The sequence below is a fragment of the Microtus pennsylvanicus genome, chromosome 14 (genome assembly GCF_037038515.1).
Source record: "Microtus pennsylvanicus isolate mMicPen1 chromosome 14, mMicPen1.hap1, whole genome shotgun sequence".
NCBI classification, from domain to species: domain Eukaryota; kingdom Metazoa; phylum Chordata; class Mammalia; order Rodentia; family Cricetidae; genus Microtus; species Microtus pennsylvanicus.
The window spans coordinates 56,387,862-56,518,248 of NC_134592.1; the positions used below are offsets into that span (position 1 = coordinate 56,387,862).

Genomic DNA, 130,387 nt, shown 5'->3' on the forward strand with positions numbered 1-130,387 from the left:
GAGTTCTAAGCCAGCTTGGGCTACATAAGACCCTGTCTCAAAAAGAGGAAGACACTGGTCAATGGTGGTGCCCACCTTTAATCCCAGCACTTAGGAGGCAGAGACACATGAATCTCTATGAGTTCAAGGCCAGCCTGGTGTACAGAGAAAGCTACAGGACAGCTAGGGCTACAAGAAACCCTTTCTGGGAAAAAGAGAGGGAGAGAGAGGAGGAGGAGGAAGAAAGGGCTAGAGATACTGAAAACAGCAACATTCTGTTCTTAGCATTCTTTAGGTCATCTACACAAACCATTATACATTAAACAAGTATATTCAGAGCAACAGAACATACTTAATACATAGACTTCAATATATTTAATAATTTCATTATAACAATCATTTATTAAACCTAACACTCAGTTAATAAAAATTAAATTGGCCCAATATTTATATATTCTCTCTCTCTGTCTGGAGGCGATAGGGAATAACCAGGGTCTTCTACATGCTAGGCCAGTGCTCTTCCAAACCCTTCTCTCCCTAAATCAGGACAAGACTCTTTATTCTTCCAGCCTAGCTCTCAGCATAAAGTTCTCTGTGGAACTGGACTGAATAATGCTTGGATAAATGCGCCCCTGGCTTCTCTCTGCAGTTGCTTTTTGGTTGCTGCAGAGTAATAGACTCTGTCAGGTTTCAGGTCCTACGCTGTGTACTTCATCGTTATTCCTACATTTCATCATCATCACCAGTTTTATGGGATGAGACCTTATTTTACCCAATGCATAGAGAGGTAGACTGAGGCTTGGGCTGAGAGTTGACTCAGCCGTGTTGAGTGCTTCCCACTCTGGCAGGGTGAATGAGTCCAGTTCCGCACCTACACTACGTGGTTCACATCCACCTCGAACTCTAGCTGTAGGGAGCTTGACACCTTGTTCTGATCTCCCCAGGCACTGAATTCACATGCATAAACCCACACAGACACAGAATAACGAGAAATAAAAGAGAGTCCAGCATGTGGCTCACGCCTTTAATCCCAACACTTGGGAGGCAAAGGCAGATGGATCTTTGAGTTCGAGGCCAACCTGGTCTCTAAAGGAAGTTCCAGGATGGTCAGGGCTACACAGAGAAACTATGTCTTGGAAAATAAGAAAGAAAAAAAAACAAACAAAAAAAACACACAAAAATCTACCATGAGTTCATTTAATCCCAATATAGTTGAAAAAAATATACATACACAAATACACACACACATATGTGTATAAATATCCATGAGAATGCATGTGGAGTATGGAAGCAGCAACTTCTACTGCACTCTCTGATTCCAAGACACCATTTCCTTCGTCTTATTTCAGTCTGAAATCAGAATGCGGCTACAGTTGACGCGGACGCTGACACGCCTCCATCTTCCTCAGGCACAGTCAGCACTTATGCAAACTGCAGCATAATCTGTGCCAAACGGCGCCTGTGTCCTTTTCCTTCGTGGCCACAGGGAGAATATGATGACTCCAGTAATATATGTGCTCCGTAAAGCGAGGCTCACATCCTGCCGCCTTCCAGGAACCTGCTGCCATTCTGCCCTGCGCGCACATTTACAGAAGCCATCTGCCGAGTTAAGCATTTTTTATTTTAAAAGCTAAAGTGTTTAGAGACACTAGCTTACATTTCACAGTGAGCAGCAATATCTCAAATCAAAGGCCATGTGTTTTCTTGGGGGGGGAGTCACTTTTTCTTCATATTAAAACATACTCACTTGAGAGCGGTTGTCTCTGCCTTTGTACATGAAGCAGAACAAGGCCATCCCAACTAACCCCAGTATTAGAATTCGAGACAACGAGGAGTACATGCTCCCAATTTACTCAGGAGATCTTGTCTTTTTCTACTTTCTAGTTCCCATGTAGATTAGATCTATATATGTCTCTCTTAGTGTCCTCATTGTTGTCTAAGTTCCTGGGATTGTGGTTTGTAGGATAGCTTTCTTTGCTTTATGTTTAAAAACCACCTATGAGTGAGCACATATGATAACTGTCTTTCTGTGTCTAGGTTACCTCACTCAAAATAATGTTTTTTTAGTTCCATCCATTTTCCTGCAAAATTCAAGCTGTCATTATTTTTTCTGTGTGTAGTACTCCATTGTGTAAATGTACCACATTTTTCTTATCCATTCTTCCATCGAGGGGCATTTAGGTTGTTTCCAGGTTCTGGCTATGACAAACAAAGCTGCTACGAACATAGTTGAGCACCAGGCCTCGCTTATCATTTCTATATTTCCCCTTTTCTTTTCAGAAAGAGATCCTTGAATCTAATCTCCTTTGTTTGGCTTTTTTTCCTGGTCACGACCATTACCAGTCCTTAGTCTGGTCACCTGCCTGTACTTCCTGCCTGGCTACTGGCCAATCAGCTTTCCATTAACAGTGAGAGCAACATACTTCCAAGTGCACAGGATATTCCATGGCAGACCATGGGTTTGAAGTTCAGACTCATTACATTCTAATCTGGGTTCCCTGAACCCAGCTTTCTGTGATTCCCCGAATGTCTGCCTTCAATCATATCTGCTCGTGTCTACTAGTGAAGAGTGGGGCTTCGGAGAGGACACAGGTCGTGTTACAAGGGGTTTAGTCTGCTTTTCTCTGCTGCAATAACACCATGACCAAAAGCAACTTGGGAGGAAAGAGTTTGTTTTGGGGGAAAAAAAAATCATGACCCCAGTTCCAGCAGATCCAACAGGCACATAAGTGGTAGATATATACACATGTAGGCAAACGTTTGTACGCATAAAATAAAATCAATAAATGTTACTTTATTTTGTGAGTATTTTCCTGCTTGTTTGTGTGTGACACATGTGTGCCTGGTCCCTTCAAAGGCCAGAAAGGGTGACATCAGGAACTGCAGTCATAGATGGTTGTGAGCCACCATTGAGGATACTGAGAGCCAAACCCAGATCCTCTCCAAGAACAGCACATGCTCTTAACTGCTGAGCCATCTGTCCTGGCTGGTTTACGTCAACTTGACACAAGCTAGAGCCACCATCAGAGAGGAGGGAGCCTCAGTTGAGACACCACCTCCGTGAGATCCAGCTGTGAAGCATCTTCTAAATTAGTGCTTGTACAGAGAAACCTTGTCTCAATAGATAGATAGATAGATAGATAGATAGATAGATAGATAGATAGATAGATAGATAGACAGATAAAGCAAATCAGCAGTAAGATCAGCCCTCCATGGCCTCTGCATCAGTTCCTGCCTTCCTGCCTTCAGGTTCTGGCCCTGTTTGAGTTTCTGTCCTGACTTCCTTCAGTGATAAACTGTGATGTGGAGGTGCAAGCTAAATAAACTCTTTCCTGCCCAGGTTGCTTTGGTCATTCACGGTGTTTCATCATAGCAATGGAAACCCTAACTAAGTAAGGTAGGGCCGCTGGTGGTACAGGACTTTAATCCCAGCACACAGGAGGCAGGGGCAATTGGATCTCTGAGTTTGAAGCCAGCCTACAGAGTGAGTTCCAGGATAGCCGGGGACAGACAGACAGACAGACAGACACACACACACACACACAACTACACAGAGTAACCCTGCTTCGAAGAAACAAAACAAAAGAAACCCTAAGACGCCATCCCACTAGCCCCCCAAAACTGAGCAAGGTTTTTTTTTGGATTTTTTTAAAGATCTATTTATTTATTATGTATACAACATTCCTTCCATGTATGTTTGTATGCCAGAAGAGGGAACCGGATCTCATTATAGATGGTTGTGAGCCACCATGTGGTTGCTGGGAATTGAACCCAGGACCTCTGGAAGAGCAATCAGTGCTCTCAACCTCTGAGCCATCTCTCCAGCCCCCTGAGCAAGGTTTTAAACTATTGTTTGATCTTCAAAGGATTTGGGAATATCTATGAAGCTGCTTTGTGCACTGTACATTTGTAGATATGCTCTGAGATCACTGAGGAAGTCATATCTAGGAGGGAAACTAACTTGTTCAGGGAAAAAGTCCTGCCCTTGTCATTGGAATGTTGCTCTGACTTCCGTTTTCTGCAGGTTGAGTAACAGGAAGTAAATTTGCTACAGAGCTTTCAATTTTTTTTTAAAACCTTTTTTCTTCCTTTCTTTTTTTTTTTTTTTTTTTTTTTTTGGTTTTTCGAGACAGGGTTTCTCTGTGGTTTTGGAGCCTGTCCTGGAACTAGCTCTTGTAAACCAGGCTGGCCTCGAACTCCCAGAGATCCACCTGCCTCTGCCTCCCGAGTGCTGGGATTAAAGGCGTGCGCCACCACCGCCTGGCCCAAGAAAAAGGTTTTGAAGGAAGAGTTTAAGAGTTTAGATGTTACCCGCCCGTTGTCTTTGAAAGGTGGTGAAAGCTGTGGCCTCAGCCTCCAGAGGGCTGGAGTTAAAGATGTCACCGCCACACCCAGCTGGCTTCAACTGTGAGAGGGAACACTGCGAAGAAGTAGGTAGAGTTCAGCAGATTTATTTTATTTCTCAAGATCTGAACATTTTTCTCTAATGAGGAGCACTGTTTAATGACACAGGAATCTTGGCAAACTGAGTTGCGCAAGAGCAAAACCCAATTCAAACTAGCTTCAGTGAAAAAGGGCAGCAGAGGGGAATTTGAGCTCCACACAGTTTAGAGAAGAAGCAGGCACATTACTTTCCTGCTGGGCTTGTGCCAAATCTCTCTAAACTTGGAACTGGGGGTGTTGCTCAGTCTGCCTGTCTAGCAAGCCTGGCAGAGCCCTGGGGTGCTCTCTGGCTCTGTAGAGTGGAACAAGCCTGGAATCCCAGCACTGGAGGTGCAGAAGCCGGAGGATCAGAAAGTCAAGGTCATACTCACCTGCATAGTGAGTCCCCAGGACAGCCTGGACCAATAGGACCCGGTTTTAAAACAAAACCAAGCATGGTGTGGTAGTGCACACTTTTAATCCAAGCCTAGGGAGATAATGCAGATGGATCTCTACCCTGGCCTCTCTAGTCTCAGGGACTTGGTCACCCTGTTTGTTTTAGTTTGAGAAAGGGTCTTACTCCATGAAGCTGTTCTAGAACTCACTATGTATACCAGGCTGGCCTTGAACTCATAGAGATACACCAGCCTCTACCTCCCAAGTGCTGGAACAACCACACTTGGCAGCAGCACTCAAATTTTTGGCCCGCTAAGATTGTATTCTGTTGTAAGGAAGGTCGCTTATTGGTTCCCAGCTGCTCAGCCCTGAAATAACCAGAAATTGTATTAATTAAATCACTGCTTCTCCCATTAGCTCTAGCTTCTTGTTGATGAATTCTTACATCTTAATTTAACCCATTTCCATTCATCTGTGTATTGCCACGTGGCTGTGGCTTACCGGGTAAAGTTCTGTTCAGCATCTGTCTCTAACAGGGCTACATGGCTTCTTCCTCACTCCTCCTTCTTCCTCCCAGCATTCAGTTTAGTTTTCCCCACCTAGCTCTGTTCTACTCTATCAGGCCCAGCCAGTTTTCTTTATTCATTAATGGTAATCACAGCATACAGAGGGGAATTCCACATCAGTATTCTTATTTTTTTTTAAGACAGCTCTGGCTGGCCTCAAACTCACAGTGACCTACCTACCTTTGCCTATGAGTACTAAGATTAAATCCCTAGCTGGATTGTAGTTTTTTCCTTTTTTTTTTTTGAGAGAAGGTCTCTAGCCCAAGCTGTTCTCAAACTTCCTTTGCAACTAAGTATGGCTTTGAATTCCTGGTCCTCAGTCCTCCACTTCCCAAGTGCTGGCCTTGCAAGCATGTTCCTCTGTGCCTATGTTATTTACATGACCTCGCTATAGTAACAGAAAAAAGAATACCCTGTGAAGTTACCAAATACACCAGTGGGGGCATGAGGTATATGGGTTACAAAGAGGACAGAATCATGTAGGCTTCAGGGGCCACCAGATGACATTTTTAGCTTTAAGATTGCTGGAAACTACAGGTCAGTTAATACAATCTGAAGATTTTACTTGAGGGGCTAGAGCAGCATTTCTCAACCTGTGGGTCTCAACCCCTGTGGGGTCGAATGACTCCTTCACAGAAGGTCACATATCAGATACCCTGCATATCAGATATTCACATTACTATTCATAACAGTAACAAAATTACAGCTATGAAGTAGCAACGAAATAATTTTATGGCTGGGAGTCACCACAACATGAGGAACCGTATTGAAGGGTCTCAGTGTTAGGAAGGTCGAGAGCCGCTGGTCTAAAGGATGCTAAGGCAGACACAGGGATGGCAGTAAACCACTTCTAAGGAGAAGAAGGATGTCCCAACCGGCTCTGGGTCTGTTGACTCCAGCCTCCACAATTGTCACATTCCATCAGTGTGCGGAGTCGTCACACAGGTGACACTTTTACAGGGAACTTCAGTTCGAAGGGCAATCTGACAGCTGGAAACTCTCTCTCCAAAGTTATCTGATGTTTAACTTTCCAGTCTCAAGGCCAGTCTACCCTGTCAGCACTGGCTCAGGTGCTCGTCATGTGACAGGTCTTGCATTCCATCTCAAACTCTGTCTTTACCTTTGGTGTGCTTGGCCGCCTCCACTTCCTTCCACACAGGCACCTTCAGTCGGTCAACAGAGGACAAGCTGCTCCTTTAGAGTAAGATTCCCAGTCTCCACGCTGGCTACAGTGTCCCCAGCATCCTCGCTCACTGACCTAACTCCTGGTTTTTTGTTTGTTTGGTTGGTTTTTGGTTTTTTGAGACAGGGATTTCTCTGTACCTTTTGCACCAGTCCTGGGGATTTGCTCTCTAGACCAGCCTGGTCTTGAACTTACAGAGATCCCCCTGTTTTTGCTTCCCAAGTGCTGGGCTTAAAGCCGTGCACCACCACTGCCTGTCCCACTACCACAATTTTAAGCCAAATCTGAAGCGAGCTTTAATTAAACACTGGCCAGGATGATGGGCTCTGGCCAAGTCCACTCCAGGGTTCCTAGGAAATGGCTACGTGTCACATTTTGCTGAGGCTAATAAAGGCTACGTATTTCTGAATAAGTCCAGTCAGGGACATATTTCCTGCCCACGTACCTCCCACTCACACACGATCGAGCACATCCGGTGCAGATGGACCAAACAAATATAGGACAAAAAGGGACTTATTCTTAACTGACTTAACTGCAAACAGAGCCCTCAGCCTGCAAGGGATATTTTTCCATGCTTTGGTCTCATATTAGGTCTGTGGGAGCCTACAGAAGCGGGTCACCAAAGGTCAGAGAGTTCAAGTCTATTCCTGCTCCTTCAAGGATATGACAGGAGGTTTGACACAGGGAGTGACTACCTGCAGGATGCTTGGCCTAAGGTATAGTCACTGCACAGCTTGCCTAAACAAGAGAATGCTTAACTCAGTATATAGTTGCTTGTTGCTTCTGATATTGAAGAGGTTGATTGCTCTGCTCTTTTCTGTTAAAGCAGTCTTTTGCCTTCTTCCCCCCACCCTTTCTCGACTGGGGTATGTAAGCATATGGAAAATAAACATGGACGAATTCAGAATCCACTGGTTTGCCCTCCTGGATCTATTCCATGTCTCTATTTCTTTTGTCTATGTGTTCTGTCTGCCTGGCCTTTCTAATCCTCGTGCCCCTATCCTGGAACGTGTGAACCCTGTCGAGGTTGGACCCTGACACAGGTCCCGAAGAAACTCAGGACAAATGGCTTAACACACCAGGGTGCATGCTGGTGCCTGGCTCTCTCAGTTCCACAAGCACCTGTAAGAGAGTCCTGGCTCCTCTCAGCACTTTTCATCCCTGCCCTCTCCCTGCTGAGGAACCTGCCAGACGCCATTTTAAAGGTACGAGTCATTATGCTGTGTTTTTAAAAATAAGTTTCTATTTACTGTGAGAGTTTCATAGCTGTTTCCTGGAACCTGGCCTTTCCAAACCTGACCTCAATTTGCTTTTGAGAATACCCTGGCCCTCCCTTCCCCTCCCTGACCCTTCCCTGACCCCTCCTAATCATATGGAGAGTGATCACGTGATGTTTAAGGTGTTTGTTTGTTTGTTTTTCTCTTTTCTGTAAAACTACTTGTGATTTTGCTCCCTAAGAGAAGCCCAAGAGGTGGATTTGGGACTGCATAACCCATGTTGTGTGTACCCCAATAAAAATCAAGCTTGTTTCAAATTCGGATCAAATTGTGTAGTGTTCTTATTCTTGCCATTGGGATTAATGCTGTCTCCAGCCCTAACCTTTGCTTCCTTTCCCCCACCTTCTGACTCCGATAAAAACCTTCCATTTCACACGCCTTTAATCTCAGCACTTGGGAGTCAGAAGCAGGCAAATCTCTGTGAGTTCAAGGCCAGCCTGGTCTACAAGAGCTTGTTCCAGGACAGCTAGGACTGTTAGGCAGGGAAACGCTGTCTCGAAAAACAAAACAAAACAAAAAAACCCCAAAAATCTTCCCTTCCTTCCATTTCAGACATAGTCCTCTTTGTCTTCTGGCCCCCTCTTTTGGCTCCTGCTCCCCTCTCTCTTTCCTTTTCTCTCTCATTGTCCTCTCCCATCTCATGGTCCAGTCCTTTCTGCTGGCTATGTCATGTTCAGTCTAGATTCTTCCAGATGTCTCTGGCTGTTTTCTTCTTCATATATACAATAAAAACCTTCTCCTCGGCAGGGCAGTGGAGACACACACTTTTATTCTCAGCATTCAGGAGGCAGAAGCAGGGATCTCTGTGAGTTTGAGTTCCAGGATAACCAGGGCTACACAGTGGGAGAGAACCTGTCTCAAAAAAAAAAAAAAGAAAGAAAGAAAGAAAGGATAAAACCTCAGTCCTGGGAGGTATACTAGTACTTGCATGTAGTCTCTGCACTTGAAAGACTGAGGCAGGAAGAGCGCCTTGGGTTCAAGGCCATCCAGGGCTATATGGTGAGACATTGTTTTAATAAAACAAAAAACAAATTTCATTGGTTATGTCAGCCAGTGCTTTCAAGTAAGCGACCTTCAACTTCATCGATTTCCAACCACCATCATTCAACCAAGCATGGTGGCTCACACCTATAATCCTAGTGTTCAAGAGACTATGGCAGAGTCATTGTCACAGATTGAAGGCCACGTAATGAGTTCCAGGCCAGCCTAGGATACAGAGTGTGCTCCTATCTCAAACAAGCCAACAGCAGCTGGGTGGGTGTGGTGGTAATGCACAGTTGTTTATCCAGCTCTGGAGGGTGGAGGCAGGAAGATTGGGAGTTCAAGGTCATCCTTGGCCACCTAGTAAGTTTGAGGCCAGCCTGGGCTAACAAGACCTTCCTCTTGCCCTCCCCAAAAAGAACAGATTTGTGGGGTGCTGGGCCACTGGAGTATGGTTGACCTTGACTGGGCTGAAGCTCAAGATGAGACAGTGAGGCACTAACAGTCTCGGCCCAGGAGCCCAATCTTTGCTACTTGTGCTGTAAGCTTCCCAAAGGGTTAAACAAAGAAGTTCTCTCCCAGGACTTGGCTTCTGGCTTCTTGTCTGAGGAAGCTGCAGAGCAAGCCTCACTAATAATATGTTACTCTACCCTTCCCTCCAACCAACACTGTTCAGCCCTAGGCAACAGGAAGCAGGACACTGTGGTGGGAGGCCAAAGAGCACAGAGCAAAAGCATCAGAAGGAATGGTGGGGTTAATAGGTTTATTATTGTAATGGTCTGTCCTGTCCAGTTAAGAGACAAGCCCTGCCCACTCCCCCTTCCACCCACTGAGGCAGGCTGAGTCTCTTCCTTTCTGTTTCTCTCTCTCCCTCCATTTCTCTCTCTCTCCATTTCTCTCTCTCTGTTTCTCTTTCTCTGCTCTTCTCCCCTTTCCCCTCCATAACCCACTAAATAAATACCCACTTTCTCTGCATGGCTTCCCTAATAGGTCTCTATCTCTCACCCTCTGCATGGCTCCCTGCCTGGACCTGCTAGCCCGCCGTGGTCTCATGGTCAGCTGCCCACTGCCGCCACTTGGGGACCTGCAACATTTTACTTTTACAATTACAATTATGATTTTAAAATCTGTATGTGTGCCTGTGTATGTGGAGGGCGGAGGAAAGCTGTGTGGAGGGAGATAGTTGTCTCCTTCACCTTGCAGAGGGTTCAGGAGAGGAAGGGCTGGATTCTCGGACTTTGTGCAGTGAGCATGTGGGTCCCAGAGATCAGACCCAGATTGTTAGGGTTGGTGACAAGCGACAAGTGCCTTTAACCGCTGAGCCATCTCACTGATTCCCCTTTAAAAGTATTTTGTCAGCTTTTGAGGCAGCTCTCAAAAGACCTATATGGTTGACCTTATAATTCGCAAAGCTCCACCTGCCTCTGCCTCAGCAGTGCTTAGAAGCCACTACACCTACCTAAAATGTTTCTGGGGACCAAGCTGCCTCAAACTCAGCAGGCCCCTGCCTCAGCCTCTAAAGTGCCGGGTGTAAGCATGGACTGCCATGTCCAATTTCTGTTTTCTTTTAGGTTCACAGAGTTAGGGAGTCCAACAGACCTTTGCAAAAAGCAAGATTAATAAACAACCCTGGTGTTCACTCACGTGAGACCTGCACCTTCTTCTTTTGCAGAATTTGCATAATAGGCTCATCTAAGGGTGAGGAGTCTAGCTCAGGGGTCAAGCATTTGCCTAGCATTTGCATAGCCCTGGATTGGCTCTCTAGTGCCACAAAGAAATAACAAAGGAAGGCAATGTGGTCAAAGGAAGCCGGGCGCGATGATGTATACCTGTAATCTTACCACCAGGAGACAAGCCTAGTCTGTAAGTTAATCAGAACAGGGGATGCCTGCCTGAGGAGTCGCTTCTCCTTTAGGGGCTTCCATTCAGGTAAAGCCAGACCTTCGATCACATCTCAGAAAACAAGTTCCGGATGAGTCTAGCAGAGTGGGTGTGAATTTATTAAGATAGGGAGACTGTGCACTGTAGCTGTAAATGGAGGTCTTAGAAAATGGAGAGTGCACAGCTGAAGGGCTTTGCATGCAGCATGGACGCATGGGTGGATGCATGTCTATCGACAGGCAGACAGACAGACAGACAGACAGACAGATGGACAGACAGACAGTTTCCATCTATGTGTCTGTGTAAATTGTGACTTTTTTGGGAGGGGGGACAGGGTCTTATGCAGTATAAGGTGCCTCAAAGTCAAGGATGAAAGGATGAGCCTGAACTTCTGATCCTCTTACGGCCACGTGCTGGGACCGTGGACATTTACTAGAACTAGACTCATGGCTATTTAAGTTACAGTGTCCATAGGATATAATGTACAACAGAGTTTAAAGATTAAGCAAAGCTTAAAAATAAAGGTTTAATAATTAAGTAGAAACCTGGTTTACTTATTTCTTTTCTCTTAAAGAATTTCCCTTTTTGTTTTTTGGTTTTTTTTTTTTGTTTTTCGAGACAGGGTTTCTCTGTGGTTTTGGAGCCTGTCCTGGGACTAGCTCTTGTAGACCTGGCTGGTCTCGAACTCACAGAGATCCGCCTGCCTCTGCCTCCCAAGTGCTGGGATTAAAGGCGTGCGCCACCACCGCCCAGCTAAGAATTTCCCTTTTTAAACAAGGTTAAAGGGTGGTTTTATGAGGTTTAGATGGAAGGATCGCAGAGGAAAGCTAAAATAGTAAAACTCGGTGTTACTAACATGCTGGCCCTGACTAAGCAGAGTTTGTTGCTGTTTTAACAACCCTGGTTTGAAAAAAATCTTTTGGAAAACACAGATTATCTCTGCAGGCAATCTAGGCATTGTCAACTGTGTCCCAGTCTCTTGACCTTTGATCAGCAGGAAAGGTAAATCGGATCCCAGGGTGAATGTCTTTCTTTTCCTTTGTTCCCTTAACTAGCTGTTCTTGTCTAGGGCTACAAGCTATATCCTGTCCCCCAAAAACCAAGCAACCAATTAACCAACATTGAAACAGAATAAACAACAAACGGAAGGCATGATGGTCAAAAGGGGGCCAGCCCTGGTGGTGACAACTGTAATCTCACACAGAAAGAACGCTGAGGCAGGAGGGTTTTGAGTTTGAAGCCCAGCCTTGGAAAACTACTGAAACCCTGTCTGGAAAACAAACAGGGCCCAGCAAGACGGTTCATCAGATAAAGGAGATTGCCGCTAAGCCTGAAGGCCTGAGTTCTATCCCCAGAACCCACAGGAGGAAGGAGAAAAAGGACTTCTGAAAGTTGTCCTCTGAGCTCCCCTTGCTCACTCCCCACTCAGGTCCCCACCCCCAATCAATACAGAAGTAAATCAATGTAAACACTTTTGTTAAAAAAAAAAAAAAGATCTGCTAGGCAGTGGTGGCGCACGCCTTTAATCCCAATACTCGGGAGTTAGAGGCAGGCGGATCTCTGTGAGTTTGAGGCCAGCCTGATGTACAAGAGCTAGTTCCAGGAGGACAGGCTCCAAAGTTACAGAGAAAGAAAGAAAGAAAGAAAGAAAGAAAGAAAGAAAGGAAGGAAGGAAGGAAGGAAGGAAGGAAGGAAGGAAGGAAGGAAGGAAGGGTCATTGGATGCAGAAGGCAAAAGGCAAGGGCATGCAGCTTCTGCAAGTCTCTAGAAGGATCCAGGTCTGCCAAGCCTGACTTTAGCCATGTGGAGGTTAATCGGGTGTAGACATGGTACACTGACATCTCTTACACAGCTGCTCCTGTCTGCAGGAGTGCGGCCATGAACAATGACATCTGGAGAATGTTTGTCCTGCCTCCCTGACAAATTTACTGACTCTTTGTTTTGTTTGCCAAGCCATGGTTTCTCTGTTTAGTTCGGGCTGTCCTGGAAATTGCTCTGTAGACCAGGCTAGCCTCGAACTCACAGAGAACTGCCTGCCTCTGCCTCTCGAGTTTTTATTTATTTTTTATTTTATTTATTTATTTATTTATTTATTTATTTATTTATTTATTCATTTATTTATTTATTTTTCGAGACAGGGTTTCTCTGTAGCTTTGGAGCCTGTCCTGGCACTAGCTCTTGTAGACCAGGCTGGCCTCGAACTCACAGAGATCCGCCTGCCTCTGCCTCCCGAGTGCTGGGATTAAAGGCATGCGCCACCACCGCCCGGCTATTTATTTATTTATTAAAGATTTCTGCCTCCTCCCCGCCACCGCCTCCCATTTCCCTCTCCCTCCCCCCTCGAGTTTTTAGAATAAAGGTATACACCACCACTGCCTGGGCCTTTGGAAGTTTTGAAGGCCTCCCATGCCACAGGTTAGGGAAGAAATATGCTCTGTTAAGTGTAAGAGGAAGAAAGAAATAATCTGAACAATTTAGAATTCAGCATATTCTGCCAATGTGCTATTTTGTTTTGTTTTGTTGAGACAGGGTTTCTTTCTTTTTTTTTTTTTTTAACCCGACACAGGGTTTCTCTGTGTAGCCCTGGCTGTCTTGCTTCTGCCTCCCAAGTGTTGGGATTAAAGTTGTACGCCACCACCGCCCAGTGAGCTTCTAAAGTGAAGACACACACACTCTGTGGGAGCTGCCTTTAGAAACTGCAAGGCTAAGGGAATTATGTAAACAGCAAAGTCAGGGAAGTGACTGACTAATCTGGTTGTAGAATCTGAGAGTAAATTACTCATTTCTGGACTCGCAGGGCTGAACTGAGCCGCAGGAAGTCCTGGGTACTGACTCTAGGTTTCTCAGAAGGCCTGATTTGCTGAGGAGCAGGAACAGACAGAGGGTACAAACAGGAAGAAAGATGGTCTGATCCAGCCATGGAAGCCATTATATTAGGGCCTAGGCTTTCTTTCCTTTTCTTCCCCTCCCTCCCTCTCCCCCCCTCTCCTTTTCCTCCCACTTTCCCCTTCTTCTGTCTTTCCCTCCCCCTTCTTTTCCTATTTGGAACAGGTCTCACTATGTAACCTTGGCTGCCCTGGGACTTGTTATTAATATATAGGCCAGGTTGCCCTTAAACTGCGGCAATCCTCTTTCCCCAGCCTCCAAACTCAGGGTTCCAGGCCTGTGCCACCATGACTGGCTGTGGAGATCTCCAGAATTTTGGTTTTTGTTTTTTTGTTTTTTTTTTTTTTGGTTTTTCGAGACAGGGTTTCTCTGTGGTTTTGGAGCCTGTCCTGGAACTAGCTCTTGTAGACCAGATTGGTCTCAAACTCACAGAGATCCGCCTGCCTCTGCCTCCCACTCGCTAGAATTAAAGGTGTGCGCCACCACCGCCCTGCTGTCTCCAGAGTTTTGTCTGTGTCCTCCGAACACTTCTTACAGATTGACCTCAGTCCTGCTTTACTGGGAGCCTCACACAGGAAGACCTGCTGCATAGCCTCAGCTGCCTCCTGAGTTTGAGGAAGGTCTCTCTCAGGTTGGGAAAGGAAGATTTGGAGTTTCTACCATAGCACAGGGAAAGCCACTCCTCCTGATGTCCCCTGCCTGACGGAGCTGCAGCCGAGCTGAAGAGTAAAGGGGCAGCCTGTTGGTACCTCACTGCACAATGTTCATGTTGTTGTAATTATTGTGCAAAAACATCTGCCACCGGCATTCTGCTGTAAATATACTGCTTCAACAATGTATGCGTTTTTGGCTTTTGCGACAGGGTTTCTCTGAAGTTTTGGAACTAGCTCTTGTAGGCTAAACTGACATCGAACTTACGGAGATCTGCCTGCCTCTGTCTCCCAAGTGCTGGAATAAAGAGAAGTGCCACCACAGCCTGACAGAGTCTCTCTGCTTAGCTCCAGCCGTCTAAGAATTCACTACATGACTGACCTTGAACTTGAAGAGACCTACCTCCCTCTGACTCCCTGTGCTAAAATTAAAGGTGTGCACCACCAAGTTCTACTGATAATTACTTTTTATCGCTTCTAGAACAATGTTTGTGACCTTTGCTCGCAAAGGGAAGTTTCGGCATTAGCTAACAACTTTATTATTTCTTTTTTTATCGATTCATTCTTTAATATACTTTTTTCAACTTTATTATTTCAAGGACAAGTTCTCTATGCGGTGAGTTTTCTGCTCCGGATTACGGATGCAGTTATCACCATGTCTTTGTTGGTCATTTTAATTGTACCACTTATATTTTCAATCCTGTCCTGCATGTTTTTCATGAGTAGGGATTTAACTCTTCGGCACTTATAAGGCTTACAGTCTCTGGACCTCACTTAAATGCTGACATTTAAGACTCTTGGGTAATGACTGAGGCAGGGATGGTGAGATGACTCAGTGGGTAAAGGTGCTTCCATGCAGGCCTTGAACTCAAGGAGTCACAATGTGAGGACGACTTGGGCTGCACAGTGACCTGGAAAATCCTGGGGAAAGAATAATCTCAGCACTTGAAAGACTGATAATTGCAAATGGCCCCAGAAGAGACATGAATGGTGACTAATGAGGAAGTGGAGAAAGAGGAACCAATTAAAAAATTATTATAGGGAGAAAGAAAGAAAAACATAACAAAAAGAAGCCAGGTGTGGTAGCAGAATTTATAACTCTAGCATCTGGGGAAGCAGAGGCAGAAGGGTCTCTGAAAGTTAAAGGCCAGCCCTGTAGACAAACAGGTAGGCCAGCCAGAGTTACAGGTCTCAAAATCTACAAAGTGAGGACACGGCTGATCCAAGGGATGGTTGAGGGGAAGGTTTTCATTGTAGATAGGAGGGAGGGTGGAGCCTGAGACACCTGGAAGAGTCTAGGGCATGGAGAGAAAGTCATAGACTGAACATGGCCAGTAGACTGGGAGAGAGAGGGGGTAGAGAGAGTGAGAGAGGAAGGGAAGAGAGAGAACAAAGAGGAGAGAGAGCCAAAAGGGGCTGAGCAAGAGAGCACAGGCCAGAATAGCAGGGTTATATAGGAATGAGAAGCTGGGGGAGGGGAAGTCCATGAGCTGGAGAAATTTAGGGTAGGGGGCAGGAAGAGAAGAGCTGAGAGGAGCCAGGATGCCCTCATGGACTCTATAACAGGTACTTGCAATCCTGAGAAAGCTTGGAGGCCCGCAAATACTTTGGTGTACTAATAGGCACGACAGTTAGCCATTTCTCTGCTGTTTTTTGGATCTGACATTCCAGACTTTTTGTTGATGTAATCTCCTCTGTAACTCCTTCTTAGCTGAAATTAGGGTGTATTGTCATGGTCCAGGAAGGCTGGGATGCTGGTAAAAGGCTAGAAAGAAGGAGGGGGAGGATGGATACACACATATAGTCAGGAGATAGATACATACATGTATATATGTACGTGTAGGAAGGGAGGTGGAGATAACGAATCAATTGTAGACATAACGGTATTTGAATTTGAGGACTGAGGAACGAGAAAGATGGCTTTGAATAGGATAGGATTCTGTCTGTCTTGAACATCTAAGGTGCTGATGTCTCTAAATGAATGGAGACATAGGATTGCGTGAGGGTTCCTTTGTAGAGGTGAAGCGCAGTAGGTTAAAATTTGTTTCTTTTAAAATTACATGTATTTATTGATCTCGTGTGTGTGTGTGTGTGTGTGTGTGTTAAAGAACAATGTGACGGCCGGGCGGTGGTGGCGCACGCCTTTAATCCCAGCACTCGGGAGGCAGAGGCAGGCGGATCTCTGTGAGTTCGAGACCAGCCTGGTCTACAGAGCTAGTTCCAGGACAGGCTCCAAAGCCACAGAGAAACCCTGTCTCGAAAAACCAAAAAAAAAAAAAAAAAAAAGAACAATGTGACGTACCTTTCTATCTTGTGGATCAATCCTGGGGATTGAACTCAGGTCATTAGGTGTTTAGGGGCAAGTTCCTTTCCTCACGGCTAAGTCACGATGCTGGCCCTAGAAATTATTTTTTTGTTCTGAAGAGCTTATGGTTTGGCGTTATCCATCTGGACAGTCCTAAGTCTGGGGATTATTTCTTAGTTATGAAGGCTAGGGATACTCCTGTAATGAGAACAGCTCTTGTTTTTTTATAGTGCTCAGTCATTAGCTCCCCAAACTGAGGCAGTTATTACTTCCCCAGCAGTAAAAGCTTGATTATAGTCCCTGTCTGCTTACTGTGTGAAGGCTCTCCGCTCCTTAAACTTCCACAGGCAATGTGGTGTTTATTAATGGTGATTAATCATCATATAGCTCCATACAAAGACGAGACTATTTACTGAGGGTGCTTGCTTGCACAGTTTTTCTGGGCCCTTGGGGCAAGGGAAGAGGACGACTTTCCCGGTGGCCCTGGAGCCTTCCCAAGACTGAGCTAGCCAGCAGCAAGCGGCTACCATTGGCTCGGGGCTGCCCCGACCTCCCGACCGGCGAAAAACGATCCAGTGTCCTTTCTCCTTTAGGGACGCCCCCACCCCTCCGCCTTCCTGATGACAGGGGGCGGTCCTGGAGGGGGCGGGTCTGGCATAGGCTCCGCCCCCGCCCCACCCGCGCGGCCGGCTTGTTCCTGGGCCTCGCTCGTGCGCCTGCGCGAGCCCCGGACTCGAAGCAGCCATGATGGTGGGTGTTCACGGCGGCGCCGAACCCGGGGCGCGCGGTGGGGGCGGCGGGCGCGGGGACGGCGCGGGCCGGGCGCTAATGTCTCTCTTTGTGTCTCTCCTTTCCCCTCCTCCCCCTCCGGTGCGCCGGGACGGCGGGCTCCACAGGAAGGCCTGGATGACGGCCCCGACTTCCTCTCGGAGGAAGACCGCGGAGTAAGTTGTGCTTTCCGTCGCGTAGGAGCCCCGCTCCTTCCCCGCCGTGGCCTGAGGAGGGGTCCGGGCTGCTGCGCTGCTGCCCGGCGGCGCCCTCGCGACCCCGGCGGCGCGCGCCCCGCCCTTCTGCAGCTCTTCTTTCCCGGGGTCGTGCGCTTCTCGGTGCCGCTTGCTCGCCTTGGGCGGGCGATCCAACCCTGTGCTGAGCCTGCTCTTCCCAGGCCCCGCTGCAGGTGGGGTGGCCAAGGTGCAGGCCGGCTTGGAACGCCCCCATTCCCGGTGGTACTGTCAGAACCTCTCGGTGGCTTCCTGGAATCCCCGTTCCTCTTTTCTTTGCTGAATGGTATGGATTTAGTCTAAATGTACCCTTTTGTAATTTTTTTTGCGATCAGCAAATCTCAGCTGTGCACAGATTTTGCAGACAACCGGTAGCCCTCAGTATCTTTACTTTTTCTGGTAAACCCATCCTTTTCGGGGTTCTCTGGATATTGTTTTCTTTCTCTAGCTTTATTGAGGTGTAACTCACAAAATAATAATTTATATATTTAAAGTGTACAGCGTGATATTTGGATGCAAGTAGAGGTTGTGAAATGATTACCATTGTCAAGTTAATTAGTATATACCTCGTCCAGGCACCTTCAGTTTCTTTTTGAGAACACATGGCCTACTCTCAGCAAGTTTCAAGCATACATTATTATTAATCACTGTGCTGTACAGTAAGTATCCAGAACTTGAAACTGAAAGTTTGTATCCCTTGCTGTTTCCCCATCCCTGCCCCTAATTTAAAGCTCTGATTTCTCCCTCCCACTCCATCCCCACCATTGTACCGTTTGCCTTTGAAGGGTAGCAATGCATGTAGTGCCTTGTGGAAGTGCTTGCAGTATTGAAAACTGTTGATACCGATAAATGACCACTGTCACCATTTTACCATTTTAGACTCCCCTCCACTCCCCAACATGGTTTTTCCATAGTCCTGGCTGTTCTGGAACTCATCTGTAGATCAGGCTGGCCTCGAACTCATAAAAATGTCCACCTGCCTCTGCCTCCGAGGTGTTGTGATTACTTGGGCAGCCACTACCCGCTTTTTTTTTTTTTTTTTTTTTGATTTTCGAGACAGGGTTTCTCCATAGCTTTTGGTTCCTGTCCTAGAACTAGCTCTTGTAGACCAGGCTGGCCTCGAACTCACAGAGATCCGCCTGCCTCTGCCTCCTGAGTGCTGGGATTAAAGGCGTGCGCCATCACCGTCGGCTCACCACCACCCGGCTCACTACCCGCTTTTTTTGAGACAACTTTCCACGTAGCCTTGTTTGACCCGGACCTTAAGATGTTTTTCCTGCCTCTGCCTCCCAAGTGTGTATTCATAGGTAAATGCCACCCAACCTAGTTTTTACTTTCCTTTTCTGTTTTGCTTTTTGTTGTCTATCTTAGACAATGTGAGAGATACAGGGGTTGGTTGATGTTGTAGATTCTACAACCATTGCAGGATATTGCTAAGAGGTTAGGTCAAGGTGGCTTATGCTTTTTAATCCCAGCACTCTAGAAGGCAGAGGTGAATGATGGGTCTTTCTTTCCTTTTCTTTTCTTTTCTTTTTTTTTTTTTTTTTGGTGTTTCGAGACAGGGTTTTTTTGTAGCTTTGGAGGCTGTCCTGGAACTTGCTCTTTTTTTTTTTTTTTTAATATTTTTATGGTTTATTTAACTTTATTTTATGTGCATTGGTGTAAAGGTGTCAGATCCCCTGCAACTGGATCTTCAGACAGCTGTGAGCTGCCATGTGGGTGCTGGGAATTGAACCCGGGTCCTCTGGAAGAGCAGTCAGTGCTCTTAACCACTGACTCCAGTCCCTGGAACTAGCTCTTGTAGACCAGGCTGGCCTCGAACTCACAGAGATCTGCCTGCCTCTGCCTCCCAAGTGCTGGAATTAAAGACGTGCTCCACCACCACCCGGTGAATGGGTCTTTCTTAATTAGAGTTCAGACTGGGTTATATAGCCAGTTCCAAGTAAGCAAGGCCTACCTAGTAAGACCCTGGAAAGAGAGAAGCTTAAGGATTTATTTTTATTTATTTATTTATTTATTTATTTTTGTTTTTTTGGGGGGGGGGGTTTGGTTTTTTGAGACAGGGTTTCTCTGTGGCTTTGGAGCCTGTCCTGGAACTAGCTCTGTAGACCAGGCTGGTCTCGAACTCACAGAGATCCGCCTGCCTCTGCCTCCCGAGTGCTGGGATTAAAGGCGTGCGCCACCACCGCCCGGCAAGGATTTATTTTTAATTTTGTGGGTAGGTGCACCTGTGTGCAAGGGCCTGTAAAGGCCACAGGGGTCAGGTCCCCTGAAGCTGCAGCTCCTGTGGTTATGAGCAGTCTGTAGATGTTGGAACCCGAACTCAGGTCTGTAAAAACAGTGTGCTCTGAACTACTGAGGTCATCTCCCCAGCCCCAGAAGCAGAGTCTTTAACATTCGTTATCATGGAGGGCACATGCTACTGCCGATCCCTTTTCTCCGAATAGTCTCTGCTTGTGTCGTATGTGTACCCATTACAGAGAACAGCCCGGTAGAATCAGCTCTCCCACTTTTCCCATGGGTTCTGGGCCTGAACTCAGGTTGCAAGGTTACCTCGCGAGCACTTTTCTCACTGAGCCATCTTGCAGGCCCAAGATGGGGTTTATAAAGATATTTAATATAGGCCTAAGCATGAGGGTTGAGAAAGAGACAGACAGACAATCACTCCCATCACGTATGAGCATCCTTAAAACTTCACTTCCAGATAACTCCAAAACAATGTTTATATGTAATATATGGATATGCAATTTTTGGACAAGACAGAATTTATTAACTGTATTTGGGTTGTTTCATGTTTTGAGAAAGGATCTCACTTTGTAGCTCTGGCTGGCCTGGAACTTGGAGACATTTGCTTGCCTCTGCCTTCTCAGTAGTAAGATTGAAAGTGTGTGCCACTGCCTGGTGTATTTTGGATTTTAAGGTAGGAAAGGGACTAGGGTTAAAAGTCAGTGGTGAGTGAGTGTACTTGCCTAGCAAGTGGGAGACCTTGGCCTTAATCCTTGGTACTGGAAAATAAAGAAAATAGAAGGAACTAGCAGTTGTGGATGAAATGAGATTAGTTTTGGTTCAGTTAAACAGATTTTCTGAAAGCATAGAGCTTTGTTTAGATTTAAAACTATCTTTTGTGGTCTTCCATATAAAAACAAACAGAAGTCGTTCATCGAAGTGGTAACTTTTTTTCCCTCGCTTTGGTTTTCGAGACAGGGTTTCTCTACAGCTTTGGAGCCTGTCATGGAACCTGCTCTGTAGACCAGGCTGGGCTTAAACAGAGATATCTGCCTGTCTGCCTCCTGAGTGCTGAGATTAAAGGCATGTACCACCACCACCTGGCCATGTGTTAACTTTTTAAAAAATACTTTCTCAAGTCAAAAGATGGAATATTTCCTAATGCACAATTTGTGTTGGTCGCTTTTCGCCTTTGCAAAGTTTGTTTACAGAACTGAAGTGCTTAAGTGATATTTATGTCCAAGAGTTTTTCATATGTCATAAATTAGAGGGGAGGAAGCGAAGCGCAGCTGACCAGGGGTTTATTGTGGGAGGTTGTTTGTTTTTAGTAGAGCAAAGTCGATTTACTATTGAAAAGTGAGAAAGAATCCAGAGAGTAAGAGGGGTCCACCCTAGGTAAAGATGTTAGTATGAAGGTAGAAAAAGAAACTCGAAGACAAACAGGCTGGACGTGTAGGTCAATGGTAGAAGCTTGCCCAGCATGGGGATGAGATTGGCTTTGAGCTCCCTCACCTAATAAGAAAAAACCATCATGAGTTAGAAATTTTGGACTGTAAGCTGGTTCAGTGGGTTAAGGCACTTTCTACCAGGGGTGAAGGTCTGAGGTCAATCCCTCGCGTCTGATGATGGAGAAGAGAAAACCAGTTCTTACATGTTGCCCACCTTTGCCCTTCATGTCCATCTATTCTACTACTACCACCCCACAGGCAAAAAAGTAAAATGTTTTAAAAAAAGAAAGCCTAAATCTCTAAAAAGAAAGGACATGTTTTGGGATGTAACGGTGGCGGTGAGCACCTGTCTGGTTCTTCCTGATGTTGGGGCTGTGGAGCTGATGGGTCAGCAGGTACAGCCAGACCCCGTGGTGGTGCTGGGCATACTTCATCAGCTGAAGCCTTCTTCTCTCTCTGCTTACATTTACTTATTTAGAGTCTGTATGGCGGATGGTGGCGGCACACACCTTTTATCCCAGCACTTAGGAGGCAGAGGCAGGGCTCCTGGAGCACTAGGGCAGGCTCCAAAGCTACACAGAGAAACCCTGTTTCAAAAAAAAAAAAATAGTTACTTCATAACCATATCTTTGCTGCTGATAGGAATCGTAATACAAATGTCTGTTTTCCAAAGATCTTAGGCAACCCCTATGAAAGGATCATTTGATTCCCAAAGGACTTTATTTGTAGTCTAGGCTGACCCCAGCACTTTCTAGGTACCGCAGTCTACCCTAGAACTCAAGGCAATCCTCTTGTCAAATGCTGGGATTACAAGCATATATACTAACACAATTAACCTGATTCAAAAGTATTTCAAGAATACGGTTATGTGACCCCATACTACTAAAGTTCTTCTGTTTTAAATTTCTCAACTATAAGGAACACAGGTTTCACAGGGGACCTGGTGTGATGGCTCAGCAGGGAGATGTGCTTGCCACTAAGCCCAATGACCTGAGGTCGATCCCCAGGGACCACATCGTCCTCTGACCTCAGTTTGTATGCCGTGACACATGTACCCCACATACATACACACTCCCTCTTTATGTTTTTCGAGACAGGGTTTCTCTGTGTAGCCCTAGCTGTCCTGGAATTTGCTCTGTAGACCAGACTGGCCTCGAACTCACAGAGATCCTTCTGCCTCTACCTCCTGAGGGCAGGGATTAAAGGCGTGCGCCACCACCACTGCCCTGCTGCTACAAAATAATTTTATGGTTGGGGTCACCACAGTATGAGGAGCTGTATTAAAGGGTCGCAGCATGAGGAAGGTTGAGAACCACTGATGGAGGTCATTTTGTTCAGCCTTTAAAAAAGGAAATGTCTTTTTTTCTTTCATACTTTGTGTGTGGGATGCGCGTGTGGGGGAAAGAACAGCCTTCCACCACATGGGGATGCGGGTTTGGCTCCATTACCCACTGACCCACTGCAGCCCCTCCTCCTCCCCCACCCCCGTCTCTTTGTGTTGTCTTTCGGAAAGGTCCCTATGTAGCCCCCCAAATCCTGGTTTTCTTGCTTCCTCTTCCTAAGTACTGGGCCTACCTGTGAACACCATGACATGCAACTTTTGAAGAGGAGTCTTAGAGAGAGGTCTAAAGTGAATGTTTGATCCTTGTTGCAAAAAGAGACATCAGAGATCCAGAAATAACAGAGACATGCAGAGCAATAAGTAGGCAAAACTAAAGCCAGTATAACAGCCCTAGTTGTCCAAGAACTCACTATGCAGACCAGGCTGGATTCAAACTCGCTGAAGTCCATTTGAATCTGTCTCTCGAGTGCTAGGATTAAAGGCATAGGCCTCTACTCTCAGCTCATTATGGTATTTTTATCAGGACAGGCTCTTATGACTTGAAGAAAATGTGTTATGGCAGCTAAAAAGAATAAAATAATATAAGCTGGTATGGTGATAAACACCTATAAGCCATGCTCTTGGGGGAACTGAGGCAGAAGGATGACCAACTTGAGGTCAGCCTGAGCTAGAGTGAGACCTTATCAATGTGCTTCCATACCCCCAAAAAGTTAATAAGCAAAACAAAGCTTTACAGTATTGGAAACTATTGGCTGACTTTATGTCGTCAGTCCCCCACCCCCGCTTCAGAAGCCACATGTGGAGAAATGAGCAGTCACATAGTAATAAGCAAACAAGCCGTTTGAACGGGATGCATGTTGTGTTGTTGTGTTGTGCATGTCAGCGGTGGCCTACTTCACTTAGCATGTGGTTTTAATTATAAAAACTGACTTTAGGTGGAGTGACTCTTCTGGGCTCAGTCCTGCTCCTCCGTGTTCCTTATCTTAGTGGGATCATTTTCCAGCTGTGCAGAGAACCTCTGAATCATATGTATGTTTCATCCTCATATCAGAATAGTCACCGAGGCCAACTTAATTTCACCTTGGAAATATTTACTCTTAAAAATTTTAAGACTTTTATTGTTACTGGAAGTGTGGAGGTCAGAGGACAACTTGGAAGTTGGCTCTTTTTCTGCCTTTACATGGGCTCCAGGAATAGGTCATCAGGCTCGCGTTATCTTGTGTGTACACACACGTGTGTGACAACTTGCTGGAAGTCCTCCGTCCTCTATGTGGGTTCCAGGGATCAGACTTAGGTCATCAGACTGGACAACAAGCACCGCTATCCACTCAGCCATCTCAGCAACCTATGAGTGTCTCTTTCTGAGCAGTTAGAAGTGGAGAATTAACCAGCCAGCAACTGGTCACCATCTTTTTTTTTTTTCATGCTCTGGTGCTTTGAGGCAGGGTCATAGGCTGGCCCTCCTTTCACCTGTAGGTAAAGGACAGCCTTGAGTTTCTGCTGCTAGGACTCCACCTCCTAAGAACTGAGACTGTTGTGTGCACCACTACACTTGACTTAGGGTCTTTAAATGATTATCTCATTAGTATTATAAGCTTTACGTGTGTGCTTGTGCAAGTGCCTGCAGTGCGGGTACCCTCGGAAGCCAACTCTGGAGCTGGAGTTAACACTGGTTGTGGGCTACCGTGTGCTATAAATCAAATTCCTGTCCTCTAGAAGAACAGTCGTTACTCTTTAAGTGCCTGAGCCATCTCTCCGATTTTTATATTATTTATTTATTTGTATGTATTTTTTTAGGCTGAGCTTGCTATGTAGACCAGGCTGGAATTCTCAAGAGGTCTGCCTGGCTCTGCCTCCAGTGCTTGAATTAAAGGTGCGTGCCACCTCCCTGCCTTTAAATTACTTTTAATGTTACTATATTTTTGTTGCCTAATATACATTTTGTGTCCTTGTCTTTCTTATGAACAGCAACACAAAATATTTAACCTATTCAGTCTCGTAAAAAAAGAGTACAAAGTTTATTGGTCCAAATAAAGATTAAACCAGTTAAAGTCTAATTAAGAAGTTCTTCAAACCGAACTCACTAATTGCGAAAGTTTAATTAAATGTTGATGATCACAGGTTGTCTGCATTAAGTCTTTCCCTTAATAAAACCTTAGCTCCCCCTGCCCCTGGAATAAAAAAAGAGTACCTGAGAAATTTGTATAATTTATGTAATTAACATTAAATTTACAGTTGAATGCTCTTTATACAGTCTAAGTGAAGGTGACTGAAAATTTTTAGTGTAATACAAAAAAATATAGTTAAAATGTAGTTTTTTCATTAACTGAAAGGCCTATTTTAGTATGTTAAATCATAAAAATATGCACTGAAGCTGGGCAGTGGTGACACACGCAGTCAGGGCAGGTGAATCTCTGAGTTTGAGGCCAGCCAGGTTTATAGCGACAGTTCCAGGACAGGTCTAAAAGCTACAGAGAAACCCTGTCTCAAGATCTCCTGAGTAAATTGGGAGCATGGGGACCTTGGCAGAGGGTAGAAGGGGAGGGGAGAGGAAAGGAGTGGGATGGAGAAAAATATATAGCTCAATAAAAACAAACAAACGAAAGAGAAACCCTGTCTCAAACAAACAAACAAAAAATGCACTGGATACCAGGTGGTGGTGGTGCATGTCTTTAATTCCAGCACTTGTGAGGCAGAGACTGAGTTGGCCAGCATGGTCTACAGAGTGAGTTCCAGAACAGCCAGGGCTGCACAGAGAAACCCTGTCTCAAAACCAGGGGAAAAAATGCGTTGAAGCAATTTAGCAAACAGACTTTCAGTGAAATTTTGTGCTGATGTGGGAGGGATTTTACTTTATAATAGATTGCCACCTGAGGTAAGGAAGCAGGGAATTTCATTGTAGAGACTGGCTTTTATGTTATTTATCTTGGTTATTATTAACAGGAATTGAAAAAAGAAACAAGTCTTGCTGGACAGTGGTAGTGCATGCCTTTAATCCCAGCACTTGGGAGGCAGAAGCAGGTGGATGAGGCCAGCCTGGTCTGCAAGAACTAGTTTCAAGATAGGCTCCAAAGCTACAGAGAAACCCTGTCTCGAAAAACCAAAAGAAAAAGAAAAAAGTCTTATGTATGTGAAGTGCAACTTACTGTCAAGCAGAATAATTCTTTTCTTTTTTTCTTTATTATTATTTATTTATTTATTAAAGATTTCTGTCTCCTCCCCGCCACCGCCTCCCATTTCCCTCCCGCAAAATAATTCTTTATGTCTGCTTTTCTGTGTGCTCAGGAACTGGGAAGTCATTATTGAGGTGTAGGTGAATGTAGAAACTAACTATAGGAAGAATTAGAAGGAACACTCTGGCTGATACTTTGTATTGCTGGTGATATACATGAAAGAAGTCAGGGGGTTCTCTTTGTGTCATGAAGAGCTGAAAACAGTTTCAGCACTGGAGATTGCTTCGTATTCCACCTGCCCCCGCCCCCAGCCCTTAGTTTTTCAAGTCTGGGTTTCTCTAAGTAGCCCTGGACCAGGCTGGCCTTGAACTCAGTCAGATTCACAGGCTTCTGCCTTCCAAGTCCTGGGATCAAAGGCTCGCACCACCCAACTGGTATGTACTTTCTGAGATCAACTCTAGAACTAGGTTTTATTTTTGGAATGGGTAATGAACTCCGCTTTTAAAAGAGTGAAAAAGACATGAATTAATAACTGTTAAGGCATTAGTAAAATATATAATGCTTTAATAAGTTATGAAAAAAGAAGTAACGGAAATGTTAGAAAGTTAAGAACTAGGACTGGGGGATGACCCACCATGTGAGTGTTGGCTACACAAGCGTGAGGATCTCAGTTCAGATCTTCAGAGCCTGCTGAAAAAACACGTTGGACATGGCAGTATATGTTTGTGACTAAGTACCGGGGAGCTGGACACAGGCGGATCCCAGGAGGTGGTTGACCATCCAGGCTAGCTGAAACTGCCAGCTTCAGGTTCGGTGAGAGATTCTATCTCAAAAATTATGAGCTGGGCATAGTGTCATACTCCTTTAATCCTAGCTCTCTGGATTGCAAGTGCCAGTGCATCCCGGGTTATACGGTGATACTTTATCTCAAGCAAAACAAAACATAGTGAAGACTGACAGGACGACACTGACATTGACATTTGCTCTTCACAGCACAAGCGTTCCCTACGTAGGCATAAGCCACACAAGAAAATAAGCAGAAAAGTTAAGTTTGTTAAAGAGATCCAAAGGGAGTCTCTGGAAGTAATAGAATGTTCATTATTTCAGTTTGACGTTTTGCAATATGTTGTTTGTTAAGACTTCAAATTATTTTTTAAATAGATTTATTTACTTACTATGTATACAGTGTTCTGCCTGCATACCAGGAAAGGGTACCAGATCTCATTACAGGTGGTTGTGAGCCACTATGTGGTTGCTGGGAATTGAACTCAGGACCTCTGGAAGAATAGCCAGTGCTTTTAATCTCTGAGCCATCTTTCTAGCCCCTCAAATTAATTTTAAGACTTACATATTATATGTAAACTCTATCTAAAAATTTGAATCATAGACTAAATCAGTAATTCTCAATCTGTGGGTTGAGACCCCTTTGGGGGTTGAACAATCCTTTCACAGGTCGCCTAAGACCATCAGAAAACACAGATATTTGCATTATGATTTATAACAGCAGCAAAGAAATAATTTTATGGTTGGGGTCACCACAGTGTGAGGAACTGTATTAAAGGGTTACAGCATTAGGAAGACTGGGACTCACTGGACTATATTCATTGTGTGATAGGGAAAAGGCGTTGTATTTAGTATAGAAAGGGGAAGTGAAAGAAAAAATTAATAATTCGGAGTAATCTTTCCTGGGACAGGGTCCTGTATTGGCGCTCAGGCTGGCCCATTGCTCAGTATGTAACCTAAGCCAGACTTAAACTCCTGCTGTTGTGCCTTTGTCTGTGGGATTACAGGTGTTCTCCTCCACACCTGGTGTCAGTTTGGTTTTTACCAGTTGTGGTTGGGACACACTAATCTAGGCAGTGAAGACAGGACAGATGAGGAAATGGGAGCTGGGGGTGTAACAGCTCAGTAGTAGAGCCCTTGCTTACCATGTGCCGGGATCAACCCTGACTGACACCATACCCCACTCCACCCCACTCACCCACAGTTTATGCTTTTGTGTGTGTGCCCACAGGTTAAAAAACAAAACAAAACATAAAATAGAGAAATGTAAAGTTATTTCAAAAACTATATGATTGATATACTAGTTTGCTTTGGGTGTTGTAACAAATTACCATAAATGGATTAAACAACAGTTTATTCTCATAATCCTGGAAGTTAGAAATCAGCCTTAGGATGGATGGGATGGCTCAGTGGTTGATAGCCCTGGCTGCTCTTCCAGAGGACCTGAGTTCAATTCCCAGCATCCACATGGTGGCTCACAGCCATCTGTGGTGCCCTCTTCTGGCCTGCAGGTAAACATGCAGAGCACTCAGATAAAATATAAACAAATAAAATAAATAAATCAGCATTAACCCAGGTATCGTCCCCTCCAGAGTCCTGTAGAGTCTTTTCTCTTTTCAACCTGGAAGTAGCAGCCATCAGTCCTTGCTGGTGGCTGTAGTGCTCTGTTCTTTGCAGTCAAGCTGCTTCTCTCGGTTGAACTGGTTGGTCCTGTTTACAATATCTCAAAACTGTATAGCCATTGTGGCTTGAAACTTGATCTGTAAATCAGCCTGCCTCTAACTTACAGAGCTCCACCCACTTCTGCCTCGAGTGCTGGGCCCACCACGTTGGGTTGTTGTCCTTATAGATTTAAGGTATATCTAGATGAGCCAGGATAACCTCATCTCAGAACTCTCAATTGAATCAGATCTGCAAAGGCCTCTTGGCCACATACAGCCCATTCAGAGATTGCAGGTTTGGATAGAGATACTTTTAGGAGCCATTAGCCAACCTGAAACAGTAGTTATTTTAAAAGCAGCTTGGGCATGAGTTAAGAAACAAGCTAAAAAGGAGAAAGGTTCCTTACATTTTTGATGGTGGAGGTTAAGATGGGATCTAGCTATGTAATCCAAACTGGTCTTGTATTTATGATTCTGCCTCAGCGTTCTTGTGTGGGGACTACAGGAGAGCTCATGGCCTGATCTTTCTGTTTTGGCCTTGTGTTCTTTTATCATGGAAGAAAAATGAAATTACATTAAGAGTATACATAGCCAGGTTTGGTGATGCATACCTTTAATTCCAGCCCTCAGAAGGAGAAGACAAAAGGATCACAAGTTTGAGGCCAATGTATCTGTCTTTTAAAAAAGAGAAAATGGGACTGGAAAGACAGTTCATCGGTTAAGACCACTTACTGCTCTTGCACAGGACCCTCGTTCAGTTCCAGGGGATCCTCCATCCTCCTCTGACCCTGTGGCCCTCTGGGCTCCTTCATGCACGTGACGCATATGTACGCTCAGGCACATCCACAAAGAATAGAGACAGATTTTCTTCTTTTTTTTTTTTTTGCATTTTATTTATTTGGTTTTTTGAGACAGGGTTTCTCTGTAGCTTTGAGGCCTGTCCTGGGGCTAGCTCTGTAGAGCTGGCCTCGAACTCACAGAGATCCGCCTGCCTCTGCCTCTCGGGTGCTGGGATTAAAGGCGTGCGCCACCACCACTCGCTTGAGACAAATTTTCTTTACGATGTGCTTTCTTCTCTGTTTTAGCTTAAAGCAATAAATGTCGATCTCCAAAGTGATGCTGCTCTGCAAGTGGACATTTCGGATGCTCTTAGTGAAAGGGATAAGGTCAAGTTCACTGTTCACACGAAGGTAAAGTGGGAGTGTTTTGTGTTTCTTTAGAAATGCTCTTACTTGTGTAATATGTTGGTTGGAACTTAAATTGACTGCTGTTTTAGCAAACAAACTTAGGGAAGTTACTTTTTTCTTTTTCTTTTTTTTTTTTTTTTTGAGATGTGTAGTTCTGCCTCTGGAAACTGGCTGTGCAGACCAGGCTGGAGAAGTTACTTATGATTTTAGGAATTAACACAGAACCTAGATATAAATGTAATTTCTAGGTTTGTGTGTGTGTGTGTGTGTGTCTGTTGGTCTGTCGGCCTGCCTATCCATCCATTTATTTCACTATGTACTGACTGGCCTGGAACTCCCTGCGTAGACCAAGCTGGCCTCAGCTCCCAGAGATCTGTCTGCCTCTGCTTTTTGACTTCTGGGTGAGTGCCACCACACCCAGCTAATAGTATAACTTTTAAGTGATGATAACAGTACAAGATCCAAGGATATTTTACTTTTATTCAAGAAAATTGCTGTCTTTACAGAGCTCGTTGCCAAATTTTAAACAAAATGAATTTTCGGTCGTTCGACAACATGAGGAATTTATCTGGCTTCATGATTCCTTTGTTGAAAACGAAGACTATGCAGGTTATATTGTGAGTATTTGGTTTCATTTTCTTAAGATTTTTCTTTCTTTTTTTTAATGTGCATGCATATAGGTGGGGGGGCAGTGTCCACACAGGTCAGAAGAGACACTGTGAAGTTGAGTTACACGAAATTGATTTGCTGCCTAACATGGGTACTAGGAACCAGGTCCTGTGGAAGAGCACCAAATTGCTGAGCCATCTCTCCAGCCCTTTTTAAAATTATGTATGTGTTTGTCTGTGTGCTAGTCAGCACAGGTGCCTGTGGAGGCCAGAGGCATCAGATGCCCTTGGAGCTGGAGTTGAGGTGGTTGTGAGCCACCCACCAGTATTAGGGCCTGATCTTGGCTCCTCCGCAAGAACTTTGTGTCTTTACTGCTAGCCATCTCTTCAGTCCAAGTTTTCATTTTCTAAGAACGTTTTAGAAACTCATGTGGTTTTGTTTAGCATTTTTAGTAATTGATGTGATTTGTAAAAATGCCTGTTACTAGGCACTGGCCTACCACCTTTTATCCTGAGCTGTCTTGTCTTACTTTGAAAAGGTTATACTTTTTTTTTTTTTTTTACTTAACCTTGAATTCTTTTTTGTTTATTCCAATTAGAGTCTTGCCCTGTTGTCTATTCTCTAGGCTGACCTTGAACCTGCTACAGTCTTGACTCTGCCTCACGCCTCATGTGTTAGGGTTTTAGGCATGAGCCCTTCTAAACAGGATAATTAGTATTGGAGTAATTAATTGAGGAATGTTACTGTACTTGTTTTTGGATGCTTAAGTGGACAGAAACTTAGAGGTTGAAAGGCTCCTTAAGATGTAATCAGACCACCAAGCGGTGGTGTCGCAGGCCTTTAATCCCAGCACCCGGGAGGCAGAGGCAGGCGGATCTCTGTGAGTTCGAGGCCAGCCTGGTCTACAAGAGCTAGTTCCAGGACAGGCACCAAAGCTACAGAGAAACCCTGTCTCGAAAAACAAAAAACAAACAAAAAGATGTAATCAGATCAGTCTGGTCTACAGAGAGCGTTCCAGGACAGGCCCCGAAGCTACACATAGAAACCCTGTCTTGAATCAAAAAAAAAAAAAAAGTTGTAATCAAGAGTAAGTGGCTAGGGCTGGAGAGATGGCTCAGAGGTTAAGAGCACTGCCTGCTCTTCCAGAGGTCCTGAGTTCAATTCCCAGCACCCACACGGTGGCTCACAACCATCTGTAATGAGGTCTGGTGCCCTCTCCTGCTGCACTCAGACCTGCACTTAAGCGTGGATTGTATACCCTAACGAGACCCATTGGAGAAAACTAATCTTTCCTTTCCCAGAGTTTATCAATTAGAGGTAGCTTCTGGGTTAGGGTGGGAGTTCTTGTCTACTTCCTCTCACCACTGGGACCCCATCTGGCCTGTGCGGGCCTTGTTTCCCTTTGTCATCCATCTCCCCTGGCTCTTCAGTCTTCTAGTCTCCTCTTCTATACAGTACCCTGAGCCCTGAGAGGAGGGATTTGATAAGCATCCCATGTTAGGATCGGGCGTGCCACGGTCTCTCACTCTCTGTGCATTGTCCAGGTCTGGGTCTCTGTATTTGTTTCCATCAGCTTCTCTGAGGGCTGAACAAGAAGACACTGATCTGCCAGCCTGGTCTGCAGAGTGAGTTCCAGACAGTCAGGGCTACACAGGGAAACTGTCTCGAAACCAGAAAACAAACAAACAAACAAACAAACAAACAAAAAACACTATCTGCTTCCCAGGACAGCACAAACACTGCCTTTTGAATCAAAATCATATGACCAAAGCTGAGTTGGGTTTGCTGTGTGGAGAATCCTGGCTTTGAACTCTTTCTTGTTCCTCCTTTCTATCCTTCGATTTGCTGTCCTCATCCTCATGCCTCAACCTTCCAAGATTGGTTATATACTTGAGAGCTACCTTTTTAATTTTATTTTTTGGCTGTTTCCTTGTTTTTAATATTTGTGTGTGTGTGTGTGTGTGTGTGTGTGTGTGTGTGTGTGTGTGTGTGTGTTTGAGCTGAGGTGTTACTGTAATCCAGGCTGGCCTGGAACTCCATATGGAGCTGGAACTGGCCTTAGGGCTGATCTTCCTTCCTCTGTCTTGTATGGATTATAGATTTGTGTCGCTGCTGTTTTGTTTTGTTTTTTTAGTTGAAAAAAATTTTCATGCAATTTATTAATCACTAAGCATCTTACCTTTTTTCCTTTCCTTTTTTTTTTTGAAACAGGGCTTCACTTGCAGCCCTGGCTGGCCTGTCTAAACTCTATGTTTATTGTTTGTGTATGAGCATACCCATAATTCAGAAGACAACTTGTAGGAGTAAGTTTTCTTCCACCATGTGGGTTCCATAGAAAATACTTAGGCATTGGGGCTTTCTGTTAATTGCCTTTACCCTCTGAGCCATCCTGCCAGCCCCACATCTCATTTGTGTTTTATTTTGAGATAGGTTCTTACTGAGCTGCCCGTGGTTGTCTCATGCCTCAACTGCCCAATATGGGATTATATGGTCCTTTACTCCTGGCTTGAGAACTACCTGTTTTGTTTGTTTATTTATTAGCTTTTCAAGACAGGGTTTCTCTGTGTGATAGCCCTAACTGTCCTGGAACTCTGAAGAGCAGACTGGCCTTGAATTTACAGAGATCCATCTGCCTGCCTCTATTTCCCAGCACTATGTAGTTGTAGCTCACCTGGAACTCCCTATGTAGACCAAGGTAACCTTGAAAACCCAGAGATCTCTGCCTTAGTATCTTTGTGTTCTGGGGTTAAAGTTGTGCACCAGATCTACACCTGGCTAGAACTGTCTAATTAATGAATTAATTAATTCATTCATTCATTCGTTTGTTTATTTTTGATTTTTAGATGCAGAGTTTCTTAGTAGCTATGGAGTCTGTCCTGGGACTCACTCTGTAGACCAGGCTGGCCACGAACTCACAGAGAGCCTCCTGAGTGCTGGAATTAAAGACGCACACTGCTACCATCTGACCTGTCTTAAATTTTGACAATTTTAACGTTTATGTCTGTACATGTTTGTGTGTGGAGCATATACGTGGGATTGCAGGTGTGTGCCTCTGTGTCTGGTGTGGACATGGGATAAGAACTGAACCCATCAGGCTTTGCTCTGCAGTGCTTTTTCCCTGGGCTGTGTCTCCACTCAAGAACTATCCCAGTGCCAAAATAAAACAGTAGGGGCTGGAGAGATGGCTCAGTGGTTAAGAGCATTGCCTGCTCTTCCAAAGGTCCTGAGTTCAATTCCCAGCAACCACATGGTGGCTCACAACCATCTGTAATGAGGTCTGGTGCCCTCTTCTGGCCTGCAGGCATACACACAGACAGAATATTGTATGCATAATAAATAAATAAATATTAAAAAAAACTTTATAAACAAAATAAAACAGTAGTAGGGGAGCTGGGCACTTGGAGGGGTGAGGTGAGAGGGTTTGCTGCAAGTTGTAGGCCACCCAGTGCTACAACTAATAAAACAGTGTTATACTATATTTCTTCCTTGATATAAAGGAACCCACAGATCTTGATTTGTAAAACTAGTTTTACAAAGTTTCCTAATCTCAATTTTGGTATTTCTGGTTCTTAATTCATTTGTTATACTTTGGCATTATCAATTCAGTATTGTGCTTCCTTTTTTTTTTTTTTAATTTTCAAGACAGGGTTTCTCAGTAGTTTTGGGTGCCTGTCCTGGAACTAGCTCTTGTAGACCGGCTGGCCTCGTGCTGGGATTCAAGGTGTGCACCACCACTGCCTGGCCAGTATTGTGTTTCTGTTGTTTGATGCAGGGTTTCACTTTGTAATCAAGGCTGTCCTCAGAAGTAGGGCAGGTTGGTCTCAGATTTGCAGCCATTCTACTTCAGCCTCCCGAGTACTGGAACCGCCATCTTCAGATAGTGTGGTACAGTGCTGAAAGATGTCACTTACAGCTGTCGGATGGCTCACTAGGTGTAGTCATGTCTGCCACCAAGCCCTGAAAACCTGAGTTTGATCCCTGGGTCCCACATGGTGAGAGGAAAGAACCGAGTCCTGCAGAGTCTTCTCTGACCACTGCACATGCTTGGGCCTGTGTACGAGTGCACACTTGAAACAATGTTAGAGAAATGGTTCCTTTTTTTTTTAAATATTTATTTATTTGTTTATTATGTATACAATGTTCTGTCTGTATGCCTGCAGGCCAGAAGAGGGCGCCAGATCTCATTACAGATGGTTGTGAGCCACCATGTGGTTGCTGGGAATTGAACTCAGGACCTTTGGAAGAGCAGGCAATGCTCTTAACCTCTGAGCCATCTCTCCAGCCCGCCGAGAAATGGTTCCTTACAGGTAACTTTTTGGTTTATTGTAGATCCCACCAGCACCACCAAGACCTGACTTTGATGCTTCACGGGAAAAACTGCAGAAGCTTGGAGAAGGGGAAGGGTCGATGACAAAGGAAGAGTTCACCAAGATGAAGCAGGAGCTGGAAGCGTATGTGACGGGGTTTTGTTAGTCTCGTTAGCTTTGCTTTAATGCCTTCTCTGAGCTCTCTGCTATCCATTCTTTTAACCAATTCACTATACTGACTGAAATATCCAGGTTAAGTCATAACAGCCTGTGTTAAAGGATCAGACAGTTGTCTCCTGTCATTGTCAGAACTTTAAATTATTTAAATAGATTCTGAAGATTGAGGGATCTGAAACCTTATTAGAATATTAGGAAGGGAACATAACTTTCTTTTTTGTTTTTTTTCAGTAGAGTCTCTGTGTAACAACTCTGACTGTCTGTGTTGCTGTGTAGACCAGGCTGGCCTCGACTCACAGAGATCCGCCTGCCTCTGCCTCCCAACTGCTGAATTTAAAGGCGTGCGCCACCACCGCCCGACTGTCTTCCTCTTTTATTAAACTTTGGAACTTTCTACTTTTGGGAGGTATGAAAATTATTTTAATTCTTTTTTTTTTAAGATTTATTTATTTATTATGTACACAGTGTTCAGCCTCCATGTATGCCTGCAGGCCAGAAGAGGGTACCAGATCTCATTACAGATGGCTAGGAGCCACCATGTGGTTGCTGGGAATTGAACTCAGGACCTCTGGAAGAGCAGTTAGTGCTCTTAACCTGTGAGCCATATCTCCAGCCCCCAATTATTTTAATTCTTATGATGGTCAGCATCAATCTGTTATGTGATCTCAGAGCACCACCCAGCTGCTTGCAACAAAGTTACTGTTAGGTTTCTGGATCTTTTTTGGTTTTTAATTTTACTTTTTCAAAGTAGCAAGAAAACTTTATTCATAAAGAAAGGGAAAGTAGACAGGCAGTGGTGGCTTAGGAGCAGAGGCAAGTAAATCTCTGAGTTGAAGGTCTGGTCTACAGAGTGAGTTCCAGGACAACCAGGGCTTCACAGAGAAACTCTATCTAAAAAAAAATAAGCTAAAAAACCAAAAGAGGACATAACTACAGATCAGAGATACACCGGGACACTGCTGGGAATGGGGTGGCTCAGCAGGCAGAGCACTTGAGTCCCCAGAGCTCACACAGGGCTGAGAGAGAGGACTGACTCTTCACGTTGTCCTCCGACCCCACACACGGTGCGTGTGTGCACACACAGTTAAAAGAGGAAAGAAGTGATGGCGGGCCACGTGAGGGAAAGAATACTCAAGGACCTCGTCAGTGTGCTGGGAGTTGTCCAAGGGAGTAAATTTTCTTGTGTTGTCACCTCCATTTCTCTTTTTCCCTTGTGCATTTTCTTTACTTTTTTGTTTTATTTTTTCAAGCATCTATTCACATGCTACTAAATGCTAAGAAGTTACTGTGAAAAGATAAATGCATAAGCTAGGTCTTTGTTGAAGTGTAAAATGACACGTTAAAGTTCAGTTGGTTCGGGTACAGCAGTAGTCTCATAGACTAATGTAATTAATGCTGAGAAGACTGGGTGCTGGAAATTGGCAGAGCACATTATTCTGCAGGCCCTGTTTTCAGTGGCCCTGACCGTGGTTCTTTTGTGGTCTGGTTAGGGGTTGGATAAGAGAGCCTTGGGTTTGTCCCACTGCCACCTCCATCCTCTGCACCCTTCTCTTTGTCTGCACTGATGGCTACCCTCACAGATCAAACTGCTGCCAACACTGAGCCTGCTGGTGTGCTGGTATGTAAAACTTATGCTTCATGCCCGAAGTTGAAGCAAGAAGATCAGGCTTTTTCCTTGTTGGTTCGCCCACACGCACACATACTGTTGTGTGCTGCTATATGGTTGCTGGGATTCATTGATAATATATCTTAAACACATTTCTTCAATATAAATAGTTGCTCTGTGGTTGGTCTTTCTCACATACTTAGGTTAAAATATGAAAATAATTATTAACACTGAAAATATGATTGAGATTTTTGTCTTAAGGCGATAATTATATAAAATTCGAGTTATTGAGGTTGTATCAAATAATTTTTCTAGATCTAAAAAAACAAATACCCCAGTAGTGACCTAACATAAACTTGCATAATAGAAAAGTTTGTAAGACGATATTAACATTTAGATACAATAAATACTAAAATAAAGTAGCATGAGGCTGTTTCAGAAATGAGTTTTTCATTTTTACTAAACTGTTCAACTAAAAGTTCTGTTGATATGACTTATGTCTCTGCCTTCCTGGTTTACATTTAGAATGCTCCGGAGAATAATTGCTGGAATGACTTCTCGTTGATGCCATTGTTCACTTTTAATTTTATGTTGTTTCTAGTGAATATCTGGCGATTTTCAAGAAAACGGTCGCAATGCATGAGGTGTTCCTGTGCCGTGTGGCAGCACATCCTATTTTGAGAAAGGATTTGAATTTCCACGTCTTCTTGGAATATAATCAAGATGTGAGTGTCAGACTCATGAAAGCAGTGATGGCAGTCGTTGTTGCTGTTTGTTATTTTATTATGGAGTTTGGAAGGGCAGAAGAGGTAGCACCAGCTAACATGAGCACGGCCTTGGGTCTGGCAGCCTGCACCAAGTTTCATAAGCCCAGAAAGGGCAGAGCCATCTCACAGGTCCAAAGGCTTTGATTTTTCAAGTGCCACATTTTTAGTGGTGAAGCAGAGAGCTTGAGTGGATCAGTTAAATCAAGTTATAAATTAAACTTCCATAATCCAAAAGCCTGAAATTAACTTTTGTGTGTTTCTGTGAGACTGAGGCCCAAGTATCCTAGATTGGCTTCAAACTCTGTGCAACCCTGGATGAGTGCTGTGATTATAGGCATGTGCTGCTGTGCCTGGGTCTTACATGTGCAGGCGTAAAACTTAGAGATTTATTTCGCCTCCGTGAACTGAGCTACATCCTTAGGCCAAAAACGTTGTGTTTTGTTGTTGTAGTTGTTGTTGTTGTTGCTGTTTTCTTCCTTTTTTTTTTTTAGTCTGTAGTTCAGGCTAGCCTCAAACTCTCAATACTCCCTCTGCTATTTTAAGATTACAGGCACGCACCATTTATTCTTTTTAAACTTTCTCATTCTTAATACGTTTCAGGGATTGAGGTGGCTCTGAGAGGAAAGACACCTGACATGAGTTCTGTCCCTTAAGTCCGTATAACCTTTTCTCTTAGCTGGCGGGGCCTGGGCCAGATTGTGTGATATTCAGTTCAGGTCCTTTAAATTTTAGTTCTATCAATTGATGTAAATCCAAGTGCTTATTTTTATAGTGTAAGAAGTTTCTTTTGTGTAGTCAGGGGATGGAAAAACTAATTATGATATTCAATTTTTGTGGCCTAAGTGTATTGTTTATTTTTTTTATTTTTTAAATATTTATTTATTTATTATGCATACAATATTCTGTCTGTGTGTATGTCTGCAGGCCAGAAGAGGGCACCAGACCTCATTACAGATGGTTGTGAGCCACCATGTGGTTGCTGGGAATTGAACTCAGGACCTTTGGAAGAGCAGGCAATGCTCTTAACCACTGAGCCATCTCTCCAGCCCTGTATTGTTTATTTTTAAGGAAAGGATATACATATATAAAAAAGAAAGAGAAAAAGCCATGCATCATACCTGACTCCAGCACATTTTTTTATTTTGTTTTTTTGAGACAGTTTCTTTGCATAACATTTTCTGGTTGTCCTGGGACTTGCTCTGTAGACCAGGCTGGCCTTGAACTCACAGAGATCTGCCTGCCTCTGCCTCCTGAGTGCTGGGGAAAGGCGTGCATGACCTTTTTAAAGAATTTTTAATTGCATTTTTATTGTATGTGGTTGCACTTGTGGGGGTCACAGGATGACTTGTGAAAGTCCTTTTCCTTCCACCTATGGAACCCTAGGGATTGAAGGCAGGTTGTTAGGCTCGGTGATAAGTTCCTCAGCCATCGTCCTAGTTTGATAATGCGGGTTATGTCCTTTATTTAGTTCTCATGTCTTTCCATTTTGATTACTATTTGAAACAACTGTTGGTAGCTGTTGTCAGAGAAAGTCACACACTTGTAAGAGTTTTTAATAGAGCCAGTGTGGTGTGCACAGGGCTGAGAGGCAGAGGCAGGTGGCTCTCTGAGTTCAAGGCCAGCCTGTGCAACTTAAAGAGACCCTGTCTCAGAGTCTTTGATAAGGAGATTAGAGTTTTATTTTATTTTAACCTTTTGAAGTAGGGTCTCTTCTCCCCAGGCTTGCAGAACCCTGCTGCCTTGTGTTCCCAGGGTTGGGATTATAGGCTTGTGAGATCATGGTACCGATAGCACCCGTACTGACCATGCAGTGTGCCTTCATGGTGGTCGTGAGAGACTGTAAAGACAGAGTTTACACCACTCTTCGGTTTGTTCCAGACAGGGTCTCCTAAAGTAACCCTGGCTATCCTGGAACTTGCTCTGTAGAGCAGACAAATCTTCCTACCTCTGCCTCCCAGAGTGCTGACATTAGGTGTATGCCTGACTGTAGTTCAGTTTTTTCCTTTTTTGAGATAGCCTTACCATGTAGACTGTCTGTCTACAGCCCTGACTGTTCTAGAACTCATTATATAGACCAAGATGGCCTTGAACTCAAAGGAGATCTGGCCAGTGCTAGGATTAGAGGTACCTGCTATTACACCTGTCTGAGTTCTGGGGTTTTATTTGTTTGTTTTGTTTTTTATTGTGAGCCTGCTAAGCCCCTCTAGCCCATTTTTTAAAATAATTAGTTGATTTTTTTTTTTTTGAGACAGGGTTTCTCTTGTGTAGTCCTGGCTATCCTGGAACTCACTTTGTAGACTGGCCCAGTTTTTGGAAGTGCATGGTATCTTTAGCTGTCTGTAGCATGCTCCCACCTCTGGGGGTAGGATATAACCAAGAGCAGCCGCAATAGACTGTATCCTTTAGGAACCTCTTGGACAGCCCTGGCCAACAACTCAAAAGAGGGTTTCTCAAAAAAATAAATAAAGAGGGTTTCTCGTGTTTGATATTGGGAATTTTGTTAGTTTCCTCCTGGTAATCATTCATGCTGTTCCAAGTTATCTTTTATTTCCCTTGTACATTTAAGTTGCTGACCCGCAACACAAGACTAAAGATCCTGTTCAAAGTAAGGGGGAGTAAGAAATTTGCCTAATGTATTTTAGAACTATTACAGAATCATGATAATGTGTTGTACTTACTCCGTTACATTTCTTCGGTTTGAAGGAATTAAACTTACATATTTTTAATTATGGACTAAAGTTTTACGTACTTATTTTGTTTGGGTTATTTATTTTCGGTGGGGATTTTATTGTTGCTGTTTTGAGATAGGGTTTCTCTGTAGTCGTGGCTGTCCTGCTGCCTCTGCCTCCTGAGTGCTGGGATATGTGCAGAGGTATGCACTACCACGCCCAGCTCTGAATTAAATATTTAGTTGCCACTTTAGTATATAACAATGCCTGGCAGGAAGGTGAGAGAGCTGTTTGCGACTGGATTATCAGATGGTAAAGTTAAGTTGGCCTTTTCCGTCTGAGTCCTGGAGAGTGACACTTGAGCATTTGAGTTCTACCAATTTCCTCTTTTATTTACTTTAAAATTTAAAAGAAAAAGCAGTCTTGTGTAATCCAGGCTGCACTCAAACTTGCTGTGCAGCTAAGTGACCAGCTATGTGCCACCATGGTTGACACTCCTACAGATACACACAGAGATTGCTACTTTTCCAGGGGTGGTAGTGCATGCCTTAATGCTAGCACTCAAGCAGGCAGAGCTCTGTGTCTCTGAGTTCAATGTCAGCCTGGTCTACAGAGCAAGTTCCCAAACAGCCAAGGCTACCCAGAGAAACCCTGTCTCAAGAAAACCCAAAGTGTTTAGAAATTGAAGTCCTTTAAGATTTCTATTTTAAGCCGGGCGGTGGTGGCGCACGCCTTTAATCTCAGCACTCAGGAGGCAGAGGCAGGCGGATCTCTGTAAATTTGAGGCCAGCCTGGGCTACAAGAGCTAGTTCTAGGACAGGCTCCAAAGCTACAGAGAAACCCTGTCTCGAAAAAAGAAAAAAAAAACTATCTTATTTAAATGTCTAAGAGTAAAAGAGGTGTTGCTGTTTGAAGCTTCCAGAAATGCTAACTTCAATTCTCCCTCTTTTTTTCTTTTTTCCAGTTAAGTGTTCGAGGAAAAAATAAAAAAGAAAAGCTTGAGGATTTCTTTAAAAACATGGTTAAATCAGCGGATGGAGTCATTGTTTCAGGAGTAAAGGTGAAATTTATCAGTGCTAGTTGGAAGTACATACTTTTGTTTTTGTTTCACTGTGTGGCCCTGGTTGGCCCAGAACTCACAGAGAGGCACCCGCCTGTGCTTCTCAAATTCTAGGACTAAAGATGTGTGCTCCACACCTGGCTGCCCGGTGTGTTTTACAGCCGGTCAGACTGTGAAACAGCTGGGCAGAGGAGAGGGCTGAGGGGCAGTGTCTGTAGGGTGGCCTTCAACTGCGGGTGGGCTGCGTCTGAGCGCTTGCTCTTGCTTGTAAATGTTGGGGCAGATCTCGGGATTGACATTAGTCAGATCTCAGCTGAGGTTTTGGTAGTGTCTTCAGGTAAAGGCATGATCTTGGGTAAAACTGTTTTTCCATCTTCAAAATTAAGTAATATCACTTGGTTCACAGGATTGTAGGAAAGATGGAATAAGATAATATGAAAATATTTTAATAGATACGAAGTAGTAACTTTTTTCCTTGATTTATTTTAAATGTATGAAAATTTACTTTACCTTTTTTCAGTAAACTTTATAATATCAGCAAATATTAAGAAAGGCGAGTAACTAGTGCTCCTGTTTCATTGTTACTGCCTGTTCTCACACCTGCAGGAAGGCTTGTGTGCACTGTCTGACTTAGACTCTGAGCTGTGTTGACAGTCCAGGAGCCATGTGCTCTCCAGTGACAACTCAGTCTTCCTCTCCCATAGTTAACGCTTTCTTAGCTAGTAAATGTAAGCCACTGTTAGTTCTGATTTTCATCATCAACGGACATTTTTAGCATGTGTAATTTTGATTACAGTCTGCATTAGATATATGTGTTCCTAATTTTTATGGTTAAAAAACAGACACAATTTGGATGATGGTTAAATACACTTTTTTAGTGCAGATTCTGCTGCTCAGAATCCATGCTGTAAATTCTAAATTATGTCAGTAATACTTTCTTTTTTTGTGTGGTTTTACAAGACAGGGTTTCTCTGTAGCTTCGGAGCCTGTCCTGGAACTAGCTCTTGTAGAACAGGCTGGCCTCGAACTCACAGAGATCCGCCTGCCTCTGCCTCCCGAGTGCTGGGATTAAAGGCATGCGCCAACATCGCCTGGCTGTCAGTAACATTTTTAAAGAACAGTTCCTAGAAAGCACTATTAGCGAATTTTTAAAAATTTAAAATGTATTTCTAGCTTAATTTCAAGAGATTGAGGGTCGGAGAAATGGTTTGTTAAGAGGTTAAGACCACTGACGGCTCTTCCAGAGGACCTAAGTTTGATCCCCAGTATTCATGTGGTCAGTTTCAGGGAATCAAATGCCCTTCTTCTGTCCTATGGGCTCTAGGTACTCAGGTAGTATGTAGACATACATGCCAGCAAAACACTAATACATATAAAATAAAAATAAATAAATGTTTAAAATAAAAAAGATTGAAATGGTGTTTAATTATATCGTTGCTCCCAAATGGTTCATTTGGCTGAGTTCATCTAAGCAGTTAGTTAGGCCAGGTGGCCCCTGAAATGCATAATACACCAGGAAAAGTAGTTTTTTCATTACCAAAATGTTTCTCCCTTTTCCTCAGAAGCCATTTGCTCGCTCCTGGCAGTGTCTGTAGCAGCACAGCACAGGCAGTGCCTGTTTCAGGACAAGCACACAGGACGCTCTAGCCTTCAGCTGTAAACCACAGGCTTATCTGTTAGTCTTCCTGTGTGGATGAGATCGGTGGAAGGCCTGGGTGCTAGAGATGGCTGCATTCTTTCCTGATGAGGTTTCTGTAATGATGACAAGGCATCCTGTTCCATTAGAGCATGTGTGTGTGTAAAGCTAGCTCTTTCCTCATCCTGCAGGACGTAGACGACTTCTTTGAGCATGAACGAACATTCCTTTTAGAATATCATAACCGAGTTAAGGATGCGTCTGCCAAATCTGACAGGATGACAAGATCTCACAAAAGTAAGACTCTGTGGTAAAACTTTTTTTTAAAAGATTTGTTTGTTTTGTTGAACATGGTGGCACATGTCTTTAATCCCAGCGCTCTGAAGACAGGGCAGGCAGATCCTCAGAGTTCGAGGCCAGCCTGGTCGACAGAGTGAGTTCCAGGACAGCCAGAGCTTTATAGAGATACCCTGTCTTGAAGAAGCAAACAAATGAAAAGATTTGTTTATGTGTATTTGTGTGTGTGCCTCAGCATCTGTGTGTGCACCACGGAGACCAGAAAGATGGCATCAGATCCTCTGGAGCTGGAGTTACAGGTGGTTGTGAGCCCACCATGTGGGTGCTGGGAACCAAACCCAGGTCCTCTACAAGAACAGCAGATGCTCTTATTCACCTAGTAAAGTTCCTCAGTTAACCACTGAGTGAGTAGCCATCCTCATCCACACACACACTCTCTTACGTTTTAGTGGTGATAATTGTAAAGCAGACATGTTACAGTTTTTGTTTTGTCTTTTCAAAACAGGATTTCTCTGCATAACAGTCCTGGCTGTCCTAGAACTCACTTTGTTAAAAAAAAAAAAAAAACAAAACCAGGCTGACCTTGAACTCACGGAGATCCACGTGCCTCTGCTTCCCAAGTGCTGGGATTAAAGATGTGCCACCACCGACTGGCATTTCTTACAGTTTTTAAAAATCTGAATTTGGAATAGTGGTTCTTAAATTGTGGTCTGTCACACTCAGCAAACTCATACTTTGTGGATGTTAAGCTAACACACACCCAGTTGAGCTACAATCCTGGCCCCCAACACATGCTTTGATTCAGTCTGGTCTTGAACTTGTAAGCCTCCTACCTCAGCTGCCCCCAAGATCCTTTTATGATGTGTCTTCTGGTTTTGTTGGTATATACTTATAATTCCATTTCAAGAGAGATAGGACAGCTCAGTGGGTAAAGAAAGATGCTTGTTAGCATGATGACTTCAGTTGGTCCTAGAATTCACATAAGGAAAGAAGAGAATTGACTCCACAAAGGTGCCTCTGGCGTGCACACTTGTGCTATAGCATGCCTGTGCCCATACTCAGACACACACACATCACAAACTTTATAAGTTTTTAAAGAGAAACTTTGTCTTGGAAAAAAAGAAAAACCAAAAGAGAGACAGACAGATACTGATGAAAATACTGCTACTATATTTCCAGACAAGTATCTTAGAGTGTATATGGTAACTACTTTGTACTGTGTTCTTATATAGATGTAATTTATAGTCCAGATACTTCGCAATATTTAGTAACTCATTTAATCCACATAAATTATGATGTGTATATTATTCATTTCTACAACAGGCTGCTAGGACAAGTGACATACCCAAGGTTTTAAGGATTACTGCACATTGCACTCTATTCCTTTCATTCTGAACTGAAAGAAGTACTTACTGTAGTCCTCCCTCAGTAAGTGAACTGCCTGTGGGTAAATCCTGAGACTTTGCCCAGTAGCATCTGAGTAAAGGGGTGTTGTGTGGTATTTTACTCTTTTGACTCTTGGGGGCCCCCGCTACCCAGTTCCCAAATGAATCACATACGGAGTCTTATTCTTAGTTATAAACATTTGGCCTTATTTTGGCTTGTTTCTTGACTGCTTCTCTTAGAGTATCCCATCTACCTTTTACCTCTGTGCTTTCCCATTCTCTTACTTCTGTAAATCTTAGTGGTGGATTGCTGTGTAGCTGGATAGCTGGCCCCTAATGTCCTCCTCCTTCTCTGGCTACTTCATCAAACCCCTTCTCTGTTTTCTCCTTACATATATTCTCTCTCTGCCTGCCAGCCTTCCTATCCTTGCTCCTGCCTCGCTATTGACCCGTCAGATCTTTATTAGACCATCAGATGTTCGAGACAGGCAAAGAATCACAGCTTCACAGAGTTAAACAAATGCAGCATAAATAAAAGTCCCACAACTTAAATAACATTCTCAACAGGGGCTGTCGTTTGTGTCCCTGTGTATAGCAAGTCTGTTCATAATTCCCACCTGTCGGACCTCTTCAGTGCCCTACAGCTTTGCCAGTATCTGTGACCAGATTCTTGTAGCAGTTTCTTGGTTGTCACTGTGACTTTTCTGCCTTTCCGCTTTTAGACTGTAGGTAGCAGATTTGGGGGTGGAAGGAGGTAAGGAGCTCTAAAATACTTTTAAGGTTGATTTTGCCACCTTATTACTTAAATATTTAGTGATATCTATTCCAGAAACCCAAACTCTTTTGGTTTGCAAGACCTTGACTTCCAAAATTTTTCCAGTTTTTCTGTCTTCACTTCATCCACCCGCCTTTGTCTCTAATGGTACTAAGTCCCACCTGCTCTGACTGAGTGTGCTGTTCCCCTTGTGCCTGTGACCTTCCCAGACACCAGTGTGCCCGCTCTTCACCTGGTAAAGGTCTGTTCCTCCTGATCACTTCAGTTCATTCTTTGTTTCCGTAGTCTTCTCCCCTTAGGCAGCATTACACCCTTCTCCTAAAGCAGTTCTTACATGTCTGATTTATCCGTCACACCGCATTACAGCTGCTTGTATTACTTTCTTTACTAAGGTATCTTATATTACTTTTGCAGATAGATAATCAATAAGTATTTTTAAATCAACAAGTTAATATATTATTAAAACTTGATTTTTAATTCTTAAAACTTTCTCCATAGGTGCTGCTGATGATTACAATAGAATTGGGTCTTCACTATATGCTTTAGGGACTCAGGACTCTACAGACATATGCAAGTAAGGACTGTAGTTAAAACATGAATGTAAGAAATTACAGCACCATTTCCTTCTTCCTCTGTTTTTCTTACGTACATATTTTAGGGTATTTTTATTGACCCATTTGTGATAAACTGGGTTTTTTATTATAATAAATGGTTGATTTCTTTTTTGCCTTCTCATTCTCTAATTATTATTCTAAAATAATTCAACATTCCAGGCTGGGCATGGTAGTGCATGCCTTTAATCCCAGCAGCTAGGAAGCAAAGGCAGGCAGATAGATGTGAGTTTGAGGCTAGCCTGATCTACATAATTAGTCTAGTTCAGCCATGGCTACATAGTGAAACCTTGTCTATAAATAAATATTGAACATTTCACAGATTTGCTATATATTTCATTGGAAGTCAAACTTTTTTTCAGTTAAAGTAGTCTACCACTGAGCCAATTGCTCCCTCAAGCTGCCCCCACCCCCCACTTTGTCACAAGGTCAAACAGGCTACAAACTTGCTATGTAGCCAAGAATGACTGAGGTCTCTGGATTCTCCTGCCTCTGCTACCTGAATGTTGGCTGTTGGAATTTACAGGCACACATCACCATTCCTAACATTCCAGTTGACGATTAAGCAACAACAAAAATTTCTATTTATTTTGTGTGTGTGTGTGTGTGTGTGTATGCTAGGGATGTATATCAGAGCAGATCATGTAATTTAGGCTAAAATTAGTCTGGTATACATGATACTTTGTCTCAAATAAAAAAACAAAACACACACTTAGGGTAGATATGATATACTTCTCATCCCAGGGCCTGGGAGGCTAAGGCAGAACAGTTTTGCGTTTAGGACAGCCTAGACTACATAGTAAGACCCTGTCTCATAAAAACAAAAGAGAAGGAAGAAAATTAATCTTGGAACTGGAGAAATGGTTCAGTTTAGTTCCTAGCACAACCACCTGTATTTCGAGTTCCAGGAGATCCAACACCCTCTCCTGCACATATATGGCATACTCCACAGCATACCTATGTACAAATTTAAAATTTTATATGTGTACTTACATACAAACAGAATACCCACACATACAAAAACAATTTAAAGGAGGGGGGCTGGGTGGTGGTGGCGTACACCTTTAATCCCAGCACAGGCGGGCGGATCTCTGTGAGTTCGAGGCCAGCCTGGTCTACAAGAACTAGTTCCAGGACAGGCTCCAAAGCTACAGAGAAGCCCTGCCTCAAAAAAAAAAAAAGAAAGAAAGAAAAGAAAAAGAAAAAGAAAGAATCGGGAGTGTGTATGTATTCTTTGTATATTTGTATATATCTACATACATATTTTTCTTTTCGTTTGTATGTATGTGTGAATGTATGAAACCAATGTGCTAGTGCCCTCGAAGGCCAAATAAGTGTGTCTAGGGCTGGAGTTGCACGTTATTGTGAGTTGCCTGACCTGACATGGGTGCTGTAAACAGAACTCAGGTCCTCTGCAACAGTAGCAAGGTTCTTAACTGCTGAGCCATCTGCTCCAGGCCCCTTCTACTCCACCCTCTTTTTGTTGAGATGAGTCTTTCTGTGTAACTCTTGCTGGCCGTGAAGTCACAGAGAACTAACTGCCTGCTTCTGCCCCCTGAGTGCTGGGAATCAAAAGTGTGAGCCTACTGGCTCAGCCTGGAATGTTTTAAAACTAATAGGAGACTTGCCACACTGTGTATTTGAATGTGAATTCTGAGGTAGCAATTGGTTATTATTCATTTTTGTTTTCAGAACAAATTTGCTATATCTGGAAATGTTTAAACTGGGGCTATAGCTTGGTGGTAGAACCCTTAGCTAGCATGCGTGAGACCCTGGGCTCAATTTTAATGCTAAAAATAAATAACCAACAGTATTATCAGACTAATCTAAGAACTGTTCCATCTTAAGTGTTTTCCTTTAACTGCTCTTTTAAAAAAAATAACATTAAACTCTGTGTGTGTGTCTGTATCTCACTGTATCTCTGGTTAATTGTCTTTGGAGACCAGGCTGGAATGGAACTCACAGAGATCCACCTGCCTCTGTCTCCTGAGTGTTGGGATTAAAGGTGTGCGTCCAGGCCTGGCTATTTATTTATTTGGCATGAGGCACACATGTAACAGTGTGAGTGTAGCGATCAGAGAACAGCTTGTGGGAGTCTGTTCTCTCCTGACACCTTATGGATTCTAGGAAATCAAAATAGTAATATTCTGGGGATTTTAAATAAACAGTTTAAACCTTGATGTCTTTGGTTAACAAGATCATTGGGTGCCTTCTGTGATGAAACAGGAATGTCCTTCATTAATATGGTTTGGGGTTATTGTTATTATTAAGGTGGAAAATGCATCAGATGCTGCTTCTGATGACAGTATTTTTCCCTTGCAGGTTTTTCCTCAAAGTTTCAGAACTGTTTGATAAAACCAGAGTAAGTACGAGCTTGAGGACTGCTGCACAGAGCTGTACTTGTCTTAGCAGGATTGTATTGTTCCCTGAAACAGTGCCACACACGAGGTGCTTCCACACGCGGCGAGTCACACCAGTATCCTAGCAGTCAGAAAGCTGAAGCAGGGGGATTCTGATTTCAAGACTGAACCTACATAGTATGACCTATCTCCCGCCCCCCCCCCCAAATTTTTTTTTTTTAAATTAGAACCAGTGAGGTGGCTCAGGGGTTAAAGGCCTTTGCTGTCATGACCTGAGTTTGATCCTTAGAACCTACATGGTAGAAGAGAACCAACTTCTAAAGGCTGACCTCTGACCTTTAGCATTAGCACTGTGGCACAGTTAGTACCACCTTTTGCTCCCACTAGAATGAACGGGAACATTCAGGTTGCTCACAGTTGGTGCGTTTTGTTTTGTTTTTAATTTTTTTAGAAGTTTATCACTTATTGATATAGTTTTTTAAGTGCATTGGTGTTTGCCGTGGGTGTCAGGTCCCCACTGGAATTACAGACAGTTGTGAGCTGCCATGTGGATGCTGGGAATTGATCCTAGGTCCTCTGAAAGAGCAGACAGTGCTCTTAACCTCTGAGCCATCTTTCTAGCTCCAACTTGTGTTTTTTTTAACCTGTGTTTTAGCTACTCAGTGAGCATGCCTTTAAGAAAAAACAAACAAGAGGCAGGCGGATCTCTGTGAGTTCAAGACCAGCCTGGTCTACAAGAGCTAGATCCAGGACAGGCTCCAAAACCACAGAGAAACCCTGTCTCGAAAAACCAAAAAAAAAAAAAAAGAAAGAAAAAAGAAAAAACAAACAGGCCATGGTGGCACACTCCTTTAATCCCAGCATTTGGCAGACAGAAACAGGCTGATCTCTGAGTTCGAGGCCAGCCTGGTCTATAGAGTGAGTTCCCGGACTTACTGCATAGCTACTGGGAAACTCTGTCTTGAAAATCCGAAAAGAAAAAACAAACAATTTTAATAATTTTAGTTATTTATTTTTGAGTCAGGGTCTAGCTCAAGATAGCCTTGAACTCTTTTTTTTTTTTAAAAGATTTATTTATTTATTATGTATACAACATTCCTTCCATGTATGTTTGTATGCCAGAAGAGGGCACCAGATCTCATTATAGATGGCTGTGAGCCACCATGTGGTTGCTGGGAATTGAACTCAGGATCTCTGGAAGAGCAGTCAGTGCTCTTAACCTCTGAGCCATCTCTGCAGCCCTAGCCTTGAACTCTTTATTGCCAAGTTTTCCACCTCTTAAATTCTGGCTTGTAAGTGTGTACCACTATACGTGACCTAGTATAGATTTAGAGAAAAGAATATAGAACAGTAGAAAAGTTACGTAAACATCACCAAGTTTCCCTGAAAATGAACATTTTTTCTGTAGGTTACAACTTTTTCTTCCTAATGTTCAAGTTCATCTGTGTTGTGTCCTTGTATGCATCTCAGTTCTTTTTTTAAGGATGATAACTTTTTTGATATGTATAGCTAATACTAAAATGAAAAGGAAAAAAAGAAGAAAGGAAAAGCCAGGCAGTGGTAGCTCACCTCTAACTCCAGCACTTGGAAGACAGAGGTAGACAAATCTCTAAGTTTGAGATCAGCCTAGTCTACAAAGCAAGTTCCATGATAGACAGGGCTATACAGAGAAACCCTGATTGTCTTTCTTAATGTAACCAAATACAGATTTCTCCACTGATTTTTAAGTAAGTAAGTGACTTACTTCTGTGGTCTGACAAGTCAGGAAACACATTTAGTTTCTTATTGAATTTAAGTAATTGGCTGGAGCCATGGCTCAGCAGTTAAGAGTACTTACTACCTGCTCTTCCAAAGGTTCAGAGGTCAATTCCCAGCAACTACATGGTAGCTCACAACCATCTGTAATGAGATCCGGTGCCCTCTTCTGGAGCATGTGTGCAGGCATACACGAAGGCAGAACACTGTATAATAAATAAATTCAAACAAATAAACAAAAAACATCTCTCAGGTCGAATCAGCAAGTTGAGTGTATAGTGAGCACTGTCTCAAAAAGAGAACTGGGAGGGGCTGGTGAAGATGGCTGAGTATCTGGAGGCTTTCCAAGATTCCTGAGACCCATGTAAAGTTGGAAGCAGGAAGCAGACTCACAAATGTTGCTCTCTGACCTCTATGTCATCGCACGTGCATCACTCACTAAAATATACATTAATAATATTTAAACACAAATTATCTAAGCCACATGTGGTGGAACGTGCCTGTAATCCAAGCACTTGAAGGTTGGGGCAGGAGAATCATGAGTTCTAGGCTCTCCTGGATATATAGTGAGACATTTTCTCAAAAACATTACCCTTTATCCTCATTTCTTTTGTTTTGTTTTTTTGGGGGGAGGGGTTTGTTTTGTTCTTTGAGGCAGGATTTCAGGCTGGCTTTGAATTCAGAGATCTGCCTGCCTCTACCTCCCGAGTGCTGGGATTAAAGGCATGCGCCACCACAACCTGGCAGAGTTCTCTTCCCTTCCATCTCCTCGAATTCCTTCGTCTGTTGGTGAGCACCTGTTAGTTGCCATTGCAGTATGTTAAGGAAGCCAAGTTTCCAAGTGTAGAATTTTTTCATAAATTCATGATTTTTCTGTTCATTTCTTGTTGGAATTTTGAAAGATGCCCAGATAAAGCAGAGCAGGTTCTGTAATTCCTCAACATCTCTATGCATTAAAAATATTTTTTATTTAGAGCAGAGTGTAGCATGATTTAATGCCATTTCCCCTTTTTAGAAAATAGAGGCCCGGGTGTCTGCTGACGAGGACCTCAAGCTGTCTGACCTGCTGAAGTACTACTTACGGGAGTCTCAAGCAGCTAAGGTAACTGGTTCGTTTGCAGAGGTTATCGGATGTAAGGTTGTGAGAGCAGATTTTGGGATTAGTAGATTTTCAAGATGTGTGTGGTGCTGTGTGCCTGCTGAGATCCCAGGCAGGAGAAATGAAGTGGGCTAGCTTGGGTTGTGCTGTGAGACCTTGTCTCAAAAACAAATGGTACAGGGATTCCTTTTCTCAGAGCCAGGCTCGGTGTAAGGAGACAGGTGGATCTCTGTGAGTTCGAGGCCAGTCTGGTCTATAGGGCGCATTCCAGGACAGCTAAGGCTACACAGGCAAACCCTGTCTTAGGAAAGAAAAAAAAGGAAAGAGAGAGAGAGAGAGAGAAAGAAAGATGTGCACCACCACTGTGCTGGCGTGAGCCTGGTTCTTGCGTTTGTTCTACAACTTAGCTACATCTCCAGCCCAGTTATTCACCTCTGGAGGCTTTATTATAAAATGTGGTTGAAATAAATTCTTTTCAGCGCATATACTAAAATTGAAATAGTCAGATTAGCGTGAATCCTATATAAGGACGACTTCAAATTTGTGTATCCTTCCTCTGGGGTGTTGAGATGTAGTGACAGGCTCTAACTGGATTGCCACGACTGCCTCCGACTCCCAGACATCTGTCTTCCTTGGCCTCCCCAGTGCTTGGATCAAAGGCATGTACCGGCACACCCAGCTCAATATTTTTTTAAGTCTATCTTGGAGATCAGCATTTACCTTTTAATAAATACTACGGAATTTTAATGTTTCTTGTTTTTTGTGTTTTTTTTTAATATTTATTTATTTATTATGTATACAATATTCTGTCTGTGTGTATGCCTGCAGGCCAGAAGAGGGCACCAGATCTCATTACAGATGGTTGTGAGCCACCATGTGGTTGCTGGGAATTGAACTCAGGACCTTTGGAAGAGTAGTCAGTGTTCTTAACCACTGAGCCATTTCTCCAGCCCCTTTTTGTTTTGTTTTTGTTTCCTTCAAAAGAAGGAAGAAATCCACTGAGTATGGTAGCCCTCAACTTTAATCCCAGCTGAGGTTAAGTGTGGGAGGGCAGAGGTTATCTCTGAGTGCCAGGACATCTAGGGCTACATAGTCGAAAGATTCTATCTCACAAAAAGAAGGGTGGTGGGGTGGAGGTGTGAATCAGGCCTATTGTGGTGCATGCTAGTAATCCTGGCCCTTGGAAAGTGGAGACTGAAGATCAGGAGTTCAAAATCATCTTGAGCCTTGTAATAAGTTTGAAACCATCCTGACTTCTTGAGACCCCGTCCAGATGGGCAAGTGCGTGGAGGTGGAAAGCTGAGCAGGAGTTTCCATGTTGAGCAGCGGATGGTGTCTAAATGGATCAGGCTCTTATATAGAGTGTGCACATAGCACAAGCCCTGGGTTGTTTATTTTAAATGCATGAGTATGTGAATTCTGCTTTAATTAAGCTATTATTTATTTCAAAAAAGCATTTAGGGGCTGGGCGCATAATTAGTGGTGAAGCGTGAGGCCCTTCATGCCCCAGAACAGTTAGAAGTTCCCGCTGGTTTCATCTGACTGCAATGTTCTGTTTTGCAGGACCTCCTCTACAGAAGGTCGAGGTCACTGGTGGACTATGAAAATGCCAATAAAGCACTGGACAAGGCAAGAGCAAAAAACAAAGATGTCCTACAGGCGGAAACGTCCCAACAGTTGTGCTGTCAGAAGTTTGAAAAAATATCTGAATCTGCAAAACAAGGTACTGTTGACGCGCATTTTGTGCAAGCCACACATTGTAATGGCGTCATGCTGATTCTTGTGTTTCCGTTCACAGAACTGATAGATTTTAAGACAAGAAGAGTTGCAGCGTTCAGAAAGAATTTAGTGGAGCTTGCAGAACTAGAACTAAAGCATGCAAAGGTATTGTCGTTAAATATTTAATCATTTAAATTTTAAACTGAGTCAGTTATAAAATAGATGCTCATCCTTAGATCAGCCTCCTACGGGAGATTGACACAACTGTCCTTGGTTTTGCTTCTCTCCTTGTATAAGTTTGCAGATTAAACGCAGGGCTGCTGCTCATGCAGTAAGTGCTCTTACGTGATTGGCCCTCTCGCTGGCCTTCTTTGGGGTTTTGTTATTTTGAGTACTGGATTATGTGTGGGGTTCTGTGTGTGCTTGTCTGCTTCCCAGCACTCTGTCACTAAGCTACATTCCCATCCTGACAGAATGGAATTAGGTTGGTTGTTTGCTGTTGCTGAGGCAGCTTCCAACTCTTCATACTGGGCTAAGCTCATTAAATAGATGAGGCTGACCTTGAACTCAGTGACCTTCCTGCTTCAACCTCTTGGGAGGTTGTTCAGTGACCTCCACACATATTCAAGACGTACACAAATACCCACGCATAGATACACAGAATAATGTAAAACAAAACAAAACAAAACAAAACACTACCTGTAGGATGCACTGAAGAAGCAGAGACAGGGTCACAAGTTCAAGGCCAGCTGATACCTGTGGATCTGGGGGGCTGACACAGCTGTTAAGATCACTTGCTGCCCTTCCGAGGACTGGAGTTTGGTTCTCAGTACCTACATCAGATAGCTCATGGTCATCCTAACTCCTCATCCAAAAAATGCGACATTTTTTTTGGGTGTAAATATGCACTTGGGTGTGTGTGGTATACACCGCCCCCCAACATACACTCATATAAAAACATTTTTTTGTTTTTTGTTTCAGATTTTTTTTTTTTTTGTGGAGGTGGTGGTTTATGGTTTGTTTTTGGCTTTTTGAGCCTGGGTTTCTTTGTGTGGCCTTGGCTGTCCTGGAACTAGTTCTTGTAGACCAGGCCGGCCTTGAACTCACAGCGATCTGCTTGCCTCTGCCTCCCAAGTGCTGAACTAAAGGCGTGCACCACCACCACCCAGCTTTGAAAAGTTTCTTAGTTGGTGTTCTATTGCTATGAAGAGATCCGTGACCACAGCAGCACTTGTAAAGGAAAACATGTAATTGGGGCTGGTATATAGATGTTTCTTTAGTCCATTGTCATCAAAGCGTAACCCATGGCTTTGGGTCGGACATGGTGCTGGAGAGGCAGCCAAGAGTTCTGAATCTGCATCTGAGGCAGCAGAGAGAGCCATTGGGCCTGGCTTGGGCATTTGAAATTCCTAATGCCTCTCCCTATTCAAATATGAGTCCATGGGAGTCATTCTTCTTCAGACCACTGCAGTTAGGTGTGGGGGAGTTGTGGCAGGGTCTCTATGCAGTCCTGGCTAAGCCCCCCCCTTTTTTAAAAAAATTCAGATTATGTAAACCATTAATACTAGTCTAAGTAGAAAATTATTTGGTGAAAAAGCTGGTACTTTGTGTCTTTAAACTGTCATAGAGTGTTTCTAGCCAGGCGATGGTGGCACACACCTTTAATCCCAGCACTAGGAAGGCAGAGGCAGGCGGATCTCTGTGAGTTCGAGACCAGCCTGATCTACAAGAGCGAGTTCCAGGAACAATTCCAAAACTACACAGAGAAACCTTGTCTGGAACAACAAACAAACAAGAAAAGTATTTCTAGAATTCTGACACCAGAATACAATTTCTTTTTTCTTTCTTGATTGCTCAGAGGTGCCTCTGACGGCAGCGGGTAAACCCGCGGTGCCCAGACATATGTGCAGGCAGAACACCCATTCATATCACAACTATAAAAAATATTTACGACGACTCTTTCAAGTTATTGGGACTAAAGAAATTGATGGTTAATTTCATTTTCTCCCTTCTAGGGCAACCTCCAGTTGCTGCAGAACTGCCTTGCAGTTTTAAATGGAGACACATAGGCCACACTCCGCCTTCTGCTGAAAAGGGCTGCCTTCAAATCTCCTTTGATTTCTTGATGACTCTGGCATCTAAGCTCACTGGGAACAACAGGAACAGCTGGCGAGGTGCATCAGCTCTTCTTCGAGAGACAGTGGAGCAGCAGGGCTCACTGGCCTCAGGGCAGTGGCCTGCCACCCCGCACTTGACCTTCCAAGAAGCCCAAAGTTCAACTCTGTTTTTTCTTTAAGTAGCCTGTCTTAACTGTGTTTGTTTCCTCCTTACCTTTGAATCACTTGTCCAGTTTTAACATTCTCAAGAGTCCCTTGATCACACAAGATAAAGGTTGCCTTCTGTTTTTTTTTTTTTAAGCACCTTGTGCCCTGAGTTCTTTCATGTATCTATGTAAAACATTTAATGAGACTTACTTTGAATTAATGAACGTAGATGTTTTGGGTCAGTTTCTGTGAGCTTTATAAGTATGATCTCTGAAGAAAAGCAGATGCGCTAGTATGTTTGCCTTAAATTTGTGGACTAAACCAATATTGTGAAATGCCCAGCGATACCAGTGGCGTTTTAACTCCGTGCTTCTTGTATCGCTCTGGAATTTGGGGTAGCGATAATAAATCTACTCCAGTGTTATGCTTTACAGTGCAGGGTTTTTGTTTTCCTCACCTGATTTCTTTTGAAATGGCCAATTGAACCACGTTCACCGAATGCTTTACCATAGGGCGACCTGGTCTTCTGGGTGCACTAAACAGAAGGGGCAGCTGGACAGAGGCAGACAATTGGTATTTCCTAAATGCAGGAGCATCATAGTTCACTGGATCCCGTCCCTAGTTCAGCAGTTGGCTGGGAGACATCTGTCAACCAAGCCCCTCCATGGCAGCCTATCCTGGCACGGAGGGAAAGCATTCTACTAGCAGAAAGAGCTCTTGAGTATGGGGAGGGAAGTGGATTCCCCGGGACGAAAGTTGGTATGCAGCTGGGATGCCGAGGGCCAGTGGACCCGAGTCAGGCGTGCCCGGTCTTTTCCATGGGGGCAGACGCGAGCCTCGTTCCCAGTGTAAAGTTAGGGCGAATGGACTTCCTGTCTTTTTCCAAGTCCTCCTCTATTTGGGAAGCCACGAGGATTTGAGCTGGTCACCCGTGGAACAGATTCCTAGTTTGTTTACAATTTTCCAAGCCGTCCCGAAGGTTGCAGGTCCCCTCGCAGGCAGTTGCCCTGACCCCCACCCACCCACCCAACCAGCCTTTCTCGGTGCATGTTCTCTTGCCTCGCCTCCTCGTGCGCTGGTCCGTGTCCTCTCCCTCTCTGACTGATACTTCCCCGTCCTGTTCAGTGTCGGTTTCCTGTTGTTGGCCCGAGAGATCCTTTCCATCCTTCCTGTTTGTGACCTTTCGATGGTAGAAATACACCCACGCGATGGCCGCCGTGGGTGAGTGCAGGCCCAGGAGCTCCTGCTTCTGGACTTGGTCCGGCCCTCCCTCCCTCCCCAGCTGCCCTTGTGGCCGCAGTCCGGTTTGACTTCTGCCTCGGTTCTCTGCTATAAAGGACATGTTGACCTACCTCACAGGGGTGTTGTGAGGGTTAATAAATGACGGTTCCGTGCTTTGGAAACGTGAAGGTGCTGTGTAAATAGAGGGGCAGCAGAGGGCTGTGTTGCTTATTGTGTTTTATCAAAGTGGTCTCTTTGAGGGGAGAGAAGTAGAGTGCACGCCTTCCTCTGGTGTGGTTTTTCGAGACCGGGTTTCTCTGTTTAACAGTTCTGGCTGTCCTGGAACTAGCTCTTGTAGACCAGGCTGTCCTCGAACTCACAGAGATCCACCTGCCTCTATCTCCTGAGTGCTGAGATTAAAGGTGTGCACCACCACCCGACCTGTCCTTTTACATTTTGGAAAGAAATTTTAGATTTTATATTTACTGCTTAGGGATGCTTTTTCTATGACCACTGTCTGTGTCCCACATGTGTGGAATACCAGAGAAGGGGTGAGTTGGGGGAGAAGAGGGCATGGGGTCCCTCGGAAGTGGAGCCTTGTTGTGGGTACTGAGAAGGGAACGGAGGTCTGAGGGGAGAACGAGTTGACACTCAGTTACCAAAACATCTCTTCAGCAGATGATTGATAGATAGACAGACAGCTAGCTAGCTGTCTTGGCTTTTTGAGACAGTTCTGTGTAGCATTGTCTTACCTGGAACTCACTCTGGAGATCAGGCTGGCCTTGAACTCACAGAGATACCTCCCAAGTGCTGTTATTAAAGGCATGAGTCACCACCGCCAGGTACTGTATGTTTAAATCCCTGTATGTAGTGCATGGGGTCACTACATACAGTGCCGGTGACGGTCAGAGGACCACTCCTGTGAGTCTCACACCAGGTGGGCTATGGGGATCAGCCAGGCTGCCAGCCATGACAGCAAGTGTGCTTACCTAAGCCGATTTGGCAGGCCCTGGATCTGTGGTTGGAGTGCCTCTTGTGGGGTGGGGGTGGGTAGCAGCAGCGGTAGGAGTAGCCAGCGGGCCTTGGGTAGGGGTGTATAACATACAAAATGAGTGGGCAGTGTGCCGGGGTTTCTCACCAACACCTTGAAAAATAACATGTTAGGGGCTGGGGAGATGGCTCGGCTGTTAAGAGCACCAGCTACTCTTCCAGAGGTCCTGAGTTCAGTTCCCACCAACCACATGGTGGCTCACAGCCATCTATAGTGGGATCTGATGCCCTCTTCTGGCGTGCAGGCCTACATCCAGATAGAGCACTCATATACATAAAATAATGTTTAAAAAACCTGTAGCTGGGCACTGTGGTGCCTGCCTGTAATCTCACAGCTGGGGGAGGTGGGGATCAGTGCTGTGAGGTTAAGGTCAGGTGAGACCATAGGGGAAAACGGGCCTGGGCAAAACAAGGGAGACCAGGTGTGGTGGCGTACAGCTTTAACGCCAGCTGCAGCAGGTGCCAACTCTAAGTTTGAGGACAGCCTAGTCTACACAGCAAGTTCCAGGCTAGCATCAGGCTACATAGATGCTGCCCCCTAACCCCAATCCCCACTCCTCCCCCAAATGGTGTGGGGGCAGCAAGGTGGCTCGCAGGGTAAAGGTCACTGCTGCCAAGCCTAACATCCTGAGTTTGATCCCCAAACTGGGATAGGAGAGAGCCAACTCCCGGAAGACGGCCCTTGACCTGGACATGCTCGCTGTGGCACCCACACATGCCCACGACTGAATTAATGAATGAAACCCAAAGCAAAAAGAACGTCCGAGGCACACTCAGGAAAGTCACTCTGTGCCTGAAGAACGGGTCATTTTGACTAGCTGGCTGCCAGGCCCTGCAAACACAGCCTCTCTGGACTCACTGCTGTGGGGCAAACTCTGAGCATTTACCTGTCATTCCGGAGTCGAGGGAGAGGTGGTGCTAGCGGTCTCCATAAGCTTGTGGCGTTCCAAGCCCAGAAGTAGACTTCCTACCTGGCGGGAGGCACAGGACGTGAAGCTGAGCGGTCAAAGCGGCCTTAGACAGCAAGCGTGAAGAAGGGCTGACTTGCTGACTTCTTCGGCCAGTGAGGCTGAAGACCGACTGAAGGAAAGCCCGGTGCAGAAAACGGACTGAGGGAACCTAGGATTGTTGGATTTTAAAACGCTTCTACTGAGAGCGGGAGTGAGGGCTCATCTGCCAAGATCCCACCCTGCTCTTGCAGGGGACCAGCACGGGGTTCTCAGCTCACAGCCGCCTGTAACTCCAGCTCCTGGGTCTCCGGCACGGCAGCGTCTCCTGGACTCTGTGGGTTCCTGCACACAACACCCAAGTATATATGTTGTTGTGTAGCATTTTCCTCGGAGACGGAAACTTCTTAAACCAGGAGGTACACAGCTACACAACTGAAAATAGCTGCAGGAAGTCCCTGAAACTGAGCAGACCCACTAGGCCCCTCCCTCCCTGTCAGGCTGGCGAGTGTCACTCTCAGAGAACTAGCTGCAAAAGAGCCTCTGAGAGCCAAGCAGCAGCCTGGAAGAAGCAGAACCCGGCCGAGCTGCCTGGACGAGGTGTCGATCTGCCGAGACACTGGAGGAGACGCTCCAGCCTGCTTGAGCTGCGTGCAGGTTGTGAGCCCTGGATTAGGGTCCCAGCGTTTGTGAGCTTCCCCTGTGTTGGGGAGGGCTCTGGTGATGCGGCTGACTCGGAGTCATTTCTGCGCCAGGAAGTGACCTCTCACCCATATTCTTATCAGTAACTCCAAGAAAACTCATTGGTTCACCAAGTTGGACTTTGACAGAATCCATACTTTTGTCTGCTGTGGGTTCCCCCTCCAGGGTAAGTAGGTGTGTGTGTTGCAGCTCCCCGAGAAAAGTCTTCTCAAAACACAACACATAACTAAAAAAAGAAAAAAGAAAAGAAACGGAAAAGCAGGCTTTGGAATGGGAGACAGACGAGACACTCCTTGAACTCAGAGTTGTATGGTGGAGCATGTCCCCCCAAATCCACCTTTTTCCTTTGGAACGGCGAGCAAAATATAAAGAGGTGGCGTCTTCTTGGGGTTTATTTAACCTTGACTGAGGGTAACTAAAACTCGGACAGGAAGGACTTTTTTCTCTCATCCAGGATGTCAGAAGAACCTCTGCTCTGTGAAGCAGCCCACCTAACTGTGGCCTCGGGCGTCAAGTCGGTTGTCCAAGCTCCAGACCTCAATCTGATTTCCAAGTAGAACAGCGGGGAGGAAGGAGACTCGGAGCAGGGGCTTTTGAAATTTTTATTTCCTGGCAAATGCTCTCCCTGGCCGAAGCCGTTGGGGAAAATGGGTTGGTCGATACTCTAGGCCAGAACTGCAGACCCCACAAGATGACTCAGAAGCTGAGGGAGAGCCAGGCTAAGCCTGGGGCCGAAGGGAAGGAAGGAAAAGAAAAGAAATAACTCCTCCAACGTTTGCCAATGGTCTGGGGTCAGTTAGACGGGGTGAGAGGGGGAGCACGAGGTGGCTCCGGGGGTAAGAACTGCCTAGAGTTACAATCACGCCTGAGAGGACTTCCCCCGGGCCCACGTACCAGCCATCAGGGCCCTCCTCCACTCCTCTCCCCGCTGCCATGAACAGAACGTGAAGAATCAGGACTTCGCAACTGTTTAAGATTCCAGGTAAGCCACCGTGGTCAATTTAGTGATGGTTTTTCTGCTTGAGAACTTGTAGCGAGCTCTTCTATGTGAAAGGAAAGTAGTTTTATGGGCCGAGGGTGCAGGTCGACCGGTAGAAAGACTTGCTCGCCTGGCACGTACGATTCCCCCAGTGCGTGATCCCCAGTAGTGGACCAAGCCCACAGCCAGCCGGGGAAAGGGGGAGGAACAAGAGGAGGGGAGGGAGAGAAGGGGAAGGAAAGGAGAGAGGGAGGGAGGGAGGGAGGGAGGGAGGGAGGGAGGGAGGGAGGGAGGGAGGGAGGGAGGGAGGGAAGGAAGGAGGGAGGGGTAAAAAGAGGGAGAGGAGGCGCGGCGTATGCAGATGAGCTGTCGCGCAGTGGCTGCCGGTCCGGCGGTGTCGGCGAGGCGTGTCCCGCGCGGTGACCGTCCCGCGTGGGGCGGATGGGATATCCGCGAGGAGCTCGGAGGGCGGCATGAGAGGGCGGCGAGGGGGCTTCGCGAGGGCGGTGACCGTCGGTTTTAAGTGCGTGTGTCGTGAGGGAGGGCGCGGTGTTGGGGACAGCAACTCATACTTACCTGGCAGGGGAGATACCATGATCACGAAGGTGGTTTTCCCAGGGCGAGGCTTATCCATTGCACTCCGGATGTGCTGACCCCTGCGATTTCCCCAAATGCGGGAAACTCGACTGCATAATTTGTGGTAGTGGGGGACTGCGTTCGCGCTCTCCCCTGATAACACTGGTGACAAATGAAAGGTTTAGCTCCTCGGTTGTAAAGTGACTGCTGTTGTCAAAAACAGTGCTGTGCCCACGGTCGTGGTTTGTGTTCTTCCTGTTACTTTATCCAACGGGGTGGGTAGCAGGGCTATTCCGTGTGAATTGACTGGAACGGCTTTGTAGTCTTGCTACACAAGAGTACGACTAAGCGCCCGTGTCTGCCGGCCCGCGTTGCCTTAAGAGCATTTGTGGCTCAGGCTGTTAGGTAAACCCGTTCTTGTGAACAGTTAGGATCAACTACCATGGGGCCTATTCAAGACCCACGTGTCTTCCGGGGCACAGTAATAGTCATTGCAGGCCCAGGAGGGGTCCCTTAGGACCGGCCAGGATTACCTGAACAGCCTTGGCGTCCCTGCATTGGCCGTCAGGAGCATCTCACACACTCGCAACCACAGCCTGGACTCTCAAGCGTCCCGTCACCCACTGGCTATTTAGGTCAACTCTGCCTTTCTCCTGGGGCTCTAGGATCCTCTCCCTAGAGCCAAAGCCCTCGTCCTTGGCTCTTTGCTCAAGCACCAACATCTGAACGTCCGTCCACCCTGCACAGTGGCCCCTGCAGTCGGGTCGGGTCGGGAAGCCCCAGAGAGAAGAGGCAGAGAGCACTTCTTGGCCAACTTCCAGTCCCCATTGGACAGAGATCACTGGAGGACGAGGCAGGCAGGCTACGACCGACCCGGGCTTTTTCGTTTTTGTAGTGGAAATCTAGTAGCTTAGCGTCATTGTAGCTAAGGTAAACATGAAACAGTTGTTTTTCTGGAGGTATTTAGACCTTGAAGAAATCATTGTTTAGAACAGGGATTGGCCAGGCGATGGTGGCACAGGCCTATAATCCCACACTTGGGAGGCAAGGTAGGAGGATCTCTGTGAGTTCGAGGTCGGACTGGTCTATAGAGTGAGTTCTAGGACAGCAGGATTGTTTCAGAGACCCTGTCTTGAGAAACCATAATAATAGTAATAATGATGATGATAAATAACTTCTTAAAATAAATATGTTCGGGGTTCAGCCCGTCGAGACTGGGCCTCCCTGCTGCCTCAGACCCGGATTACATCCTGGAGTGGCCCTCTTCTTTTGATCTTCCTGAGTAACTCAAACGGCCAGCACGTTTCATGCTCAGCGGCTGTAATGCGGGATGCCTCTGTCTAAGACCTTTCTAATAATAAAAGTTAAAATCCAGCACTTTATAATAATAAAGTTATAATCATGTTCTTCCTGAGGGTTCCAGGTTCATCCATCCCTTAAGTCGGATGACTTCCACCCAGCCTTACAGTTAGTTCCTGTGGAACCCTGGCTGTCCCATAACTCACTCTGTAGACTAGCCCGTCCTCCAACTCAAAGAGATTCTCCTGCCTCTGCCTCCTGAGTACTCGGACCTTTGCCTATTTACAACCGTCCGCATACGGCAGCTACACATAATTCGATTCATTTTTTTTTTAGATATTTATTATGTATACAATATTCTGTCTCCGTGCATGCCTGAAGAGGGCACCAGAGCTTATCACAGATGGTTGTGAGCCACCATGTGGTTGCTGGGAATTGAACTCAGGACCTTTGGAAGAGCAGGCAATGCTCTTAACCGCTGAGCCATCTCTCCAGCCCATAATTCGATTCATTAATGACGTTTCCATACGTGCACAATGTATCTCAACCGTGTTCACGACCCGTGTCACTCTCTTGTCCCCCTCACAGTCCCGCAGATCCCCTTCCTCTTCCCATCCAGCCTCCTCCACTTAACCTTTTTTATAAATGTTTTATTGCTTTTATTGAGCTATATACTTTTCTTCACTCCCCTCCCTTCCTTTCCCCTCCCCTCCTTCCCTCTCGCATGGTCTCCATGCTCCAAATTTACTCAGGAGATCTTGTCTTTTTCTACTTTCCATGTAGATTAGATCTATGTATGTCTCTCTTAGAGTACTCATTGTTGTCTAGTTTCTTTGGGATTGTGAATTGTAGGCTGGTTTTATTTGCTTTGTCTCTAAAAGCTACTTATGAGTGAGTACATATGATATTTGCCTTTCTGGGTCTGGGTTACCACACTCAATATGATGTTTTCTTTTTTTTCCCCCATGATATTTATTGAGCTCTACATTTTCCCTGCTCTCCTCCCTGTCTCTCCCCTCCCCCTTCAACCCTCCCCCAAGGTCCCCATGCTTCCAATTTATTCAGGAGATCTTGTCTTTTTCTACTTTCTACTTCCCATGTTGATTAGATTTATGTAAGTCTCTCTTAGTGTCCTCATTGTTGTCTAAGTTCTCTGGGATTGTGGTTTGTAGGCTGGTGTTGTGATCCAGCTGCCCTCACTCCCCCTGACTGAGAGCGGAACTTCCTTGTGGTCTGTAATTGACAAAGATGTTTGTGTTCTTTCTGGCCAGTGGGTCTCCACAGAAGGAGTAGAGGTATAAAAGGTTGCTGAGCAAACTAAAGGTTGCTGTTCTTCCACCTGAAAAGAAGCCTGTGTGGCTGCAGCAGGCTGGCTTTCTTTGCTTTATGTTTAAAAACCACCTATAAGTGAGTACATGTGATAATTGTCTTTCTGTGTCTGGGTTACCTCACTCAAAATAATGTTTTCTAGTTCCATCCATTTTCCCGCAAAATTCAAGCTGCTGTTATTCTGCTGTTTAGTATTCAATTGTGTAAATGTACCACATTTTTCTTATCCATTCTTCAATCAAGGGGCATTTAGGTTGTTTCCAGATTCTGGCTATGACAAACAATGCTGCTATGAACATAGCTGAGCACATGTCTTGTGGCACGATTGAGCATCCTTTGGATATATACCCAAAAGTGGTATTACTGGGCCTTGAGGAAGGTTGTTTCCTAATTTTCTGAGAAATTGCCACACTGACATCCAAAGGGGTTGTACCAGCTTGCATTTCCACCAGCAATGCAGAGGTGTTCCCTTTCCCCACAGCCTCTCTAGCATAAGTTGTCATCAGTGTTTTCGATCTTGGCCATTCTTAGAGGTGTACGATGAAATCTCAGAGTTGTTTTGATTTGCATTTCTCTGATGACTAAGGATGTTGAACATTTCCTTAAGTGTCTTTCAGCCATTTTAGATTCCTTGGTTGAGAGTTCTCTGTTTAGGTCTGTATTCCATTTTTTATTAGTGTCCAATTTCTTGAGTTCTTTGTATATTTTGGAGATCAGACCTCTGAGGTGGGGTTAGTGAAGATCTTTTCCCATTCTGTGGGCTGTCGTTTTGTCTTGTTGACCGTGTCCTTTGCTTTACAGAAGCTTCTCAGTTTCAGGAGGTCCCATTTATTGTTTCTCTCAGTGTCTGTGCTGCTGGGGTTATATTTAGGAAGTGGTTCCCTGTGCCAATGCGTTCAAGTGTACTTTCCACTTTCTCTTATATGAGGTGTAGTGTGGCTGGCTTTTTGTTGAGGTCTTTGATCCATTTGGACTTGAGTTCTGTGCATGGTGATAGATATGGGTCTATTTTCATTCTTCTACATATTAATATCCAGTTATGCCAGCACCACTTGTTAAATATGCTTTGTTTTTCCATTTGATAGTTTTTGCTTTTTTATCAGGTGTTCGAAGATGTGTGGATTGATATCCGGGTCTTCTATTCTGTTCTATTGGTCCTCCTGTCTGTTCTTATGCCAATACCAGGCTGTTTTCAGTACTGTAGCTCTGTAGTAGAGTTTGAGGTCAGGGATTGTGATGCCTCCAGAAGTTCTTTTATTGCTAAGGATTGTTTTGGCTAAGCTGGGTTTTTTTTTGTTTTTCCATATGAAGTTGAGTACTGTTCTTTCGAGGTCTTTGAAGAATTGTGCTGGGATTTTGATTTTTGATGGGCATTGTGTCGAATCTGTAGATTGCTTTCGATAAAATTGCCATTTTTACTGTATTAATTCTGCCTACCCAAGAGCATGGGAGGTCTTTTCACTTTCTGGTGTCTTCAATTTCTTTCTTCAAAGACTTAAAGTTCTTGTCATGCAAGTCTTCCACTTTTTTTGGCTAGAGTTACTCTGAGATATTTTATGCTATTTGTAGGGCCAGTAGTTTTTATTGGTGTCGTATGGCTCTTTTTGGTGTTGAGTGTGTTCTTACCTTGTCTATCCATCTTTTCCTCTGGTTGGTGTAGTTTGGACTGTGTCTCTGGTGTTGAGTCTTCTTGGTGCTAGCGGATCCAAGGCTCTGCTGCCCTTCGTGGGGCACTCAGGGCCAAGGTTCCAGTCAACCTGGAGGTCACTCAGCACTCACGGAGGTCGCTCCTCTCCGCAATACCGGGAATCGGGGAGTCGAACGGGCCTGCTCCCAAGGAGGTGGCTTGCTTGGGGCTGCTCCCACTGAGGTCGCTGCCTTGGGCCTGATCTGTCAGCGGTAGCTCCCTTGTACCTATCTGCTCCTGTGGAGGTCACTGCGTCGGGTCTGCTCAGGCTGAGGTCGCTGACTCAGGCCTGCTCCCGGGGCGGAGGTCCCTGGCTCGGGCCTACTCCCTCGGCGGTTGCTCCCGTGGGCCTGCTCCTGTGGAGGTCGCTGCCTCATGAACTTATTGAATACTATGGAGGCTGGCAAGATGTCTCGGCAGCTAAAAGCTGTTGTTGATCTTGCAGAGGACCACCCACCTTTGGATGGATCCATGTCAGCTGGCTCACAAACCTCTTCCGGCGGCTTCCCTCCTCTGGCCTCGGAAGGTACCTGAAGTTCGGCCCTGGAACCCAGGATCACTGGCACCTCGGAGAAGTCGCCTCCTGGGTTTCATGACTGAGTATCCGCACGGAGCCCCTACCCCATTAACATTTTTTAAATTTATTTTATGTGTATTCACGTGTGCCATACCACCTGTGTGCAAGGACCCGTGCATGTCCGAGGAGGACGTCGGATCGGGTGGAGCTGTGAGTTGTGCATATCGGGTCGGAGATGCTGTGAGCTGCCAGGTGAGCGCTGGGCACGGAAGCCCGGTCCTCTGCAGGAGCAGCCAGCGCTCTAAGCTGCCGAGTCATTTCTCCGGCCCCACTGCTCCACTTTCGTGTCTTCTATGTCTGGTTTATGGGTTTGTGTCCTCGTTTGCTGGTCTGATGGTTTTGAGACAAGATCTCACTGGGTAGCCCTGGCTGGCCTGTACTAGAGATGTGTAGACCATCCATACCTAGCCCTGAACTCACAGCGATCCGGGACCGCCAGAGTGCTGGGGTGGATTAAAGGGGCCGTGCGGGCGAGTAGCAGGTCAGCTTCACATGAGTTAGTGCCCCTGGGAGGAGGGTTGAAGCTCGGTTGAGAAAGGATCGGGCTGAAGGCCTGAAGCCTGAATGAGGGAAGGCCCAACCAACGACGAGAAAGCCCGGCACGAGCAAATCCCCGAGTGCAGTGGACGACGGCCCCCCGCCAGGATCCTAAGTTTAGGGTCATCGTAGGCTACAAAGTGCGGTCGGGAGACCCTGTCGTCCTCGCGGTGGCCCGGGGTGGGGTGGGGGTGGGGGAGGAAGGGGGTATTTAAAAACAAAAAACAAAAAAAAAAGCAAAGTGGGGCGGGGCGTATGCAGATAAGGTATCGCGCAGTGGCTGCCGGTCCGGCGGTGTCGGCGAGGCGCGAGGCGCGTCCCGCGCGGTGACCGTCCCGCGTGGGGCGGATGGGATGTGCATGAGGAGCTCGGAGGGCGGCATGAGAGGGCGGCGAGGGGGCGTCGCGAGGGCGGTGACCGTCGGTTATAAGTGCGTGTGTCGCGAGGGAGGGCGCGGTGTTGGGGACAGCAACTCATACTTACCTGGCAGGGGAGATACCATGATCACGAAGGTGGTTTTCCCAGGGCGAGGCTTATCCATTGCACTTCGGATGTGCTGACCCCTGCGATTTCCCCAAATGCGGGAAACTCGACTGCATAATTTGTGGTAGTGGGGGACTGCGTTCGCGCTCTCCCCTGATAACGCTGGTTGTGAAAGAGAGAGTTCATTTTGTTTCCACTGATTTGGCAACTGTTGATTCTCTTCTTCGTACTCATTGTCCATTGTTCTCCGGAATTTAGATAGCAACTTCTCCCTGCTGTTGTGTAATTTGTCTGATTGCTGGGGAAGCTCCTGTTTTAGGCCACACTTGGAAGTCAAAAAGCCTTGTTTTTTGCGCTTGGTAGTGTAGCTCCCTGTGGAAGGAGCCTGGTACTTGAAGGAAGCCCCGTGGATTACTCAAGCTTTCTCTCCTTCCTCCTTTTTCTTCTCTTCTTTTGGTTTTTTGCTTTGCTGAGACAGGATTTCCTTGTGTTCCTGACTGTCCTGGAACTCACCTTGTTGACAAGGCTGGGCTGGAAATCATAGCTGGGATTAAAGGCGTGCACCATCGCAGCTCAGGTCAGCCTGCTTTCTTACAGACTCTGTAAGACTTTAAGACAATCCTGAAGCCATTTTTGACAATTCTGAATCCTCTCAGCCTCTGTGCCATAGTGCTTTTCCTCCTCCCCTGGGAACCAAGGACCTAACAGCTACACTCGCACGTACTCAGTTCATGAACAATTACCCATATACGTATGCTTTGGTTAGGTCCCCTGGGAAATGGGGTCAAAATGACCTCTTACCTCATCTGATCTGGCAACAGCTCTCCAGTCAATTATTGGTAATAGCCCTTTCAAATAAGCCAATCAGAATAGTCAAAGAACAATCCCCCCCTTGCTTCTGTGGCCCCTTTAAAAATAGACTCTACCAGCTACTCGGGGTCCCTCAGCTTCCCAAATGCTGGGGGACCCTGTCATGACAGAATTAATAAAATCCTCATGCTTTTGCATCGGCTGTGGTGTGTGAGATGGTCTCTGGGGGCGACTCCTCAGTGTTTGGACGCTAGAGTCCAACAACTCCAGGACCAACAGCCCAAGTATGCTAATTAAGAAAATGCCCTTCTGCCGGGCGGTGGTGGCGCACGCCTGTAATCCCAGCACTCGGGAGGCAGAGGCAGGCGGATCTCTGTGAGTTCGAGGCCAGCCTGGTCTACAAAGGGAGTCCCAGGACAGGCTCCAAAGCTACAGAGAAACCCTGTCTCGAAAAACAAAACAAAACAAAACAAAAAAAAAAAAAAGAAAATGCCCTTCTGCCGTACTTGAGATAAAAACCAGAAAAACCAAAAGCAACTTGTGGAGGACAAGTCCATCACTATTGAAGGAAGTCAGAGCAGGAACTCAAGGCAGAAATCTGGAGGCAGAAACTAAAGCAGAGGCTGTAGAGATGTGCTCAGACTACTTTCTTAGATCACCCAGGACCACCAGCCCAGGGGTGGCACTGCCCACAACAGGCTGGGTATTCCTACATTCGCCATTGAGATACGCTCTTCCGGGGCTGGAGAGATGGCTCAGAGGTTAAGAGCATTAGCTGTTCTGCCAGAGGTCCTGAGTTCAATTCCCAGCAACCACATGGTGGCTCGCAACCTTCTGTAATGAGATCTAGTGTCCTCTTCTGGCCTGCAGACATACAGACAGAATATTGTATATATAATAAAGAAATGCTCTTCCGGCTCTCCTGCCTATCGCTGATCTTATAGAAGCAGATTCTCAGAACTGAGCTTCCCTCCTCTCTGTTGACTCCTGTCGAGTTGACAGAAAGTCAGTTTAATCTCAGCAGCACTCAAACAGTGCAGGATCAGTGGTGAATTCAATGCTAGCCTGGCATACTCGCTATATTTATGTCAGCTTGACACAAGATAGAGTCACTCACTGGAAGGGAGGGAACTTCAATCAAGAAAATGCCTTTATAAGATCTTGCTGTGTGGCTTTTGCTTTTTCTTTCTCGCTTTGGGTGGTTTTTTGGGGGGGGGTTGCTTTTTTTGATTGTTTTTGAGATAGGGTTTCTCTGTGTCACAGCCCTAGCTGTCCTGAAACTCGATTTGTAAACCAGGCTGGCCTCAAACTCAGAGATCTGCTGGCTTCTGCCCCCTGAATGCTGAGGTTAAAGGGCCACCTACTGAGCCAGTGAATTTCACCAGGGTTGTCAGAAGGGTGTGTGTCTGTGTATAAATTTTGCACAAGGAAATTGTCTTTTCTCGCTACAGGTTAATCATTACATGAACAAAGCAGTTCACAAAAAATACAGAGATTCTTTGAAATCAGAACATCATCATCATCATCATCATCATCATGCTTCCCCAGTTCCCAAGCCCCATACCAGTTACTATATTAATTCTTAGCTGAGTTAATAAAATAATTCTTTCACCTCAGAGGCTTAAAACTACTTGCGGTTTACAGAGGCATAGATAAGTGGGTTTTACTCCATTGTCGCACATTTCCCATTGTTGTTCCTCCTCACAACCCCAAAGTCCTAGGTTCTTCAGAAACTATTCGTCACAAACAAGTGCCTTTCTGTTTCAGTATAATTCTTTTGCCAAGTTTCATAATCTGGCAAGAACAATTTCTGCGTCTTCCCCCAATTTCCTCAATTCTTTTACTACTCAGATTTCCTCCCACTGGTGCAGGAGAATTGTTTGTATTCTGTCAATCACGTTTTAAATAAACGCTGATTGGCCAGGAAAGCGGGACAGAAACCCCAACAAGCAAGCCAGCCCTTCATGTTACACCCCACCTTTACAGCTTTTTTTTAAAAAAAATTATTATGTATACAATATTCTGTCTGTGTGTATGCCTGCAGGCCAGCAGAGGGCACCAGACCTCATTACAGATAGTTGTGAGCCACCATGTGGTTGCTGGGAATTGAACTCAGGACCTTTGGAAGAGCAGGCAATGCTCTTAACCTCTGAGCCATCTCTCCAGCCCCCCTTTACAGCTTTAATGCCGTACAGCACATCCATTCTTTCAGAAGCCACAGGTGTGGAAGGAAAAAAGAACATAAAGAACAAGTATACTAATAGAAGTATTGCTATAGCCAGATCATCTTCATAGGTGGACTCCGTAGAAGCCGCCCTCGGGGCACGGGTGTTCTCTCCTTGGCCCGCTAGTAACACGCTCATTTAGCTGCAGCTTCGTTGCCTGGAGGGAACTGCTTCCTGCATCTCAGGAACCGCGCATAGAAGGCTACGCTTTGCCGTCTCTGGCAATATACACTCCCCTCACATAACTTGTGCTAAATGGTCATTGACGTCCAACTGTATATTCATACACAGAAGATCCGTGCTGTTCTCAGCTGTCTGGTCGGAGAAGGATTTCTCCGCTGCACGTTGACATAGCAGTTAGTGCAGAGATCCACAACTCGTCAAAATGTTGACGGTACGGAACTGTGAGCACTCAACTACAGATGGATGATCTACAGCACCCTCCCCAGCCCAAGATTCCGGGAACTCAGACTGTAAGGACTGTCTGCACGGGAGGAGAGCTATGAAACTGTGTGCTGTCCGCGATGCAACCTTGTACACCTCACAAGACGTGTATGCGCAAGACGCTTCGTGGTTAAGAACCGCTCTTCCAGAGGACCTGGGTTCGATTCCCAGCACCCACATAGCCGCTCACAATGCACTGTTTCAGGGGATCCGATGCCTTCTTCTGGCCTCGGTGGGCACTGCACAGGAATACATGCAGGCAAAACACCCATATATGCATTTGATACTTCTTTTTCGAGACAAGATTTCGCTGTAACTTTGGAACCTGTCATGGCTTTGAATTCTAGGCAGCAGGTGAGTGGCGCTCCTGTTGGATCTGCTATCTCCTCTGCCCGTGGTCAGCAATGCTAAACCATGTTCTGCGTGAATCTATCACAACATCCCTCCACCAAAGCTAGAGCATAAGGAACCTTTATTTTATTAATTAAAACACGAATCCTACATTAAATTTTCCCGCATTTTTTGGGGTGGGTGGGCACATGTGCCAGAGGACACCTTGTAGAAATCCATTTGCTCCTTTCACCATGTGAGTTTCAAGGGCTGAACTCAGCTTTAGTGGGTTTTGGAGACAGAGGCTGGTGGATCTCGGTGACTCTCTTTGAGCCCAGTGTATGGCCGGTCTGCATAGAGTTCAGGCCAGTTAGGAACTCTTAGACACCTTCCAACACACACAGAAAAGAAAAGAAAAGAAAAAAGAAAAGAAAAGAAAAAGGGAGAGAGACAAAGGGAGAGATAGGGAGGAAGAAAAGAAAGAAGAAAGGAAAGAAAGGGAAAGAAAAAGGAAGAAAGAAGAGAGATGAGGGCCCGAGAACCAGGTTATACTATTTCCAGGCCAGTCTGGGCTACGTGGAAAATCTACAGGAAAAGTAAATAATAAAAAAAGCATCATCAATTGTAGTTTAATTTTCTTGAGTTTTTGTTGTGGGATTTTTTTATACTGCGTGAAGATGTATTTGCTGTGGTTGGTGTAATAAGCGGAATATGCAGGAGGAGGTATAGGGTTTTCCGGGGAGACAAAGGAAGAGGCACAGGGGAGATGCCAGGAGACACTGGGAGCGAACAGGAGGTGCAAGGAGACGCCAAGTGGTAAAACGTAGATTAATATATAAATGTGTGGTTAAGTTATGTAAGAGGAACATATCTAAGCTATTGGCCGAGCTTTCACAACTGTCTCCTTGTTATTTGTGAGCTGGCAGACCAAAGAAAAGTCTGACTCCAAATTTATAAAAAGTATTTGTGTGTATGGATGTTTTGCCTGCGTGCATGGATGCCTTTGCACCACATGTGCGCAGTGCCTGTGGTGGCTAGAAGAGGGTGTTGGAGAACCTAGAATTGGGAGTCACAAACGGTTGTGAGCTGACATGTGGGTGCTGAGAATTAATTTAACCTAGATCCTTTGGAAGAACAGTATTCTTAATCCAGTCCCAGGCAAAAGCCATTAATGTTTACTTTTCCTTGTTTGTGAGGGCTGGTTGGATTGCTTGTCTCTAGTAGCGGCCTTAGCACCTCAGAGTTTTATTATTATGTCCCAGATGGTGTGTCTTCCAATATTCCGTGGTTAGGTAATACTTACATCGGACTTGAAAGAAAGAGCTAAGCGGCTAAGAGCACTGGTTACACAACTCTTAGAAACCACCAGCTGCAAAACCTGGTGCTTACACTACTACTACTCTGAGCTGCCAGTAAACGCAAACAGAAAGAATTAGGCCACAGTGCAGACTTAGAAGAAACCCTGCTTTTAAAACAGAAAGACCAGGGGAGAGCGCGAACGCAGTCCCCCACTACCACAAATTATGCAGTCGAGTTTCCCGCATTTGGGGAAATCGCAGGGGTCAGCACATCCGGAGTGCAATGGATAAGCCTCGCCCTGGGAAAACCACCTTCGTGATCATGGTATCTCCCCTGCCAGGTAAGTATGAGTTGCTGTCCCCACCACCGCGCCTTCCCTCGCGACACACGCACTTATAACCGACGGTCACCGCCCTCGCGAAGCCCCCTCGCCGCCCTCTCATGCCGCCCTCCGAGCTCCTCACGCACATCCCATCCGCCCCACGAGGGACGGTCACCGCGCGGGACGCGCCTTGCGCCTCGTCGACACCGCCGGACCGGCAGCCACTGCGCCACAGCTCATCTGCATACGCCCCGCCCTCCCCTGCACTCAGAGGCTCTGCCCCGAGCTTCCGCCCAGTGTGCACCCAACTCTAGGACGCGCCCAGAGAGGCCCTCGCCCTGGGCCTGAATGGGGACTGCGCGACGGCCACACCTCCAGACCTTTACACACCAGCCCCTTTACACACCCTCCGCCGTCCGCGGGCACCGTCTCGGGATGACAAGCTGGGGTGTCGATGCAGTGTTGACGTGAGCCTGTAGTTCCAGCACTAGGACCAAGGGCTCAAAGCCATCCCCGGCCAGGTAGAGACTGTGAGGCCATCTGGGCTACAAGCGGGCCGTGTCTCAGAAGAAAAAAACAGTAATTCACGCGCCCGCGCAGATAGCTTGCTGTGCGAGCCTGGAGACCTCTCTTCTACCCCCAGAATCCACAGGAGGATTCCAGGAAGCTTTTCTCTGACTCCTACGCTCGAGAGCTCCGTGAAAACAACACAACAGGGTAAAGAGCCCACAAACACTAGGTTCTTTTCTTTCGCTCTAGTTCAGTTGCTGCTGGGTGTGGAGGTTGCAGACCTTTAACCTCCGCATTCCAGAGGCAGAGGCAGAGGCAGGGGCTGGTCGGCAAGGCAGAGGGAGGCAGGGACGCAGAGGGAGCTCTGAGACCGAGGGCCTACTTGTCTACGTCTCAACTCCCATCTTTCTTCTCTGGCAGATACATGGTTTCTCCGGTGCTCAACATTTTTTTGGGAATAGATCAGTGCTGCCAAGAGCAGTCTTGTTTCAAGGCAAAACCCTAAGTTAATTAAATGCCATGTTCTACAGTGTTTTGGAGTGGTTACCTATCTATGTGAAATACAATCCCTATGTATCTAAAAAACATGATTAGTCTAACTATGAGTAAGAAAAACATGGATGACTATTGACCTATAATACTTAATACCTGTATAATCTAAAGACTAAGATTTTATATTAGAATATTAAGCCATCTTAAGCAACGGTGCAGTAAATGAGGACAGTGGTCTCAAAATATAAACCATGTGTAAGTATCTTGATCAGAGGTAGAAATGTATAATGGAATATGATAAATCCATCCTAAGATTGTATTAATATACAAAATGTCGCCGGGCGATGGTGGCGCACGCCTTTAATCCCAGCACTCGGGAGGCAGAGGCAGGCGGATCTCTGTGAGTTCGAGACCAGCCTGGTCTACAGAGCTAGTTCCAGGACAGGCTCCAAAACCACAGAGAAACCCTGTCTCGAAAAAGAAAAAAAAAAAAAATACAAAATGTCTTAAACAGAGGTATATGACAAAATAACTTTGCATAGGTGTACAAATATTGCCAAAATAGGAGCATATTCAACATAACAAATATAATTTGAATCTGTATCAATATACAAAATTTATACCAATGTAAATTTACTACAAATAATAGCTCACGCCGGGCAGTGGTGGCGCACGCCTTTAATCCCAGCACTCGGAGGCAGAGGCAGGCGGATCTCTGTGAGTTCTAGGCCAGCCTGGTCTACAAGAGCTAGTGCCAGGACAGGCTCCAAAGCTACAGAGAAACCCTGTCACGAAAAACTAAAAACAAAAAACAAAAAAACCACAAGTATTTACTCTATTGCTCACTATTGCTTTAAGTGTAATAAGCTCACACTAATCTACCTATATATTGGCTCTTGGCTCGTACCCACATCGGGAGCGCCAGAAGGAAAACGCAAATAAAGCTCCAAATTGGTAAAAATAAGGGGTTCTTTATTTAAAGGGGGACTTACAGAACACAGTCTTCTGTATGAATGGGAAACAGGAGCCGAATCCAACATCCAGGTGTGAGAAAGGAAACGCACCTTTTTGGTACCAAGGCCACGCCCAACCTGGTCCAGTCTCTGAAACAGCATTGACTAAAGGAGGACCCCATCAAAATATATCTGAGCTACACAACCCTTGCTCTTGTGTGTGCGTGTGTTTGACTTACTTTAAACGGAAGCACAGCAGGGACAGAGTGGAAAGGAGGAGAGGTCCCCAGAAAGCAGTTCAGCCCCTAAAAGGCTCCAGTGCCGGGTCCAGCTCCTATTCTCATTTCCTACCATACACCACCAGGTGAGGCAGGCAAGGAAGCAAGCCTTAACAAAAGCCTGGCTGCAGTCAGTAGCAGCTCGTTAGGGACAGGACCTTAACGGCCATTTCTCCAGCCCACCCTGCTTCGGACAGCAAGTGAAGTCACGCTTGAGGAACAGGCCGTACAAGCAGTGCTTTAAGCCGCTGAGCAAATCAGTTTGTAATTACTGGTCTTTCCTACTCTGCTTTAAGTGGCTGCGATCCCCCGAGTCCCAAGCCGAACCTCGGGCCTCTTGTCAGGCAGGTGCCCTCTCTCGGGCTTCTGCTGAGCTGGCAGGGTCGCCGCTCCTCTTAAGTTGTTCCGGGTCTGTAAGCCCTGACTGAGCCTCAAACTCAGTACAGGTGGTTGATAGGAGACCAGTAGCTGAATATCTAATTTCTCCTTTTTCCTTTGCAAATTGGTGCTGGCTGACCTAGACCTCAAGACGTAGACAAGTAGGCTCTCGATCTCAGAGCTCCCTCTGCGTCCCTGCCTCCCTCTCCTGTAACACCTGATTCTGTGTTACCCCCTCGGTACAGTTCGCGTGTCACTGTACCGTGCGCAAGTTGGGCAAGGGCCTGGAGATTGAAAGAACACACAAAGAGACCTGGGTCATTTGAGAGGAAATCAGCGAATGCCGTTTTTTCAACCTTGGGGAAATCCTTATATACCTCGCTGCTGCACAAGGGTTTCCGCCCAGGCAGGTGGGAAATGACCACACCAAAGATGGAGTCAACAATGCCCTACAGCTAATCACCAGGCGGGGCAGGGGGAGCACAGGAACAAACAGAATGTTTTAGCTGGCTGACCAGAAACTGTCCTCAAGATGAACCCCAGGAACAGGGGCAGACCCGGGCCCTACACTCTGCCTTGCCGACCAGCCCCTGCCTCTGCCTCTGGAATGCGGAGGTTAAAGGTCTGCAACCTCCACACCCAGCAGCAACTGAACTGAGCGAAAGGAAAGAACCTAGTGTTTGTGGGCTCTTTACCCCGTTGTGTTGTTTTCACGGAGCTCTCGAGCGTAGGAGTCAGAGAAAAGCTTCCTGGAATCCTCCTGTGGATTCTGGGGGTAGAAGAGAGGTCTCCAGGCTCGCACAGCAAGCTATCTGCGCGGGCGCGTGAATTACTGTTTTTTTTCTTCTGAGACACGGCCCGCTTGTAGCCCAGCTGGCCTCACAGTCTCTACCTGGCCGGGGATGGCTTTGAGCCCTTGGTCCTAGTGCTGGAACTACAGGCTCACGTCAACACTGCATCGACACCCCAGCTTGTCATCCCGAGACGGTGCCCGCGGACGGCGGAGGGTGTGTAAAGGGGCTGGTGTGTAAAGGTCTGGAGGTGTGGCCGTCCGCGCAGTCCCCATTCAGGCCCAGGGCGAGGGCCCCTCTGGGCGCGTCCTAGAGTTGGGTGCACACTGGGCGGAAGCTCGGGGCAGAGCCTCTGAGTGCAGGGGAGGGCGGGGCGTATGCAGATGAGCTGTGGCGCAGTGTCTGCCGGTCCGGCGGTGTCGGCGAGGCGCGTTCTGCGCAGTGACTGTCCCGCGTGGGGCGGATGGGATGTGCGTGAGGAGCTCGGAGGGCGGCATGAGAGGGCGGCGAGGGGGCGTCGCGAGGGCGGTGACCGTCGGTTATAAGTGCGTGTGTCGTGAGGGAGGGCGCGGTGTTGGGGACAGCAACTCATACTTACCTGGCAGGGGAGATACCATGATCACGAAGGTGGTTTTCCCAGGGCGAGGCTTATCCATTGCACTCCGGATGTGCTGACCCCTGCGATTTCCCCAAATGCGGGAAACTCGACTGCATAATTTGTGGTAGTGGGGGACTGCGTTCGCGCTCTCCCCTGGAAATGTTGGTTCTAATAAAAGATTTGTTCTCAACCATAACGTGTGTTTAGTTTCTTATCATTACCCCGGAATACTGTACATAGTTCTCCGTAGTGTCTAGTCGTCCGCCCGGCTAAGGCTAAAAGTTATTTGACTATGAAGGAATCGTCGTTTAAAACAGTGACACGTGAGGTGGTGGTGCTACGTAAAACGCCTTTAATCCTAACACTTGGTAGGCAAGACGGGAAAGATAGAAAACAGAGAAGATAGTGTCTTGATAAACAAAATAATGACTATAATTGTCATGTATACAATATTCTGTGTATGGTACAGGAGAGGGCACCAGACCTCATTACAGATGGTTGTGGGCCACCATTTCGTTGCTGGGAATTGAACTCTTCCAAAAAGAGCAGGCAATGCTCTTAACCTCTGAGGCATCTCTCCAGCCGCCTATATATTTGTAAAATAAATATGTCCGTCGAGACTGGGCCTCCCTGCAGCCTCAGACCCCGATTACATCCTGGAGTGGCCCTCTTCTTTTGATCTTCCTGAGTAACTCAAACGGCCAGCACGTTTCATGCTCAACTGCTGTAATGCGGGATGCCTCTGTCTAAGACCTTTCTAATAATAAAAGTTAAAATCCAGCACTTTATAATAAGAAAGTTAAAATCATGCTCTTGCTGAGGGTCCCAGGTCCATCCTTCAAGTCTGATGACTTAGCCTTGCAGTTCCTGCACCGGAAGACCTCTCTTCTGGCTGGGCTCTGCACGCTCGTGGAATACACAAACACATAATTATCTAAGCTAGAATGAGGGGGTGGTTCCGTCAGTAAAACACGCGCGTCAAATGCATGCCCCTTAATGTCATACTGCTGCGCAGGGCTTTAAAATTTCTCAGCCAGCTGTGTTTGCCATGAGTTAGTGTAGTTCTAGGCCACCGGAGTGACAGTGACAAGACATAAGAAGGGAAATCACACACACACACACACACACACACACACACACACACACACACACTATACATATATATAAATTTATGTGATCTCTCACCTAAGATGTGGTACAAGCTTCAAGGAAGAGTGCCCGCAGAGAAGGTGTGTGTGTGCTGTGCTTCCTGCGTCGGAGCCCTTGCACCTTTGGCATTACCTGCTTATGTTTTAAGGAACAGTCTGGTTTCTTCTGGAAAGGAAGATTGTATGTTTAAGTTTCCAGAGTCTACTGATGAGCCATTGCCATATGCAGGAGTATATGATGCTCATGGAGAAAGATGAGTTAGTATTCAAGGGGAAAAGAGGAAAAGGTTTCCAAGTTTAATCTGGTGCTTAGTAAATGAAGAACAAATAGCAAACTTAATTAAGCAATTAAGACAGATTCAACAAAAATGGGATAAGGAGAGAAGAGAGAAATAAATGCCTGTAACTTCTTGAGATTGGTTTTGGGGAAGCTTTGGAAAGGAGTTAGAAATATGGAGAAGGAGGGCTGGAGAGGTTAAGAGCACTGACTTCTCTTCCAAAGGTCCTGAGTTCAATTCCCAGCAACGACATGGTGGCTCACAACCATCTGTAATGAGGTCTGATGCCCTCTTCTGGCCTTCAGGCATACCCGCAGGAAGAATATTGTATATATAATAAATAAATAATTTTTAAAAATCTTTAAAAAAAGAAATATGGAGAAGGAGAAGGAAAGAAGTTGTTCTGCATATATTGTAGAAATATAAAAAGACTCTAGACTTTAGCCAGTAAGGGCTAGAGCTAAGGGCCAAGCAGTAATTAAAAGAAAAAAAAAAAAAAAGACTCTAGACTGTGTGACTGTTAACCACAATCGCTTGCCCTTAGCTCAAAATGCCGTGAACTCATAGCCTAGATAAAGATTTATATCGGAACTAATGCCAAGCCATGTCTAGCATGACCAACCGCAGACTCACACCAGGGACATCTTTCTGATGAAAATCTCTTCTCATGTATCTGATATAATGAATCTAAGAATAATCTGTATCATATGAAAAAAACAATACATGCTGTTAAACAATCTTTTCTGTATAAGGGATGAGCCTCATGCCTAGTAAAGACGCATTCAGGTGCAATTCCTTTGAGTCTTGGGTCTGTTTGTTATTCGCCAACTCCTGACCCACCTATTCCCGAGATCCTGTCCCGACGGTCGTAGTGTTTCGGCTGAGCTGGTCCGTCGCAAACGGTTCTCCCTAAGAATTACTAGAATGTCCAGTCTGTCTATATTTGGAAAATTCAGAGAAAATATTCCATTATCTATCCTATCTTGGTGTGTCAAAAGTCTTGTACCTAATTTACTTCCTATCATAACTTGTATTACCGACCTTTTTAGACCTTAAAACAGTTTCTTAGATAAACAACCTAAGCTTTTATGTCTCTCAACCTTATATACTTTATACTTATATACCTTATATACTTTATACTTCTTTTGTAAGTTTTTTTAGTTCTGAATTTTATAACAAAAACTGTAACTATATCTCTTCAACTCCATCAGAGATCTGAGAAAGATATAACATTACTTGAGTAAACAGGAAGTGCAGAGCAAGCAACTGCCAAAACTATAGAAATGACAGAGACAGCTGGCTGCTGGGAAGTTACCCGGGTTTCTTCTGCAATGTCGGGGCATCCATCTTTGGCCTATGGGCCTAGAATATCTGACAGATTTTTCTGTGATGCAGGGATTTTGAAAGAGTGCCGTACTTGTCTTGGCAAAGTCCAATAGTCTCTCTGCTTTGTATCCTGCTTGTCCAGTTTGTACAGCATAGTGTCAGCAGTTGAGAAGGAGCAGTTTCTTGTCCAAATGGTTAGTTTTGCTACATTGAAAACAAGCTCCATATGGGGTTTCATTGATGTCCATCATCTTCTCTGAAGTAAATTGGTGCTGCCAGGAGCAGATGTGTCACACTCACAAAAAGTCCTATGTTAACAAACCATTTAAATGCCATATTCTGTAGGTCTTGGAGGTGTTTGAAGACCATCTATCTATCTGTCTGTCTGTCTGTCTGTCTGTCTGTCTGTCTGTCTATCTAAAACATATTGCTGTCTGACCTTGAAAACATACCTAAAATGTCTATGAGTGGCTTTGGAGCCTGTCCTGGAACCCGATCTGTAGACCAGGCTGGCCTGGAACTCACAGAGATCTGCTTGCCTCTGCCTCCCGAGTGTTGGGATTAAAGTCATATGCCACCACCACCCAGCTTCCCGCATTTCTTTATTATTCTAAATAGTTTGCAGTAATAACTTTCAAGGACTGGGAATGTACATTATTACATTGTTAGCTGCATAGGTACAACTCCTTAACCAAGAGTGGAAATTTATGTACAGTTGGGCAGTGGTGGCAGAAGCCGATCCAGGACAGAAGCCAAAACTACAGAGAAACCCTGTCTCAAAAAACCATAAAAAAGAAGAAACCTATGTACAGCTTGTTCTAACAACAACAACCCCTTAATTTTTTAAAAATATTTATTATGGGGGCTGGAGAGATGGCTCAGCGGTTAAGAGCACTTACTGTTCTTCCAGAGGTCCTGAGTTCAATTCCCAGCAACCACATGGTGGCTCACAACCATCTGTGATGAGATCTGGCGCCCTCTGGCCTGCAGGCATACATGGAGGCAGACTTTCTATACATAATAAACAAACAAGGGGCTGGAGAGATGGCTCAGCGGTTAAGAGCATTGCCTGCTCTTCTAAAGGTCCTGAGTTCAATTCCCAGCAACCACATGTTGGTCCACAACCATCTGTATTGAGGTCTGGTGCCCTCTTCTGGCTAACTGCATACAAAATAAATAAATTAAAAAAAAATCTATGTGGTGGAACTTTATAAAAAAAAATAAACAAACAAACAAACAAATAAATAAATAAATAAATAAATAAATAAAATCTTTAAAAAAATATTTATTATGTATACAATATTCTCTCTACATGTATGCCTGCAGGCCAGAAGAGGGCACCAGACCTTATTACAGATGGTTGTGAGCCACCATGTGGTAGCTAGGAATTGAACTCAGGACCTTTGGAAGAGCAGTCAGTGCTCTTAACCGCTGAGTCATCTCTCCAGACCAAAACCCCTTAATTTTGTATCAATGTACAAAAATATCTTATGCAAGAGCAGAAACATATCCAGTATAAAAAACAATCTTAATTTTTGTATCAATAAAAAAACTCCATATCAGTGTAGAATATGTAAGACTAGTAGTTGTTCTTTTAGTTCTAAAGTAGATTTAATGATCTATGCTTTTATCCTGTCTCCTCCTCCTCCTCCTCCTCCTCCTCCTCCTCCTCCTCCTCCTCCTCCTCCTCCTCCTCCTCCTCCTCCTCCTCCTCTTCTTCTTCTTCTTCTTCTTCTTCTTCTTCTTCTTCTTCTTCTTCTTCTTCTTCTTCTTCTGTTTTTGCTTTGTTTTGTTTGTTTTCGAGACAAGGTTTCTCAGTAGCTATGGAGTCAGTTCTAGTTACCTGATAGACACTCAGACCTGATGAAATGATGAACAGAAAGTTCTAGTTCCCTGATAGACACTCAGACCTGATGAAATGATGAACAGAAAGTTCTAGTTCCCTGATAGACACTCAGACCTGATGAAATGATGAACAGAAAGTTCTAGTTCCCTGATAGACACTCAGACCTGATGAAATGATGAACAGAAAGTTCTAGTTCCCTGATAGACACTCAGACCTGATGAAATGATGAACAGAAAGTTCTAGTTCCCTGATAGACATTCAGACCTGATGAAATGATGAACAGAAAGTTCTAGTTCCCTGATAGACACTCAGACCTGATGAAATGATGAACAGAAAGCTACATAAAGTCCTTTTCTAGAATTAGTTAGTACTCTATATGACCATTAATATGACAGAAATTATGCATGTATATATGTTTCTATATCCTATTCATTTTGAGATAATATTTATACCTTAACCCTTATCCTCTGAGCCATCTTTTTCCAGTCTCTGGGCACTTTCAAAAGTTGACTTCAGCACTAATGTCAAGTTTCAAGTCTTTTCTTTTTTTTTTTTTTAAGATTTATTTATTTATTAAGTATACAGGCCAGAAGAGGGCACCAGATCTCATTATAGGTGGTTGTGAACCACCATGTGGTTGCTGGGAATTGAACTCAGGACCTTTGGAAGAGCAGGCAGTGCTCTTAACCACTGAGCCATCTCTCCAGCACAGTTTCAAGTCTTTCGTGAAAAACCACAGTCCAGTTCTCCTGACCTGGCTTCAAGTTTGAAGCACAGGTCCAATGCTTTTGCTTTTCACTTTGGTAGCAAGTAACTCAAGTGACTGATCCAAGGTAGGGAGTCACTCTACAAGTGTGGCTTCCAGTGCCCCCAGGGTAGAGAGGCACTACCAGAGCCAGAGCCCCTGGGGCTGGGGGAATTGGGCTACATGTCAAAAGCCTGATCTCAGGTTTTTTGATTTAGCATTTTTATTTATTTTTTAATACGTTGGTACCGAGCATTGATCTCACATGCTGGGCATGCCCTCTCTCACCTAGCTATGTTTAAATTCCTGCTCAAGTTCCAGTTTTGTTGTTTTGAGACAGGGTCTCACTGTCGCTCTGGCTGACCTAGACCTCGCAGAGCTTACCACACACCCGGCACTCGAGTGTTAGTGTGTTTCTATTGTTTGGGTAGCCCTGGCTGAACCAGAACTCACTCTGTAGACCAGCCCGGCCTCCAGCTCACAGAGATCCTCCTGCCTCTGCCTCCCGAACGTGGAATTAAAGGCCTGAGCCCCATTCGGCCCGAGTCTTAAGTTTTTAAATTAAAATTCCAAGAGCATGTTTCTGCCCTTCACGATATGCTCAATAGATCCCTTAGCTTCCGCGGCGCGCGGGTGGGAGGGAGTCGTGGTGGTGGAGGTGGTGGAGAGTGCGGGGGGGGGGGGGGAGGTATCAAAAAGTGTCGTGAGCATGTTTTTGTCATTGTGACAAACAAATGGAAAAGTTGAACATGAGTCAAGTCCCAAAGTGAAGGAGCGACCATAGTTTCCTTTGCCTTTTTGTTGTTGGGTTTTTTTTTTTTTTTGTTGGTCCGTTGCTGATGTTTCTGGTTTTTCAAGACGGGTTTCTCGCCGGGCGGTGGTGGCGCACGCCTTTAATCCCAGCACTCGGGAGGCAGTGGCAGGCGGATCTCTGTGAGTTCGAGACCAGCCTGGTCTACAAGAGATAGTTCCAGGACAGGCTCCAAAACCACAGAGAAACACTGTCTCGAAAAACCAAAAAAAAAAAAAAAAAAAAAAAGAAAAGAAAAAAAAAGAGACGGGTTTCTCTGTGTAACAGTCCTGGCCCTCTTGGAACTCGCTCTTGTAGACCAGGTCGGCCTCGAACTCAGAGATCCGCCTGCCTCTACCTCCTGAGTGTTGGCGTTATCCTTTGCCTTCTTGCAACCGTCCGCATACGGCAGCTAAGCATAATAATTCGATTCATTAACAACGTTTCCATACGTGCACAATGTATTTTAACCGTGTTCACGACCTGCCTCACGCTCTTGTCCCCCTCACAGTCCGGCAGATCCCCTTCCTCTTCCCAGCCAGCCTCCTCCACTTAACGTTTTTAAACTCTGTTTATGTGTATTCCTGTGTGCAAGGACCCGTGCATGTCCGAGGAGGACGTCGGATCGGGTGGAGCTGTGAGTTGTGCATATCGGGTCGGAGATGCTGTGAGCTGCCAGGTGAGCGCTGGGCAGGGAAGCCCGGTCCTCTGCAGGAGCAGCCAGCGCTTTAAGCTGCCGAGTCATTTCTCCGGCCCCACTGCTCCACTTTCGTGTTTTCTATGTCTGGTTTATGGGTTTGTGTCCTCGTTTGCGGGTCTGTTTGTTTTGAGACAAGATCTCACTGGGTAGCCCTGGCTGGCCTGTACTAGAGATGTGTAGACCATCCATACCTATAGCCCTGAACTCACAGCGATCCGGGACCGCCAGAGTGCTGGGGTCGATTAAAGGGGCCGTGCCGGCGAGTAGCAGGTCAGCTTCACACGAGTTAGTGCCCCTGGGAGGAGGGTTGGAGCTCGGTTGAGAAAGGATCGGGCTGAAGGCCGGAAGCCTGAATGAGGGAAGGCCCAACCAACTAGGAGAAAGCCCCGCACGAGCAAATCCCCGAGTGTAGTGGACGACGGCCCCCCGCCGGGATCCTCTGTTTAGGGTCCTCGTAGGCTACAAAGTGCGGTCGGGGAGACCCAGCCTGTCGTCCTCGCGGTCGCCCGAGGGGGAGGTAAGAGGGTGTTTAAAAACTAAAAACAAAAAAGGAAAGCAGCGCGGGGCGGGGCGTATGCAGATAAGGTATCGCGCAGTGGCTGCCGGTCCGGCGGTGTCGACGAGGCGCGAGGCGCGTCCCGCGCGGTGACCGTCCCGCGTGGGGCGGATGGGATGTGCGTGAGGAGCTCGGAGGGCGGCATGAGAGGGCGGCGAGGGGGCGTCGCGAGGGCGGTGACCGTCGGTTATAAGTGCGTGTGTCGTGAGGGAGGGCGCGGTGTTGGGGACAGCAACTCATACTTACCTGGCAGGGGAGATACCATGATCACGAAGGTGGTTTTCCCAGGGCGAGGCTTATCCATTGCACTCCGGATGTGCTGACCCCTGCGATTTCCCCAAATGCGGGAAACTCGACTGCATAATTTGTGGTAGTGGGGGACTGCGTTCGCGCTCTCCCCTGGTCTTTCGGGTTGAAGAAAAGGCAAAAAGGTGAAAGGGCAGTCTTTGCTGTGTTTGCTCTGGTATGCAATTTTTAGCTAATCAAAGTCTTATTTTCAGAATTATAGGTATATCTGAGAGAGGCTCCGTGGTTTGTTCGGGGTTCTTCTTGGTTAGAGCCTATGGTACGCTCAGACTGTCCTGGAACTCACCCTGTACACAAGGCTGGCCTGGAAATAACAGCATTATTCCAAAGGCGTGCACCATCGCTGCTCAGGTCAGCCTGCTTTCTTAAAGACTCCGGGAACAACAGGCCCAGCAATCACTAAAATGCTCTTCCGGTTCTCCTGCCTATGCTGATGTTATAGAAGCAGTATCTCTACTGAGGCTCCTGTTTAATCTCAGCGGCACTCAGACGGTGCGGGATCAGTGCTGAATTCAAGGTGTACTCACTATATGTCAGCTTGACACAAGATAGTCACTGGAAGGGAGGGAACTTCAGTCGAGAAAATGCCTTTATAAACTCTCTGTGAGGCCTTTTCTTTTTCTTTCTTTTGTTGTTGGTTTTTTTTTCTTTTTGAGACAGGGTTTCTCTGTGAAACAGCCCTATCTGTCCTGGAACTCAATTTGTAAATTTGTATACCAAGCTGGCCTCGAACTCAGAGATCTTCTGGCTTCTGTCCCCTGTATGCTGGGTTAAAGGGCCACCTACCGCTGCCCGTGGAGTTTCATCACAGCAATAGAAACCCTGAGACAGGCATCATTTATTCTGAGCCCCAGTTCCCAAGCCCACTATATTCTTAATTCATAAAACAACTTGTGAGGCTTTCACCTCAGAGGCTAACTACTCCCGGTTTACAGAGGCATAGATAAGTGGCTTTTACTCCATCGTCATACCTTTCCCATTGTTCCTTCTCACAATTCCAATACATATTTTGATTTATAAAGCCATAGGCAGTCAGCCCCAAAGTCCTAGGTTCTTCAGAAACTTTATTCATCATAAACAAGTTCCTTTCTGTTTCAGTATAATTCTTTTGCCAAGTTTCATAATCAGGCAAAGAACAATTTCTTCGTTTTCCCCCAATTTCCCCAATTCTTTCACCAGTCAGATTTTCCGCCATCATTTTCCTCTTTACAACTTTAATGCCATACAGCACATCCATTCTTTCGGAAGCCACCGGTGTGGAAGGAAAAAAGAACATGAAGAACAAGTACACTAATAGAATTGCTATAGCCAGATCATCTTCATAGGCGGACTCTGTAGAAGCCGTCCTTGGCCCGCTAGTAACACGCTCATTTATAGCTGCCACTGGGTTGCCGGGAGGGAACTGCTTCCTGCATCTCAGGTTAGGAACCCGCGCGTGGAAGGAGGCTATGCTTTCCCGTCTCTGGCAATATACACTCCCCTCACATAACTTGTAGAAGGAGCTGCGGGAAGGCCTGCTTTTCGTCCCGCCCAGCTCCCATACGGCTAGCTTAGCCCCAGAAATAACACGGAAACTGTATTCTTTTAAACACTGCCTGGCCTGTTAGTTTTAACCTCTTATTGGCTAGCTCTTACATATTGACCCAACCCATTTCTAATAATCTGTATTGCCACTTGACTGTGGCTTACCGGGATGAGTCTAAGGGGCGTCCGTCCCTTAGAGAGGAGAGGAATGGCGTCGGTCTCATTACCTTATTCCCTGCATTCTGTTCTGTCTACTCCGCTCACCTAATTTTCTGCCCTATTAAAAGGCCAAGGCAGTCTCTTTATTAACCAGTGAAAGTAACAGAGACAGATGGACCCTCCTACGTCAGTACGTAACTGTGAGCACTCAACTGCAGATGGATGAATGGATGGTCTAGAGCACCCTCCCCACCCAAGATTCCGGGAAGTCAGATGACTGTAAGGACTGTCAGCATGGGGAGGAGAGCTGTGAAACTACGTGCCGTCTGCGATGCAGCCTTGCACACATCACCTCACAGCATCTGTGGTTGGTTACATGCACAAGACGCTTCGTGGTTAAGAACCGTTCTTCCAGAGGACCTGGATTCGATTCCCAGCACCGACATAGCCGCACACAATGCTCTGTTTCAGGGGATCCGAGGCCGCCTTCTGGCCTCAGTGGCACTGCACAGGAATACATGCAGGCAAAACACTCATATATGCATTTGATACAATTTTTTCCTGGTTTTTTGAGACAGGATTTCGCTGTAACTTTGGAGCCTGTCCTGGCACTAGCTATTGTAGATGGGACTGGTCTCGAACTCACAGAGATCCTCCTGCCTTTGCCTCCCGAGTGCTGGGATTAAAGGCGTGCACCATCACTGCCGGCTATATTTGATATATTTTATTTTTTAAATATTTATTTATTATGTATACAGTATACAATATTCTGTCTGTGTATATGTCTGCAGACCAGAAGAGGGCAGCAGACCTCATTACAGATGGTTGTGAGCCACCATGTGGTTGCCGGGAATTGAACTCATGACCTTTGGAAGAGCAGGCAATGCTCTTAAACACTGAGCCATCTCTCCAGCCCCCTATTTGATATATTTTAAAGTTTAAAAAAAAAGGAAGGAGGAGGAGGAGAGAAGAAGGAAGAGAAGAGGAGGAGGATGAGAAGAAGAGGAGGAGGAGAGAAGAAGAAGAAGAAGAAGAAGAAGAAGAAGAAGAAGAAGAAGAAGAAGAAGAAGAAGAAGAAGAGAGGAGGAGGAGGAGAAAGAGGAAGAAGCAACAGCAGCAGCTGCTCGTGGGGACTAAGCAGGCAGGGTGATAGGGATGATTCAATGGATAAACCATTTCCCAGATCTGTAGGAACCAGAATCTGGATCCCTGTCACCCATAAAGAATTGTAGGCAGCAGGTGAGTGGCGCTCCTGTTGGATCTGCTATCTCCTCTGCCGATGGTCAGCAATGCTAAACCATGTTCCTCATGAATCTATCACATCCCTCCACCAAAGCTAGAGCATAAGGAACCTTTATTTTTTTATTAATTAAAACACGAATCATACATTAAAATTTTTCCACATTTTTGGGGTGGGTGGGTACATGTGCCAGAGGACACCTTGTAGAAATCCATTTGCTCCTTTCACCATGTGAGTTTCAAGGCCTGAACTCAGTTTTAATATTTTGGAGATCGAGGCTGGTGGATCTCTGTGAGCTGTGAGCCCAGTGCAAGGCTGGTCTGTACTGAGAGTTCCGGGCCAGTTAAGAACTCTGAGACACCCTCTAACACACGAAAGAAAGAAAGAAAGAAAGAAAGAAAGAAAGAAAGAAAGAAAGAAAGAAAGAAAGAAAGAGAGAGAAGGAAGGAAGGAAGAAAAGAAAGACGGAAGGAAGAGAAAGGAAGAGATAGGAAGAGAGACAGGGAAGAAGGGATGGAGGGAGTGAGGAAGGGAGATGGGGAGGAAAGAGGGAGGAAGAAAGAAGGAAAAAAAGAAAGAAAGGGAAAGAAAAAAGGAAGGAAGAAGAGAGAAGGCCCAAGAACCAGGTTATACTATTTCCAGACCAGTCTGGGCTACGTGGAAAATCTACAGGAAAAGTAAATAATAAAAAGGGCATCATCAATTGTAGTTTAATTTTCTTGAAAGAGTTTTTGTTGTAGGATTTTTATACACTGCGTGAAGATGTATTTGCTGTGGTTGGTATAATAAAAAGCTGAATATGCAGGAGGAGGGTTTTCCGGGAAGAAAAAGGAAAGATGCCAGGAGACACTGGGAGCGAACAGGAGGTGCAAAGTGACGCCAAGTGGTAGAATGTAGATTAATATATAAATGGGTTAAGTAATAGAGCTAGTTAGGAACACGTCCAAGCTATAGGCCATGATTTCATAATTAATAAGTCTCCTATTTGTGAGCTGGTGGACCAAAGGAAAGTCTGACTCCAGGTTTATAAAAAGTATTTGTGTGTATGGATGTTTTGCCTGCGTACATGGATGCCTTTGCACCACATGTGCGCAGTGCCTGTGGTGGCTAGAAGAGGGTGTTGGAGAGCCTGGAATTGGGAGTCGCAAACGGTTGTGAGCTGCCATGCGGGTGCTGAGAATTGAACCCAGGTCCTCTGGAAAAACAGTATTCTTAACCACTGTTTTTTGTTGTTTTTTGTGAGGGTTGGTTGGTTGGATTGCTTGTCTGTAGTGGCCTTAGCTGGCCTGGAGCCTCAGAGAGTTGTCTTATGTTCAAGATGGTGTGGAAGCAGCCGTGCACACCTGTCTGCCATCGAACCTTTCCTTCCTCCTCCCTGCCTGCCACCATTGATTCTCATTATGTAATATAGCTCATCCCAAAATAACTGATGGGTGGGGGAGTAGTGAGTGCACAGCAAATCAGAACAAGCAAAGTTGGCTAAGTCTCCCAAGACTTACTATATCACGCTGGAGAGATGGCTAAGCGGCTAAGAGCGTGCAACTCTTCCAAAGAATCTGAACTTAATAACCTCACAGTAATGGTACAGTTAGCATCAATGTATTACCGACTGGTAGCGAAACCGGTCCCTTCTCACTCGAACGTTAAGGAAGGAAAATCCGGCCAATAACACCAACGTTATAAGAGCGTATTTTTCAACCAGAGAAACCAGGGGAGAGCGCGAACGCAGTCCCCCACTACCACAAATTATGCAGTCGAGTTTCCCGCATTTGGGGAAATCGCAGGGGTCAGCACATCCGGAGTGCAATGGATAAGCCTCGCCCTGGGAAAACCACCTTCGTGATCATGGTATCTCCCCTGCCAGGTAAGTATGAGTTGCTGTCCCCAACACCGCGCCCTCCCTCACGACACACGCACTTATAACCGACGGTCACCGCCCTCGCGACGCCCCCTCGCCGCCCTCTCATGCCGCCCTCCGAGCTCCTCACGCACATCCCATCCGCCCCACGCGGGACGGTCACCGCGCGGGACGCGCCTCGCGCCTCGTCGACACCGCCGGACCGGCAGCCACTGCGCGATACCTTATCTGCATACGCCCCGCCCCGCGCTGCTTTCCTTTTTTGTTTTTAGTTTTTAAACACCCTCTTACCTCCCCCTCGGGCGACCGCGAGGACGACAGGGTCTCCCCGACCGCACTTTGTAGCCTACGAGGACCCTAAACAGAGGATCCCGGCGGGGGGCCGTCGTCCACTGCACTCGGGGATTTGCTCGTGCCGGGCTTTCTCGTCGTTGGTTGGGCTTTCCCTCATTCAGGCTTCAGGCCTTCAGCCCGATCCTTTCTCAACCGAGCTCCAACCCTCCTCCCAGGGGCACTAACTCGTGTGAAGCTGACCTGCTACTCGCCGGCACGGCCCCTTTAATCGACCCCAGCACTCTGGCGGTCCCGGATCGCTGTGAGTTCAGGGCTATAGGTATGGATGGTCTACACATCTCTAGTACAGGCCAGCCAGGGCTAGCAGTGAGATCTTGTCTCAAAACCAACAGACCCGCAAACGAGGACACAAACCCATAAACCAGACATAGAAGACACGAAAGTGGAGCAGTGGGGCCGGAGAAATGACTCGGCAGCTTAGAGCGCTGGCTGCTCCTGCAGAGGACCGGGCTTCCGTGCCCAGCGCTCACCTGGCAGCTCACAGCATCTCCGACCCGATATCCACAACTCACAGCTCCACCCGATCGACGTCCTCCTCGGACATGCACGGGTCCTTGCACACAGGTGGTACGGCACACGTGAATACACATAAAATAAAATTTAAAAAAGTGGGGATACTTCAGTCATGAAATCCAGGTAGCGACTTTTCCCAGGTGCCAGTGATCCTGGGTTCCAGGGCCGAACTTCAGGTACCTTCAGAGGCCAGAGGAAGGAAGCCGCTGGTTTGTGAGCCAGCTGACATGGATGCTGTCCCCTCACCACATAATAATCAAAACACTAAACATACAGAATAAAGAAAGAATATTAAGAGCTGCAAAGGAAAAAGGCCAAGTAACATATAAAAGCAGACCTATCAGAAGTACACCTGACTTCTCAGTTGAAACGATAAAAGCCAGAAGGACCTGGTCAAGCGTTATGCAGACATCAAGAGACCACTGGTGCCAGCCCAAACTACTATACCCTGCAAAACTTTCGGTCACTATAAAACAGACAAAACAAGATATTCCAAGGCAGAACCAGAGTTCACCATTACCTCTAGCCACAAACCCAGTCCTACACAAAGTACTAGAAGAAAAACTCCAACCCAAGGAAGTTGGCTACATCCACAACAGACAATAGATGATCTCACAGCAACAAATCCTAAAGAAGGGAAAAACACACACACGTTCACATCACAAACAACGAAAACTAAAATAACAGGAGCTAACAGTCACTGGTCATTAATATGCCTTAATATAAATGGACTCAACTCACCTATAAAAAGACATAGGCTAGGGCTGGAGGGATGGCTCAGAGGTTAAGATCATTGCCTGCCCTTCCAAAGGTCCTGAGTTCAATTTCCGGCAACCACATGGTGGCTCACAACCATCTGTGGTGGGGTCTGGTGCCCTCTTGTGGCCTGCAGAGATACACACAGACATAATAAATAAATATTTGGAAAAAAAAAGACATAGGCTAGCAGATTGGATACGAAAGCAAGATCCATTCTTCTGCTGCATACAAGAAACACACCACAGGGCTGGAGAGATGGCTCAGAGGTTAAGAGCGTTGCCTCCTCTTCCAAAGGTCCTGAGTTCAATCCCCAGCAACCACTTGGTGGCTCACAACCATCTGTAATGGGGCCTGGTGCCCTCTTCTGGTCTGCTAGCATACACACAAATAGAATATTGTATTCATAATAAATAAATAAATATTAAAAAAAGAGAAACACACCTCAATCTCAAAGACGGACATCGCCTCAGAGTAAGGGTTGGGAAATTTTTTTTTCCCAATCAAATTGACCAAAGAAACAAGCTGGTGAAGCTATCCTAGTATATAACAAAACAGACTTCAAAATAAATCAATCAAAAGAGACAAAGAAGGACATTTTGTATTAATCACAGGAAAAATCCATCAAGAGGAAACCTCAATACTGAACATCTATGCCCCAAATACAAAGGCCCCCTCATATGTGAAAGAAACACTTCTAGAGCTTAAATCCCACACACTAAGACTTCAGCACTCCACTCTCACCACTGGACAGGTCTGCCCGACAGAAAATTAAGGGAGAAATAAGGGAAATAACAGATGATATGACTCAAATGAACTTTTGTGACTTCAGACATCTATGGAACATTCCATCCAAACAGAAAAGAATATATCTTCTTCTCAGCACTTCATGGGACCTTCTCAAAAACTGACCACATACTAGGTAACAATGCAAACCTCAACAGATACAAAAAACTGGAATAACCCATGTACCTTATCGGATCACCCATGGCTTAAAATTAGAATTCAACAGCAACAGTAATTCAGGAAAGCCCACAAACACATGGAAATTCAACAATGCTCACCTAAATCATCAATGGGTCAAGAAAGAAATTAAAGACTTCCTAAAAAATTCAATGAAAATGACCACATAACATTCTCAAATTTACGAGAACGAAACCAGTGTTAAGAGGAAAGTTCATAGTACTAAATACCTACATAAAGAAGCTGGAAAAACACTACCACACTAGTGAGTTAGCAGAACATTTGAAAACTCTAGAACAAAAAGAAACAAACTCACCCAGGAGGACTAGACAGGAGGGAAATAAACTGAGAGCTGAAATCACCAAAATAGAAACAAAGAAAACAATACAAAGAATCAATGAAACAAAGAGTTGGTTCTTCGCAAAGAGTTGGTTCTTCGAGAAAAGAAACAAAGTAGACAGGCCTTTATCCAAACGAACCAAAAGGCAGAGAGAGAGAGAGAGAGAGGGAGAGAGAGAGAGAGAGAGAGAGAGAGAGAATATCCAAACTAACAAAATCAGAAACGAAAAGGGGGACATAAGGACAGACATGGAGGAAATTCAGAGAATCATTAGGTCATATTTTGAAAACCTGTACTCCACAAAATTGTAAAACTTAGAGGAAATGGACAATTATCTCGATAAATATCACTTACCAAAATTAAATTGAGACCAGGTAAACAAATTAAATAGACCTATAACTGCTAAAGAAATAGAAGCAGCCGGGCGGTGGTGGCGCACGCCTTTAATCCCAGCACTTGGGAGGCAGAGGCAGGCAGATCTCTGTGAGTTCGAGACCAGCCGGGTCTATAAGAGCTAGTTCCAGGACAGGCTCCAAAACCACAGAGAAACTCTGTCTCGAAAAACCAAAAAAAAAAAAAAAAAAAAAAAAAAAGAATAAATAAATAAATAAATAAAAATAATAAAAAAAAAGAAATAGAAGAAGTCATCAAAAGTCTCCCAACCAAAAAAAGGTCCAGGACCAGATGGTTTCAGCACAGAATTCTACAATATTTTTGAAGAACTAATACAGATACTCCTCAAATTGTTCCACACAATAGGAACAGAAGGAACATTGCCAAACTCTTTTTATGAGGCTACAATTACCCTGATACCCAAACCACACAAAGACATATGAAAATCTGCCAATGTAATACACCATATAAACAGACTGAAAAAAAAAAGCAAGAACAAAAACGCATGATCATCTCATTAGATGCTGAAAAAGCCTTTGACGAAATACAACATCCCTTCATGATAAAGGTCTTGGAGAAAGCAGGGATACAAGGAACATACCTAAACATAATAAAGGCAATATACAGCAAGCCAACAATCAACATCACACTAAATGGAGAGAAACTTAAAGCAAATCCCACTGAAATGAAGAACAAGACAAGGTTGTCCCATCTCTCCATATCTATTCAATATAGTTCTTGAGGTTCTAGCTAGAGCAATAAGACAACAAAGGAGATCAAGGGGATACAAATTGAAAAAGAAGTCAGATTCTCACTATTTGCTGATGATATCATAGTTTACACAAGTGACCCCAAAAATTCTACCAAAGAACTTCTACAACTCATGAACACTTTCAGTGATGTAGCAGGATACAAGATTAACTCTAAATAAAAAAATATCAGTAGCCCTCCTTTGTACAGATGATAAATGGGCTGAGAAAGAAATCAGAGAAACGTCACCTTTCACAATAGCCACAAATAGCACAAAATATCTCTGAGTAACTCGAACAAAATAAGTGGAAGACTTGTATGACAAGAACTTTCAGTCTTTGAAGAAAGAAATTGAAAAAGACACCAGAAAATGGAAAGATCTCCCATGATCTTGGGTAGATAGAATTAACATGGCAATGGCAATCTTACCAAAAGCAATCTACAGATTCAATGCAATGCCCATCAAAATCCCAGCAAAATTCTTCTCAGACCTTGAAAGAACAATACTCAACTTCACATTGAAAAGCAAAAAACCGGGGCTGGAGAGATGGCTCAGTGGTTAAGGGAACTGACTGCTCTTCCAGAGGTCCTGAGTTCAATTCCCAGCAACCACATGGTGGCTCACAACCATCTGTAATAAGATCTGGCGCCCTCCTCTGGCTTGTGGGCATATATGGAGGCAGAATGTTGTATACATAATAAATAAATAAATAAATCTTAAAAAAAAAAGCAAAAAACCCAGAATAGCCAAAACCAACCTGTACAATAAAGGAACTTCTGGAGGCATCACAATCCCTGACTTCAAACTCTACTACAGAGCTACAGTACTGAAAACAGCCTGGTATTGGCATAAAAACAGACAGGAGGAACAATGGAACCGAATTGAAGACTGGGTATCAAGCCACACACCTACAAACACCTGATTTTTGACAAAGAAGCAAAAAAATATCAAATGGAAAAAAGAAAGCATATTGAACCAATGGTTCTGGTATAACTGGATATCAACATGTAGAAGAATGAAAATAGACCCATATCTATCACCATGCACAAAACTCAAGTCCAAATGGATCGAAGACCTTAACATAAAGCCAGCCACACTACACCTCATATAAGAGAAAGTGGAAAGTACACTTGAACGCATTGGTACAGGAAACCGCTTCCTAAATATATCCCCAGTAGCACAGACACTGAGAGAAACAATTAATAAATGGGACCTCCTGAAACTGAGAAGCTTCTGTAAAGCAAAGGGCATGGTCAACAAGACAAAACGGCAGCCTACAGAATGGGAAAAGATCTTCACCTACCCCACTTCAGACAGAGGTCTGATCTCCAAAATGTACAAAGAACTCAAGAAATTGGTCATTAAAAGAACAAATAATCCAATAAAAAGGGGGAGGGCAGACCTAAACAGAGAACTCTCAACAGAAGAATCTAAAATGGCTGAAAGACACTTAAGAAAATGTTGACATCCTTAGCCAGCAGAAAAATACAAATCAAAACAACTCTGAGATTCCATCTTACACCTGTAAGAACAGCTAAAATCAAAAACACTGATGACTGTTGCCTCCCCGTCCCTCCTGTAACGTTCGACCCCAGGATTCTCCCAACCTGTCCTGGCTCGCCTGCTGCCATGGCTGACAAGGAAGCTGCCTTTGATGACGTGGTGGAAGAACGTGTGATCAACGAGGAGTACAAAATATGAAAGAAAAACACCCCTTTTCTTTATGATTTGGTGGTGACTCATGCCCTGGAGTGGCCCAGTTTAACTGCCCAGTGGCTTCCAGATGTTACCAGGCCTGAGAGGAAAGATTTCAGCATTCATCGACTTGTCCTGGGAACACACACATCGGATGAACAAAACCACCTGGCGGTAGCTCCCCAGTGACGATGCTCAGTTTGATGTTTCACGCTATGACAGTGAAAAAGGAGAATTTGGAGGTTTTGGCTCGGTCAGCAGGAAAATTGAAATAGAAATCACAACCATGAAGTTCGTCAACAGGGCTTGGTACATGTCCCAGAACCCTTACATCAATGCAACAAGGACTCCATCCAGTGATGTGCTTGTTTTTGACGACACAAAGCATCCTTCTAAACCAGACCCTTCTGGAGAGTGCAACCCAGATTTGCGTCTCCGCGGACATCAGAAGGAAGGTCATGGTTTTTCTTGGAATCCAAATCTCAGCAGGCACTTACTCAGTGCTTCAGATGACCATACCATCTGCCTATGGGACATCAGTGCAGTTCCAAAGGAAGGAAAAGTGGTGGATGCAAAGACCATCTTCACGGGGCATACAGCAGTAGTAGAGGACGTTTCCTGGCATCTGCTCCTCGAGTCTCTGTTTGGGTCAGCTGCTGATGATCAGAAACTTATGATTTGGGATACTCATTCCAACAACACTTCCAAGCCAAGCCACTCAGTCGATGCGCACACTGCTGAAGTGAACTGCCTGTCTTTCAACCCTTACAGTGAGTTCATTCTTGCCACAGGATCAGCTGACAAGACTGTTGCCTTGTGGGATCTGAGAAATCTGAAACTCAAGTTGCATTCCTTTGCCTCACACAAGAATGAAATATTCCCAGTTCAGTGGTCACCTCACAGTGAGACTATTTTGGCTTCTAGCAATACCGATCGTAGGTTGAATGTGTGGGATTCAAGTAAAATTGGAGAACAGTCCCCAGAAGATGCAGAACATGGCCCACCAGAGCTGCTGTTCATTCATGGTGGTCACACTGCCAAGATACCTGATTTCTCCTGGAATCCCAGTGAACCTTGGGGTGATTTGTTCTGTATCAGAAGACAGTATCCTGCAGTGTGGCGGTTGCAGTTGGCAGAGAATGTTTACAATGATGAAGACCCTGAAGGAAGTGTGGATCCAGAAGGACAAGGATCCTAGACATGTCTGCACTTGTGATTTAGACTCCCCTTGTTTTCTTCTGAACCCTGAGATGGATTTAACACTGGTTTGAGACACAGACTTTGTTCAGCTATCTGGCTACAATAGGTGCCACCAACAATACTATTAGCCCAAACCAGGGGTGTTTTCTAAAATCTTAACTGGGGGACTTAATTCAACAAAGCCACAGACTTATATTTAAATTTTTCTTCAGGAATTTTCTAGTAACAAACCCATGTCTAAAGTGGCTTCAGAGATGGGGCATTATTATATGTGATTATTTTTCTATAAATATTGTAAGATGAGACCTTGCGATGTTTATACTCCTGGCTCGGACACCTTCACTTGGCTCTCTATTCCTTATCCACTCTGGCCACTTACTGGAGAATCTGAAAGACTTGGGGGATATAGCTTAAGATGAAAAATCACACATAATATGCCCCATTTCTGAAGCTACTTTAGACCTGGGTTTATTACTGGAAAATTCCCGAAGAAAACTTTATAAATTTATAAAAATGAATAAATTTTGATCAGGAATAAAAATGACATCTTGCAATATTTTTACTCCTGGCTCAGACACCTACTTCACTTGGCTTTTGTTGTGTGCAGTTTTTTGTTTTTGTTTTTTGAACTTGGGACCACCAAGTTGTGAGGTGTATGTTTTTTTTTTTTTTTTTGATTTTTCGAGACAGGGGTTCTCTGTAGCTTTTGGTTCCTGCCCTGGAACGATCTCTTGTAGACCAGGCTGGCCTCGAACTCACAGAGATTTGCCTGCCTCTGCCTCCCGAGTGCTGGGATTAAAGGCGTGCGCCACCACCGCCAGGCCGAGATGTATGTTTTTAACTGATAGTCAAACCACTGGTGAACTGTTGAGAAAGAGTGAATTGCTAGTTTGTATTTGTTTTTAAAATTAAATTAATCCTTGATAAGAGTTGGTCTTTGACCACTATAGTTTGAAGCCGTCTCCATTGTGGTTGACCTGTCTCACCATCAGGCTTGTTACTCCCCATGACTAACTGTGTAAGTGCTTATAATGGAATAAATTGCTTTTCTATGAAAAAAACCACTGATGATAACTCATGCTGGAGAGGATGTGGGTAAAGAGAACACTCCTCCATTGCTGGTGGGTGGGAGTGCAAACTGGTCCAGCTGTTTTGGAAATCAATATGGTGATTTCTCAGAAAATTAGGAAATAACCTTCCTCAAGACCCAGCAATACTACTTCTCGGTATACACCCAGAGGAGTCTCAATCTTACCACAAGGACATGTGCTCAGCTATGTTCATAGCAGCTTTGTTTGTCATAGCCAGAACCTGGAAACAACCTAAATGCCCCTTGACCGAAGAATGTATCAGGAAAATGTGGTACATTTACACAACGGAGTACTACACAGCAGAAAAAAAATTATGACATCTTGAATTTTGCAGGTAAATGGATGGAGCTAGAAAACATTATTTTGAGTGAGGTAACCCAGACCCAGAAAGGCAAATATCATACGTACTCACTCATAAGTAGCTTTTAGACACAAAGTAAATAAAACCAGCCCACAATTCACAATCCCAAAGAACCTAGACAACAATGAGGACCCTAAGAGAGACATACATAGATCTAATCTACATGGAAAGTAGAAAAAGTCAAGATCTCCTGAGTAAATTTGGAGCATGGAGACCATGGGAAGAGGGTAGGAGTGGAGGGGAGAGGAAGGGAGGGGAGTGGAGAAAAATATTTAGCTCAATAAAAGCAATATATATATATAAAGGTTAAGTGGAGGAGGCTGGCTGGGACTGTGAGGGGGACAAGAGTGACGCGGGTTGTGAACACGGTTGAGATACATTGTGCACGTATGGAAACGTCATTAATGAATCAAATTATTATGTGTAGCTGCCGTATGCGGAGGGTTGCAAATAGGCAAAGGTCCCAGCACTCAGGAGGCAGAGGCAGGAGGATCTCTTTGAGCTGGTCTACAGAGTGCGTTCTGGGACAGCCAGGGCTACAAGGGAACTAACTACAAGGCTGGGTGAAGTCATCCGACTTGAGGGATGGATGGACCTGGGACCCTCAACAAGAGAATGATTTTAACTTTATTATTATAAAGTGCTGTGTTTTAACTTGGACAGACGCACCCTGAATTACAGCAGCTGAGCATGAAACAGATCAAAAGAAGAGGGCCACTCCAGGATGTAATCCGGGTCTGAGGCAGCAGGGAGGCCCAGCCTCGATGGGCTGAACCCCGAACATATTTATTTTAAAAATATTATAATTATTATTTTATTGTTTCTCAAGACAGGGTCTCTGTGAAACAGTCCTGCTGTCCTAGACCAGGCTGGCCTTGAACTCACAGAGACCCTCCTGCCACGCCTATCAAATGCAGCACCACCGCCTCGCATAACATTCACTGTTTTAAACAATGATCTCTTCACAGTCTAAATACCCTTAGAAAAACTACTATGTTCTAATGTTTAACCTTAGCTGCGAGATTTCCACTGTAAGACTTTAAGACAATCCTGAAGCCATTTTTGACAATTCTAAATCCTCTCAGCCTCTGTGCCATAGTGCTTCCCCTCCTCCCCTGGGAACCAAGGACCTAACAGCTACACTCGCACGTAGTCAGTTCCTGAACAATTAACCATATGCGTCTTCCCGAATGCGGGGAACCCTGTCATGACAGAATTAATAAAATCCTCATGTTTTTGCATCGGCAGTGGTGTGGGGATGGTCTCCTTGGATGTTAGAGTACAACACCAATGCACACTTCCGAGTGACAAGAGAGGACTAAACACAATCAGAATAGTGAGTCTTTCATTTAGAACCAACATTGCCAGGGGAGAGCGCGAACGCAGTCCCCCACTACCACAAATTATGCAGTCGAGTTTCCCGCATTTGGGGAAATCGCAGGGGTCAGCACATCCGGAGTGCAATGGATAAGCCTCGCCCTGGGAAAACCACCTTCGTGATCATGGTATCTCCCCTGCCAGGTAAGTATGAGTTGGTATCGTCGCGTACAAGGACTCCATCGTTATCGCCCCACTCTGAACTTACGGTCATCTGTTTTGTGCTTTCTCTCCCTCACTTTCGCTTGTTCTCATAGTGCCCCCTAAATAAACCCTGGTAATCATGTAGGTATCATTCTTAAACGGCATGGGAAGTGTACGTGTGGGAGACCGGCATCCTCGGCGTGCACATAATTTACATACACCGCGCCCCTGAGGTGACGTTGCGGGAACTCGAGTTTTGGCCCGTAAAGAAGACTTCGCCCACTAAGGCCGGGGAGGCGGAGGCTCGGGGCTTGTTGGTTGAGAGTCAAGTCTAGAAATCAAAAGGGATGTGAAGACCTATCTTTGAGACCCGGGGTTGCTCAGGTTACTCGTCCGAGGCTCTGGACAAAAAGGAAGTTCTAACTCATCGTTTCCACCAGCGGAAGGAACTCATCCTCATAGGATTCAGTTCTAGGAGATTCACCCCTTTAATGTTGAACTTCTAATAGAAAATCGTTTTTTGGCCGGGCGGTGGTGGCGCACGCCTTTAATCCCAGCACTCGGGAGGCAGAGGCAGGCGGATCTCTGTGAGTTCGAGACCAGCCTGGTCTACGGAGCTAGTTCCAGGACAGGCTCCAAAGCCACAGAGAAACCCTGTCTCGAAAAACCAAAAAAAAAAAAAAAAAAAAAAAAATCGTTTTTTGTCCATTTTTCCTGAGTAGGTAATCATACAGTATCTATTTGCGCACAACCACTAAGCCTAATAATAAAAACCTGGGAGAAAGGCCAAGATAACAGCTTGGAAGAAATCAAACTGGATGGTGATCCATAATTGTAATCTCAGCGCTCCGCTGGTCAAGGTAGGTAGAGCGAAGTTAGTTTGTGCTACACAGCGAGTTGCGGGTCAGACTGGATTAGTGAAACCGCATCAAAAACAAAATAAAGCAACAACACTGAAAAAAATCCATAAAAAGACAGCGGCTGTTTCAATGTAAAAAAAAAAAAAACGCCAAGAGACGAGTTTGATCCATTCCGCCCCCCTTCCTTCGCAGCGCTGCGCCTGCGCAGGCGCACAGGAAGGACTCGCAGTACGAGCGGAAGTGGCGTCCCCAGACGCTTTAGGGAAGGTAGCCGCGGAATACACTGAGACCCGGGCGGTTGGTGGACCGCGTAGGCCTCCCTAGGCCGCCATGAACCGGCTCCAGGATGACTACGATCCCTACGCGGTGGAAGAGCCGAGTGACGAGGAGCCGGCTCTGAGCAGGTGGGCCGCTGCCCCGCGGTGTCCGCCCGGCCCTGGCCGAGGCCGTTGTGCTCGCCGCGCCTGCCGAGCTTGGGCGCACTGCCGCCCGCATCCCTTGTAGGAGCCTCGGGGTGCCTGGTGGGGCTGCTCAGTCCCTGGGGAGCCAGGACGGACAGCAGTGCGGGAAGAGGGATGTTCCGGAATCACGGGGCCCCCAAGCGTAAATCCTCAGCTGGAACCCTGCTCCTTACCGTTTGCTAGCACTGTGACTGAAGGCAGGTCAGTTCTCGGCTTCGCGTGTGTTACTGGAAATACAAGTGTGGGATTAGTGAGGGCTACAGGCCTCAGCTGGAAGACTGTCGAATAGAAATAAGGGAATAGGCAACGGGAAATTTTTGGATTGTAATAAGAGATAAATACAAAATTCTTGTCTTCCATTGGTTTACCTTATAATAGGGGAAATGAAATGCGTATCTTCGAAGGCCATCGTACATGACATCTGATAGGCATAGGTGAAGTTCTGTGGTACTTTTGGAAAGTCCACTTGAGGGAACTTGGGATTTGGGATGTTTTTACTTATGTGTAAAACACATCTTTATCCCCTCCCCCTTGCTGGATATTAAATCCAGAGTATTTTTAATATATATATATATATATATATATATATATATATATATATATATAATATTTCTTTCATTTCTTTTTTTTTTTTTTTTTTTTGGTTTTTCGAGACAGGGTTTCTCTGTGGTTTTGGAGCCTGTCCTGGAACTAGCTCTTGTAGAACAGGCTGGTCTCGAACTCACAGAGATCCGCCTGTCTCTGCCTCCCGAGTGCTGGGATTAAAGGCGTGGGCCACCACCGCCCGGCCTTTCTTTCATTTCTTAATCTTAATTTTAGTTTTGAGACAGGGTCTCTGTGTAGTTCTGCTTGGCCTGGAACTTGCTCTGTAGACCAGGTTTGTGTTAAACTCAAGAGAGTCACTTGCCTCTGCTTCCAAGTGCTGAGTTTAAAGGTGTACATCTCCAGGCCTGGCTTGTTTACTTCTTTAATAACCTAGATTCTAGAGCAGTGCTTCTCAACCTTCCTAATACTGGAACTCTTTAATAAAGTTCTTCATGTTGTGGTGACCCCAACCATAAAATTATTTCATTGCTTGTCGAGGTGTTCTGTGTTGTTTGGGTCGGTCAAATGAAGAGGGTCCCTCCAAGATGAATGTTAGGCAGTTTGGCAGCAGGGAGGAACTTCTGTGACCTGAACCCCAACAGCCGTGCAAAGGTGTATTTATTGATTGTTACACAAAAGTTATCTTTTGCGTAAAACAAGTTCCTCCTATTAAAGTCCCTGATATAATGGTATATCCTTCTGAAGATGCCATTTTCGTCCTCACTGGGTACTGTTTGCTGTACCCAATAATCAAGGTGCTGGACCGTCTTGTGACCAAAGCCATGCAAAGTCTGTAAAGCTTTCAGGAAAGCAGCTCTGTAGATCCCAGAAACCAATCACTGTTTTCCACAGTGATTTCTTCACAGTCTAAGCTTTCCTAGAAAACAACTGTTCATTCTGAAGTTTACCTCAGATACAGTGAGAAACACTATTTCATTCTAATGCTTACCCTAGATACAATGATTCTACTAATTTTCCTTTCTGCCGTTGCTACTTTGTAAATATAATTTTGATACTGTTATGAAAATACCTGTATGCAGGATATCTGGTATGTGGGTCACAAGGGGGTTGAGAACCAATGCAGAAAAGGTGTGTGCGTGCTGAGAAGATGGTTTAGCTGGCAGCAGACTGTGCTAGCCGGAGGACGTGAGTTCTATCCCCCGAACTCATGTAAAAAGCTGGATGTGTTAGTATTTGTCTTTAATTCCAGCACTTCTGTGGTGAGATGAGAGGCAGAGACAGGAGATGCCGTCAGAGGCTCGAGGACAACTAGCCTGTAGCGTACTGCCACAAACAAGAAAGACCCTTCCTCAATGAGGCAAAAGGCAAGAGCCAATTCTCAAATTGTCTTCTGGCTTCTAAACGCACTTGCACACATAAAAACAGACGTGACAAGAACTCTAAACCAGTGAAGATGCAGATCATTGCGTCATTGCAAGGGTCCCTTTTACTGCTTGCAAGTATGCTCTTCTCCTCTCAGGCTGGCCTCAAGCTTCCTGCACTCCTCTTCCCGCACACACTGCTCTTCTTTCCCTTCTGGCCTCCTAAGATACAGTGTGCACCATCATATCCAGCTCCCCTCTTGCTGCTTGCTTGTTTGTTTTGTTTTTCGAGACAGGGTTTCTCTGTGTAGTCCTGGCTGTCCTGGAATTAGCTCTGTTGGCCAGACTAGCCTCAAACTCACAGAGATCTGCCTGCCTCTGCCTCCCTTGTGTTTGAGTTAAGGGAGTGCACCACCACCACCTAGCAAATAATCTGAGCTTTCTACTTTGGTAAGGTTAGGGTATAGGAATGGTTTTCCGACCTGAGTGTACTGGCCTTTTTGGATAAGGACATAGAGGGTAATTAGTAGTGGACAGTAAGGTGGGAAGGTTGGAGCTACCTTATGGAAGGCTGTTTTGAATGCTGTGCTCAGAGGACTGGTCACAGAAAGCTCCTGAGTTGGGTGGTGATGTGATGAGGCCTTTAGGAGTGACATTCTGCTGATAGGGTGAATGAACAGGAATGAGAGGGGGGAATGAGACAGGAGAGATGGGGCCAGGGAATCCTTGCCAGATGCTGCTGGAGGCAGAGTTAAGAGGTCGGAGTGAAAACAGTGGTGTGACAGGAGAGCAGAGCATGCTGGCCAGTTTACCTGTCATGGACAGCATTTTCTTGGGAGTAGATTCTGGCTAAAACCTTAGCCATTGCCAGGCAATGGTGGCACTTGCGTTTGATCCTGGTACTTGGGAGGCTCTGTAAGTTCAGGCCGGTCAGGCTGTCCCGTGAAACCGTGTCTCAAAGAGGCAAACAAGCAGACAAGCAACCCACCCATAGTCCTCAGCAAATTCAAATGGAGTGATTTGCATTTTTCTGATTAAGTCTCTGGTGGAGCCTTGAAAACATTGTCTGGTAAGAAAACAGCAGTCAGGAGGATTCTCCCTATGAGGACTCTGTTGTGATCATTGATGTAGGATCTCGTGGATCCCACACGGTGGCTTCTGATCCTCCTGCTTCCACTCCTCAGGTGCGGGGATTATAGGCGTCCACCGCCACATGTGTTTTATGTGATGTGCTCAGCCCAGCCTCATGCCTGCCAGGCGAGCACTTTACCAACTCAGTTACTGTTGGAGGAGGGAGCTTGTTGGTTCCTGGCTGCCTGGCTAGCTTAGACCCGAAATAATCACACAGAAACTGTATTGATTAAATCAATGCTTGGCCCATTAGCTCTAGCTTCTTATTGGCTAATTCTTATATTAATTTAACCCATTTCTGTTAATCTGTATATCGCCATGAGGTCCTGGCCTACCAGCAAAGTTTCAGCACGTCTATCTCCACGTCTCCAGACTCTGCTTTCTTCATCCCAGCATTCCGTTTAGTTTTTCCCTCCTAGCTCTGTTCCCCTATAAGTTACATCCTCAGCCTTATTATTATGTGTATTCTTCATATTGTATTAGAAAAGTCTTAGCCATTTACCAACTCAGTTACAGCCTCAGCCTTATTATGTATATTCTTTATATTATATTAGAAAGATCTTAGACATTTAATTTTTCTAGTTTGAGACAGGGTCTCATGTAGCCCAGGGCTGTCTTTGACTCCATTGTGTAGCCGCTCTTGAACTCTGGCCTCCCAAGTACTGGGATTACAGGTGTGCAACACCATGCTTGACTTAATTCATTAAAAATTTTAAATAACCTTTATTTTCTTAAATTTGTGCATGTGGGCGTGTGGGTGCCCTGACACATTATGGAGGTCAGAGGACAGCTTCTCTCCTTCTGTGTGGGTCCCAGGGATTGAATTCGGGTCAGCAGGCTTGGTGACAAGTGCCTGACCTGCCTATGAGCTGTCCTCTGTCTTGCTGACCCTGACTAAATTCAGTTTTGTTGTTTTAGTCCTCCTAATTACTGATTAGTTGTATTATAATTCTGTTGATAGGAAACCAATCACAGAAGGCAATACAAATTGACAGAAATTGGCTAGGAGAATCCAGAATGTAGTGTAAGTTTCTTGGGGTGAGTGCTATAGCGCAGTGGTAGAGCAGGTGCTTGCTGTGCATGAAGCCTTGGTTCAGTTACTAACACCAGGAAAAAAATCCTCATTGTACATAGTTTCTCTTTTCACAGTTTTATGTAGCAACATGTCCTTTAAATTATATTATTTAATTCCTATTAACATTTTATGTTGAAATATTAGCTGTATATTAATTATATATTTATGTATTTTACCTAAATAAAACTCTCAGATCTGTGAGGTAAACTTTTTTAGCTGATAGAATTATGAATTGGTGCACATATTGGAAAGCAATGTAATAATACAAGAAGTTGGAAAGAGGGATGGTTAATAGCATCGGCTGTTTTTCCAGAGGACCTGGGTTCGATTCCTAGCACTCAGATGGGCTTACAACCATCTAACTGTAACACTAGTTCTAGGGAATCCAGTGCCCTTTTTGGCCTCTGTGGCGCCAGGCCACACAATGATGCACAGATACACACACAAGTAGAAGACCCCCACACACTCACAAGCCAAAGAAGCCAGGCAGTGGGGTGCACACCTTTATGTCCAGCACTCAAGAGGCAGAGGTAGGCTGATCTCTCTTTTGAGTTTGAGGCCAGCTTGGTCTACAGAGTGAGTTTCAGAACTGCACAGAGAAATCTTGTCTCAAAAAACCAAAAACCAGAACAAAACAAAAACAAACAAAAACAACCAACCAAACAAAAAAACCCAGGAAACCCTTCTGAAAACTGGATTAGCTGATCTGTTGCCTATTAATTATCATTGCTGTATGTAATATAACAGGTACACCAGATGTAAATTTGTAAGACTTAGTTTTCTGTTGAGCAGTGAAATGCTAGAAGTTGTGTTTGTGTTTTGTTTTGTGATGCTGTACTTCAGTCTTAGGGCCTTGACATGCTGCATGAGTGCCCAACCACTGAGCCACATCCCAGCCATGACTTTAATATTTTTAATATTTGGGACTGGAGAGATGACTCAGCGGTTAAGATCACTGGCTGTGCTTCCAGAGAGGTCCTGAGTTCAATTCCCAGCAACCACATGGTGACTCACAACCATCAATAGTAGGATCTGATGCCTTCTTCTGCATAAAGGTGTACATGCAGATAGAACACTCATTTACAAAAAGTAAATTAATTAATTAAAGACAGGAAAATATTTTAATATTTATATTTCCCATGCTTTAAATGTATGCTAGTTCTGAAGATGAAGTCGATGTGCTATTGCATGGAACTCCTGACCAAAAACGAAAACTCATCAGGGAATGTCTTACTGGGGAAAGTGAATCATCTAGTGAAGATGAATTTGAGAAAGAAATGGAAGCTGAATTAAACTCCACCATGAAAACCATGGAGGATAAGTTATCCTCTATGGGGACAGGTAAACTTTGGGCTCTGTTCCCTCAGATATCCTGTAAGGAATTGTGTCTTTTTGTGTTGCTTTGTGTATGTGCTCAAGAATCACTTGTGTGTCTTTGTGCACGTACGTGTGTGTGTGTGTGTGTGTGTGTGTGGTGGGTGGTGGTGGGGGTAAACCTGGGTCTGTGTTTGCTAGGCAGAAGTCTACCACTGAGTTACAGTCCTGCCTCTTAAAATTTGAGAAGGGTCTGACTAAGTTACTCAGCCTGGCCTTGAACTCCCTGTAGTCTCTGTGATCCTGCCTCTGCTTCCTGGGTGGCTGGGAGACAGCTGCATGCGCATGTCTGGTTAATACACTACTTACCACATGAAGACACGAATGTGCTGACGGTCTGTGCCTGAGTTTTCGTTAATGACTAACACATATTATGTGCTATTGGAAAGATACTATTTGGTAGCAAGTACTTCTCTTATTTCCTTTTGTGGTTTTTAACACATGCTGGGCGTAATGGCATACACCTTTGATCCCAGCCTAGTATATAGAGTGAGTCTCAAAAAACCAACCAAAAACCCCAAAAAACCACAAGGTGTAGAAAGAATTTTTAGAGTCTGATGGCAGATTAATGGTATGTCACTACAAATTTCTGTCTCTTTGTAGTAAGTAATAAACATATTTCATTTTTAGATTTTTATGTACAATTTACTTGACCCAAAAATTGTTTTGTAGAAGTAGGACTGGTTAGAACTGGTTTTCATGTTTGTATGTGCTGTAATTTGAAGAACAGAAAGATGTAATTGAAGCGGAGGAAGACTCAGGGACACAGGCTTGTGAAGACAAGCTGGAGACGCTGGAGACGAGACGTTTGTTCTTGGTCCATCTCCTTGTCTAATGCCCTTGGAGCAAGACATCCTTTCCTGTTCTCCATGGAGTATTTGGTTTTTTTTGTTTAAGATTTATTTATTTATTATGTATACAGTGTTTTGCCTGCCTGTGTGCCTGCAGGCCAGAAGAGGGCACCAGGTCTCATTACAGATGGTTGTGAGCTACCATGTGGTTACTGGGAACTGAACTCAGGACCTCTGGTAGAGCAGCCAGTGCTCTTAACCTGAGCTCTCTTTCCAGCTCCCTCCACGGAGTATTTGTATTGTACATTAAAAGATAGAAGCATGTATGCTGAGACCATGAAAATACAGCATTTAAATTCCAATTACATTTGTGGGGAGAGAGAAAGGATGATTTTCTCCTAATCGGAAAACTCGTCAAGGAGTGCATAGGCACAGATATCTCGTAGTCAATACTCTACAACCGAGATTGTGACTAAATTGGTACTGTCTGAAGTGACGGAGTATGTACAGAGTGTTTCAGTTTGTAAACGTTCCTTCTGTTTGGTAGGGTCTTCCTCGGGAGTTGGGCGTGTTGGAGGAGTCACAACCAAGTACTATGATGACATTTATTTTGATTCCGATTCTGAGGATGAAGACAAAACCAGTGAGTAACCTTTTTCTTAGCAGGTTAAATTTTCCACCTGAGTTTTTTTATTGTTTTTAAAATTGGTTGTGTGATGTCTTACTCTTTTGACTCTTTTGGGCCCCACCACCAGCTTCTGAGGCTTATTCTAGTTATGAACACCCGGACTTAGCTTGGCTTGTTTCTTGCCAGCTTTTCTTAACTTATCCCTACCACCTTTTGCCTGAGGCTTTTCTCTTCCTTTCTTCCACTCTTACTCCACAGCTGCTGTGACTGGCCCCTTTTGTTTATTCTCTGCCTGCCAGCCCCGCCTATCCTTGCCCCTGCCTCGCTATTGGCTCTTCAGCTCTTCATTAGGACCATCAGGTGTTTTGGACAGGCAAAGAATCACAGCTTCAAAGCAACACCTCAAATAATATTCCTCAACAAAATTTGATTTTATGTTAATGGGTGTATGGGCTGCGTGGATATCTGTGTGTGCGCCATGTGCATGCCTGGGGCCGGAGAGCACCAGGTGTTGGATTCCCTGGAATGGAGTTGTAGATGGTTGTGAGCCACCATGTGGAGGCTGGAAATCAAGCCTGGGTCCTCTGAAAGAGCTGCCAGTAATCTTAACTGCTGAGCAATCTCTCGGCTTCTCTCTTATTTATTTTTAAGAAACTATAGACTAAGCCAAGTGTGGTGACTACACCTTTAGTCCCAGCACTCAGGGAGGCAGAGGCAGGACAGCCAGAGCTGCACAGTAAGACTCTGTCTCAAAAGAAAAAAAAATCAAAGAAATTTTATGCTGTTGATGAGGGTGCAGAATTGGTTCATAAGAAATGCAGGCGTGGGCTGGAGAGATGGCTCAGAGGTTAAGAGCATTGCTTGCTCTTCCAAAGGTCCTGAGTTCAATTCCCAGCAACCACATGGTGGCTTACAACCATCTGTAATGAGGTCTGGCGCCCTCTTCTGGCCTGCAGATACACACACACAGAATATTGTATACATAATTAATAAATAAATATTAAAAAAAAAAGAAATGCAGGCGTGTAGATATGTGTGCGTGTTTACAGCGGCATCCTCAGCATGGGGGCTATGGCCCTTTTGGGAGCAACCCTTTCACAGGGGCCACCTAAGACCATCAGAAAACATGTATTTCCAGTGTTCTTAGGATCTGAGACACTACGCTTCTTTATCCGCCTCTAGGCGGTGCATCCACGTGCCCACGGATGAGTCCCAGGTGTGATGACATCATCACGCCAAACCCCTTCATGTACACCCCAGACAAATACAAGTGTATGTGACAGGTTTGGTGCAGTGCTGTGCTTACGCAGCCCGGCCACCTGCGTAGAGAGCAGCTGATGTATTGAATGCAGCAGTGTTGGAGGTAGGACTACACTTCGTGAGTTATAATTGCTGGGCAAATATAAAATCATCAGCTACTGAAAAAATCTGTACCATGGGAACTTTATCTGGATGCTGACCAGTCTTTATAGTCAGCTATGGTTAATGTGAATACTGCCCCCTCGTGATAGTAGCGGGATGTAAAAAACAAAACAACAAAACAGAATGGTAAAATCAAAGGAATTTTTTGTTTTTGTTTTTTGAGACAGGGCTTCTCTGTATAACGTCTCTAACTGTCCTGGAACTCACTTTGTAAGGTCTACAGAGATCCACCTGCCTCTGCCTCCCAAGTGCTGGGATTAAAGGCATGTGCCACCATGCCAGGCCAATCATAGGAAATTAATGAACTTCATTGAAATATTTCATGAGTCATCTTTTGTTTTTGTTTGTTTGTTTGTTTATTTGTTTGTTTTTGTTTTTCGAGACAGGGTTTCTCTGTGTAACAACTCTGACTATACTGGAACTAGCTCTTGTAGAGCAGGCTGGCCTTGAACTCACAGAGATCCACTTGCTTCTGCCTCCCTGAATGCAGGGATTAAAAGTGTGTTTTGCAACTGTGCAGTGAGTTGGGTATGCTGAACAGAGCTCTGCTATTTCACACTAAAGTGTGATGCTTGTCCAGAGGAAAAGTTTAAAACGTGTTCTTGAGCTTTGTGATGAACTGAATTTTTTAAAGATTTATTTGCTTATGCATTTTATGTGCACGAGTCCTCTGTCTTCATGCACACCAGAAGAGGGCACCAGATCTCATTACAGATGGCTGTGAGCCACCATGTGGGTGCTGGGAATTGAACTCAGGACCTCTGGAAGAGCAGCCAGTGCTCTTAACCTCTGAGTCATCTCTCCAGCCCCCTCAGAAAGCAAGACTGCAGTTGGAAGCATTTTTCAGCCATGGAAGTGAGTTGCAGAAAACAGCTTACTTGATGGACGCCTTTGCCATTTTGAGTGAGTTAAATTTATCACTGCAAGGACCAAACGCAGCATGCCTTGATTTTTCTGAAAAGGTCCAGTCATGCCAAATGAAACTTTAGCTTTGAAAAAAAGAAAGAAAGGAAAAAAGATGATTAATAGAATTCACATGTTGCCTACCTAATCTGCTTTCTTTGAGAAACATTACATTGAACCAGACAAAAGGATCATGATGATAATTTTTTTTTTTAAAGATTTACTTATTTATTGTGTATGCAATGTTGGCACCAGATCTCATTGTAGATGGCTGTGAGCCACCATGTGGTTGCTGGGAATTGACTCAGGATTATCTAGACGAACAGCTGGTGTTCTTAACCTCTGAGCCATCTCTCCAGCCCCCATGATGATAATTTCTGTGAAAGAACACTTACACAGACTTACACTCGATATTTCATCGTGTTTTCAAATCTGCCTGACACCCCATTCTCAGTCCAAGTCAAGGTGTTCCTGAGACAGCACACGAGGCGCTCACTGAATGAACAGCTCTGCAGTGAGAACTGATTTTCCTGCACTCCAGTTACAAAAAATGTTCTGTCTGAGACTGTGTTGCGCCTTCTTCCATTTTCAACAGCATATCTTTGTGAAACGGCTTTCCAGCTTGTTGGTTGTCATGTCTAAATACAGTAGACTTTGCTCTTGCAAAGACCGCCTCAAGAATTTCAAATCTGGTGAGAAAGAAACAGTCTCAACCTTCCCACTGAGGTTGGCTTTTTAGGCATACTGTTAAAAAATGTAGCAATGTAGTTAATGATAGTTGTAAAGACTGTTTACATTAAGACTGTTACCCATCATGCTTCAAGACAAAATTTCATTTATTTGTAATTGGAAATAAATGTTCCATAATATATAATTACATACTGTTTTTGTGATTAATCACTATGCTTTAATTATGTCCAGTTTGTAACAATGAAAATAAATCCTGCATATCAGATATTTACATTATGATTCATAATAGTAGCAAAATTACAGTTATGAAGTAGCAATGAAAATAAACTTATGATTGGGGCCACCACATGAGGAATCGTGTTAAAGGATCAAAGCATTAGGAAGTCTGGGACCAGTGGATTAAAGGCCTGTGCCGCCACGTGTGTGCATATTGTGCTCATATATACATTGTATGTATATGTATATATTATATATGTTTTTTTTCTCATCATTTTTCAAGACAGAGTTTCTTTGTAGCCCTCAGCTGTCCTGGAACTTGCTCTGTAGACCAGGCTGATCTCGAACTCACAGATTCCCTTCAAAGGCAGGTGCCACCACCATCTGGCTCTTATTCATATTGACTTCTACCTATTTGTTCTATCTATTAAGCTGGCCTCCAGCTCACAGAGATCCACCTGCCTCTGTCCTGCCGGTTCTAGTTTTAGGATATCCAGGAAGATACAGAGAAACCCTGTCCTGAAAAAGACAAAACAAAAATTCTGCTGTATGTGTGTGTTTATGGGAGCTCGTTCTGCTCGTGTGTGGCTGTAGCAGACAACCTATGATAGTTCTCTTCTTTCACTGTGTGAGTCCCAGGACTGAACTCAGGTTGTCAGGCTTGGTGGCAGGTGCCTTTACCCACGGAGCCATCTTACCTGCCTCCCTTCTATTTTTGGCAGAGTCTCATAAAGGAGAGGCTGGTCTTAAACTTGGTCTGAAGCCAAGGATGCCCATGAATTCATGATCCTACTGCCTCTGTCTCCCAAGCACTGGGTTTACAGATGTGTCACCATGGCCAGTTAGTTTTAAATGGGTTTTTTTATTTTTTTTTTTTATTTTTTTATTTATTTTTTTTGGTTTTTCGAGACAGGGTTTCTCTGTGGCTTTGGAGCCTGTCCTGGAACTAGCTCTGTAGACCAAGCTGGCCTTGAACTCACAGAGATCCGCCTGCCTCTGCCTCCCGAGTGCTGGGATTAAAGGCGTGCGCCACCACCGCCCGGCTTAAATGGGTTTTTTGAGACTGAATTTTTATTATGAGAACTTAGCCCTTTGGCCTCCTCTATCTTTAATTTAGTGTCTTCATTGCACAAAACTCTTATTTGAAGAATAGCTGTATTTTATTTAATTTTATGTATTGCATTTTTGGGTAAGGTTTTACTTTTATTGCTAGGGTGGCCTGAAACTCACTGTGTGGTCCAGGCATGGCAGTTCTCTTGTCTCAGCCTCTCACATATTGGGATTGCTGGCTAAAGAAAGGCTTTAGGCATCTTTTAAAAGACAATGTAACGAGAATAAATACATAGTGCGGGAAACAGGAGAGTCATTTTATATTAAAGAATTGTAATCTTTAGACATGATACTGATCCATATTATTAACCTTTTAAAAATTAGCACAAGTGACCAAGAAGAAGAAGAAACAGCGCAGGATCCCAACAAATGATGAGTTACTGTATGATCCTGAGAAAGATAACAGAGACCAAGCCTGGGTTGATGCGCAGAGAAGGGGGTAAGCATTTAAATCTTTATTTATAACTTTAGAGAGTGATTTTTCCATGCTTTCTTATTTTACTGTGTGTGTATTTGTTTTCACACAAACACATCAGGAACAATTTGAGGAGGAAAACTTCAAAAGTTTATTTAAAAATAACTAGCAGATTTTAGTCAGACAGTTGAATGTCTATCCATCCATCCATTTATCCATCCATTTATCCGTCCATCTATCCATCCATCCATCCACCCATCTATCTAATTTCTAGACAGGATTTCTCTGTGTAGCCTTGGCTACACATTGTAGACCAGGCTGGCCTCGAACTCAGATCCACCTGCCTCTGCCTGGAATTAAAGGTCTGTCCAATCACTACCTGTCTATTATTAAAACAGATTCTCATGTAGCCCAGGATGGCTTCAAAACTTAACATGTAGTTAGAGCAGGGTTTAAACCGCTGATGATCCTGCCTCCACCTTCCAAATGCTCTTGGAGTTACAGGTTCGTCACCATGACAATGAATGGTTAGTTACGGATGGATCTAAACTGCCCTAGTCAATCTCTTCATTTAAGAATAGAACTTTTTATTGTTCTTGTGAGACAGGGTTTTGCAGTGTAGCCCTGGCTGGCCTGGAACTCATGATGTATTTTGCCCTGGCTAATTTACAGCAATTCTGTCTCAGCCTCCTGAGTGCTGGGATTAGAGATTTGCATTCATCTGTATTCTTAACCCCCTTTTTGCTTTTTTTTTTGGAACTAGCTCTTATAATTTTAAATTATTCTGAGATTAGAGTTTTAGCCTCTAAACTGTTAATTTTATTTTTGTCTGCCCTGGAACTCACTATGTAGAACAGGCTGGCCTTGATTACGCAGAGATTCATCTACCTCTGCCTCCTAAGTGCTTTTTGTTATTTTGTGTTTTAGTCCCAAATTCTGGGATTAAAGGCTTGCGTCACCTTGCAGGCCCAGGAGCAAATTGCTTTTGAGGTTCATCTACATCATAGCACAGTACTCCTTTCTATGGCTGAACAATGCCATTGTTTGTCTATCTTGATTTTTGTTATCCGAATGTCCCAAGGGGTATTTGTTCTAACTACCTTTTGACCGTTTTTTTTTTTGAATAGTGTTGTCAGAACTGGTGTTCGGGTGTTTGTTTAAGTCATTTCTTACATTTTTTATTTTTGGTTACAAATCTCGGTGGAGCATTGCAGGATCACATGGTAATTCTGTGTTTTAATTTTTTGTGTGCCTGTGTGTGGTGCTGGAGATCGCACATATGCTGTTGTACATGCTAGGCAAGTACTCTGCTGCTGAGCTACTCACTCCGCGCCTAGGAGGCTGTGCTTCCATCTGGATGGGGATGGCTAGCTCTGTTTTCCGAGTCTGGAGGGCTGATGTTGCTGTGGGATCTCTGTACACACCCTGCAGCTCCAGTTCTCACTGGGTCCTTTCTTTCTCATCCCGTTTCACTCCTGTGCTGCTTCCTCCAGCGCCCCCTGGTGTTTACTTATTGAAACTGCCTTTATTTTGTTTTTGGAGGCAGGATCCCGAGGAAGCATAGTTTGGCCTGGAATTGGCTGTGTGGCCTAGGCTGGCATTGGATGCTTTTGTTCTTCCTGCCTTAGCTTTCCGAATTTATTTTACTTTACTTTTGCTTATCCTAAAATTTACTATTGCTGTGTGAATATGTGGCACGGCATGCTTGTGGAGGTTAGAGGACAACTTCTAGGGCTGTCAGGTTAGTAGCAAGCACCTTGACGTGGTAAGCCATCCTACCAGCTCCTCTACCTTCAGTGTTTGAAACAGAGTCTCTACTGAACCTACAGCTCGGCTCGGCTGGCTGCCAGTGAGCTCCAGAGATCTGCCTGTCTCCATGCTGTTGTCCCCGAGAGCACTGTGGTCACAATGCCTCTGCCTGCTCTTTACGTGTGCACTGGGCCCTTAGCCCAGCCCTCACACTTTGTCCAGCAGGCACTTTACCCCCCCCCCCCCCCAGGCTGGTCTGGAGCTCACCACGCTGTCCCCCCCCAGGCTGGTCTGGAGCTCACCCTGCAGTCCAGGCTGCATTTGTAGTCTTCCTGCTGTTGTCCCTAGTGCTAGGGCAAAACTCAAGTTTTTCCAGCCAGGGTTTCTCTGTGTAGCTCTGGCTACCCTGGAACTTGCTCCATAGACCAGGCTGGCCTCGAACTCTAGAGTAGAGTTCCACCTACTCTGTTTTCTGAGTGCTAGGATTAAAGTCATGTGCTTTTAACCCACTGGCTTAAATTTGTGACTACAAGCGTAAAATAGTTTCTTAGACTTTCCTTGTTTTTGGCATCTTAAGTGTCTTGAGAGCCCTGGCCAGGTATGAGGAAGGGTTAGTCTCCTGCTAGAATTCACCTGAGATTTTCCTCACAATCTCACTGATAATGGGGTTTTGGTTTGTTCTTAGGACTGGCCTTTATGAGACATGTCTCATTTTACCTCATACTGACCTTGAACTCTGGATCCCCTGCTTCTGTCTTGGAGTGCTGGGATTTTAGGCATGGGACCACATCACACCAAACTACTCTGAAAGAAAATTACTGTGTACAGTCCACACTTAAGGAGTTAAGCTCTTTCTTTTTTCTTTTTTTTAAACTTTCTGTCTCTGCAAGATGTTTTATGTAGATTTTGTAAACCATATCCCTAGATTTATCCATTTTTGGTGCTGGAGAGATGGCTCAGCAGTTAAGAGCACTTGTTGCTCTTGCAGAGGACCTGAGTTTGGTTTCTAGCACTCACCTGGTGGCTCACAACCTTCTATAGCTCCAGTTTCTGGAGACCCCACACCTTTTTCTGACCTCCCAGGGTATCAGGCATACATGTAGTGCACTTAGATACATGCAGATAAGACATTCATATACATAAAGTAGATAAATAAAAATAGTAATGATAATAATAATAATAAAAATTAGTAATGTCTCTGAGTTCTGAATCCTTTTTCTGGACCATGGCGTTAGAAACCAGGATTTGGTTGATTAATGTATGTTTTCTTCTCAAATTTATCTTTCTGTTTTAGTTATCATGCTTATGGCCTGCGGAGATCACATCAGAAGCAGCAGCCGGTTCCGAACAGTGACGCTGTTCTGAATTGCCCTGCCTGCATGACCACCCTGTGCCTTGACTGCCAGAGGTAAGGGGCAAAGGTAAACATGCACACAAATGAGTTTTTTTGTTGTTTTTTTCTTTTTTTAAAAAATATTTATTTATTAAGTATACAATATTCTGTCTGTGTGTATGCCTACAGGCCAGAAGAGGGCACCAGACCTCATTACAGATGGTTTGGGGGCCACCATGTGGTTGCCGGGAATTGAACTCAGGACCTTTGGAAGAGCAGGCAATGCTCTTAACCACTGAGCCATCTCTCCAGCCCCCTGTTTTTTTTTTGTTTTTTGTTTTTTTTTGAGACAGGGTTTCTCTGTAGCTTTGGAGCCTGCCCAGGAACTTGTTCTGTAGACCAGGCTGGTTTCGAACTTACAGAGTTCTGCCTGTCTCTGTCTCCCTAGTGCTGGGATTAAAGGTGTGTGCCACCACTGCCTGGCTGGCTCACAACCTTCTACCATGAGATCTGGTACTCTCTTCTGCCTTGCAGGCATATATGCTGGCAGAATACTGGTATACAACAAACAAACAAACAAACAAACAAACAAATATTTTTTTCCCCTCTCATGTTTTTGAGAAAGGGTTTTTCTGTGTAACACTCATAGTTGTCTTGGAACTTGCTTTGTAGACCAGGCTGGCCTCAAACTGAGATCTACCTGCCTCTACCTCTTGAGTGCTGGGGTTAAAGACGTGTGCTACTACACCTCATATAAATAAACAAATCTGTAACATGAGGGCCGGCTATGGGGATTTCAGTCCTGCCCGATACCCCACAGCTGGCAAGCCCAAAAGAAAATCACACAGAGATCTCATAAGTTATAAAACTGATTGGCCCATTAGCTCAGTCTTCTTATTAGCTCTTGTAGCTTATATTAACCCATTATTCTTATCTATGCTAGCCACACCGCTTACCTTTCTCAGCCAGGCAGGTCACATGTTGCCTCTTTGGTGTTCTGGGCTGGACTGGAGGAATGGGCTTCCTCCTTCCAGCATTCTCCTGTTCTCATTGTGCTGCCTCCACTTCCTGTCTGGTTGACCTGCCTGTACTTCCTGCCTGGCCAATCAGCATTTTATTAAAATACATGATTGACAGAATACAGACAATTCTTTCACACCACTTCCCTCTTTTTTTTAAAAAAAAAAAAAACAAAGGAAAATACTCATAGTCCATTTTTTGGGAATGTGGGCGTAGTATTCCAGGCTACTTCCTGCTGGTTGGGGGCACTGATAATCTTATGGGGACTAAAGAAAATTTAGAGTTATAATCAAGTCCTGACTGGAGTATCCTATGAGTCTTGATCATCTCAGGCAGCAGTCTTGAATCTATTCTAGATGAAGAGCTCAGATATCCGGGCCATCTGTTTCTGCCGGAGATTTCTCAGGTGGTCTTCCTTAATCAAACTGGATGTTTCTTTTTTTTTTTTTTAAATTTTATTTATTTATTATGTATACAATATTCTGTCTATGTGTATGTCTGCAGGCCAGAAGAGGGCACCAGACCTCATTACAGATGGTTGTGAGCCACCATGTGGTTGCTGGGAATTGAACTCAGGACCCTTGGAAAAGCAGGCAATGCTCTTAACCACTGAGCCATCTCTCCAGCCCCCAAACTGGGTGTTTCTTATCTCAGAATGAATCCACAGCCTCTGGAGGCGCCGCTTAAGAACATTTGTTGCTTTTGCAGAGGACTCAGGTTTGGTTCCCAGCACCCAGAGGGCAGCTCAGTTCCAGGGAATCTAGAACTTTCTTTTGGTCCCTACAAGCATCAGGCATGTCAAGACAGGGCTTCTCAGTGTCTGGTAGTCCTAGCTGTCCTGGAACTTGATCTGTAGAGCAGGGTAGCCTCGAACTCAGAGTTTTACCTGCCTTTCTCTCTCAGGTTCTGGGATTAAAGGCGTGTGCCACCACCGCCTGGCTTAAATCTTTTTTTTTTAAACAAAACAGTATAAATCTAAAATAATTGAAGACAGAAGGTTAAGTGTTCCTGACTTAATTGAAGTGTCGGCACCGTGAGCCTGGGTACCATGGTAATCTTATTTGCATTTTGTTTCCCTCCAATTTGATTTTAGACTTGAAGCAGTTAACTATCTCTGCGCCTAGATGATAAAGGTGTTGATTAGCGCACAACTTGAGCTCCACTCCATGTCATAGGAGGAGAGAGCTGACTCTCCCTGAGCTCCACACACGTTCTGTGATGTGTGCCCACCTCTCCAAACCTCACCTTCCCAAACGCGGGACTAGCATGGTGGTGCACACCTTCTGCCCCAGACCTGGAAGGCAAAGGCATGAGTGAGGACCAGGAGTTAGAGGCCAGCCTTAGTTACATAGCTGGTCTGAGGCCAGCCCAGGTAGGTAAGGACCAGCCTCAAAAAGCTTAGACATTATCCATCAAGTTCTCAGTAACATTTTTGTCTTCCTAAGTTTAAAAAACAATTTTAAAAAGACTTATTTATTATGTACACCTGCATAATATGTTTGCCTGCAGGCCAGAAGAGGTCATCAGATCTCTTTACGGATGGTTGTGCGCACCATGTGTTTGCTGGGAATTGAACTGAGGATCTCTGGAAGAACAGTTAATGCTCTTTGAGCCTTCTCTCCAGCCCTTAAAAAACAAATTTAAAAATTGTTTTAGAAATACTTATTTTTCTGGGATCAAAGTTGTTTCTCCCACCTTTATTTTTTATTTTAGTATATATTGTTCTTTCAAAGCAGGGTTTCTATGTAGGCATGCGCCATATCGCCTGGCTTTCCCCTTGAACACATCCCCGTCTGTCTGTCTGTCTGTCTGTCTGTCTATCTTTGAGGCAGGGTCTCTTTGTAGCCTTGGTTGTCCTAGAACTCACTCTGTAGATAAGGCTGGCCCATGAACTCACAGAGATCCCTCTGCCTCTGGAATCTAAGGTGTGTGCCACCACTGCCCAGCCTTCCATTTAAGAAGTGTGTTTCTCTGTGGGGTTACCGTGCATGCCTGCTTTCTCATTACTTGAGAGTTTGAGACAGGAAGATTGTGAGTTCCGGGTTTGGTTCGGCAGCTCTCTCTCAAAAACATAAGTAAATAAATAAACAATGCTTTCAAATTTCCTTCAATTCACATTTCATTCCCCTGTCTTGAGTTTAGTGGCTATCCATATAAGTGTTCTCACGTTTGATCTAAAGATGACTGCCGTGAAATCCAGCCTCTCCATTTCCTTCTAGGCATGAGTCCTACAAGACTCAGTACAGAGCGATGTTCGTGATGAATTGCTCTGTCAACAGAGAGGAGGTTCTAAGATACAAGAACCCAGGAAACAGGAAGAAAAAGCGGGGCGCTAAGAAGATGAGGTCGAACCCCGAAGGTCCTGTGGAGACAGACGTGGAGGAAGTCTATCACCCTGTCATGTGCACAGAGTGTTGTACTGAAGTGGCGGTCTATGACAAGGATGAAGTCTTCCACTTTTTCAATGTGTTAGCGAGCCATTCCTGAGGAGCGACAGGTAACTGACTTCACAGCCCTGTGTGAAGCACATATGGACTCTTTCCTATCATATCACTCAGTGACATTGGTTATTAAAGCAGTATTTCATCGTTATGAAAGAATGGTCATCAACCTTTATCTCTTCTTCCTTTTTTCTTTTTAATTTTCCCATGAGTAATGATGGACTGATTATTTTCACTTTTGGTGCATCTTTGGAGACTTTGGGGCTTTTGATTTATTAGATTAGCTTCCAAGAATTAAATAGTTCTGGAATAAGTATTTGTTTCTTAGTGTTTGGTCCATTTTCTACTGCTATAGCAAAGTACTAGAGGTTGATGCTTTGTAAAAAAATGAGTTTCAGGGACTGTCAAGATGGCTCTGCACTTCTTGTGTGAGCCTGACAACCAGGGATTGCTCAATCCCTGGAGCCCTCAGTGGAAGAACAGTATGACTCTCAAGATTTCCTGTGACTGACCGAGACATGCACGCATACCCATGCACATGTGCAAACACACACACACAGGACCTAAAAAGTGGAGGAGTGTTGAGAATTTGGTGGGGTAGCAGACAGAAGTGGGGCCAGTAAGTAGGAAGAAAGTTCAGTGCCATGCATATGAGAATGCCATGATGAAACAAACATTAAATAAACTACTCTTAGGAACTGTTGTTTGTGCCCTCTCACAGCGAGCAGTCTTGACACCAGACATTCCCAAGGCTGTTTGGGCCGGGCGCACAGAACTATGCCACAGTGCAGTTCGCTTTAAATGGAGCATAAAATACCTGTTTAAGGGGCTTAAACAGACCCAGTTGAAGTTAATTGTTCCTTCTTCAGCTGGCTTATTGTGTCATGCTCTATTGCTGTGTGATGTGACCACAGACATAAAGAACAATACACGTTCATTGTCATTATAATTTTTTTGTGTCAGGAGCCTGGCTACTGTCAAGCAGTGCATTCAACATGAGCTCACAAAGGCAATAAGGAACCTGGTTGGGTAATGCCTCTTGGAGACGTGGGTAGGCAAGTTCCTGTTCCTGGTGTTTCAGGCCATTGGCAGAATGTATATCCTTATAGCCACGGGACTGAAGTGCCTACACCCCCCCTTGCTGGTTGTCACCCAGGAGGTAGTGAAGTTCCCTCCCCCCCACACTGATTAGCCAGGAGCTGCTCTCGGCTCCCAGAGGCTACCTGCCTCCAAATGTAGAAATACATAAACTATTAAATATCTCTCATTGTTTTATTTTTATTTCAAAGAAACATATACACACACACTTTTATGGTATGTGTTTCTGTGTGGCAAATGTTGACTATGCTTTTTTGTTTGTTTGTTTGTTTTCTTAGTTCCTAATCCGAATTAGACACTCCTAGGAGTAGTTACTGCCTCAGGCTTTTGAATCCTTACCAGAGATTTGGAGCAGAAAGAACAGATAAAAGATGCTGTAATTAGGAAATCTGGACCCTGTTGTGAAACAGCGACCTGCACCCATTTCCTTTGTAAATAATTTTTGAGCTACTTCTTTTCATTTTTGATATTTGACTATCTCTGACTCACTGGTTTGCTGTGGTTTCTTAGCAGACATGGGAAGTTTTTGTGTTTGTTTTGATTTTTCCTTTACTGGGGATTGTACCCAGGGCCTTATGCATGCCAGGAAGTGATTTATCACTTATTTATAACCTAGCCAACCGGATACTGATGCCATGTTCTCCTGCCCCCACCCCTGGGACTAAGGGCCGCAGAGTCCAGCCATGACAGGCCTGGGACTGGTGCCACAGCACTAGCCTTCTAGCTTGTCTGAAGGAAAAGAGACGAATAGGCACACCATGCAGACAAAGTGGGTATTTATTTAGTGGGTTATAGAGGGGAAAGGGAGAAGGAGGAAGGGGGGGGGGACAGGCCATTACAGTAATGACACTTGCAAGCCTTATCTAAAGGAGCAAGTTACCCCACCACAGGACTGTGATATGCTAGCCTTTAGTTGCTGTTAGAGGAATCTTCAATTTGTACTATATTGAAAGTTCACCTGAAATCCAGGTAGTATGACCATTTAAAGTTTTTTTTTTGGTTTTTATTTTCGTTTATTTATTTATTTATTTTTTTGGTTTTTCGAGACAGGGTTTCTCTCTGTGGTTTTGGAGCCTGTCCCGGAACTAGCTCTTGTAGACCAGGCTGGTCTCGAACTCACAGAGATCCGCCTGCCTCTGCCTCCCAAGTGCTGGGATTAAAGGCGTGCGCCACCACCGCCCCGGCTGTTTTTTCTTTTTGTGTTTAAAGCTTTTTATCAGATACTTTGTACACAAAGTCTGGAAGTAGGACTTTTCTGTGATAAACCCATGTGGTTCTTAGGCCTTTAGAGCTAGTTTGCAGAAGTATGGGAGAGTTAGAAGCTGTAGGCTAGAGAAGTCTGCTGTAAGCAGAGCTTAACGGGACATTCTGTGGGAGTTTAGGAAACCAGAATGAGTGGAAGTGGTGGCACACATCTTTATCCCAGCATTTGGGAGGCAGAGGCAGGTGGATCTCAGAGTTTGTGGTCACTCTGGTCCTCAGTGTGAGTTCTAGGACAGCCAAGGCTACACAGAGAAACCCTGTCTCAGAAAACTGTAGTAAGATCTGGTGCCCTCTTCTGGCCTGCAGAACACTGTATACATAATGAATACATAATAAATAAGTAAATAAATAAATAAATGATTTATTTATTATGTATACAACATTCTGCCTACATGTATGCCCGCACACAAGAGGAGGGTGCTAGATCTCAGTACAGATGGTTGTGAGCCACCATGTGGTTGCTGGGAATTGAACTCAGGACATCTGAAAGAGCAGCCAGTGCTCTTAACCACTGAGCCATCTCTCCAGCCCCATAAATAAATCTTAAAAAAAAAAAAAACCAACAAACTTAAGTTGGCCAGGCTTGCCGTTTCCACACCTGAAACTCACTGTTGCCAATACAAAATCCACAGCTCTCATCTTACAGGGAGTAAGAGCTAGTTTATTCTGGAGCCATTTTGAGTGACCATGGCCCAGGAACACAGATCCAGGTTACCCCAAATTCCATGTTCCAGTGGTAGCAGTTTCAAGAAGTGTCTATAGTTTTACAGAACAAAGAGAGTCATAAACCAAGGTGAGTTTAAAATCCATCGGTGGGTGCATCAGAGAGGCGTGTACAGGGGATGGGGGAAGCTTTTCTGCAGGCCCCAGGTGGTGTCCACAGGCTTTTGGGTTGGTATTGGTCTGCTGAGATTCCAAAGGGTGTCTGTTAGTCACAAGATGTCAGTCCCGACACAGATGGGTAAGGGATGGCTGCTCCCCAGGGCTAGAACTAGCCCAAGATGAGGTAATTAATTAGCAGTCTGGACCTGCGACATTCCAGTCTCTCCACAGCACTGAAATTTGAATCACTGTTTTTGCAGACAAAACTTCTTTTAGGATTTTAGTTCACTCTTCATAGACTAGACTGACTTGAACTCACAGAAACCCATTTGTCTCTCCTGGGGTTAAGTGAGTAAGCCACCAGTCAGTCTATCTTATTTTTTTGGACACAGGGTCTTTTACTGAGCTGGAAACTGACTGAGCTAAGCAGGTCAGTGAGTAAGCCCTTGGGATGCAGCTGTCTCCACTCCCTAGTGCTGGGGTTACGGGCATGCATGTGTGGTCTTTGTTTTGTTTTAGTCTGGTTTGGGGAGGGGGAGGGTGGAGAGATGACTGTGGGTAAGGGTACTTGTTGCTCTTGCAGGGGACCTGGGTTCAGTTCCTGGTACACACATGGTGGTTCATAACTGCTGGCTAGTCTTGGTTGTCAACTTGACGACACTAGAATGAACTCAAACGCAAGCAGCAGGGCACACTGGGATTTTTTTCTTAACTGGATTATTTGAAGTAGGAAGACTCACCTTAAATCTGGATCTTCTGAGGTGGGAAGATCCACCTTAAATCTGGGCCACACCTTCTGGTTGCAGCCTATTTAAAGGGAGGGGAGGCGGGAGGCTTTTGCTCTTTGCCTGCTTGCCCTCACTCTCGGTAGCAAGTTCATTCCTTCACTGGTGTGAGCTTACTTGAGGATTCTGCCATATACGGAAGACCAGCTGAGATACCCAGCCTCATGGACAGAACAACTACTGGATTCTTGGACTTTCCATCAGGAGACAGCTATTATTGGAATAGTCATATACCTCTACGCTATGCTAAAAATCATACATACAGGCACGCATGTGCGCACACACATACACAGTCTATCAGTTCTGTCTTTCTCCAGAGAACCCTGATGAATTAATTCAGTAATTATCTGTAACTCCAGTTCCAGGGAATCTAGTGACCTCTTCTGAACTTTGCAGGGTAGGCATGCATGCGGTGCAAACTCAAAATGACTTAATCTGTAAATGAGTGAATGTAGGTGATGGGGCTTTGAAAGCCGGTCCTCTTGCTTACCCTCTGAGCCATCTCCTCAGCCCAAACGAGGTAAAATAAAAAGTTGCGTGGAGTGTCAAGTTGACAAGGGGTAGACCTGTGGCAGTTCGTCTTTATTGTAAACATGACTGGATTTAGAATCCCCGCGGAAACACATCTCTGGGTGTGTCTGTGAAAGTGTTTCTGGTCTATGGCCAGACCACCCTGAAGGCACCAGATCTCATCTGTTCTAGGAAGCTAAGCAGGATGGGCCTGGTTAGCTCTTGGATGGGAGACCGCCTGGGAATACAGGGTGCTGTAGGCTTAAAAAGAAAGAAGTTTCTAGAAAGGCCTAAGTGAGGAAAGAAGACCCACTTTGTATTTAGTTTGCGCTCTCCAGTGGCTGGAATTCTAGATCAGGAAGAGAAGAGTGAGCCGAACACCACCATTTCTCTCTCCTTCCTGACAATGGTGTAATGTTCCCACTGCAAGCAAGCCTTCCTTGTGGTGATATGTTCACACCGAAAGCCAGAAATAAGCACTTCTTCCTTTAAATTGCATTTATCAGGTAATTTATCTCAGAAGAAAAGAATAAACAATAAAAGAAACTAACATAACATAATTAAACGTGTATTTAATTTTGGGGGGATGGGGAATGTTAAAATCAGTGTATTTATTTGTCTGTATGAGTGTGTAAAGGCCTCAGGGAGTAGGATGTCCTCTCCCATCACCCTCTCTGTTTATCCCTTTCTCTCTTCACATTTGGGGCTGTGTTTTCTCGGGCAGGCAGCTGATCAGCGAGCCCTGGCTATCTTCTGGCCTCTTCCCTTCTTGCAGCTGGGAAAAACAAGCCTTTACAGCAACACCCAGATTGCTACATGGAGTTTGGGATCCAAATTCAGGTCATCGTGGTGCAGAGTAAGTTCTCTGAACCACTGAGCCATGTCTCCAGCTCCTCTACTGTTTTGAAACCTATAGAATGTGCCCCTGAGGTGCCCTGTTGACTTCGGATGGTCGGCTGCAGAAGTGTTTGATTCTCCTGGAACTCCCTTCCACCGGGCCCTCTGTTCTTAGATCTACTTGTTTGGAGTAGATAGAGCCTTCTGACTATCCTCATGCTCTCAGGCTTCCTTAAGAAAAACTCGAGGGGGCTGGAGAGATGGCTCAGTGGTTAAGAGCATTGCCTGCTCTTCCAAAGGTCCTGAGTTCAATTCCCGGCAACCACATGGTGGTTCACAACCATCTGGAATGAGGTCTGGTGCCCTCTTCTGGCCTGCAGACATACATACAGACAGAATATTGTATACATAATAAATAAATAAATATTTAAAAAAAAAAAAAAAGAAAAACTCGAGGTTGGTGGAACATGGAAATAGGGGCCAGTATTCGCAATACTCTAGAGCAGTGGTTCTCAGCCTTCCTAATGTGCCACGACCCTTTAACACAGCTCCTCATGTTGTGGTTACCCCCAACCATAAAATTATTTTGTTGCTACGTCGTAACTGTAATTTTGCTATTATTATGAATTGTAATGTAAATATCTGTGTTTTTCAACAGTCTTAAGAGACCCCTGTGAAAAGGTTCCACAGGTTGGGAACCACTGCTTTAGAGGGTAAGGCAAGGGGATTGACAGTTTAGGCTAAGGTACACTACATAAGTACATAGTGAGTTCCAGGATGGCCTGGGCTATACAATGAGATCATTAAAAAAAAAAAAGAAAAAAAGAAAAACCAAAGGGCTAAATGTGTGCTATAAGTCTGTAATGCAAGTGACCAGGAGGTCAAACAGGAGAACAAAGTTCAAGGCAGCCTGGGCTATATAAAGCCTGTATACACACACACAGACATACAGAGACACATAGACAGACAGACAGACACACAAACAATAAAGCAAAAAGGAACAAAGATGGGAAAGATTATTATTATTATTATATTTTTTTTTACAGTCTGTTTCCAGGTGAGTGGTACATGCCTGTAACACTAACATGGGGAGTACAGGCAGCAGGGTTAGGGGTTCAAATCACCCAGGCTATGTGAGATTCTGTCTCAAAACAATGTTTATCCCACCTAGGGTGAGATACTGTCCAATACCTCATTATATTGTTTGTTTTTTGGGGGGGGTTTCCTAATTTTATATTCTGATATACTTTTATTAGTTTTATTTGGAAAGTCTTGTTTATTCAATACTTGAAACTCCTTTTTGCTTCTCCTTTTCTCCTTTTTTTTCCCCTTTATTCTTGAGACAAGGTCTTGGTCTGTATCCTGACTGGCCTAGAACTCACACTGCCCAGGCTGGCCTGAACTCTTGCTGCCCAGACTGGCCTTGAACTCATGCTGCCCGGGCTGGCCTTGAACTCACGCTGCCCAGGCTGGCCTTGAACTCTTGCTGCCCAGGCTGGCCTTGAACTCTTGGTTCTCCTCCTGATTGAGTCTCCTGAGTGCTGGATTTACAGATATCAGACATCATCCTACTATTTTTCTTTTGATTGTAATTTTTATGACATTCTCATCTTGTTCTAGGAATGTTATTATTCTGAGGAGCTGGTGGCCGGAGTCAGTGCCTCATTCTTCAGCTCTGGCTGGCATTGAGTTCATAGAAAGCCACCTGCCTCTGCCTGGGATTCAAGGTGTGAACCACAATGCTTGGCTCACTCTTTACCCATGCAATGGTTTTAATGTTGATGCTTCCTCATATGGCTCCCACATTTTCAGCGTTGGCTTTATTTATATAGAGAACATAAGCAGAATGACTGAACTGAGGAGACCATCAACGAACTGCTATACAGTTAGAGTGGCCATCCCTTTACTGTAGGCTTTAAATAACCTCCTAGTGGGTCCTTTCTGTCTGCAGTCTCTCGTTCCTAAGCCCACGATTTGCGCTGCACTTAGTTCTAACTCCCACAGTTCTCACACTTCCCTGATCCTCAAACCCTTCCATGTTTTGAACTTGACCGACTTTCCTGTTCTCCCTACATCAGGTACTTGCAGGTTGCAGCCAAATGAATCACGGGTTTTATTTCACGCTCATTAAATAACTAACTGAAAGGCCTTGTACCTGTTCACCCTTAACCTCTGTTCATTTTGCCTGAAGCCTTCCCTCATCTGCTTCCTTCTTCAGTTACCACAGAGCTTGGAAGGGCTCCCTCCCTCTGAGCTGTCCCTATTTTGTTTGTTATCTGGGTGAACCATGTTCACCTTTTTACTTAGCACGGCAGAGTGTAATTACACCTAAAGCAGAATGACTTTCTCATTTCATAATTGTTAATGTGTCTAATGCTGGCTCAATAAATGCTCAATGAAAACTCTTTCTAAAAGAATCAGAAATTCACGTGCATTTTTAAAAAACGTGAGACAGTCTTATTATATAGCTGGCTAGCCTGGAGCTCGCTCTGTAGACCAGGCAGGTCTCAATCACACAGAGATCTGCCTGCCTCTGCCTCCCGAGTGTTGGGATCAAAGGTGTGTGCCACCATGCCCAGGCTCACGTGTTTTTTTTTGAGGACTTACCCTGAAACAGTAAGAGGTGGTTATGTTAACATTACTGAGGGGCTGGTACCGTCCTAGATTATCTGGGCACTTTGCACCTTCCCTACCATTTAATTCCAGTAGCTTCGTCTTTGAAACTAGGATGAAAGGAATCCAAGAATGAGATCACCTAAAGATTTGCTGCCGGGCTGGAGAGATGGCTCAGAGGTTAAGAGCACTGACTGCTCTTCCAGAGGTCCTGAGTTCAATTCCCAGCAACCACATGGTGGCTCACAGCCATCTATAATGAGATCTGGTGCCCTCTTCTGGCATGCAAGCATACACGGAAGGAATGTTGTATATATAATAAATAAATAAATCTTTAAAAAAAAAGATTTGCTGCCTTTACATAAAGTAAGTGTTTAGTTAAAAAAAAGGTTGAACTAGTACTACTCAGCAGTGAAAAACAAGGACTTCTTGAATTTTGCATACAAATGGATGGAAATAGAAAACACTATCCTGAGTGAGGTAAGCCAGACCCAAAAAGAGGAACATGGGATGTACTCATTCATATTTGGTTTCTAGCCATAAACAAAGGACATTGAGCCTATAATTTGTGATCCTAGAGAAGCTAAATAAGGAGAACCCAAAGAAAAACATATAGGCATCCTCCTGAATATTAACCTTCATCAGGCGATGAAAGGAGACAGAGACAGAGACCCAATTTGGAGCACCGGACAGAAATCTCATGGTCCAAATCAGGAGCAGAAGGAGAGAGAGAACGAGCAAGGAACTCAGGACCGCGAGGGATGCACCCACACACTGAGACAATGGGGATGTTCTATCGGGAACTCACCAAGGCCAGCTGGCCTGGGTCTGAAAAAACCTGGGATAAAACCGGACTCGCTGAACATAGCGGACAATGAGGACTACTGAGAACTCAAGAACAATGGCAGTGGGTTTTTGATCCTATGCACGTACTAGCTTTGTGGGAGCCTAGGCAGTGTGGATGCTCACCTTACTAGACCTGGATAGAGGTGGATGGTCCTTGGACTTCCCACTGGGCAGGGAACCCTGATAGCTCTACGGGCTGACAAGGGAGGGGAACTTGATTGGAGGAGGGGGAGGGAAATAGGAGAAGGTGGCGGGGAAGAGACAGAAATCTTTAATAAATAAACGGAAAAAAAAAGGTTGAACTTGGGGGTTTTATATTCCGATATTAGTCTCATGGAAGCCATGAACGTGGAAGTTGAGAGCAGTCTGCTGGTGAATGGCGTGATCTTAGTGGGGAGTGGAGAGACCCAGGCTGCCTGGGGGCTTTCTGTCTGTGATCTGAAGCTTTCCAAATGACCCTGTGTGGTAGTTTGATTGTAATTGGTCCCTATAATCTCATAGCACTGTTAGGAGGTGTGGCCTTGTTGGAGGAAGTGTGTGGCTTCCTCCAGGGGCAGGCTTTGAGGTTTCCTATGCTCAGGATACCACCCAGTGTGTCAGTGGATTCTCAGCTACTCCAGCATCATGTCTGCCTGCACACCCCATGCTCCCCGTCATCATGATAATGGACTGAACCTCAGAAACTATAAGCAAGCCACTCCAGTGAAATGTTTTCTTTATAAGAGTTGCCACGGACATGGTGTCTCTTCACAGCAATAAAAATAACTAAGACAATGTGTGTCTGTTTTTCTGATGCTATTCTTACTAAACTGTATTTTGGAAGCTGGGTCTGTTGGCATAGGCTGGTAATTGAAGCTATTTGGGGGACTGAAGGAGGAATATCTCAAGTTCTGGGTGTTATGGTTTTGGTCCCTTTAAGAGACAAACCACACCTATTCCCCTCCCCATCCACTGAGGCAGGCTGATCTTCAGCTTCCTGCCTGAGCTTGCTCTCTTTTCCATCTTCCTCTCGGAGAGGGAGCTTCGCTTCTGCCTCTCTCCCCACTTCTCTTTCTCCCTCCCCCCTTCTCTCCTCTCCTCTCCTCTCCTCTCCTCTCCTCTCCTCTCCTCTCCTCTCCTCTCCTCTCCTCTCCTCTCCTCTCCTCTCCTCTCCTCTCCTCTCCTCTCCTCTCCTCTCCTCTCCTCTCCTCTCCTCTCCTCTCCTCTCTTCCCCTCCCCTCCCCTCCCCTCCCCTCCCCTCCTCTCCTCTCCTCTCTCTCTCCCTCTCTCTCTGTCCCCCCCTTCACCCTTCCTCCTCCATAACCCCCTGAATAAACATTCAACCTCACCCTGCCTGTTGTGTCTATCCATGTTTCTGCCTTCTGCCCGCCCGCCATGTGTCTCCTTGCCTGGAACCAGCCATTGCTCGGGGACCAGCAGCCGACTCTGCCTGGGGCCCACTACCTGCTGCCACGCGGCCTGCCACCACTGCTCTGAGACCAGCAGCCATTTCTGCCTGGGACTGGCTGCTCCCAGGGCCCGCTGCCTGCCACCACATGGCCCGCTACCGCCATTTGGGACCTACAGCATTTCTGCTGCCTACGGCCACGGGGATCTTGCAGCATTTTTTAAAAAAGAATAACACTGGGTCAACGGCATGAGTTCAAGGCTGGCTTGGCAAGCTAGTGGGACTATGTGTTAAAGTAATCAGACAGAAAATCAAAACAAAACGAAAACCATGTTAGCAAAGGGACGAGAGCAACGTGGCTCAGTGGCACAGATCTTGCCTGGTGTGTGAGAAACTGAGTTTAGCCATCCGTGCTACACACAATCAAAACCAAGAACAAACGTGACCCATCCCCGGTTCTTGGAGCACTTCACCTTTTAGATGTATTTTATGTTTGAATCTCTTATTATGAGCCCCGGCTGTCCTGGAACTCGCTCTGTAGACCAGGCTGGCCTCAAACTCAAAGATCTGTCTGCCTCTGCCTCCAGTGCCGCGGTTAAACAGCGTGTGCCACCCCTGCCCAGCTAATCTTTTAAAAGTCAAATTTAGGTGTGTTTGTGTGTGCGTGCACAGAGAATAACTTTCAGAAGGCAGTTCTCTCCTTCCAGCATGTGGGTCTCGGGTCAAATTCGTGGTACCATCAGGTTTGGGAACAAGCACCTTTACCTGCTGAAGTGTGCTCCAGTTCAAGAATCTACTTGGGCCGGGCGGTGGTTGCGCACGCCTTTAATCCCAGCACTTGGGAGGCAGAAGCAGGCGGATCTCTGTGAGTTCGAGACCAGCCTGGTCTACAAGAGCTAGTTCCAGGACAGGCTCCAAAACCACAGAGAAACCCTGTCTCGAAAAAAACCAAAAAAAAAAAAAAAAAAAAGGATCTACTTGGTCTCAGGCACTGCCAGAGGACTAAACGGACCAGTCCATGGCTTGTTCTCCAAGAGCTCATTTAATGGCAAGTACAACCCCCTTGATAGACAGTGCCAATGCAGGCATCAGGAGCTCCAGGGGAGGGCTTTTCTGGGGTTTGACAATGGGGTTGATCCTTGATAGATGAACTGGAATCCAATGAGACAGGACTAGGGAGTCTTGGCACTTTACAAGGGACTTTCTTATTGTTGTTTATTTTTTTTTTAATGTAAGTACAGGGGAGGGGAAAAGAGCTCATGCTACAGACAGTAGTAATAATGCCAGGTGCCTGGGGGAGAGAGAGCTTATCCCTTGGAGGCAATGTAAGTTTGGGGTGACTTAGAAGATTCACTGCAGCACTGGAGAGGAAAGTCTGGGTGAGGGGACCAAGAACGAAGATGAGGTGCGAGGCTACTTACTGTACAGCAGGCAGAGGAGATAGAACACCCCCTGTTGAGAATAAACCCCTCCCCTCTCATTCCCATTGGGAGCTGAGTAACATTGGTAAGCCTCGGAAATTTGACAGTACTCTTTAATTTTCAAAACTGAAGATCTATGGTGAAGATTGTGATAGTTTTCTGATTCTCTGATAAAATACCCAATACAGTCAGTGTGAAAGGAGGGGAGGCTTATTTGTTCACAGTTTTGGAGTTTTCAGTCTGTGGTTGATGTTGCTGTTTGGTTTTGTACTCTTCGGCTCTTTGGGGACCCACCACCCAGCTCCCAAATAAATACATGGAGGCTTACTCTTTCTTATGAATGCCCTGCCTTAGCTTGGCTTAATTCAAGCCAGCTTTTCTTAATTTAAATTATCCTGTCTGTCTTTTGCCTCTGGCTTTACCTTCCTCTATTTCTGTCTTTTTTTTTTCCCCTTCTTACTCTGTAGCTAGTTGTGTAGCTGGGTGGTGGGTGGCTGGCCTCTGGTGCCCCCTCTCCTTTTTCTCATACCTCCATCTCTTACCAGCTTTCTCCTATTTATTCTTTCTGCCTGTCAGCCTGGCTATTCTTTCTCTTGCATAAATGTTGGCCATTCAGCTTTTTTTTTTTTTTTTTTTGGTTTTTCGAGACAGGGTTTCTCTGTGGTTTTGGAGCTTGTCCTAGAACTAGCTCTGTAGACCAGGCTGGTCTTGAACTCACAGAGATCCGCCTGCCTCTGCCTCCCGAGTGCTGGGATTTGCACCACCATCGCCTGGCGCCATTCAGCTCTTTATTTGACTAATCAGGTGTTTTAGACAGGCAAAGTAACACAGTTTCACAGAGTTAAATGCAACATAAGAGAATGAAACACAGCTTTGACCATTAAACAAATGTTCCACAATATAAACAAATGTAACACATCTTAATATTCCACAATAGGTTGATCGGTGCTTTGGATCTGCATTAATGTAGCAGGCTGTTTGCCTGTGGGAGGATGGGAAGCAGAGAGGGACAAGGAAGGTGCCAGGGTCTAGAACCTCCTCCAAGACATGCCCCAGAGACTTAACTTTTAACTTTCTCTCAGTAGTCCTTACTTGTGATTTGAATGAGACGTCCCCCTTTGATGTCCAAAAAACAGTGTTTCGCACCATTCCTTCTTATTCTTTGACTCCTGCATTATTTCTTCCTCCTCTGCAACCTTGGAGGGGATGATATAGATGCTTTGTTTAGGGCCGAGCACTCAACAGCTACCTGTTCTCTGCATTTTGACCAGTTTGGAATCTTTGCTTTAACTGTCCCTCCCTGCAAACGGAAGCTTCTTTGACTGGGTATGAATGTAGTTATTTAAAGGCAGCTTAACTAGAAGTAGGTTTAGCAAACAATAGTAGCAGGTTCCCTCCTTGGGCCTATGCCCTCCCCAGCTTTTGAGCAGATTTACCCTACCAGAGTTCTCTCTTGTGGAGCAGGCCTAAAATCCTGTTAGAAAGTAGTTGATTATCCCCGTAATAGTCATGCTGTTACTGCACCAATGAGCATGCCTTGCCTGGCAGGTTAGCATTGTAGCTCACAGGGTTAAGGACTGGGTGGGGCTTCTGATGAATTTTCTC

The 130,387-nt window shown here is 45.0% G+C and overlaps 2 protein-coding genes, 7 non-coding genes and 1 pseudogene across 9 annotated transcripts; 7 read left to right on the top strand and 3 right to left on the bottom strand.

Annotated features, from left to right (window-relative positions):
- Window positions 1-17,199: 17,199 nt before the first annotated feature.
- Snx6 (sorting nexin 6) lies at window positions 17,200-55,846 on the top strand. Its single transcript, XM_075947405.1, has 14 exons — window positions 17,200-17,276; window positions 17,423-17,470; window positions 29,246-29,350; window positions 29,854-29,964; window positions 34,286-34,407; window positions 36,648-36,771; window positions 40,447-40,542; window positions 42,370-42,475; window positions 45,134-45,209; window positions 47,569-47,608; window positions 50,377-50,463; window positions 52,024-52,183; window positions 52,259-52,344; window positions 54,195-55,846. Exons 1-14 carry the CDS (start codon window positions 17,271-17,273, stop codon window positions 54,246-54,248), a joined length of 1,221 nt encoding a protein of 406 aa, XP_075803520.1. The 5' UTR covers window positions 17,200-17,270; the 3' UTR covers window positions 54,249-55,846.
- Window positions 55,847-59,910: 4,064 nt separating this feature from the next.
- Window positions 59,911-60,074, top strand: LOC142835385 (U1 spliceosomal RNA). Its single transcript, XR_012907821.1, has one exon. It is a non-coding gene; the product is annotated as a U1 spliceosomal RNA (small nuclear RNA).
- A 5,748-nt stretch (window positions 60,075-65,822) lies between these two features.
- LOC142835372 (U1 spliceosomal RNA) lies at window positions 65,823-65,986 on the top strand. The gene has a single exon (XR_012907817.1). It is a non-coding gene; the product is annotated as a U1 spliceosomal RNA (small nuclear RNA).
- Window positions 65,987-71,122: 5,136 nt separating this feature from the next.
- Window positions 71,123-71,286, bottom strand: LOC142835397 (U1 spliceosomal RNA). The gene has a single exon (XR_012907829.1). It is a non-coding gene; the product is annotated as a U1 spliceosomal RNA (small nuclear RNA).
- Window positions 71,287-75,252: 3,966 nt separating this feature from the next.
- On the top strand, window positions 75,253-75,416 carry LOC142835408 (U1 spliceosomal RNA). Its single transcript, XR_012907840.1, has one exon. It is a non-coding gene; the product is annotated as a U1 spliceosomal RNA (small nuclear RNA).
- Window positions 75,417-82,887: 7,471 nt separating this feature from the next.
- Window positions 82,888-83,051, top strand: LOC142835419 (U1 spliceosomal RNA). The gene has a single exon (XR_012907848.1). It is a non-coding gene; the product is annotated as a U1 spliceosomal RNA (small nuclear RNA).
- A 4,535-nt stretch (window positions 83,052-87,586) lies between these two features.
- LOC142835422 (U1 spliceosomal RNA) lies at window positions 87,587-87,750 on the bottom strand. Its single transcript, XR_012907850.1, has one exon. It is a non-coding gene; the product is annotated as a U1 spliceosomal RNA (small nuclear RNA).
- A 5,685-nt stretch (window positions 87,751-93,435) lies between these two features.
- Window positions 93,436-94,926, top strand: LOC142834795 (histone-binding protein RBBP4 pseudogene; annotated as a pseudogene).
- A 2,592-nt stretch (window positions 94,927-97,518) lies between these two features.
- LOC142835423 (U1 spliceosomal RNA) lies at window positions 97,519-97,682 on the bottom strand. The gene has a single exon (XR_012907851.1). It is a non-coding gene; the product is annotated as a U1 spliceosomal RNA (small nuclear RNA).
- Window positions 97,683-98,760: 1,078 nt separating this feature from the next.
- On the top strand, window positions 98,761-117,516 carry Eapp (E2F associated phosphoprotein). The gene is made up of 6 exons (XM_075947442.1): window positions 98,761-98,938; window positions 104,268-104,449; window positions 105,821-105,916; window positions 110,567-110,681; window positions 113,701-113,814; window positions 116,979-117,516. Exons 1-6 carry the CDS (start codon window positions 98,865-98,867, stop codon window positions 117,244-117,246), a joined length of 849 nt encoding a protein of 282 aa, XP_075803557.1. The 5' UTR covers window positions 98,761-98,864; the 3' UTR covers window positions 117,247-117,516.
- Window positions 117,517-130,387: the final 12,871 nt, after the last annotated feature.

Coding starts and splice junctions, on each gene's coding strand:
- Snx6 (XM_075947405.1), top strand. Junction 29,351..29,853: donor AGTTCACTGTTCACACGAAG/GTAAAGTGGGAG, acceptor CTGTCTTTACAG/AGCTCGTTGCCAAATTTTAA. Junction 52,184..52,258: donor ATCTGAATCTGCAAAACAAG/GTACTGTTGACG, acceptor TTCCGTTCACAG/AACTGATAGATTTTAAGACA.
- Eapp (XM_075947442.1), top strand. CDS start 98,865: ATGAACCGGCTCCAGGATGACTACGATCCCTACGCGGTGGAAGAGCCG. Junction 104,450..105,820: donor GTTATCCTCTATGGGGACAG/GTAAACTTTGGG, acceptor TCTGTTTGGTAG/GGTCTTCCTCGGGAGTTGGG. Junction 105,917..110,566: donor TGAGGATGAAGACAAAACCA/GTGAGTAACCTT, acceptor TTTAAAAATTAG/CACAAGTGACCAAGAAGAAG.